The sequence below is a fragment of the Galendromus occidentalis genome, unplaced genomic scaffold (genome assembly GCF_000255335.2).
Source record: "Galendromus occidentalis unplaced genomic scaffold, Mocc_1.1 scf7180000077475, whole genome shotgun sequence".
Classification (NCBI taxonomy): Eukaryota; Metazoa; Arthropoda; class Arachnida; order Mesostigmata; family Phytoseiidae; genus Galendromus; species Galendromus occidentalis.
The window spans coordinates 313,938-457,063 of NW_003805463.1; the positions used below are offsets into that span (position 1 = coordinate 313,938).

The 143,126-nt window shown below is 52.5% G+C and overlaps 4 protein-coding genes across 5 annotated transcripts; all 4 read left to right on the forward strand.

Annotated features, from left to right (window-relative positions):
• Positions 1-8,569: 8,569 nt before the first annotated feature.
• On the forward strand, positions 8,570-59,280 carry Camta (Calmodulin-binding transcription activator). Its single transcript, XM_018640117.2, has 21 exons — positions 8,570-8,705; positions 9,297-9,406; positions 44,029-44,232; positions 49,880-50,131; positions 52,173-52,382; positions 52,929-53,747; positions 53,937-54,503; positions 54,710-55,002; positions 55,119-55,277; positions 55,566-55,762; positions 55,920-56,073; positions 56,150-56,434; positions 56,551-56,684; positions 57,307-57,432; positions 57,521-57,634; positions 57,787-57,973; positions 58,104-58,164; positions 58,251-58,441; positions 58,549-58,860; positions 58,991-59,033; positions 59,140-59,280. Exons 1-21 carry the CDS (start codon positions 8,570-8,572, stop codon positions 59,278-59,280), a joined length of 4,695 nt encoding a protein of 1,564 aa, XP_018495633.2.
• A 9,432-nt stretch (positions 59,281-68,712) lies between these two features.
• On the forward strand, positions 68,713-69,942 carry LOC100903323 (ras-like protein family member 10B). The gene is made up of 4 exons (XM_029111864.1): positions 68,713-68,727; positions 68,867-69,081; positions 69,427-69,583; positions 69,739-69,942. The coding sequence occupies exons 1-4, from the start codon at positions 68,713-68,715 to the stop codon at positions 69,940-69,942; spliced, it is 591 nt and encodes a 196-aa protein (XP_028967697.1).
• Positions 69,943-88,749: 18,807 nt separating this feature from the next.
• l(1)G0289 (plexin domain containing lethal (1) G0289) lies at positions 88,750-90,612 on the forward strand. The gene is made up of 4 exons (XM_029111862.1): positions 88,750-88,779; positions 89,352-89,757; positions 89,955-90,196; positions 90,349-90,612. Exons 1-4 carry the CDS (start codon positions 88,750-88,752, stop codon positions 90,610-90,612), a joined length of 942 nt encoding a protein of 313 aa, XP_028967695.1.
• Positions 90,613-93,296: 2,684 nt separating this feature from the next.
• On the forward strand, positions 93,297-94,909 carry LOC100904140 (eukaryotic translation initiation factor 4E). Of its 2 annotated transcripts, none has more exons than XM_003744790.1 (4): positions 93,297-93,552; positions 93,700-93,779; positions 94,029-94,199; positions 94,289-94,909. In XM_003744790.1, the coding sequence occupies exons 1-4, from the start codon at positions 93,378-93,380 to the stop codon at positions 94,607-94,609; spliced, it is 747 nt and encodes a 248-aa protein (XP_003744838.1). In that variant the 5' UTR covers positions 93,297-93,377; the 3' UTR covers positions 94,610-94,909. The 2 variants fall into 2 exon arrangements, with proteins under 2 accessions (XP_003744838.1, XP_003744839.1); XM_003744791.1 differs by having other exon boundaries at positions 93,334-93,459.
• Positions 94,910-143,126: the final 48,217 nt, after the last annotated feature.

Genomic DNA, 143,126 nt, shown 5'->3' on the forward strand with positions numbered 1-143,126 from the left:
CATGGGACGGAATTTCCCCGAAGATGCGTCCTCATAACGGCAGTGGGGGCAGTGACGGATCGCGACGGGATCTTCCGACAATATTACAGTCTCGCTGATGTAGTATTAGCTGATCGGTTGCGAGCGCGTATTTTTTCATGAACGTATCCATCATCTGGAACGAAGGTTCCGAACCAAGGAACGAATTAGGCATGCAGTGAGAGGGGAAGTTCGCCTCGCGAGATCCACCATTGGAGGGATGTGCTGTCCTTGATGCTCCAGTTCGCACGATTTGGATAGACGTTAAATTGCTCGAGATCCGAGGGCCGTTCTTTTCCACGCATAGAGAAACGAGCGCTGTCACCGATTCCGCGTGCGCATATCGGCGGAGCGGATTATGGCAACTGGCCCTGAGAACGCTCGATCCGTCGACCCCACTCTCCCCTCCGCGCTCCCCTCCGCGCTCTCTCGAACCAGCCTATTCATGAGCGTGAATTGTATACAACAGTCGTGATTCTTGACATATTCGAAATCCTCCCGTCTCCTTCTGAGTAATCCATTCGAAGACGTCACAGATAGGTCACGCCTAGGACGGGTCGCGGCCATACGCAATGATCAATGTCAGAGGGGATTCTGTGGAAAGCATCAATGACACCAGGGAAAGCGCTCGTGTCTATGCTCAATTGGCTGTTCTGCCCTGCGGGGATCACGTTGGCGGCCATTTCTGCTCTAGAGCCATTCCTGTTCGGGGGCATTGTCAGAGAGGAGATCGTTGCGATTGCCGGCAGCTGAAATCATCCTGGAATTTCTATAGAGCGCCATCTTTGTTTGCATGCGACATTGACCTCGACTTTTTATAGCTTCCGAGACAAAGAGAAGCTTGTATCGAATAGAGGAGCCATCTGTTTCGAGTTCTGCAACCCGAGCCGGTGACCCCGACTCGTTCCGGAGACGCTGCGCTTGTACTTTCGTCGTTTCTTTGTTTGTATATATGCAATGTGATCCAATAAGCAATGTGTACGCACCCTCGGACGGGCGCTGAACAAGGACGTCGAGTGAGCACAATTGGCAACAGAGCGAGTTACCACTCGAGTCTGGCCTGATGTGGGGCTCGGGGCCCGCCGGCCGTCCGTCGAGGAACATGTGTATGGTACGTCAGCTTGACGCTCGTCCCAGATATTGTCTATGTTTCAGTCGACCCGAACGTTGTAGAGTCATCTCACTCGATCCTGAAGGCCGAGAAGAGTCCTTCATTGTTGGCGAAGAGGCCTCCGAAGTCTCCGCGATGTTAGTCTACCCTGTCCGTCATTTATTTAGCATGCATATGAGCTTCGCAGCGAATTCGGTATTAATATGCGGGGTGCATTATAGACTGCGGGGCCTGCTCAGCTGCGCGGTCTTCGCTCGTCCGCCTGCCAGTGTGTGCTCGCTCGCTCCGTCCCTCCCCGGGTACGGCTTTGGCCAGGGCTCGGCAGGCCCCAGGACGGTCGTAACTGGCGTTGTACTGAAGCAGAGAGCAGCTTGTGGCTTCGACCGGGAAACTCACTGAGTATCCGGCTCGTACGTATGGTTTCGGAATTCCCAGGTACATAAATACAGAGGAGGACGAAGTCAGCGCCGATTCTATCAGTGGGTGCGGTAGTTCCTTCATGGCGCTGTCTGTGGAGTTCTCCATCTGCAACGTATTTTTCCGCGAAAACATTTCGCAAAACCTAAACCGAATCGGATCGCTCTCCCTGACGATGGAGATCACATTGGATGACACGATTCGCATACGCGAATGCGCAGCCGATCGTTGGAACCCGCGGAATAAGCGGAATTCCCCAATCACCTGTATCGATGCAAAATCGGTAACACACGCCGTTGGATATCTTGACGAGGCCAATTCAATCTCTGAAAGTTATGCCGGATCGAGTTTATCGTCCCCATAACATTATCCGCAAGCAATCGAATCTTCGCGGATTTCTCTCGCGCAGTGCGTGATTGGTGAGCCTACGGGAGGTGCAATCCCGCTCTCTTCATTGTCCGTAGGCTCGCTCATTGGTCGACGGACCGACCCATGTCCGGGAGGAGAGGAAGGGGCGCAATCTCTAGCAACACGTGGTGACAATATTACGTGACTTGGGTTTTATATCGGTGGTGCAGCGATCCAGAGGTGCCTTTTTCCACGAAGCGGGTGAACGCGTTGAGATCCTAAAAGCGAACGAGCCGTTTTAGAGTTGCGATGAGCTCCCTCGCTAGGCGAGGAAACTTTTGGAAAATACGCGGCCGCGTCAAAGATAACCGGTGTATTCCGGTCGATGGTTCGCGTGTCCCTCCGAGGCTGCGAAAAATGCGGCCGGGTTTTGTGCATGCCTAATTTGCATGCCTGTCTCGATCCGTGAACTCATGCTCGGACCCCTTTCCTCAGAGCATTGCGATGTTTCGACAGAAGCGACAATGCGCAGCAACTCCTCCTCGAGTCGTCAAATGGCTTCACGCGGATCACTTTACAAGTTGCGGACGTGAGTCTTCGGCATTCTTGTCATTCGCTCGGGTCGCTAAGCGATGCCGTGTGTACCATCAGTGACGTACCGACACAGTAGCGGAGGCAGAGATCGCGTAAGGTGAACACAAGTGCGTAGCTAATGAGAGGCTCCATTATCCCCCGATTCATTCGCGGAGTTTGGTACGAATACCGCGGTGTAGGTTGTAGTAGTAGTAGTAGCGGGCGCTATGTCTAGCGGGTTCAGCATAAGCGAAGTGCCCGAGAGGCGAATGTCTGAGGACGATCTCCTCAAAACGTGAAGCCCGCGGGGAAAATCGCGGGGAAAAAAATTGTCGTAGTCGCTAAATCCCAATATATACGAGGAGGAAATATGGCGAGCTTACGAACAAGGGAGATCTGGCAAAGACAACACAGATGACAAATTCCTCCCACCAATGTCCACAGAGGGTCGAATGTTTTTCCAGACCGAGTCGGCTGGCATCATGCGAGACTCGAACTCTCAGTAACAGATCTACTGCCGCCGCCGCTCCTCGTGAAACGAAGGGGATCAGATCGTTCGGAGGACGGCGGCCTTGATAGCCTCCAAACTACCACTCCAGCGAAAGAGGCAAGAGTGAACGAGCAGGGAAAAAGGAGCCAATTGGCTTCTTGCACGGTCTAGCGAACAATCCTCTTCGAAGGAGATGACTTGGCATGCGCTTGGAGCGCCCACGGCGGCGGCGCGGCGGCGGTCGGAGCCGTGTTTCCCGTGGGGCTGCGTCAATCCATTTACGATCGACCAGAGAGAACGTCAATCTGAGCGCTTCCGAAAATACAACTGTCCATTGTTGATAGTGATGTGGTCATCTTCTCCGTCGTTGTTGATGTTTCTGTCTGTTCGAGTAGCGGTCAAAGAGTGTCACGAATCGCGAGAAACAATAAGGTCCCGGGAAGCCTCCCGCAGCCGCAGCCTCCTCGCTCTGCGAGAAGCGTCCTGCTCCGGCTGCAAGCTAGACGGCACAAACGCACTTATGCTCAGAGAAGCGTATCTTCGGTCTCGCCATCTCTCGGTTTTGCTTTCTATTTCCCCGGGTCGATCCCACTCGTTTCGCCCCAGCGCCGCACAAACCGGATCTTTGCTTAGGCGGAGAGGAGCCGGGCCGGTCGCTGGCGAGATGACAAGCGGAGAGACGTCTTCCTCATTGCATTCCGTCTTACTCGACCTTTGCTCCCTCCGTGCGTCGACCGAGGAGGTCGCAAGCGGGAGGGCGAGCGAACGAACCAGTATTTTCCGTCAGTGGGACAAGGGTTTTTGCTACTTTCGGGAAATAGTCGCATTGTCCCCTATGGGGCTCATGTCGAAGTCTGAGCGTCCGAGCCACGGCTTTCCCTTTTTTCCTCTATTGGCCTCTGTAAGTCCTTCTGATCACCTCTTTCTCCGCCAAGTGTTCGAAAGTCTCGTTGCAAGCGGCCGTCGTCGTTTTCGAGCCCCGTCGTTCACTCGTTGGCTCGATGTCTTCCTCAACGGGTCTGCTCGTGAGCTGCTTCCCTCGTCTGCCCACGATAGCATTCGAATGTTCGACCCATATGCGATCCCAGCTTGATCTTCTCTCATTAAAAATGGAGGATATTCCCAATGTATATGTATAGGTGCTTATAATTAGCCTCCGAGCAACGTGCGACGTACGTGAACTAAGGACGAGTGCCGAACGATACAAGTGTCGTAGGAATCTTTTCGGCGTCTACTCGCGACTCGAGATTCAACCCGCGCTTGAGGCAACTCATCTGACCTACTCATCGGTGGGTTTACTCTTAGTGAGTGGAAGTTTCCAAGTTCTGCAATGAGGCACAACGGAAGGGAGAAAGAACTTGGAGGAAAAATATTTTCGAGCTTTCTCCTCATCGCCCATCGCACCCAGGCTCACCTCCACGAACAAGATTCAAAGCGTGGACACGATTGGGAAGCATTTGGGATAGGAGAAGGCGCCTCATATGATCTGGGGAAGAATTCGACACGATACTTCTGAGGTTGCGGTGTGGAGCCGGCTCTGAATCACTACCACCGCGCAGTTTCCCTACAAGTTGCATTCGATGATTATCTCGGCTACCGTAGTGGTTGGCGTGGGTAGACGGTAACCGTCGACGACTCTACCCACCCGAAATCCTGCTGGTCGGAAGCTCCGACAGCAGCTTCACCTCTCTGGACTGAATGGCGGCGTATGATTTCTATTCCTGCCAGAAGTGACTTGTTGGCTGACTCAGATTCCTCCCCAGAGGTTTCCCTCGTCAGACGGGAAGCCGGAATCGTGAACATATTAGCGGAGGTGTGGAGAATGTCGATCGACTGGAGGAACGACTCTAACTGCCCTCGAGGGTTTCGATGTTTTTCTTTCTTCATTTCATTCCGCCTCTAATCGACTACGAAACTGCGGTGTCAGAGCTCTAACAGGCCTCGAGCACCCCATACAATTTTTGCCGCTGCGGCCGGTGCGGCGCTCGTTGAACTTTGAAGGAGTCACATGTTGTCGGAGACACTCCGCCGTTAGTCGGACAGCGTCAACTCCAGTCGCCCTGAGCAAACAATGTGAACAAGGCGCAATTCTGTCCCCCGCGCTACTTCATTCCCTGCTTTCTCAAGCTTGGAGACTTTGGCTCTCATCGGAGCATCGACGCTACTGCGGCCATGGCACTCGTGCGTGTCGATCAAGGTGCTCGAGGGAATGTTCGAACTTTTGAGACGGAGGCGAGCCTCGCTTCAAAAATCGGATGACTATCGCGACGATCACGGCGGAAATGATCAAGGAACCGCTGCTGTAGCTGATGAAGTCAGCGATGAGCACGGACTGACAACGGGAGACAGTGCGTTCCGTGGAGGGAAGTCATGCGAACAAACTGGATGGAACGCTCAACATCAATCCGTTCATCAGGCTTCGCTCGTTCACTTCAATTTGTCATCACGGGGCGCTCGCTTCCTCCAACTCTTGGCTGGCGGCGCGCTCGTTCGGAGCAAACCCCGACGGACGGACGGGCGGACGGCCATGAAAACGCCGTTGCTACGAAGTCTCGGGCGGACGGGCGTGCCGGTGCTCGAGAGAGACTCTGAGAAAAAAAAAGAGAGATCCATGCGCAAATGAACCCGCTGGAGTCAAATACCTACCAACCCTCTAGGTCTCCCCGCCGTTGCGATCCGCTCAGATTTTTCCTGCTGTACCGCATCGCGGGAGTTCGCTCCTTCCATAGATTCCGGAGCCGGAGGCTCCGTATCTGGGAGTCCTTGCTTCGACCAGAGTTTCGATGCAAATGGACACTGTCAGGCCGTTGGCGACTGACGGATGATGTGGGAATCCGGTCTGGGAATCTGGGAATCTTCGCCGTTCGGGGTACATATGTACGGTATGTGTGTTGCTCGGGCAAGTATGCATGGATGTTCATACTCTCGGGCGGCTGACGACCAATCACGCGTGCGCGGCATCCGTGATGGTGACGGATGGATGACGTCAGTCGACGCGCATTCTCGGTAGCGCATGCCGACGATTCGATAGCTCGCACCCCGTTGTTTATTCTCATTCCCTCCGTGTCTCTTCCGAGCTCCGTTCCGGAGGTCCTCCCCACTTTGTTGTGGACCGAGGAGGCGTCTTGTTCTCGAGTCCAAGAGTGACTTCTCCGAACCCTGGTCTGAGCGACCCGCTTGTCGTCGATTGAGAAAGCGATCGTACGAGCTCACTGATATATACAGCCTCTGAATCGTTCAGCCTAAGCTGATTATTCGGAGCTCAAAACCAAGATCCTTCATGCTGTCCCCCGCACGAAATAATCATGACTTCGTTCTGTTTCTCGTTATTTTTACGTGCAGCAGCCATGACTCTTCCGGGGAAGGCGAGCGAATCAGCGGTACCGAGACAAGCAAGCATCATCTCAGATTAGAAAAACTTGGTTTTCGGTACGTCTTCTCCAATTACGAGTACGTCTGTTGTTCGGTAAGAGTGCGGTGTCTCCTTTCTTGTTTCCTCCTCTCACAAATTGATCACTAAATCGTCCAGCTGTTGTTGGGATAGGCTGGGCCCTTGCGGCAGCGGCTAAACAAGGTTCCAATGTCCGAGTGAGTATCCTGACGGAAGCGCAGTGGCTCTCCTGTAGGCCCGACACAATCGCTCGGATATACCGCGGGAAAATCCCTAATCACTCGAATTCGAGGTACGTGCCCGTAATCTCGGGGCATGCTGCGTACACCAGCCGTGGTGCAACCGATGGCCTAGTAGACAGTCGTGCGGTGTGCCGCTCGCGACAGGGATTCCTGAGAGCACGGCGTTGTGAAGCCATAAAGACCATGCAGAAGCCATCACGGAATCGGGAGGGTCGCAAACGAGCCGATGGTCTCCCCGCGTCCCGATTGTGTTTCGGGACGCTCCGAGCCCCGGTGCAAGCCACGAGTCCTACCCGACGTCGCTCGTTGTCTCTTCGTGTGCTGTTGCCAAACAAATTTAATGTGCGTCTGATAATAATTAAGGCGATCTAGGTCACACAACGTTTTCGCGATTAGTGGCGAGAGAGATTATGAACGAAGTCACCGCTGGAGGTTAAGCCCTAAGATCCCAATTCGATTCCCACGTGTCGCTCGGATGGTCAAGGGCTCGTTAGAGGAGCTACTCCTCCTCGTTCCCGACAACCTTGAGCTTCGTTGTCGACTTGAAGGCGGTGGCGGCGGCTGCTTTCGCTGCAGTTGGTCGTGCTGCTGCTGTAGTCGATGTAGGAGCGCCGCGCCGCCGCCGCCGCCGTCTTTCCTGTGGGCTCGTGTGTGTCCTTTGAGAGAAGAATAGTTTTGTTTAGAAGCATCGCGCTGAAACGGCCGAGCAGTAGCGAGCTTCCCTTCTTGAGATAGGCCTCACCCTGGCTCCACTATCTCGCCACACCAGCCTCTATTACAGGTTCCGGTCCCCGAGCAGTAAATTTAGAGCAATTGTACCGGTTCCACAGGGTGCCGAGTCGGCTGTGATCGTATCTGAAATGAAGGAGCAAGAAAAGTTCATTAGGAGAAGCCGTCTTCCGGCAACACAGAACACATTTTTTTTATATATCGTGCAAGCTTGACTGAGTCTGCTCTGGGGTCTGAACGCCTCAGTAGGACGGCTCACGATCGGCCCGAGGAAAGAATCAGATTGCTCCTAGGAACAACAGACTGCCCTGCGTGCCATGAGTATTTAAGACAGTCTGCCTTTCGGAGCCCGGTGAAGTTCTAGATGATTCACTCGTGTACCAACGCTCGACATTTGAGCTTGGTGGAAAAATTCTGGAATGTGGATGTTTGCGGAAGAGCGATGAGATTCCATCCAGGGAGCACTCGAACAGCGGCGTTGGATCCACTGACCCAGGGAGAGAAAAAAAACAGGAGCCGTGTGGTCGTTGTAAGGGCAGTTGAACACAAAATTTGAGCTAGACACGCTGCGAGAGCGTTCTCAGAGGCACGTTCCGGCACGTGCACGTCGCGCAACAATTAGAACGAGGAACGTGCAGACAAAACGTAAGAGTATGAGCTCTTGGTGCTACCGTTACTGCTACTGCAGCCGCCGTCGCCGCAACTTTTGCTTACGTTGATGTTGCTCTCACAACCGCTCGCTGCTAGATCACCCACGAAACTCGGTCATACATACATACATACATATATAAATTCATAAGATGAGATCTCGACACGCATCCTACATTAAATAATATCAGGGGATGATTACCAAAAAATCAGAGTCGTCAGATATGTTGCCAGCCTGATATTAGCGCACGCGAGGGATGGGCTACGTGAGCCCGACCCTCAGATTAAACGAAATTCGGGGAAGACGTTCGTGGGTGTGAGGATCGGCTCGACCCACCTACGCTGGTCACACGCCGCCGCGGCCGTCGTCGTCGTGATGAGGATGACACGCTCATTATGACAGTCCATGCATTTATGCATAGGGGATAATTTGCGGTTGGGCACTCGGACCCGTGAATGACTACAGACACCATGCAAGCACTTCCCGGACGGCCTGTGCAAGCGCTGCGGGACCCGGAAGGCATTGATCAACCCACCGATATTCCTTATTATGATTACGGCTCCGGACCGCATTGAAGAAAGCTCGCCTGACCAGTCGGACGATGCCTGATGGGATCGAAGAGAGCTGGTTCGTGCCTTCGGAGTCGTCCGAAGGTACGAGAAAGTCGCATCTGAGCGCCAAATCCTCGGTTCAGGTCAATCAGGCGGTCGACGACATGAAGGGTGGATGGGAGTTTGGTTAGGCTTCGGAAAAGCATCTCTCCGCCAACGAGGTATTTATCCGGGAAATGCGATACGGACAGAACAACTGACACGTTAGTTTGCCAAGAACCAGTGCCAGTATTTTGAGATTCTTGTTCAGAGGTCGTGACCTCTGCTGCTGCCGTACTCAACGACGTGCAATCGTCGTTCGGGTCCGTCTCGACTAGATGGGCGGTTCCGGGAGCGTCTTGGGCACAAATGGGGGTACACTGATTCTCTGCCAGAGAATTTAACGGACTTCTCAGCTTGTCAGAGCGAGGACTTTCGTGGAATAATAGATTTCACTTCGAGGTAGTGAAATACCTCGATTGCGGATTCGTGCGAGCGACGAGCTCTCCGAGAGACTACCATGAATATCTCGGCTCACGTTAGTGGGTCCTTGAACATTTGCGTGCGAGTGCCGGTCGGAGACGACGACACCATGGAAATATTGGACTCCATTGGGGCATTGCTAGGGAACAGGGAGGAAAAATCCAGTTTCCAGTCGCTCGTCATCTTGAGCCTCCCCGGCACGATGCGAGGCGCGCATCGCGCAGTCTATTCAAGAAGAATGATATTTTTTTTCAGAACTCGAAGAACCGACAGCGACTTGCGTCCCTGTGCTCCCGGAGAGTCTGGAGACCATCACGAAGGCCGAGAGCCTTCCCAGTCAGAGGCATCGCTGGAACACGAATGAGGTGAGTTCGTATTTCAGCTGAGGCCACACAAATCGACGACATCATTACGTGGTATGACTTCATCTCGTTGAGTGTCTCGATTACCGCCGTCATTGGTGACAGCCATCCTCAGAAGGAAGCTGGTGTAACTCCCTCTGTGATGTTTTCCATGTCGCGGTCAGTCTCCTTGTTCCCGCTGAGCCCGAGGTTCGCGCCGTGCGGCTCAAGGCATCCGATCGTTGTCCCGAGGATGATGTTCCTCTGTTCGACGGACTGCGAGCGATGTATTTGGTGATGACGTTCGATGATGCTTTAAGTATATGGTCTGGTTGGATTCGAGAAAAATGATCTATCCATCGGCATCTGGGATGATTCGAGCTCGTTACATATCGCAGTATAATCATAGCGAACGAACGAACGAACGAGCGCGCGACCAGACCACTCGCACCGGTTCCACTGCTGAACTGGTCGGATCGTTGGCTCCTAGGCCGGCCCGTCGGCCGGCCGGCTGGTTGAGCTGCCATTAATACTTCATAATAGGGCGTTCCCGATCTCGTTCCGTGATGCCCTTGTCTAGCTGTGCCCTAATGCCGACTCAGCTTTTGGCGCTCCGACTCGCTCGACCGGTTACGCGTAGCCTTTGACAATACAACGCTCCATACAAAGTGAAAACAAAGAGCCACTCTTTCTTTCCACGCTGAGCCACCGACATGCCGGACGTCGACGGATCCCGCCATTTGCCTTTCTGGAAGGTATTGTACGCGCACTGATATTCCCGTGTGTGCGTGCCAGTCTACATCAATGAATCGTCGAATTCTCGCTCGCCGCGCCGTCTGCTTACCGGGCCACTCGCCGCTCGGTGAGAGCGAGACAGGGCATGGCGACCTACGTAGATACTATGTTCGTCGGCAATGAGATCCTTCAGCCCGTCCTTCTGTCGGGAGGGCTCAAAGGTCGCGGATTGAAGCCGTCTCACTCAGTGATTCGCTGGTCATACAATTGTAGACTTGTAGCTGTCACCGGTGATTTATTTGAGGACCATTTAGAGCGCGCTGTTTCTATCCGGCTCCCATCGTTTTTTTCCCTCGGTCCGTCGCGCTTCGCTGCGTTGTCTCGGGGACGGCTCATGTGAGCCCGGAACGCGGCTGAACGTAGGTACCGTCAAGCCGCTCCCAGTGCTCCCGCTAAATGGACAGTGATATTAATCTCCTCGGACTCGAAAGTCCCGAGTGACAACAAGCCTCTCCTCGACGACGCAATGGAGCTCGCGACGCCGACCCACCTCCGCCCGCCCTGGAGATGGCACGGCGCAGAGTTCTAGCTCCGATTTCGCTCGCTCACGGATTCTATTTTCAGTCAGTCAGTCAGCAAGCCAGCCAGCCAGTAGAAGGTACTCAGGAAGCAAAGCTGCTGAACGATCGACTTGACTCGCATGCCAATCGATCTGTTTGAACTCAGCAAACAGAATGCCTTGTACGACCTCGCTGAAATCTCGCTTCGAACTCAATTATTCGGAGCGACTCAAAAGTTTCAGGAGACGTTCCTCTCACACATGGGCCGGACTATGGGAAGCTCTGATTTCCCATTGGAAAACCGGATAGGGGAGTTGTGAATGAAGCGAGGCGCCAAGGATTGGTGGCAGAAAAGGAAAACGACGAGCGGGGTGATCCCTTCTATGAGCTGGGAACTGATCCCAACGGGAGCTACTCGCGTCTAAAATAAGGTGGAGGGACATCATTACCGTCGACATTTGACAGCGGCCAAGTCCCAAAAGTCCCCACGTTGCACGCATGTCGACGAGAAGGCTGATCCCCGGTGCGGACGGCAACCAAGGCCGATCTTCCGGAGGAGCTTACAACACTCGCTGACTGAGCGCAGAATACACGTGTGAAGTGAAGCGAATGGGATCCCCAAAGCGAAAGTTTTATCACTTTAATTAGATAGTTCCGAGAGAGACAGAGCAGAAATGGCATAAGAACAATCGGTAGGGTCGGTCCCGTTCTCCATCTCGACTTCGTTAGCCCTTGTCCCCCTCCTGTGGGTCCCTTTCCCGTGGGGGTCTTCATTTGCTTCGGCACGACGAGCAAGCCTGGGACGGGAGCAGGAGAGGCAGTCCGAGCTCCCGGTTCGAATGTTCGGTCAATCGAAAAACTTCCCGGTCAATTATGATCGGGCACGTAACCGGTAGCGTTTAGCTGTTGATTCAGCCTGACGCCAAATTCCCATTCTCGGGGCAATCCCCGTACGACTGCCCCTAAGTCTACGACTGCCCCCCCCCGAAAGCCTATCAGGACCCTGAATAGAAACTTTCGACACGAATCCCTTCCGTGAATTTCGGTTGCATCATTCGCTCGTCCTTGATGGGGAATCTATGGAATTCGCGATCGCGATCATCAGGGAGGAGATTGCGAACGGTCGAGCGGTAACGAGGGTTCCATCCTACTCTAGAGCTCGGAAGCTATCCAGTGCCACCTCTACACTATCTGTATGAGACATCAAGCTCAGATGATTCCCGAGCGTATGCAATCGAAGCTTGACGGCTGGAGCATCAGAACAGCGATAACAAAAACAGCTCGAGATGGGCGGCATTCCGACTGTCGTTTCGCATCGAGCGCTCGCGCTCTCTCTCCACCGATCGATGCGATCGCAGACTCGGGCTGAGGCTTGGATCAAGGAATAAGAGTTTTTCCTGTATCGATGCGACCGCTCTGCTCGTCCCATCGCAAGTGGTCGTCATGTGGTCAGCGTGTCGACGTCGCCGTCTGCTGATCCGCTCGCCAATTAATTCTTCCGCTCGCCTGTTCATTCAGGCTGAATGTCGGTCTAATCCGGGCCGGCTTGAAACTTCCAATCTAGACACGTACCTGCGTAATCAAGCGAGAGGCGGGAGTAGTGGTCGCGAATTCCTTACGAGGAGGCCGCTAGCAGGGGAAGAGGGTAAAGAAAAAGCGATGGCATGAATATAAAGGCGAACAGGTCGAAGAAGACCCGAGTACAAGAAGCCGTGTGGAGTGGGCGAAGGTCAGAATGAGAATAATCGCGCTGAGGAGATCGTTTGAAGAGAGTCGGGGTAAACCACGCGAACGTTCCGGGATCTATTCAAGTCTGAATGAAAGCTCCCGATGGCTTCCGGTTGCGCGTATGCAGGCGTTGAGTGGAACGATGCGCCGGAGAAGCCGTTTGAGCCCTCGGAATGCTTCGCCGAGGCACAAATAGCGTCCAGCTAGGCCCCGAACAGGAACATGATTGAACGCTCTTACGAACAGACCGATAGTAGCAGCTCGAACGACATCGTCGAAACAACACTGTCGCACTCAGACACTCAGGCGCAATCGATAATGGACGACCTGCAGCCAAGCGACCAAGTCGACTTTCTGGAGAAATATCGGCCGAGGGAGCTGAATCTCTTACGAGCCTGCAGGCGTCGGATATCGGCCTGATGAAATTCTCTGCGCGATATTCTCAACGAGAATGTGCCGACTGCCTTTCTGGAAGGAGATTGGGGCCGCGAACGCATTGTGTGTCGATGCGCGAACCGACGTTGCTGGCGCTGATTCAATTCTGAATTTAATGGAGGTGCACGATGTGCTTATGGAACGGTCTCGAGATGCGAACTGCTCGCTTTGTTGTTTCCGATGAGGTTCGGATCGGGCACGCACGTTCGGAAATTGAAAACGTCAGGGACTGCGAGCAGGTGGCCGAGTGATGGCCCAGGCACGGACAAAACGCATCGATAAATTTTCGTCCTGCGTTGCCCCTCGCCTAGCTCGATGTTCCTTGTTTTTTATTTCTCTCGGCGACCTCCGCGACCACTTCCCTTCTATTTCCAACGTAACAGCCCGAGCCTCCGAACGGTCGTCTGGCCAGAGAGCCGCAGCCTGATACGAGTCAAGGATTAGGACTGTCGTCGTCACCGTCATCGCCACCGTCCTACTTGGGATTCGGGAGCCAGCACATTTTTCGCCCAGTTAACTTCGCCATTGGCTTTCTCTAGTCCGCGAGGCTCTTCCTTTCTTCGTATGTCGCCGCCTCTCGTCTCGGTTGCTTCGCCGCTATTGATTCCCGTATGATTTCCCGTCTATCGCGCGTCGGGAAACGGAACATTCCTTTTCAAGCATCCGAAGGCGAGCTTGTCCGTTGCGGGCAGGAATATTCACAGACTATAGGATCAGATCTCCGAGATCGATGAAAGTATCCGACACAGCGACGGCGCAAGAGCTCACAACAATATGGACTCTGGATCAATAAAAACTTCATAAGGGACGAGAGATGACCTGAGAGATTTCACCTCTAGCGGAGTCGAATCAGATCGAAGTTCCCGATCGTCTTCCCGATCCAAAGACGGCAGAGCTTCAGCTCCTTGGGCATCTGGAGGCAGGGCTCGACGCTGGAGACCGCGCTCCTTTGTTCATCTCCCGAAGGAGAGGATCGTTCGGTGAGGCTTCTCGTCCGGGAGTGCAAGCCGCCAATCAATGATCTCTGCCCTAATGGAGAAGCCGTTGTCGATTCCCGGTGTTACTGTGCTGACGGCGCGAGGCTCGACTTGAGGATTTCGTCCATTTGGGTCTTCCGCTCTGCGAACGATCCGCATGTCCGACTCTCAATACGGATTGTTATCGGAACGTGGAATCGCGGAATATGGAAGCAATTCAACCCCATGCCACTGTGACTGTCCTCTGATATCCCCCTGCAGCAGCCTCTGAATGCCTCTCCTTGTGCAGTCTCCGATTCCTCACAGAGGACAGCACCACCAGGGTCTCGAGCCCTCGGCCTCTGGTCGGGAGCAACCTCGGAGGAGGTGCGACAAGGTCGGACAGGTCACCTGAGCCGACCAGTGAGCTCTCCATTCAGCGTCCTCCGAAGAGATTTTCCCGGGATTTTTTCATTTCGCGGATCTGGCTGCAGCCCCCTCTCCTGCATTCCGACTCTGGCCGCGAAGATCCTCAGTCGCTCGCCCCACACTGGCCACGCACAATGGTCAGGGAGTAACGGCGGGGGGGTCGGGTCGTCGACCGGCCGCTCACACCGCCTGCTTCAAGACAATCACCGGAAACAATTAGGCGAGCTCGGATCATCCGGCTCAACGGGTTCATCCTCCACACCATGAATCTCTAAGCAGGTAGTAGGTGGGCTTACCTGTCCTGTCAGTCTTCGACTCTCGTGAACTTTCTTTATTAAGGGAGGAGATTGCGACGCGCCCGAAGACATCCCTACCCATCTCTCGAAACCGCGGAGAGGAAAACCTGGAGATCTCGACCGGGCATGGCTTTTCGCAAGTATACTGACTTCTTATTTTATACGGCTCTATCTCCCTCGTCCCTTGAAGAAGATCCTCATGGCGACTTTCCTTACTCGAAGAGAGACAGAAAATAATTATCCTGCGGAGGGAAATCATGCTTGTCCAGATTCAGTTGGGTCCTCGTCTTCTCCTCTGAACAATCGACCGACAGCTGGGTTCTCCGAGATGTCTTGGACGTTCGGTTGAGCTCATAGATCCTCGCGACATTTTCCCTCTACTCGATTCGGGAGCGAGTAGGAAAAATAATTGGATTCTGATCTCATTCTCTGTAGCCTCCCGTAATTCGATTCAAGTGGCTCATCGAGCACGTGCAGGCCGAGTCTGCGGACATAGGTCCGATCGAGTCGATAATTCCTTTTGTAATCGAGGAGAATACCGTCAACGAGGAGACGTTGCGCGGTTTCCGGGTTCGGAAACAAATCAGACCTTTCGCGCACCGGGGGACTTTCCCAGATTGAATATCGCCTTTCCGAACCAGCTGTTGCAAAGCCTCGAAACGGCGTGGCTGCGATTGACTACACAACTACCTTCGATCTCTTCTAATATTCTGGAATGGCTTCCCCGATGAGAATGGCAAGCAAAGAAGAGCCTCGCCGGCCATTGTCGGCACTTCCGCAATTTTTTTTCCGCGCATTCTTCCTGCGACGTCGGATCAAGCACCTTCCGTAGCATGCTCCGAGCGCAGGGTTCAACCGAAACTCCGCACTGGCAATTTTCGCGGAATTTTCCGACAGGATTCCTAGTCGCGAGCGGAACGAGTTCACTGTCTGCTGGACTGGAGACTGCAGCTCTGACAAAGAGTTCCGGAGATGTATGCTCAGTCGGAACGAGACTCCGAGGCGACCGGTTGCCCCCTCGGGAAGCTGAGTTTCCGCGCCAGCCGAGCTGGGAGCTCAAACTGAGATTCCTCTGGATATCGACGTCGCTTCATGACCTGAGGAGACCTGTCTGTGTACGCCAAGAGATAGCGCGAGTCCTTCCCGTATCTCCATTTCTCGATCTCCATGGATCGATATTCCTCTATCCCGTCGAGCGAGTCTCGTTCGGCTGAGTGCGAGGATCGATGCGTTTGAGGGCATGAAGTTTTCCAGGAAACAGAGAAGATCGGATCGAGACCCCGACTCCGTGCTCTCGGATCATAATCTCAAGATGGGAGGGATTTCTTGACGGAGCCCTTCCTTCGGAACATTCAGAATTTCCATATCTTAATTGGAGCCCTGGCCCGAAAGCACCATGCAAAACCAGCAAGAAGCCATGACCCAGAGCAACCAATAGCTGACTCGGGCCTCGAAACAGGGCCTATGGGATGACCTCAGATCGAAAAGTGAATGCTTTGATGGCATCTCGTCCTTTTGTGGAATATTCCCGATGTCTGACAGTCGCTAGTCTGACCAGTCACATGGCGGGAACTGGCCCCGCGACTGCGCCGAACTGTAAATGAATGTGTCGCCATCGGCGTGGTTCATCCATTTGTAGCTCTGAAATTATCGGACGGCAGAACAAGATTAATTGAAGCTATTTTTATCGTTCGTTTCCTTCTCTTGCTCCTCTAACAGCGAGCGAGGACGGGAACGCGCAGAATTTTTTGTGTTGTGATTTAATCACCGGATCCCATGTGCCAGCTAAGCGAGCCAGCCTCACAAAGCGTTGAAACTCCGAGGAAAATTACCTCTATGGTCGACAATATACGACACGGAGCGGCTTACCGTCGACCCTGCTCCCCGCGGCTTTCGAATATCACCTCGAACTTGTTCGTCCAACGACTGAAACGCGGCGGAACTTGAGTAGAAAAGCTCTCGGGAGAATATCAATTCTCGGTATCCTTCGATCATGATCAACTCGAATTGCGGGCTGCCGATACGATGTCGCTCCATGTGTGGAGCGTCCTGCCCCACTCCGTATGGTTCGTCCGAACTCTGCACGGAAACACGAATCACTTTCTGCCGCGTGCGGGGCTCACTATGGTGACGTACGTACGAGCCCTGGGCAGACGGGGGCAGCAAGTGAATGGACTCGCCCCGTTCCGATCCGAGCTCAAGAGTGAACGGTTCCCAGGAAGTCCATACTAGAACGCGTCGTCGAGGATCGGAAGCTCCTGTTGCGCAGCGGCCCTCTACAAGTTTCTTGATTGAGCTTGCACAAGCTGCTCCGGCACAGACCAAGCAAATAGGAACCCGATGAGCATTCGCCACGCAGACGAAGTACATGGCAATGATTCGGAAAACTTTGCGAGATCTCGAACTTTCAAAACAACGGAACTTTTAAAATAGAAATTCCGTCGGGGGATCGCGTTGATGCAAGCGAGCATGGTGGGCGGATGCATCACGGCTTTTTTCTCCGCTCGTTTTCCCTTTCGCCCTCTGACCCGGCACCACCTAGCGGCTGCACACAGACGGGTCGGATCGAGGCCGAGAGGATTCCGCAAAAAACATTTAGCTCTTCACGATTCGTAAGAGCCGGCTCGCAAACGCTCCAATGCGTGACAGTCTTGGACGGCAGCCAGCGTCTGCAAGAGTTTCTCCGAGAGGACGAAGAAGCAAAAGACAGATTTTGTCGAGTTTTTCTTCCCCTCTTTGGAATCGCTTTAGTCATTTAGATGATCTGCCGGATCGAGGGTCCGGCCAAAAAAGAAGCGGTGGTGGCAACGGCGGCAGCACGAAAGTGGCCTGCGAGTGAGACAAGAATGCCGCTCGCCCTTCTCTATTTGATTTGATTAATTCCTCCGACCGAAAGCCTGGGGACGAAGGAATCCACTACCAGCAAGAGTAGAACCCTTCATCTGTTCCAACTTCCGCCTCGATAACGAGAACCCTTAAGCGACGGACCACCGTGGAGCTAATAACAACGGCACATAGAATCAGCGGCCGAACTTGATCTAGACAATCTGCCCGACACAGGAACTTTTTCTCTTAGTTCTGCTCCGTATCGCCCATGTCGACTCCGAGGTTCGCAATAGGAGTCGCAGGGCCACCGGGACGCGCTCACCTGGAAAAATCGTCCCCCTTTCCGGTCGAGTAGCAGGAACGGAGTGGGAGAGCAGGTCAAGTTCGCTTCTCGAGGTATTAGAATATTTTTCCCCAAGTCAGTATCTCGGCGCCTAGTAGGGAGCGAGCCGGAAGGATTCTTTTCAGCCGTTTCCTCGCTGCTGATTTAAGCTGAGCGTCCTGGAGTGCCCGCGAGCGTCACCGATCATCGGGGAGAAGGTCTCGGTTTTCGGACCTTCGCTCCCGCTATTCCGCCGTCTCTAGTCAGTGAACCAGTGGGTCAGACAGACGCGCGCTCGGTGAGCTGTGCGTGTGGTGTCCAATCGACCGGGGTCTCGTATCCACTCGTTCAGAGCTCTGGCCATTCGCTTGATCTCGCCCCGTATCTGATCTTCGGTATTCTTTCTTCTGATACTCCCTGCTGGACATCATGGAAATCGGGGGGAGAAGGCACTCACTGAAATAAATATTCAGTCGTTCTCCGGTTGGATGTTCCGCTTCAGGCCGATCGTCAGTGATGTCATGACTACAATCAGGAACAGCAGAGCGCGGGAGACATCGCGAGCGAAGGATTCCGATGGATCGGTTGTCTCTCGCATCTTTCGCGTAGACTCGCGCTAGAGATTCTTTTGGAAATGGATAACTGAATCATCTTCGTGTCGTCTTTGAGAGGTCAGAGGATGGCGGAGACCGAGTGCGTTCTGCAACATCCCCCGACGCTCGTGAAAATCTCGGTAGTCCAGAGGAGCGAGAGATGGAGAGAGACGACGAGCTGGGGGTGGTCGGGAGGCAAGGATTTACAATCGCACATCAGCGTGGTAACAAACGGACCGGCGGCCCGAACACACATCTGATGTTTGCTCGAGAAGCAAGATGAACAATAAAGCAGGTTGAGAGGAACCGTCACGCGCGCAGATGCAGGCGAAGGAGGACTCTGTATCCCGAAGTGGCTGATATTGTCTCCTGGAACAGAAGGGGACATCACGACGAAGACGCCGTCGACGACGACGACGAGAGAGGCTGCTGGTCCTACTACCCCGAGCGTAACCATCGCCGCCGCCGCCGCCGCCGACACAGGGACTCTCGCAAAGGCGAGTTTGCCTAAGCGAGTCTCATCGGGTCTCTGCTCCCTGTTGTCTTGTATATTAAGAAGGAGAGGAGCCTGCGAAGCCACCGGCAATAAATGATGCCAATACCTAGGGCTTCCTCAAGAGGTCGCCGCATACGTGATATACTGGCGGAGGTGATGGAGCCTACCGGAGGTGATGGAACGTGGGGGCCATTCTCGGTTTTCGTAGGTGTGTAGCGATAGTTCGGGCTCCAATAAATGAAAATCCTCAAGTCACAGATCAGTCGACCGAGGGACATCTCCGGCTCTCGGTCTCTCCCAATCGATCTCGATCCCTCGTTCTCGATTGTAGCGGAATGCTCCGACTCCGAAGACTGGCGCCTGAGATGAAATTTTCGAAATCCTCGTTGTATGCGAGTGATCGAATCTTTCGATCTATTCCAACTATCTAGCAGACTGTCACATCTGCCCCTGACGCTTAGGTCTCGCTGCCCATGGTCGACTCGCTGTCGCGTAATGGAATGCACATCGAGACCGAGAAGCGCCGGCTATCTCGACGGGGGATTGTTGTTGTGATCTGTCCGTGATGTGAAGAAAAGGGCCGGAAGGGTGGCGAGAGCTCCGGGCCAAGATATGATTGTGGCTAGTCGTCCAGCCCTCACTGGTTTGACCTCGACAGCTCACCGACGGACGGACGGACCCATCGCCAAGGGGCTGTATGTGCTTGTTCAGGCTTGGCCACAAGCTTGATTATCCCGCGTCCGTTTTTCTCTTCTTCTAGTAGTTCCCCTTGTGGATAGCCTCAGCGTGTCCGCGGCTGCCGCAACCGACGTCGTTTGGATGCAGGCAGCTGTTGCGTCAACGTCAAAGATCCTTGGGAGGAGGAGGAGGAAAGATGGCTGCTGCGGTGGGAGCGGTGCACCATGTGCGCCAAACTGCTACTACTTCAACGAGCGACCTAGACCTCTCATTTCCTCACCGACTGAGCCACTTAGGGGCGCACTTCAAGCTCTGACCTTGACGACCGCCGAAACTTCTGGGTAGGGTCGAATTAACATGAATTAGCCGGATCGTTCTCGCCTAACTCATCTGGCGATACTTCGCCGAAATTTCGTCTCAAGATATCCGTCACCGATTTTCTTTACGCTTCCGCGCTCTCCCTTGCTCGAGTTTGAGCTCCGGTCTTTCGTCAGTATCGAATGATAATTGTCAGAATTAGGGCAGAGGACGAACAGCGTCAAATAGACATGCGGACGACGTTTCCCGCTCGGATATCCATTACCCTTGCCAAGCACTCAGACGAGAGAGAAAGGAGCCCGCAGCTCACCCGCATTCTCTCGCGCTCCATACGGTGGAGTGGCTCGCTGTGAGAAGTGGTAGCGCGAGGATTTCGTAAGAGCAAAACGCAGGAACGTTTCATTTCTTTTCGCTTCTGGAAATGCAAGTTTGCTGATTACGAACATCATTGGTAAGCGAACCTCTGTCGGAGTTCTCGACCGTCTCGTCCGGAAGAGAATCTAGGCGGTCGGATTCTTGTTATACGATCACTTTGGCTCCAAGATCTTCCCGAGGAACACACGAGAAGAATCCGAGGGCATATCTACCTGAGCAGCGAGTATTGTCGTTCCTCCGAAAGCTTATTTTGGCTCTGAAAACAAGAAGTTGGAACAAGAAGATGGAGTGTCGGATTTCGCCCGGCGTGCCTAAGTGTTCGACGGGCGGTGGAACCGGTGCGGCGGGATTGTGATATTACAAAACTTTCAGAGAAATCGAAGCGATAGCGCTCGCAATGCTCCGTCGAGGAGATTCAAAAGACGGGAGCAGAACACATCAGTTCCGCCCGGACGATAGTTCGTCGTCCTCTCTAATCGACGACCGGGCCCCGTGTTCCGACTATGCGCAGGTTTAGGTCAGTTTTCTTCCCGCTAAATCGCTGCTGCGATCCAAAGACCGCGAGGCGCGAGGAACTTTCGGAATTCTCTGGGATATGCTATACTTCCTATGTGACAGGAACGGCGACGGAAAGAAACAGCTCCGTGCGATTCCCGGACTCCAGCGCAATAGAGATTCAGGGACCGGGGACAATCCCTGAGAGTAATGTCAAAGTACCAAACTTCGAATTTAACGGTAGCTCCGGATTTTTCTCCCGAGTTTCTGCTACAGCGGAATTCGGTCCCCGGCAATAAAAACGCTCACTGGAGCGTTGCCGTTGACATTTCCGATCTCTGTGAACTGCTCCCCAGAGTCATCGAGATATGGAAGCCTTCGTGAAGCTTCCCCTCAGCAGTCGTTCCATTCGGTAACTTCTTGGGAAGCTCCTCCGAGAATTTCTTCCTGCTTTCCGAAGGACTCCGTCGGAGTTTCCTTCGGAGGCTCCTTTGGAGACTGCTTCGGAAAACTCGTTCGAAAAACTTCTTCGAGTCCGCAAACGAGACCCGGGTTCAGCCACGGATTCGCAGCATGCCGCAGGTACGCACGCCTACCCAGACGCAAACAAGACTCGAATACGCTCGAATCCTCGTCGTACGATCAAAGCAAAGACATGCAAATTCCTCGTGGCCTTTCGCAGGACTCTTATTGCATACGTTTTTGTTCCTGATTAATTTTTTACCCGACAGAACACGGATCGAGTTCTCGGGAAAGTACTCTCTCCCGCCTCCCTCTGAAAATCACTTTCAGCTCGTTCGTTTTCCGTGAGCCTGATGAGTCTCCGAGTTCAGCGGGCGATGCCGCATAATACTTACATCGCTCCGACTGCCTCCCGGAGGATGAGCGACTGAGAACGCAAGGCGATCAGAGTCGCCCCGATCCGACTTAATGTATGCTGTCTCGGACGTCCCGTCTCCCGACGTGTTGTTATCTATCTGCTGCAGCTGAGTTGTCATTGTCGACGTCATTCGGAGGATCTTCCAGCCGGAGATTAGTCAGACTGGCAGCTGCGAACGCTGTTCACGATAAAGACAAGTCTGATGGGTGGCGAGAGACCGCCCGCCCGCCCGTCCGTCCGCTCATCTGACCGTCGGAGATGATTGCTCTGCGATTAGTTGTGTGTTAAGAAGTTTCAGCCGCCAACTCGGTCGAACACCCGGCACTCCAGCTGCGTACGAGCAATCGTTTCGTGGACGTCGGACTCCGGGCGAGGATAGTGACGGCGAGCTTGTACATACCTACGCACTCGAACAAAGGCACCGTAAAGGATGCCCAGATCTGAGCGCGTGACCACCGCAAGCCATGCGCGAGCGACAAGAAGCTTCTTGCAGCCGTCGTCATTAGGTATGTCGTGGTGGATTAAAGATTTCCACGATGCTTTTCGATGGATGGCGGCCGTGTGATCGATCAACGCGAAAAATATTGCACGCGCGTCAACGTCGCTCGCAAGCGGAAGCATCACCGAATTGCGCGCATAGTCAGCAGTACCCGACGAAAAGAACTCGATGCATTGCTGGGGCTCGCTCGCGAAGAAGAGATCGAGGGGAACACGAGGGCGAGCCCCGCCAGTGGAGCTCAAAGTGCGACACAAAACTTTCCTCGTTTGAATATGCAGTCCACGACCTACCGCCGAATACTTTTTCGTTCCTCTCTCGACAGTGCTATCTCGCTCGCTTTCTTGCCCTCGCCTACGACAGCAGCCCGCGGGCGAAGAGAGCGCGATGCACAGTTTATCTCAAATTCAGGTCTGAGCTGAGCTCGAAGTTCGTTTCTTGGGGGCTCGCGCTCGCGGCAAATCATTGTGATCGATTCGATAGTGGGGATCTCGTCAGCATAAAATCTGACGGGCTCCTAAACGCGTTCGAAAATAGGTAGACGAATTCATTCGATGGTCCACGAACGATCTGGACAGAGAATCCTTTTCGGTCCTCGGCTCATTGACTCGCATGCGAGGGCGAGCCATTGGTGGTCGACTCCAGTCGACCTATATCAGGATCTCGGAAGGAGCTGTACGGTGATGCTTGTTTGAATAAGATCTTCGAAAATCTGGAGAATCACCGAGCGATGCCCTTTCAATGGGCTCGGCTTCTTCACTTTCCGCTCGTTATAGAGCGGAAATCGAAGATGGAGCGCACTGGAAACTTTGACGCTACGGAGCCTTCGATCGTCTGCCAGCAGACTCTCCGTGCACGACAACAAGCGGAATGGAGCTCCGGCTCGAGAATCCTTACCGTCATCACGCAAATAGGATCGGATATTCCACCCTGAGGCAGGGGAAAATCTCGGGGAGATGTCCAAGGACTCCGAGCAGACATTTCGAGAATCCAGGTAGACTTATTGTAACATCCGATTGAACTCAAGGCGAGCGAAGTAACTGCATCGAAGTGCTCGAGGATCATTCGCAAGCTGGATCAATCAGCTCGTCATTCACTTTGATAGGATGCCCGGTTGACTGATTGAATGGATCGGTTTTATTCACCAAGTCACGTCTGCGTCGTATTATGATGATTGTTCGACGGACCGATTGAGTCATCATTTGTCAGGGCACTCCCCCGGTCGTCCTTGGAACACAGAGAAACAGATGATGCACTCTGCTCGTGAACGGCTGTGTGCACCGAGTCCACCTTGATTATTATCGTTCTGGACCCTCGGTTTCAATGAGGCGATGTGTTCGAATCGTCTCTTCCGAATAGATCTCATCCGCCGACGTCGGATACAGGAAAGCAGGAGCACCATTCCAGCAGGATGGCTCCAGAACGCCCTCTTCGGGTTAGTTCTTGGGAAAATATGAAGCGTGCTGACGAATCAAAGGATGCACTGGGACAAGATTAAGGCGTTAATTAAATCGCAACTCGACGACGCTTCAAGGAGCCACTTTTCGTCGCGTATCTCGGCGCACTCACCATCGCTCGTTGGAGATTTACCTAATCCCGAAAAGTCGATTAAGCATTGCGCGCTTGCCTCACGGCCAAGCATCCGCCGTGACGGTGGAAGCCCTTCCATCTCTTCGAAGCTTCGGGCTCCTGGCGCCTTTGTCGTCCATTCAATACAGCTGTTGATCCTCGTCTCTCTCTTTTCGGAATCGAAACCGGCGGCAGACGCTCAGCTGGGGGCCGCCGAGCACCGTGAATGAACGGGCTGCCTGTAGGTGGTACCGCCAGACTGCATTCTGATGCGCAAAGGTGTCGTCGGGGAGTAGGGGACGGTCGGGCGTCCGGAAAATTATCTCCCCTTGGAATCTAGTTGTCATTGCGCTGCGATTCGGTGAGACGGATTTGTCCGCCGCGGTATGTGGCATGTGTGCGCGAGGGATATCGTCGAATCCATGACAGGGTAAGTCCGAAGCGCGTTACGAATCGACTCGTTCATCAGCCTGTCTGATAAGTCGCGATCGGCTGTCATCAAATAAATCGGACTTGTTGTCGACTGTCGTCGCTCATAGTCGACCGGAAGGATTCCGATCACGGCTCGGAGCTGCTACCGCGTGAAGAATTCGAGCTAGATATGACATCGAGCCTCGCTCGAAAAAAGAAAACGAGTTGGGCTGCCGACATGGGTTTATTCTTCGTCGTCGAAGTCGACATCATAGCGAGTTCGTCGTCGCCTTTCGCCGTCTTCGTTTTTACGTCTGTGTTATCCTCATGTGCAACGTCCGTTGAAAGAAGAAAACACGCAAGACGTTCGGTTTCGGCGGCTCCTGCGTCCGGAACGACAGGGGCAGTTCGGGCGGGAGCGTTCTCTTGCCTTTGATATCTCCGCTTCAATCTGCCTTCTCAGGAGACGCGATGTACATACATACATATAAAGACGCTCATACGACGAGGAGCTCCGACGTGGCAGCAACTCTCTCTCCGTTCTCCATGTCGTTTCCGGGAGCTTCCTCAAGTCGTCCGCTACTCCCAGTGTACGTCGAGAGCGCTGACGGCAGCAGCGGCTGTGGCGGTTTTTAAGTCGAGCCCACAACTCCTCCTCTCCATAGCCGTTCGTTAGCTCAGCCAGTATTGGATCTACATACCGAATGAAAGCGAACGGATCCGTAGCGTTATCATTTCCTTTCTCCGTATCTTCTCCGTTCAAATCGAATAGAATATGTATGGGAGGGATATTCGGCGAATCGTTATCGAGCTCTTCGTGTTTGCGCTCTTGGCTCGGTCGTCGGGTTTCTCGTTGAACGAGTGCAGTTGGCGAGCTAAGACGTATCGATTTCGACATTGTTTCACTTATGTCTCAGGTTTTTCTGACTGCTTTCCAACATCGGCTGAGTGATCATATTTCTCCCGATGCTTCCGAGTCTATGACGAGTCTTCAGCCAGCAGTTTCCATACGCGAGACCCCACAAGGGTAGATTCCGAGAGCTTCGTCGGGACTGAATCAGGAAAGCTAATGAGAGGGGCAAAAATACGGCTGTCACGATGTCTACGCAGCGAGTCAGCCGATCGTCTGCATTGACAAGACCACCGATCGATGGTCCGTCCTGCCGTCCGCCCGTCCGCATGACTGACTGACTGACCAGTGGATGACACGTCAGGGGAGTGGCGGCCGCCCAGCATCCGAGCCCGAGAGCGAATGAGCCTCCGTGGGAGGCTCTGAAGCGAGGTCTTAATGCATCGCAAAAGGCATCGTTTCATTTGTCTCAGTGGGTTCGCACCATCTGTGCTCCTCTTGGCAGCCAACACCGCCTCGACGACTTCCCTCTCGTAGTTTTCTTTGTTCGTGCTGCGATCTCGTTGAATCCATTTCGCTCCTCGTCTCTCTTCCTCCCATCCGCCTCGAAATCGCTCCATTTGATGAGAGCTATTGGCTGCCAACTCCACGTCGACCGGTTGTCCTAGGCTCCGTTCCTCCTGAGCCCCAGCTCTGAGTTATTGCCCCGTGCGACGCCTTCGGTCTCAGTCGTGATCGGTTCCTCACATTTTTGCCGTCTCCGCCGTCTTTTCCCCTTCTCTCCGAGGCCCAGTTTTCCTGTCGCGGCTGCTTAAATGAGACTCTTTCTATCAGAAATTTTTCTTCATCATCCCCGTCGGACAGCTCGGCCTTCAGGAAACTCCGACTCTCCCCCTGCAGGGAGCTCGGGATCAGCGTTTCCATTGACCCAGTGCAGAACTTCAGCCTCGCTTGATCTGACCGTTCTTTTGAGCTCTCCAGCGTTCGCTGCCGAGTGAGAGGGGCGCGGATCTCGGGAGGGGGAGAGAAGAAGATCGATTCGTGTGTCTCAGTTATTCCCTTGGCCTTTTCTCGAACTTCGCGTGAACTCCCAAATCCTCCGACCACGAGGTTCTCGTCCCTCTCAAGGATCGTTCGCGGAATTGTCCCATCCTCCACACCTCCAATAGCTAAGTGCTTGAAATCATGCAGCCTTTTCCTATCTTCGGAACGCTCTTCCCCACACCCGTATAGAACCTAATACAGACTAGAGAGAGCTCCCAGTTCTCTGTTTCGTTCCTCGTCGTTCCTCGCTGACTTCCCAACGAAGCTTATTGGACCATGCAATCGCCGTATTTCATCGATGTGCTGACTTTCCCCATAGAATAGCCCAGGATCGGTCAGTGGCGGCGCCAGCGGGAAGCTTTGTAAGCTATAGCTTCCCAAGCCTCTGAAGTCGGGAAGCTTAGCTTCCTAAAAATTTTCCGATCATATGTTCCATCGGTTTCGGAGCATTCAGACTGCTGCTGTCGATCATGCTGGGTTGAATTTCTCGAGGTCACTAGAAAGACTTGATCGCGCACATGCGCTTGGACGCACTACACGCACGCAACTTCAAAACGGGGGTTTCCTCTTTCATGATTGGTGATACCCCAGCTGATACCCGTCTTAGCCCCCCCCCTGCGTACGCCCCTGTATATAATATACAAAGATATGTATCATTGTATGCATCTATGCAACACTAATACTCGCCTTATAGAGTAAATCTTTGTGTCTCCGAGCGCGCTGACTTCCTTGTTGGGGGAAGCTGTATCCAAGAAAAATTCATGCTTCCCAAAAAAAAATGGCTGGCGCCGCCACTGGGATCGGTGGATATGAGGAGGGGATCTCCTCTCTGCGTGAAGTTTGTGGGTAACAGAGAAGATCCCTTGTACACCCGCAAAACTATAGAGCAAATCTTTCCCTGGATTTCTCGCTTCCTCGAATTCTATGATAGCCTCCTTCATATTCCCGAAGGTCACACTCGTTTTCATTCGCTAAGTCTCGAATTCTCCAGAAAGCAGCGCTTCTCACTCATCTCGAAATACTTGACAGAGTCGGCATGGCACCACCACCGGCTCGTTAATTCACATTTTAAAGCTAATTCGCGTCAGCAAGGGACAAGTGCATAGAGATTTGTCTTCATTTGTTTCACCGGACGTCTCTCCCTGGGAGAGAAGTCGTAACGCGCTCCGCAAGTTATTCCCTCTCGTTATCCTGAGGCAACGCGCGTCTGTACTCACAAAGGCCGTTGCGACCGAGGGACGAATGTAAATGAAGACATATCTGTTTCTGCAGCGACAGGTCGGCGGATCTCTGCTGCTCAATCAATTCTGCGCTCCTTCCGAATTCACCTTACGACATCGACACATCGGACGGGATACCGGAGCTTCCCGACCCTGACTCGTTCCGTGAACCCATTCGTTTCGCGCGCCGTGCCTCCGGGCTCCATTCCGTCAGCTGAGGGAAGTCACACATCAAAACGCCAAAGTCTCAAAGCTTACACGGGATTCCGTTTCTCTGGAAACTCGAGCAATGCAATGGGGCTTGATGATTGGGCTGCAGCTTGGAGAAACGTTGTACCATTCGGGACACGTTTCCTGCATTTCCATCAGAGTTTTCCTTATCTCCGATCGCGACTCATGCCGGGGTCGCGGCGCTGCAGCTGTAATAATTGGACTGGAAGCGAGCCTCGCTACCAGCCTGCGCATCGGCCGACCGGCCAACAAGCGAGCGAACAAACGCGGAAAGTTACCGTCCGGGCTGCCGTCAGGGGAGCACGTTGAAGCTTCGACATTTTTCCGATGATTCTCGGATTTCCCCGAATAGCTACAGAGATTATCGATGAATGTCTCGGACCTATCACCGTCACAGGAGCTCGGCTGGCTGGCTGGCTGGCTGCCTTCCTGCCGGGCTCTTCCAGCCGTTAAACGCAAACGACCGAGTCTTCGGGCGCTATCTTCATGCAACAGAGAACTCGAACGTGCAAAAAATCTCAGACGAAACTCCTACAAGACCGGGGATTGTGATCGGTTCCAATGTGGATACCGAGCCCTCAACCCGACGGCGTTGAACTAGCGTTATCTGCGACACAATGTTTTGCGTCCATCTTGTTAGAATGGGTATGGAAACCTCCTGATCCTACGGCAGAGCTCCGTTCGGACGAGCGTCGCTCGCCGATAGAGGCGGATGTCAAAAAGCTTGACAACACGAGGGAAATCACCACGAACTTTGTTCGAATCCTCAAAATTACTCGCTCGCCGCAATCGACGACGAGAGTGCTCGGATGGAGGAACGAGGATTAGTGAACTAGGGCTCCATCCTCCGCTCATGAAGAATGAGGCTCGCTCGCGGGATGCTCCGAGCTTCCAAATCTCGCAGAGCCTATGTAGATTGCCAAGGACGGGCTTCGAATTCCGCGAAAGTTCGGAGTGGAAGTTTAAGGGTTTTGAATCCGTTATATCCTCAGCCGTCATCGTCGTCGTCTCCGCCCGTCCGTCCGCCTCGAGACCCGACATCGTTTCTGAAGTATAGACCGAGAAAAGTGGAGTTTTGAGTTTGCTCGCCCGAGGCAAGGGTTTGCACTCTGTCTGTCGTCTAGCTCTTGGGCTGGCTCTCAATTATCGTCTCGGAAACGCTTGGAATTGACAGTCATGACCTGACCTCACCCGTCTCATCTCCGAGGGACGGATGGCACTCTAGGCGGATAGTTACGCCATGTGTTATTTCTTCTCTCTCTATCTGTCTCACTTTTCCGTTCCCGCTCCTCTCGCAAGCTCCGAAGGCGACGACAGCAACGATGATGATGACGGCGACGCGTCGTCGATGCCGCCGGCACCGGCTACGGCGAGTCTGGAAAAAGCAAGCAAGCAACAGGCCTGGTATCAGAACATGGCGGACGAGAGCAAGCTGGGAGATGCATTTTTTCCTTGCCGTTTTTCCAACGGATTCGGCCCCTGGAGACGAACGTACAGCTGGTCGGCCCTCCGACTACCCTCGGAGTGAGACCATTTGCTCCAGTATGCGACAAAACTCTCGTTCACGTACAAGCGTGCCGGAAAAGGAAATACATACGTAGTTGGTCATCAATGGATGCTGGAATAGACGCTGCCAACAATTCTCTCCTCGTGCATTATGTTGGAATGGCTGTGAAGGAATACGGGTCGCCCCCCTTCGCACGCCTTCACAAAGCCCATGATCGAAGGCGCAGAGAAGCCCGGAGTTGGGAATTCGAGGGAGCGTGTCTGCTATGCCGGATCCTTCGTTCGACTTGGAATTGTGCGTCGGATTCCGTTCCCGGCGTTTTCCCTCACGTCGAGCCGCCCTCCCCCAAACTTTTGCCCTCGTTTTGATCGATGGCTTCATTACAGCGGCGGACGGCTAGCGTCAACAGCGCTCGAGGAGATAGATGTTGTGCCTGCTCTGCAGTCTCCGAATCAAGAACAGCTCGACGAACTTGAGTCGAACGAGTCTCCCGAGGGGTGCTGAGCGAGTGAGTGTTGGCGTGAGTGGGCCTGCCCGCCTGCCTGCCAACTAACCGACCGACCGCCAGCCAGCCAACAAGCCTAGCAACTGAGCAAGCGACCGATCGACCGTTTCTTCGTCCAAGCAACGCCGAGCGAGCTGGTGGACGAGCGGTGAGCGAGAGTCCGAATTCAATCTGGATCTATCCCCTTCGGAGAGCCGCGACTCGGACTCGCCTTCTCATGGGCGTAAACCAAAACCTTCTTCGCTCTATAGCCTGCTTGCCACTATTGCCTGTTTGCTCGCTGCTCGGGTCGCCTAGTGTTCGCACGGCTCCACGTAGAAGAGGACATTCTTTACAAAAAACATTGCAATAGCCCTTCAGGCTGGCTAGGGAACTGCCTCCTGCAAATGGCTGTGCCGCCCTTACTCGATGTATTGTTCTGTTGGACATTGTGTCACCCTTGCCGAAGGCGAGCCCGGCCTGCTTTCCACTCGAACCGGCCGCGCACCCGAACATTCCATCCGATGGCAAAGGCCGCGGAAAGGTTGCTGCAACGTCCGGAATTCACGCCCGCGATCGTCCTCTTCGGCTACACAAGGACTCCAGGGCGGACAGCGGTTCCGGATGAAGAACGTCCGTCGCTCGTCGAGAATTTTCGTCCATGCAGAAAACGAAGCTCGCTTCCGTGCGTGGCGAGGCCGAAGTTACCGTCTGGAGGCGGACTCGCCGTCGGGGCCGCTCCTCAATCAATGCTTTCCTCTTCGGTTCAAACCCCGGTCGCCGACGAGGTTACGATTCCGACGGGGAAGCCCACGCGTCGATAATTAGAAAGGCTTGAGCGTGCAGAGAATTATGGAACGACTCACTGACTGACTGAATGAGTGTCGGTCGAGAGCTCTCACCGGATCGGAGCGGAACGGAGTGCTTCACAAAGTCGTTGGTCGGTGATTACTCCGCACTTCCGTCGACTGCGAAGGCAACCGACGACGTGGTTCTCGCCGGCGGCAGCTCCTTTTCCTTCTTCGGCGTCCTCTCTTTCGATTAACCTGATCCCATGTGCGTGTGCCAATGTCTGCCGTGCGGAGGGTCTGTGTGTGTTGGGCCAGTGCTCGTGTGCGTGTTGCACTCGGTGATTACTCTCCGACCCGATCACTTCTGTTACGGCAGGAAATAGTCTCGAATAAGCCGGAAATTCAATCATTCATTGATCTTATCTGGATGCCCCCGGAACGGAGGAGCGGAGAAAAACCCCGACCGAACGATGACCATGGGGGAGAATGTTAGCGAAAACGGCAAAGAACGGCCGAGGGGAAGACAGCGGCAGATAATGAGCAGCCGTCGTTGCTGTGAGCGACCGAGGTTGCGGAGCTATTCCACGATAATCGTCGTCGCCGCTGAAAAGAAACAATGTTGTCGCGACGCCTGAAGGCCATTCCAGAACGGTACTTTGAGACGCCGCGCTGACTCGGGAGCGTTCCCACATAATGAGCAGCAGCCCGACAGAGGACGATGAATCGGCAGCAGCAACTCGGGACTTGCTGTTTCTTCAAGGAATCGTCGTACGCGGCTACCGCTGCCCTCATCGATCGCTACATGGGATGACCCACCGGGATGTCCGAGACTGGCAAACAGAACGTAAAATCGAGCGGGAGAATATTTCGCTCCAGGGAATGAGAAGGTCAGATCGCTTGGATTTTTCCCATCGATGACCGAGTAGAGCTCCCGCACAGAAACCCTCGCGAAATCTCGCAATCGGTCGGTGGATCACTCGCTCAACCTGCGAGGCGCTCTCTCATCCATTCATTCATTCATACGTTCATTCGGTCATGCTAATCTGTGCAGTGAGTTCCGGACGAAGAATGAGGATGAGTGCTTGAATACCGCGGTACAAAGGCCGGCCGCTCGCTCGCCATTCATCTGCAACGATGGAAAAACAATGGTCGAACAATGAGTCATAAAAGACGACGAGAGAGCACAATATCTGTGTAGGGAATTCCGTACCGGTATTCCGGGTACGCATTATTATTACCTATATGTATATATGAATATGCGATTTCTTGTGCAAGGAGCGCGTGTTCCCGATCGAAGCCTCACCTGGACCAACAGCTCCTACCGAACGCCCTCCGCTCGTTAAACCGGGGACGCCGAACATGCGTTGCTCATATTCCCAGCCGTCGGTGTTTTCTCCGTGCCGAACGTGACAATCTCGTTCCGCTGAAAATCGCTCGATCCAATGTTGAGCCTTAGAGGCGAGATGATGATGATTTCGGCGAAGCCGGCCGCGTCCGGAGCTGATGATGGCATCGAGCGCCGTCGATAGAGTGTATATTAAAGAGGTAAGGGAAGCGCGCAAGTGTAACAGACGCAAGCTTTCTACGTTGGCAACACCTGCAGTCTCGTTCGTACGAGCCTGCAACACCATCAGCTGTAAGTCAATATAGCGGGGCAGCTTTATTGTTCTCTTTATTGGAAAGATTGCCTCGTAAAAGGCAACATTATAAGACGCATTAAAAAACTACCTCCGGCCCAACCCGACCGATCAGCCGGCTGGTCCGCTCGGATCACTCGGTCGCTTGCTCGCCTGGCTGGCTCGACGACTGGCGGGCGGCGGGTGAATCCGTTACGGCTACAAAGAACAAATACATCCCCCTGTGTGGGCGCGTTGGCCGCCGCCGAAGGGACGAGTGGCCTCAGCCGTTACGATTGTATCAGAGAGAGGTCGCTGCCCCGTCTGCAGCTACTCCGCATTGCCCCCGCATCTGGATGTCGTGTCGACGGCGACGGAAAACGCCCTAAACAAGACGCTTTCTGAAATCATCCGGATATCCTTGGCGAGCTCGATTTTTCCTCCCCTGATCGAGCTCTCAGCAGGCAAAACGGAAGGGGACGGGGGGGGGGGCACAACGAAGTACACTGGGGGCCAGCCTTCGATCCATCTCCCTCTCTCACGAAATACCCTCGTTTTGAAGGCATACCCTCTGGTGCGTCGCATGGCGAGCCGGTCGTAGTCGAAGCTAGGTCAAGCGGAGTGCACATGACGGAGCGTCGCATAGAAAGACGAGCGGAATGGCAGACTCACTTGACGAAGACAAATCAACAGGGTCCTTATTCGTGGGTCGGGCCCAACACGTTGTGCCGGGAGTCATAAATCTGGCGGTGACGCATTGCGCTCTAATAGGATCACCCGGGACGAGCGGGACATGCACGTCGCGGTTGTGTCTCCATGTCACGCGCAGGTATCGTTGACCGGGCTGTATTGCGTACGCTATTTGTGATCTGCGATCGGATCCGCTACTGTGTGCATCCGAGAGCCTCGGAGTCTGATATTATGAGTGAGAAGCGGGGAGAGGGGCGGGCGGAGGGAATTCCCCTTCGGGGAAAGCCCAGCTGGAGGACTCGACCGATCCCCAACCTTCACCACCGCCATCGCGACAAGCAAATGGAGTTTTGAAGCATTCGGAATGGAACCCTGAAGACCAGTAGCGAAGGCTGGAGCGGCGGCGGCGGCAACAACGACGGCACATCGAATGAATGGATATCTTGCCACTCTACATCGTGGCTGCCGGCTCCGCCGACAAAGTCGAGCGGCGACAGACCCATTGCCCTCTGCTTGTTCGCGGCCGATCTTTTGAGACGTGGGTGCCGAAGAAAAGGAGAACAGAAAAAGCTCCAGTGGAAGCTTTCTTTGATTTCCTGCCCGGTCGAGTTAAGTTTGCCAGCGAGCGGAAAAGGACGCGGGGGACTCGAGTGGGGGGACTGTTGGCGGGGGAGGGGAACGGGGGAGGGGAACGGGCAAGGAGAACAGGCACGCATGCAGACGAGTAGCGCTTGTCATGAGTGAAGCAGCAGCAGCGGTTGAAAACGTTCAAAGCAGGAAGACGGCAACGACGTCGACAGACTGGGAGACCAGACGACGCAGCGGCAGCTCTTTTTACAGAGACAACGATATAGAGAGATGGAGAGCGACACAAAGAGAGAAACGACGATGGCAACGGCAGAAGCGTGCTCTCTGGAGCCCAGCCAAGCTTTTGTTTAGTTGGGGGGAACGTTGGCAAGCCGCGGGAAAAAATGGCAAGGAAATAGAAGAAAGATTCTTTTGGTCGTTCGTAATTTGAAGAAGATGAGCGAAATGATTCACAACAGACACGCTCGTTCTTCCCTCGTCGTCTGCCCGCCCGTCCGTCCGCCCGCTTTCACAAAAAGACAAAGTCTCCCCCTACGTCATCTGGAGACTCCCTGCGTGACATCACCGGGAAAGGCACAAACTTAGAACGGGACCGGAGGAGTTATGAAAACGTTGTTGGAAGAAGACCACGGGAAAGGGGGAACAAATTAAATCAGGTCAAATATATTTCCATTCTCCGTCAGGTTCCTTATGCGGGGGATCCGAGGGAATGTCAGGACCCTGAACCTCGGAAGTCTAGAGCGTGTAGGCAAGCCACGGATCTTTGCTCCGGCAGTAGAATCGTACGAGAAGCCTCCCAGGTTCCCGTCGGGGGGGCGATACGGGATCGTAGGTCCGTCGCGCTCAATTGGAGCTGTCAGTTCCAGATAGCTTTTTCGATGGTCGAATCGCGATCAGTTGTGAGAGCCTAATCGTGGCGGCTCTGGCGGAAAAGTTCGAGTGCGAATCATTCAACATGAACTGAAAGATACTTTTGTCATATTTTTTGATCAGAGGAGAGATGAAGCATTTTCGAGATTCCTTCGAACGCCGCGGAACGTTCGGCTTGTCCTACCATGTTCCTCCCTGACTCGGATTCCGATTCAAGAAATATGTCGTGTGCTTATTCATGAATTCATGAGTTCTCGACGGAGCCGAAGCAGTCCCCCGGCTCCGAGGGCAAGGACTCCTCTCCTTTAATGAAGTCGACTTCATCTGCGACTGCATGTCTTCGGGCCGTGCAGCATACCTCCAAGTCTATTCATTGGGTCGAGTCGGGAGGAAAGAGATCGATTCACCGTAAGTACGACGCGCCTTGAATATTGATCGAGCGCCTGCGTCGCCATTCCCTGCCTCTGCAGCTAATCACGTGCCAATAATCCCACCGCGCAGGTATTGGAAAAGGAAGGAATGACGTAAAAGACCGCGTTTCTGTGGCACGCCACGCTCACGCCGATCGTCTCTGGGCCTGTCGAGATATGAGGGTACGTCGAATCGCAAATACCCTCGTCGGTATATATTCTTGAGACGTCCCGCGAAGATTCGGAATTCATGCTCGGCCCATCGGAAAGCCCCGTCGTCGTCAGAATCGTGAATCACAAGAGGGATTTCGGCGTCCGCTTGGTCGCTAGGCGAGGGAATTTCCTCCACACGCAGAAAAGCGGCTGGCCGACTGGGTACAGCGGAACGATAGGTAGCCGCCGGGTCGGCCAGACAGGAGGCAAGCAGTCGTCGGCAGAGAGGAAAGGCAAGCGAGGCGACGAGATAACAAGCGAGGAGGGAGACGTGCAGGTGCCGATATTGCTTAGGAGCCTTGAGTCTTGGGGCCTCGAGAGACGGGAAGCCTGTTGTCCGTTTGTTTGTTTATGCTCAACATACATACAAGCGTTTTTCGAGCTAGACTATATTCGGAGGGAACTAAAAACGATGCTGAATGTGTTCGTTCTCTCCTCGGATCCCGACGTCGCGCTGTAAATATTGTCGCTATCATAGCGTGTACCGATATGCCACCTCCGTCGTCTTCGATGCTGCAGTTGTCGGTATCGCGTCGTTCGATGCTGTCGACGATGTCGTTGTTTATGTTCTCCGAATGTGGAGGTGATGGAGACTTTCACTTCGTCACCGGAGAAAGCATGTCAGGAGATCCGTTGAGATCCGTCAAGCAGAGTGAGGTCGCTGGGGAATAGTTTGCGAATTCAGACGAAGTCAAGCGGACTTTGCTCTCTCTCTCTCTCTGATCCCTATTCCAGACTGATTCGCGAAGCTCTACAGGGCTGGTCTCGTTGTTTTTTAGTGGGGAGCTCTTCGCGCGCCGGACTCCTGCAAAGTTGAAGACGCGGGATTCAACGCATTCCGGGCGTCAGGTCAAGCTTCAGTTGATCTGACGGACATATACCTACTGTGGAATAAAACACTTGTTCGGGGTAGCTCAGACTGCCATAATATTGTCACCCGGTCTGCAATATCCGAAGGAGGATCGCTCGTTCGGTATGTTTGCCAGTCCGCCGGCCTCTTGCGTCTCTTGCGAACTAATGACCGACCGAAGGAGCGGACCAACCAAAGCGTGGATTTTTGGGAGGAGCAGTTTTTGCCCGCGTGATGCTCTCGAACAGCCTCTCGCGTCTTTGATGCTCTTTCCTTTGTTCTTCCCTAACGATCCCCTCACTGGACACCTGGCTGCATCACTCATTCCAAGAGAAGGAACTATCACACAAGACCAGAGGGAAAAACCGACGTCGAGCGATTCGACGGCAGGCAGACATCGTTCCGCGGTCGTTGTGTCGCGCATTTTTCGAACAGACCACTTACGAGGCTCGTTGTACGCGCCTGGATGGCATGGACTCTTCTGAAGTCGGCTAGTCTGCTGCAGGAATAATGTTCATAAGAATTATTCAACTAGAACGGAAGTATATTTCCATAAATCAAAGCATGGCGGAAGGGGGACGTGCGACTTTTAGGCCCATCTCCCAGCGCGATACCAACCACCACGACCGCAAGGAGGATCTCCGTCGACCGAAGATGACAGAAGCTGAACTTCCAACAGACGAACGGAAGCGACAAAGCTCCGAAGATCCCGTCGTTTTTCCAAAGTTGGAAAAAGCGATGAGAAGGCTTGTGAGCGACGGAGGGAGGGAATCGGCCGCAGAGGAGGAAGATGCCGCAAGAAGAATCGGTGCCGTTTTCGATGTTTCAGCTTGATTTTCGATGCAGAACCGAGGCCTTCTCGGGCTATTCCTCTTCCGTGCTCCCCTCGGTTTTCGATTCATTATCACACAGAGCTGATCCCAAGGTCGTTCTTGTTCTTTCGATCTCGTGTCCGTCAGTGGTATTTCTGTTGCTATTGTTGCTGCTTCTGGCGTCAGCGCTGCAGTTGTCGCGTCGCCGCCGTTGTTCCGCCTCCGAGGCCTACTATCTCAAGCGGAAGTCGCGAAGCATGACGGCGGGAGCTGAACGGAAATGGAGTACAGCGTCGTCGTGTCAAGTTTAAATAGTCTGCCATTGGGGCGTAAGCAAGCCACCGAATGGCTTTCCTAAGGAACGAATGAGGCGGCGGAAGCTCCGTCGTTCTGAATCATGACGTGACGCCAGACGACTGGAAAGTCGAGCGGGCTTCGGCGCGGCTTCGGCGTACGGCAACGACATCTCGAAGCGGCGTCGATAGTCGTCCGGAGAGTCTTCCCTGAAGCCATTTATGCCGAACTCGACTCTGGGAGTTCCTTCTCGATGTTTTCCTCGGGACCGCCGTTATATAGTACATACGAAGCGGAGGCCCTCACTTACTGAGCTGCCTGACTTCCCTCGCTTACCTGCGTTCTCCTGCCGATCGACAAATCAGCAAGTCACTCATTGAAGGGTCGCAGCACAGTTCGTTGGGGGTCGATTTACATAAAATTCGAGTTTGGAGAAATTGGACACGAACACCCGAAGATGGGCTTAAGGAAGATCTTCGCTCGGAGTCGGTCGCCTTTCCGAGTATGAGTTAGCGATTTTTCCCCCGGTCTACTTGCTTGCTTATTCGCTCACACTCTTCTCGCCCTATCGGCGGATGGCAGCTCATCAATCCCAGAATAGGAACGGAACCGAGTCGGAAGTTTCGATCAAGAGTTCCGAGCTATCATCATCCAAGTGTTTCCGGAGACGAGAGAGTTCCTTTGTTCAATGGAGCTCGCTCTCGCTCTTTTCTCAGACTCTGCCCGAGAAATCCTACCGGTGGGAAGAAGGTGCGCTCAGTAGCAGCTCATTACAAGGAACCTCGGAGAGTGGTGACAGCGCACGGAGAAGACACCATCCCGAGCAGTCCGTGACATTGGAGACTCTGGTCGAAGAATCGAAGCGCGGGTCCACCTTGGCCGATCGTTGAGCATCAGGGAGTTCCTGTGTGCTACCGTCAGAGGCAAAATACGTGTCCCTTAGGTCAATGTGTACAATTCTCGAGGCTGTTTCCACACGACGTTCTGTAAGTGCGCGAATCGTATCTTCACCGATAATGCTCGCGATTCACGCGGCGGTGATCGCACAGAACAGAGGAAAACCTATCTGTGGGATGCGATGACGTGATATGCTGATTGTTGATGAAGTGTCACGGGGAGGGTGGCATGGGGAGAGCATGAAGGGGAGAGCATGAAGGGGAGAGCATGAAGGGGAGGGCATGACGAGAGTAATAAGGGCGATACGGTCTCTTAGTCGGATCAAGTTCAAGATCAACTCGTTGGAAGCCTTCCACGAGATTCAAGGAGATCTCGGGGCGAGAACGCGGCCGCCCGAGTAAAGGCGTGTGCGCGCGCTTTCATATCCAGCGCAATTTACGTACCGTATGAATAAAGAGCGTCTGTAGACAACGCTTTTGAAAGGCCGCTCAGAATTAACGATGCGAGCCTCGACGACAAACTAAGCCTTTCGGACTGCCATTATCCTTATCTAGACCGAAATGTTTCGTGTTCATAGCATGCTTGTTGTTGCGTTGGTGGTGTTGTTGGTGGGAGTAGTCGTAGCTGTTGGCTGCTTTTGCGGTGTTGGCCGGCGACGTAGCCGGGGCGTTGGCGATAGCATCGAGTTTGTTGATTATTAGCGAGATTGTTCATTTTTCGAGGTACCGGGAAAACGCGCCTCGATGCCCCGACCGTTGCCTGTCACAATACAGGCGACTGCCATCGAGTAGAACTGATCCATATCCGTGGAAATCCGATAATTCGGCGCTCGAAGGAAAATCGGGCCAGATCTCATCTCCGCGAAAATTCTCGCGGGGAAGGGAGTATCATATTAGTGCCGCGGAAATGAGACCGGAATATGGTGCAAGATATTGGAATCTGAAGGTCGAGCGAGATATGCGACAATGCCGAGTCAGGCAGCCGGAGGACAGTTCCACAAACGTCGAAATACGAAACGTCGATTACGGGCAGAAGAGAATCCCAACTCGCAGAATGGCCCAGAGAGGCATGTCGATCACGGATCCGACGCGAGAGGGGTCTTTTCTTTGCCGGCTCTATCTGTCGATAGGATTATCGCCCAGATAGGAACGAGGTGGTGCTGGAGCCGCGATGTCCGCTCCTATTTGCTCCTTCGTTCTCCTGATAAGCGTTTCTTCTCGGTCGTCCATTCTTCCTCGTCGTTCCTCTCCTCCGAAAATTGCCCGTCCCACCCGCGAGCAGAGCCGCTCCGGTCTTCTCGCTTGCCATAAACCTCTAACGAGTAAGCGTGATAAGATTCTTCAACGTTTGCCAAGTATTATCACCTCTACTCCCTGTCCGAGTACTTGAGGGATGTCGGAGCTGCTATCATCTTGAGTTCGGTGACTGGAATCATTCGGGTGCTCGCAGATCTTGTCTTCCCAGTCGGATGGAGATGCCTCAATTTCATCCATGGATTTCCCCGCAATCCGCAAGCTCGGCGCGTGAGGCCGGTGATATTTTTCGGTAATGTTGCGATTAGTGATCGACGGAAAGACAGATCGAGACCTGAACGAGAGCCTGACCTCGGGCGAAAAAAATCATCCATAAAAAGCTCGATATCCTACGGAGCCTTGGGAGCCCTTCGTTTATTTCTGCGTCTCGGCGAGGATCGTCGCAATGCCTCCCCTCCGTGCCATGTCGATGGACTGACCGAGTCGGGAATCTTTTCGCATCGAGCTGTCACCTCATTCGTGCATTCAGACGACGCGTCACCTGTCCGCGTTCCTCTCTCACTCCGACATTTCACAAACAATCTGGAACTGCCCGCCTCAAGGAATAGGTTGCCGAGCCCGCGGTCCCCCTCCTCGATCCGAGCTCCGGCTGTCATCCCAGAACACCAAAACCCTGTCTCTAGGCTGGGATCATATGCCAGTCATTATTCATGAATGACGGAGCTCATATCCAAATGATCGATGTAAGCTCGGAATTGTTTCAAGTCAACCGCAGTCGAAATTCCGCGCCGACGCTGAACACTCGTGTCGGCCGCGGGAAAACGCTGCGAGCTCGTACGTGCCACGTCGAGAAACGCCGAAACTCCACCACAAAGGAACAGAGTTTATGCAAATGGCAAATCATCACTCATAGCCATATACAGAAGAGGACGTGGGCTTCCCCAAGCTTCTCGCTGAAAGTCCCACCGCGTCGTTCCGACGGTTGCCCCACATGCATGCCGAGCATCAGGCCAGGGTGCGTCTTTAGTTTTTTTACGACGAACTTGATGAAAAACTCTGCCTTCACTTCGTTGAACATTTCGTACCTCTGAGCTCACGGCACGTCTGCCACGGTCGGCATGGAGAAACCCTGTCAACGGTCGTCATCGCCAGCGGAGACCGTAGGAGGAGATGCGAAAAGCCGAGATCGGTGCAGAAGGAATGGCCGATAGTGAATTGTGCAGGAGGAAGAGAGGTGTCGCTTGCATAGACGGAAACGAAACCCCCTGGTGAGCACCGGTAGCCTTTGGAACTCCGGGCGACAATCTGGAATGAAGTAAATCGATATTTGCCGCCCAGATATGCGGATCTTTGCGGATAGCTCCCGACCCAGACTCTGTCTTCGAGGGAGTGGAGGCGCAAGTCTTCGAGGCTTCGCCAAAGCAGATCCCGGCGTGCGCATGGATGAACATATATACGTGGCGCCGAATACGGGAAAGGTCGCTACATGCGGATACGAGACGGGTTTTCCGTTTTCCACTTCCACGAAAAATCCAAGCAGCGCGGGGATGACCACGCAAGGAGTGTTTCTGAGTGAGCCGACGAGCTTTCTCTCGATCAGTGAAAATGGCATCTCATCTCGTCTTCAGGATGGTTCCGCATCGGAAATTCGGCTCTTCGCGAGGGATCAGTGTGATTGGCTCTTGGATTCTGGAAAGCTCAGCAGTTCGCAGAAAGATCCGAGCGAGCGATTTGCATAGCGCGAAGACTGTACTTTGAAGAGCGCAAGAACGAGTTCTGCGTTTCCTCGCAGAGAGATTGTGCACACGGATCACGAATCGTTCAGGCAAGGTCTACCAGCATCGTGAGCGTCGGAGTTGGCCGGAGAGGCGACTGCGGAGGAAACTCGTTTTACCTCGAAGGAACGAAGTCGTTCTTGCGAGATTTCAGTCCACGGCTACCGAAGTAGGTCGGCTCATAGTTGGCGAGCGCTGCGAATGCGGAATCAGGGAGGGAGCCGTGAACTCATTTCTCGCGAACTGCGAATAGGTCGCATTCAAGGCTCAATGACGGAAAACACGCAATTCAGTCTATCCAAGCCCAAATCCACGCGACCCAGGAACCAAAAAGCCCTCTGGCAACAGCGGCCACGAGAAGATTGTCGACGCGGGACTCCAATCATTAACGAAAGGTGTTCACGCATTCTTCGGGAGCAGTGGTAATTACGAGCTCGAGAGAGGAACGGCTTTCAAAACTAACTCATTAATATCATCTCCGACGGTCTCGTCTCGACCCGCTCCGCTCAACATCCAGGTACTCCCATAGAGAGAGGAACAACAGCAGCAGCAGCAGACTCCCGCAAGCGGGGCAGGGAGCGTTGTGCGAAAGAGTTCTGCCTGTATGGGTGAACGCGACGATGAACAGATTCCTGATCGAATTCAGACTCCGTGATGAGCTCCCTGGACCAAGCGATGGATTCGTTCAGGCGGGGCTATTCAGCGATGGGCATTCGAACGATTATCTCGAACAGCACCCCATTCGCCGCTCTGAAATGCGCGTAACGGCTCGAAAAACGCTCGGGAGACGTCACTTCGATGCCCAAGATGGCGCGAATGGTGATGCCACTTCCGGAAACAAATAAAAATCTTCGGTGCTGCCGTATTCCCCTACGCAAAACGGCATCCCGCGCTGCGCGCCATGCCCTACATACAAAACTATCGTGGAAATGCCTCTGTCGATGTTCATACGATGTCCCGATGCTCGGCATTTTCGACGGGTTTCTACTCTTCTCCTCCGAGGACTCGAACACTTGTTTTTGGAGTTCGCAGCCCGCGAGAATAAATCGAACATCCGCTCCTAATTCGCCTGTTCGCTGAGACGAGCATGAGACAGCGCCTCCAGCAAATAGACAGCCTCTCCGATACGAACTCCGTGCTAAGCAGTTCTCGCGGTTTTTCCCGCGCCGTTTGTCGCTCTCTTCGGCGAGAATTTATTGACAGTTGCTTCTATCAGACTGCTTCTCAGAGACGAGAGCACCAGATTAATCGATTGAGCGGAGAATATCATCGGCCCTCACATGCATCCGTACAGCGCATACACACGGCTAGTGGATCGAGGTCTGGGTCTCCTACTAGCGTTCCTCTAGTCCCGCCGGTTCCATACCCTCGATCGCGAAGGACATTCCCCAGGAAAGTTCTGACCTTGTTCTTCCGGCACCCCGAATTCAGCTTGATTTATGCGTCGATTCCCACGCGAACGACATCATGCAGGGTGGCAGTCAAGCGTCACGGGTTAGCCCGAAAGAGCTTCTTCTGTCGTTTCTGTTGAGGGTGCCCTGAATCGCTCCCGCAGTCCAAGCTGACTCAATCGGGCGAGCGATCTCCGCTCCTCGCTGATTCTGCTCCGTTGGTCGGTGGTTCAGCGCACAAGTTTCGCGGGGGTTCCAATGGCGAAACGACTCAACTGTAAATACCAGAGAACAACGGGAAGAGACGTATTTGTTTCTCTCTCGCTGTCTTCCTCGGTCTCTCTCAGCAAAGCATCATCTCGGTGCGTCCGGTTGCGTCGAGTCGACTTCCGGTCAGATGCCCAGGATCTCGAGGGCCAGTTCCGCAGTATCTGCACTCATTCCCGGACTTATCTCGGGTGCGCGTCTCTCTAGATCCGCGGAAAGCCGAGGTCTCGGTGCGCTTTACGGGCCTTCCTTCCAATTCCAGCGGAAAGCTACCTCAGGGGGGGCAACGAGCTCAAGAAGCGAGTATTGTCACTGCGATACGGGAAGCGGGAGCAAAGAGCGGCGTCCCACTCGAGGTTTGCGCTCACGGCTCGCAGGCAAGTGATGGCAATGAGACCGAGGAACAGAGAAGAAATAAATCTGCGGATCACAAAACTCCTCCGGAGAGCTCTCGCGACCCTTTTCCGCAGCATAAAAAAGTTCCCTTACGCACAGAGCGGGAAGACTTCGCTCCACTCCGGAGCATCGCCGACGCGAGAGGGACATTTTCGGAAGATGGCGAAAGACTTCGGTTTCCCCCGGCCCAAGCCGAGTTACGGAGACTCGAACCCCGTGCGAAACGTTTCATTGACGATGAAATGAAAATAAACTATACGTCAGGTGGCGTAGCTGTTTCCGCAGCTGTCCAAGGTGTTAGCTCCGCATGAGCCGCTCACCAGCTGGCAAGCGAGTCGTTGTCATGCTGTCATGGTGCTCGACGACGACGACATCCATCGCAGTGCTCGTCGACGGCTTCAAGCCCGGCTTGATTCTAGCAAAACAACCGCGGGGCATCCTTACCGCTCTCATTCAATTAGGCATCGAAAACACCAACCCGGCCTCCGAGATCTTGCTGGTCGCCTTGAATCGCATTCCGAAATTACAGTCAAAACACGAGCTCTCGCTGCGGATGTGCGCCTCGTAAGACGAATTTGAGAAGCTCGTACCCTACTCAGCGAAATTAAACCTACTAATGGTATTTCCAACAAGACGAATAGAACGAATGTCCGACATTACCGCTCTTGGAATAGGCGGTTCCCTCGTGAGTCGCTCCCGCGAAGTTGGCTCCGAATATTCCGAGACGGGGAGCCCCACGGGGAGATTTCGAGCACAGATGTCGTATGCGAAATTCCACCGATCCAGGCGGCAATCGGATACTGTGTCGCGCTAATTCCACCTCGAAAAATGCTCAATTCTTCGGAACAGCTGATCTGGTACGTTCGGACGTCTCAGCGCACTTCGGCTCGTCTCCCAAGCGTTATACGTACGTACACCAATAACTGGTACTAGCACATCTGCTGGGAATAGAATCGTCCGAAATGAAGATTCAATGAGACTCCCTGCGAAGAGCACTCGATCTTCCATCCAGCTTGTCGTCATGCCGCCGCTTAATCGAGTGACTGCTCTTGATTAATGATCATCGCCCAGGGCCCGGAGACTTATAGAAGACAAGACGGACGAGGGACGGTTTTCATGATTTTTTCTGCCGCCTTTGTTGTTCGCACGGACTTTCTGTAGAGTCGAGACCAGCGCGGAAGAGGCAGAAGCCTTCCGGGGACGTGCGAGGCGCTCGCGGAATCCTTGGCCAACCTTCCCGGTGAATCGATGCAGCTGTCGGCGACCGGCTTGGTGACCTCGGGAATCCCAGAGTCTCTCAGCGCTGTCTACGTGTGAAATGAGCTTGCTTTCAATATGTCATGATAATATCTAGCTATGTTCCCGGAACACGATCGAGCGGAAGTTTAGCTGTAGTTCATCGTTGATGGTCTGCCGGAATCGAATTGACAATAATATTCCCTCTGTCGACGTGTACGATATGTTCTCGATATCTCAGAACAAATGGACAGTTTCCCGTCGAGGGAGGAGCGTCAATTTCGGGCTATGCGGGCATGTATCCGCCGAGTGAGTCGAAGTGGCAACGGTAGTCTAATGGGTTATGTTGTTCCGACTTTTCAGGAGATCGCATCGATCCTCATCAGCTTCGAAAAGCACGAAACATGGCTAACGAAAGAAGTTCAAATTCGACCTCACAGCGGCTCGATGCTCCTCTACAGCCGAAAGCGCGTCCGGTATCGAAGAGATGGCTACTGCTGGAAGAAGCGGAAGGACGGGAAGACGACGCGCGAAGATCACATGAAGCTGAAGGTCCAAGGAACGGAGGTTGGTCTCACATTCCTCCTATTCAGGGTTAGATATCGCTAGTTTCTCAAGATTCGCCGTGATCGCGCCGGCGTATCATCCTACTCCGCTATCGAAAGTATTAGGCAATCGAACCGCCAGACGCGGTCGCCCCCGGCTCGGAGCCGAGGATATTTCGAGATTCTGTTCAAGTTTCTATCGGATGTTCGCGGTGGTGCAAAGTAGGAAAGCGACTCGAGATCGGATGGAGAGTGCTCTGGTGGGGATGAAAAACGAAGCAGCCTCGAAGAGTGATCTAATCCTTTTTAAAATGCAATATCGTCCGCTTCTGTGAAGAGCTAAGCTGAGACGGCGGCAGCAGCAGCAGCAGCTACAGCCGACTTGCTGGTTCGTTGGACGGCCGATTGGCTTGCTGTGCAAGTGAGTGAACGAACGAGCGAGCGGGCGAGCCGCTGCGAGGGTGTTTCGGTTTTTCTTCCCTTCCGAATAGTCTCTTCCGGCGGCTTCCCAATCTTTTGTGGCTCTCGCTCCTCCTCATTCCTTTATCTCGCCCCCTGCAAGCGCCGCCGCCGCCGCCACCATCGCCTCCACCATCGGCGCCGGAACTCTCTCGGAAAGGGAGCGAAACTCCCTCCTCATTCCTGACACATATACTCGCAGACACGTACGCGCGTCCGTACATACGTACGCACGCACGCACTCCCGCGAAATGTTTCCGCTTCCATCTTGAATTTGGACCGCGCGGCCTGTTGAGTTCGTTCTCGGTTTTGCTGTCAAGTGTCGGAGAGTCGTTCCGACCTTCCCCGAGGTCATACGAGTCGTGACGATCGGAGAGCATCTGATTTGATTTTTATCTCAACGACGACGACTGAGAGGGTCGGAGCTCTCGTTCGGGTCGGGCTCTGTGTGCAGCGACCGTACGCCAGGTCTATTCAGAACGTGAGCGATTCGAAGCGCCGCGTCAAGTTTAATATATTCGCGCTTTTTCCTCGGCCGAGGAGGATTTCCTTGGGCGTGAGATCGCGTGTGTTTCCGTTCCCGCCACGGTTGTTCGCGTTTGTTCCGCCGCTGGGAGGGCATTTGTTTATTCCTGTGTCGGTTCGTCTGTTGCTGTCAGCCAACAGCCCCCCTCTCGCCGCCGCTTACGCCGCGCGGCTGCCTGTTGGCTGTGTGTAGTCTTTCTAATTTGCGCCAGGCTTATTACTTCATTCACTGACTGCCCGACACTCGCGGCTCTGGTTGGCTCACCACGTCTGCTCGCTAGGTCGGCGGATAACTTTGCCGCGCGGAAAACTGTCAGGGTGGGTGGCGGTCGGTCGGTTGCCGGCGGTCGCCTAGGGAAGCAGGAGGCTCCGTTGTTCTTTGCCGCGTTGCTATGTGCTCCATTTGTCTATTAAATTATGAAACAAGCTGAACCAACAGCTGGCAACGGGAAAAGCTTTGGCGGACATCAACAGCAGCGGCGCCGACTATATGCAGCCGACTAGCCCTCAAGAGCATAACTTGTCGTTCCCTCAGCATGTTGAGTCTTTCACGCTGTTTCCCTCAGTCGCAGGACCGAGCGCATGCCGTGAGAACATTTCAGAGTAATTTGCCTTTTCATCTGCAGTATCGCTCCTGCGCACAAAGAATAATAGGGTCGAGACCCGGATACCGTCATTCCGGCCGGATTCCACGGTGTTTTCCGCCTCGTGCGGAAAGTGGATACGCCGCCCGGCGTCCGTGCTTTGTTTGTGAATTTTAAGCGAGCCATCCGACGAATCGCCCCGGATTCGCGCAAGGATAACAAAGCGTGACGATAAAAGTTTCTGTTTAGGCTCGGCGGTACGCTACTCTGATCCGATTCGAAGATAGCGATGACCAGGAGGAGGATGAGTAAGCCAAACAGCGAAGAATTCGTCGAGCGGGCGAGAGAGTGTCAATAGGAATAACGAGCGAGCGAGAGAGGAATAACAGTGAGCACGGAGGCACTCGTCGATCGCGCAGATTCGGATGCTCGTGGAACGGAGTGAAGATTTCCAAGTCATTCGGTTTGATTATCTCCGCCGTCCGTATCTCGGTCTGTCGGTCCCGTGATTTGCACGTTTTTTTTGGGGGGGGGGGGAGAGGGGGAACAGTCGTCGACGACGCTGCTGTCGCTGATGACGTGCTTCAAGTTGCTTCTTGTTCGCCGTGTGAACGGGGAACTAATTTACTCGCCGCTGTCCTTTGCCCACTCTTTGAACAAATAAACGAAGGGAGGAGCGAGCCAATCCCGAACGAATCGATGGCCAAGGGAGAGTCCCGCGTTTTTCTCAAGCGAACATCACACAGAATGGTCTGCGCTCTAACCCTTCGACTCGGCCCGCGGCGGTGGTGACGTCGCAGCGATGATGACGATTGAAGGACGGCGTGGCGGGTGCACGGGACAAGAGAGAGGATCGACGAGGAAGAGAGCGCTGAGGGAATGACTAAGCCAGGCGCAGAGTGAGGAAGAACAACGCGACTCCGGGTTGCCTCCAGTAAATACGCTGAGCGGAGATTACCGTGGGTACAAATGTGAGAATGGTTCCCGGCGGTTGTAGAACGACATCGTTCTTGCCCATCCCGATTTTCGTCGCCTCGTTTTCTCGCTCTTCCGTCCGTCTATCGTCCCTTCGCCGATAACTCGGACAATCTGTGTTATCACTGAAACGGATCAGCATCCGAGTCGGCTTCCGGACTTACGAGCTGGCTGGCTGGCCGGCGTGTTCTTCGAGCCAAGCGCTCGCCCGCTTGCTGGCTGACTGCACATAACGATTCACTCGTTCGTACTGATGCCAGTCCTCGTCGGAGCACTGGTTGCTGCCTTGTGCGCAAAGTTTGCATGAGTCGAGATCGATATGTCGGCGGCTGTACGGGACTCGGAGGGAAGACGCGATCGACCCTGCGCGGCTCGAACGGAACGCGGTACAGTTTTCGATTTTCGGGGTCTGCCTTTCAGGAGCGAGAGAGGATTCATTCACGCGTTTCAACCACAAAGCCGCGACTTAGCGAGCTCGCTTCAGTCTTCGCGAGCCTGCTAAGCCTCCTAACCAATCGTTCCTCGAGAAGAGGCTCTGCTCGAGAGAGCACGGAACGTCTGAAGATTGTCCCGATTCCGATTTCCAAGTACAACGGAGAGCCAGCTATGTTCAAACAGGTCGGGGAATTTCCTCGGCGATTCCAGAGCGGCGCTTTCGCCGGTCTCTGGTTCCTGAGCTCTGCTCGTCCCCACAGCCTCGGCTGCGGACGGATCACTAGCGGATGCAGGCCCACGCAGCGGAAGACAAACGTAGCGGGAAAGTTCTGACGATCCGCACACAGATCCGCGGAGTCGCCGGGCTCCCCAGCTTGTTCCCCGTGGTTACGTAAAAGTGTTTGTTTTACCTCACCGCCATATGGAGCCTCGTAATATGATTACCGAGCCACTCCATTCAGGAAGTTCATGCTCGCGCCCCTCGTGCGACTCAGTCGGGGGCTGATCGCATGCGGGAATAAATACAGAGCAAAAACCACGGAGACAGTTGTTGTAGAACGGATGCAGAACGGACATGGAAAGGCAACAGAAGTACGGATCGGATCAGAAGAAACCATCGGGGGGAAGGCAGAACGAGTGATGAAACACTTCTTCGCGTCCGCTTCGACGGAAACGGCGACGACTTAGTCTCAGTGTGAATTGTGCCAACGCTAAACGAATTTCTCGTGAAATGCGTGGCTGAGCTCGCATCTTCTAGAGAGGATTCGGTGAGAATCGGATCGCGATTCCGGTCGGAGTTTTCAATAGTTGTCCAGCGGGCCTCAACCAATCGAGTCCCCGTGGTATTTATTCCCTGCATGGAATACCTACGCCAGTTCCTCTTCCATCGAACGCTACATACTAGAAACCCGAGGCCTGATCTCCCTCAAAATCGCTGCACTTTCCGTGGATAGTTTTCTTTCTTTTCCGGTTTTCTCATGGAAGATTCCGCCGCCGAGATAAGGAGAGGAGCGTTCTGATCTCTGGAAGGCTCCGGACTTGTGACGTTTCCGCTCGCGGTCGGAGTTCCTCGGCCGGAGTCGTAAACACAGAGAGCTTCGAACAAGAGCTTCGAAACGTTATCGATTTAAGCGCGATGATCACCTTGAAGGTCATTCCGAGAGATCCATGAACCAGTGAGCATCTCCTTGGAGCGGCAGGGCAACGTCTACGCGAGCACATTGACTAAAATTAGGTTCATGATTTCATCGTCTGCCCGCGGGATCGATGAGGCGCGATGAGGGAGGGGGGTCGAGTAAATGGGGAATCTCCGCTCCTTCCTCACATTCTCTCTGACCGAGGCGACCGATGAACGGACCGACCGTCTTACTGACGGGCCAACCACCCGCTCTGCCATCCCTCGATTGCATTCGTCTGCGCTCATAAGGTGAAGCAGTCGGCGCAGACCAAGTCGCGCCGCCCCTGTGAGAATGTTTCCTTCTCTCAGAAGATGAACAAACTTCAACTTGGGGTAGAGTCCTTGCCCTTGCCCATCCGTCGTCTCGCTCGATATTACCAGCGTCGGCGGTCGTCGTGGTGGCGGGGCGGCGCCGGCAGAAGCAGCAGCAGCGGCCATAGTGTGGGCGAGTTTCTCTCAAATAGCCAGCCATCTTCTGCTGTTGTCTGAAAGAAGAAAAAGTTCTTATCGACAGTGTCAATCGAGTCTCCTGAGGACACTTTATATTGGAGACGAACAATAAAAAGAATGAGCTGGGCTTCTGAAAATTCCAGCTGCCCGTCTGTGCTGCATCGAACCTCCTTCTCGAGGATCGGAAGTTGCAGTCGGAGGAAAGCTCTGGTGAGGGACGACAGACGCATCCCGAATGTCTCCTGTTCGGCGTTCGATCTCGCCATATCCCGTGATTCTGACTCCGCGAGCATCGTGGGGACAAAAACATCGATGGTTATTCCTTGGAGTGTCCGAGGGCGGACATATGAAGGCCTCCACCATCAGAGGAGCTCCTTCCGATCTCTTCCAATCGGACTCCTCGTCTAAGAGGGGAGATGGGTTAGCTTTGCCTTCGTTCTAGTCAAATCCTCGAGGATCACTCACTCAGTTGATGAACGCAGAAGCAAAGCTCTTTTCTCGGTCGATGGACGGCTGGAGAGAGCGCTTCCCCAATTCGTCTTTTATTCCTTTTCAATCCCATCTCCGGAGGATTCCTTTTCCTAATTCTCTCTTGGTGGGTCGCTTAGTCAGTAAGTCAGTCGTTCGACCGCTCGAGCCGTCGGCCGGCCAGCGAGTCGGTCAGTCTAGTACACGGCGACTGGCTGAAGCTGCTTGTTCCCTCGCGGGAGCAAGTCGCGCGGAAAATTGGGCGGCCAGTGGGCTGCCGTCGATCTAAGAGATCGACAGTAAAATAGAGGATTTGATATCCCCCACGAATAAGGCACAGCTGATGAGCGGAGAACACCTGACGAAAACTAGATTTCAATCAACACTGGAACTCATTGTCGGGACCGAGATCGACGACAGCCGTCCGTTCGTTCGTCCGTCCGCTCGACCGACCGATCATCCGAATTCCCAAAGCCTGATGGCAGAGCTCGACAGGAGAACAATCCTGCTCCGATCTCCACCTCCCATGGAGGAGGAGCGAGATGATCAGGCATTGAGGTCTGCTGGTGTTAAAATCCTATTGTTTCGAATTCCAGTGTATCTACGGATGTTATGTGCATTCGGCCATTCTTCCCACTTTCCACCGGCGCTGCTACTGGCTCCTCCAGAACCCGGATATCGTTCTGGTTCACTATCTGAACGTCCCGTTCTCCGACGACAGCAAAATGCTGACTGCCCCGACCCTGTCGTGCTGCGCCGACGCAAAAGAATGGACGAAGGAGGAACTTATGGCACAGCTGAAGCCAATGTGTAAGTACGCAGATATCGATCATGAAGACATTCGTTCGGTAATTCTTGCTTGCGGAGGACTGAATCACGGCTCGATTAATCGTATTCCCCGCTGAGCTTCTCAGAAAGGGCTTCGGAAATTTCTGTACAAACTCACACGAGTTGGTCACGATTCGTGGAGGAGTTCTCGGATGATTTCGTTTTTTCTTCATGGGACATTGAAGGATTTTCAGCTTCTGGACCGGGAAGGGATCTCCGACCGGGAAGAGTCCGACCAAGCCTCCCTTTTTAATGAAGTGTTCTCCTCCACTATTCCCGAGCGGAGATCCCTTGCATGCACACCCTCGGGGTAGTAAAGCTCATTTTATGACTTGCCACACCGCCGTTGAGAAATCGGATTTGCACCATGATCCCGACAGGCCAGATCGCTCGGCGCTAGAGTGGATTGTTTCGTCGCTATCCATGAGTTCTGCCCACTCAGAATCAGAACGCTGCTGGTCGAGAACCACGAACACTCCTCTATCCGTCAAGGGCTCTTCCCTCGATGTGTTTTCTCAGTGGCGCTCGCCCGCCAGTCGGCCAGCAGTGTCAACGTTCAGCAGTTAGTCTGACCAACAGAGCGTGCAGCTGGTGGGAGATTATGTATGTGCTCGAGTCATAAAACGGAACTCTTGTGCCTCTGGAGGGCAGGCAGCGAGCGAGGATGAACGAACGCACCAATTAAGTTGGACATGTACCCCGTTCGGCTTTATGAGCGAGCTGTTTACTCGGAGTACTCTTGCGGCGGCGGGCTTATAATACGAGAACGACGTCGACGAAAACTCCGAGCGGAATCCAAACCGCTACACGAGACAACCCTCCGACTCCTTGAGAATCAAATGCGGGAAACGTTCGTCTCGACATACTCCATCCAGAGCGATCAGGAGGGATGAAGATCGAGGAACCGATAACGGACAGGCGACGAGCAAAGACATTAAAGCCGCAACGGGGTGGTGAGCTGAGCCCCAACGTTCTTCAGGCTCGTCATGATCCTTTCCGGTGGGGACTCACGTCCCAGATGAGATTATTTTCCGATTGGACGTCGGACTAGTCTCCCAGCCACCCGTCCCGCCAGCAATTTTATAGATTGCTTGAACCCGAAACCACCACAGGACTCCGGGCCGGGCAGCGAGGATCTTTTCGTATCGGACAGCTGTCGTGATTTTCCAGACCCACCGCAGAGCTCTGTTCGCATCGTATAATATGCTCGCATCGTTTGTTTCCGACGCAGCCCCTTCGACTCATTTGCCACGAAGCGCCCCCCGTCAGTATCGACGTTTACTCAAACGATGCCACCGATTTACGTCAGCGCATTGATCGAGCGATGGTCCGAATCCTGAAATCCATCCTGCGACATTCTTTCCCGTTCGATGGCGAGTTCGCGGGGTCGGACGTCCGAGAGAACCCGCCGAATAATGTCGCGATCCGTCATCCCTCCGCATAGGGAGATACGGAGCGAAATCCCACAGAGAAAATCCATACGCAATCGGAAAGGGAGGGAAGAGACCTCATTCATCATAATATGATGCCTCACTCTTTGGGGAGAAAAAAAACAAATGTGTCTTCTCTCTCGGGCGCTTGTTTTATATGTTCGAGCTTCGGTGGGAATCGGGCTCCCTCGCCGAAATTGGGCCTCCGGTCATTCCCGATTCGAAATACGATGGCCCGCCGTCCATGATGACAGCGTAGGCAGAACCTCGGTCGAAACCTCGTCGCGTCCCGTATAGCTCGAGCTTTTCAATTTGTGCGGCAGCCAATAAATCTGGCCAGCCGTGCTCCAACGACGATTTAGATAAATTAAGCGAGCGGAACGACCTTGCCGTCGGGCATAAAAAATATTATTGCCAACCCATGAGTCTTCCGAATCATTGACAGCGAGCCGAGATCAATCAGCGGACGTTATACATTACAGTTTACCTCGAAGAAGATGAAGTCGAAAATGGGCTGAAAATTGCACATCAGGACGCCAAGTCGAAGTCCGACGACCTGAAAAGCGATTATAAAAATCTGAAAGAGCTGCGAGATGCGAAGAGCGGTAAATTTTTCAAAGACCCACGCGAGGTGAAAAAAGTCACCTCCTTGAATACTGTCGAGTCCATCGTTTGTCAACTGCTGGAAAAACAAAAGGAGAAGGTCAGCTCCCCGGACAAGGGTCCCGACTGCCCCTGCGACTCCACAACAAAACCATCCACGCCAAAATCGAATATCACCAGTCATCAGCCGAGCATTGTTTCTGTGCACACGCCACGCAGCGAAGCATCGATCCTACAGGTAAGGCGTGACATCGATCATCTTGCGGAAGTCCCGACAGAACCATCCTCAAAATAATCTGATGGCCGTTTCCGAACTGATTGCTGCTCTAGATCTCCCCCCTCCTTTCCTCAGCAAAATGTATCCCGGGGCCTCGGCACTCGTGACTTGACGCCTCCGGCTCCGAGAGGCACTGAGGCTATCTTGTCGGAATGGAGAAAACATTTTTTTCAAACCGCGGCTGGATACGAATTCCCACTGAATTTGTTTCACGATTTTCCACTATTCCGACCCCTATTCGAATCCCCTCGTGTTGCTATACAACCTATTAAACCTTTTGCCGCGAGTAGCGGATACGAGTAGCGATCATTTTCCACACGATTTTGTATCGATACCGCTGAAAACCCGAGATTCGACCAAAATGGACTTGATGCCGCTCCGAGTCAGAGTCGTCGATCAGGTCTCCGATTTCTCCCCGCTCCGGAGATTGAGGAAAAAATAATTAAGATGCCCATGATTTAATTTGTGCCCCAACTTTCATAATGGCCTCAAACTCGATGCTTCCAGATAACGACCCAGACAACCCCGATGAGTCCGGGGAGTACTCAGTCCATCACCGTCGTGAACGCCTCTAATGCATTCTCGCAGCAGAGTATCACAGCAAAGAAGATCGCGACGGGTCATCCGGTGCACCGCATCATATCCCCAAAAAATTTGACCTCGTCGACTATTGTCTCCGCCCTCCCAGCGAATCCAGTGACGTCATCGACCGCAGTAAAAACCGACAATAGGCTGATGAGCGGGCCGACCGTGAGCAATACGACATCTAACACGACGACCTCCATCGTTCCGTCTCAAATACCGATCGTTTCCTCGGCCCCGACGATGCCGACACCTCCGAGACCGGCCAGCGTTCTTCTGGCTCCGTGCAGACCTCTGAACGGCGATACGAGTCGACCGAGCTTCATTTTGAACCTTTCGCAACTCCGGGGTGGTGGGGGCCTATTGATCCTGAACGGGCCTGCGAACGCTTCGAATGGCCTCGCGGGCGCCTCGGTCACTCCTTTAACACTTGTCTGTGGGACGAACGGCCCCAGTCCAACGTCTACGGTCCCCACGCCTGCCACATCGGCTCCCATCGCTATGACAGAAGGAACTCTGACACGCGTCGCAGTTCAATCAAGTGCCAATGGACAAACGATTTCGATTCCGAGCCCCCCGGCCTATCCGGTCAGCGGGATCTCACCGGTGGGAACCAGTACCGCTCCGGTGCCTGCCGGACCCATTCAACGCGTCCCCGAATCGACTGTCCCGTGTTCCGTGTCATCTTCTGTACCTGATTATTTTGCCATCTCGCCAAGGCTCATTCAAGTCAAGAGCGAAAACGTAAGCGACATATTTCTCCTTGAAAAATATTTCCTCTTATATCCTGATCCCATTCGTCTGGAATCCTCGGTCGAATTATGGGGTCTGACCTCTGCATGTCGCAATGAAACAGAAATCCATGTCCCTTGTCGGGATCGCCATCTAATTACTCGCTGTCTGCTCGATTCTATTTCACTGCCTCGATTTCAGCCGATACATGTGAAGGCCGAGACCCCCGACTCGGCGTCACCCGTCGTCGAGGCCAAGCCCAGCCCTCCGGATGAGGATATGCACATGGATGACCTTCTGCCGATGTGTGAGACGAATCGTTCAAACAGTCCCCCATTCCCAAATCTCACGCCCACATCGCTCCAGCTGCCAACAGGTCCGTTGGATATCAGCGACATCTTCAACACCCAAGTACAAAACGGCGATTTCTGCGGTCCCAAGGATGACTTCATGACGGATTTCGGTGGCCCATCCGTTTCGTCCTCAGACAATACGCACACTATGCTGAAGACGGACTTGAAAACCGAGCCGCTCGATTTCGCGGATGTGCCCACCACTAGTTTGGCACAAGACCTCTCGCACAGCTCCGCGCACATGGCTGGGTCAATCGGCGATGGGACTGTTAGCGATTTCAACACCATGGATTTCATCGAGCACAACATCGGCGGGAGCGAAGAAGATGGATTCAACATCGAGACCTTCGACATGCTCGGGAGCGTGGCTACGTGGGAGGATCTTAACGACATCAATGCTCTCACGACCTCGCAGGTAGAATTCGGGTCTCCGCGGTCCGGATCAAGATGAGGCAGCTATTTCGGTTTCTCCGCTCTCAGCCTCGATGATTTTATTTGAAATTGGACTCCCGAGAGAGGATTATCTCAGATATATATGTAAATACATGTAAATGAAGAATTATCTCAAATTATTTGAGATGTCTCTTGTCGAGAGGAGCCCAACGCATTCGGTCGTTCCAGATTCCACCCCCTGCACTACCCTCGTCGAAACAGCAAAACTCTATGTCAGCTGGCAGCTCGCCTCTATCATCCGATACGTCGGCTTCGTTGATGATGCCGCCACCTCTGGCTTTACCTCCTCCGGCTTCCGACCTCTTAACGACGATGAATTGTGATTCGATACACAGAACATCACCGACCGACTTCAGTGCTAAGATGTTGTGCATCAAGATTGTGGATTATTCTCCCGACTGGGCCTACACTCCTGGTGGTGTCAAAGTTCTCATTGCCGGTGACTGGACGCAATCGGTCAGGTGAGATGAAAGGCGGGAACCGAATCGACCTCGCCTCGCCTTCGAGGTGGGCTGAGCTCCGACGAAGGATGAAGTCATAACATCGTTGGTAACTGAATTTCGCTCGCCAGCAGCAGTCACTTCTCAATCCTTTTCGACGGCATGAGCGTTCCGACCACTTTGGTGCAGAACGGACTCCTCTGCTGCTGCTGCCCGTCGCACGAGCCTGGATTGGTATCACTCCAGGTCGCAGTCGACGGATTTGTGATCTCCGACACCGTTAAATTCGAGTACCGGTGAGTCATGTTTGGCATTGATTCATCCATCCACCCCAAAAAATGATTCCGTCGGATCTTCAGAGTCGTCGAGCCTTCTCCCGGTGGATAGAAGCGGACCAGATGTTTCTAGAACTTTGTTCGCCAAAGATCGCCGAGAGAACATCAAGAAATAATTATATGGAAAAAGGCGTAAACATATACAGCGTACACAGGGGACTCTCTGATCACATCCCAAGGCCCCCTTACGCTCAGGTATCGGGGCTCTTTTCCTGAATCATTCCCATTGAACGTTCTGCGATTTTCCAGAGCTGGGGAAAGAGCTGCGAATCGTGCAAGCGCCCCTACGGATAGTGTGGAATCCAACGATGTCAAGAAAACAAGAAGTTGTTTCGACGTTGAGGAATCCGCTTTGAAATACTCACTCATGGAGAGACTTGAATCCATCGAAGCGAGACTCGCGATATCTACCGAATGCGAAAGTCCGCGGAGCCTTCTCGCCAAAGGTAAATCCTGAGCCTTCGATATCTTCGCCATTCGGCACGAAATCTCAAACCGGAGCTTCACCCCGCAAATACGCCGCATCAGGAGCCCACGACTCAACTTGATCGTGATGGCGACATTCCCAACGCTGAATTAATTCTGTTTTTGCAAAACTCGCAGCTCTCGCGGCGGGATCGTGGAATTTCGAACAGCGGATGGTTTCCGTGTGCTCAGGCTTGATGGTGTCACCGAGCCCCCCAACAGCCGCAGCAGCGCCGGTGAAAGTCACTGACTCGGAACAAATGTCTCTCTTGCACCTGTCGGCAGCCCTCGGGTAGGAGACTGATCCGTTTGGATTCGTCCGCGATTGGGGGAAAGCGATGAAAATTAAATCGAGTCACTTGCTCCAGGTACACAAAACTGATCTCGGTTCTATTGCGATGGCGCGAAGAGAATCCGTCGCCCCTAATTGAAAGCGAAGTGGACGCATTGAATCGAGATTTCTATGAGAATACGCCTCTGCACTGGGCTTGCGCTAAGGGACACAGAAAATCCATTCAACAATTGCTTTCATGGAACCCTGCTGCGGCCAAAGTTTTCAACTTGGAAGGAGACAGGCCTGGGGATTGCGCTCGAAACCACGAGAGCCAAGGCACTTCGAAGCAGTCCGTACAGATCTTCGATTCGAAGTCGAGGTGAGGCAACGACGGAAGTCAAATCCAGAGCGAAAGTTCGAAATTATTATCGGAGAGAGTCTGCGTTGGGCTTCCCACTAAGCTAGAAATTTCCTCAGCATTGTTAACTTCGGAAGACGTGCCGCGAAACGTCCATCCGCGACACCGCTGCGAGCTCTCCTGAGTCTTTCGCTGAAATCACCTGGCGACCATGGATTGTGCGAAGCGGACAAGAACGCTCCGGGAAGTGACTCCAACGGCGATGTCGTCGGTAAGCGGGATAGAGACTCTCTAAAGGTCTTTGACTCAGTCCGAGAGTGTTGCAATGGTCGCCGACAAAATCACTTCTCGTTCCTGGAGGAGCCTGGAATTGAGAATGATTTTCCAATTCCCTCGGGTTGATCCCCCAGCATGCCCCTATCCTGTCGGGATATCGCGGGCGTTTTGACTTCCCGAATGCTTATCATATTTTCATTTTCAAGTTCATTCCCATTTTCCTTTTTCTTTAGTTTCGCTGTTTGTTTTCTGCACCCATTGATTGACGTGGGACCGAGCTCAGAATCCCACGAGCTTCGTCGCAGCACTGGCTTGAAACGAGGGAAGAACGGCTTCTCTGATCGGGTGGTACCTTACCGACCTCAAACCTTGAGGTAAGGCACTTTTATCAGAGAAGTCGTTGCCGGAAAATCACAGCAAACGCTGCTCTCACTCAAAAGGTAATCGTCGGGCGCACTCCTCCCCATCCTGTCTTGAAAGTGTCGCTCCAGGAATCTTTGCGTTTATCTCTCGCCCGTTCCGCTATGGAGGTGTGCCTGTCCGGTCCAATCGTCGGAGAAAATTGGAATCCGCCAAGCCTAGAAGCAAATGATCAGCATGAAATATCGCTCTTGCAGATTCATCATCGAAGAGTCCAATCGTAGACGTGGTGAGCATTTCGGAAGACGAAGAGGTTGACGATACGGCTGCTGTTAGTCCGATCGGACCCACTTCATCCAACCGTGAACTGCTTGACGTCAAAGGTTCGATCAGATATCGCTCTGTACTAGCTTTCTGGAATTAGGGGGTGGCGAGTGGCAAACATTCGGCCTAATCCTATGATTACCGCAGGTCTGAGCTCAAAACAACAACGCGTCTTCAACATATGCCTTTATGCAGATGAAGAAGAGAGAATTTTGAATTTGGCCCAGCAAATTATAGCTGCTCTTCCCGAGCGCATCAAAAGTGAGCGAGCAGCATTCGTAGAGAGAGAAATTGTGCGGATTATGAGATGAATTGCTCGAATGAGTTAGACGTGCTGCCCGATGGGAGCGATGCGAGCCGTCTGCTAACCATCATCATTTCATAATACATATTCGCATAACTCTCTGAAGCAGGTCACGTCCAGGATTACGAAGATGAAGATCAGAGGACGTGTTGCAATTCTCCCATTCGACTAGATTCCCCCATTGATCCCAGAGAGGAAGAGCTCCTCGTCGAGGAGTTCGAGGCGTCGTTGGAAGAATCGACGTCTAGTCTTTTCTCGGACAACTTGCAGTTCGACTTGACCGAACAAAATTACCGGTGAGCAGCTTCTACCTTCCGGTCAGCCATTCCTAAGAAAAGCGATTCCCACATTTGGGCATTATTCACGCATGTATAAAATCAAGATTCTGACTGACGATCCTGATCTACGATGCGACGTTCTCGGCAGACTCACCGATGATGACCCCACCACCTCATTACCTTCGTCGTCGACTTGCCCTCGGTCACCGGTGAGCACAACCTTTCTTGATGCTGGATTCACAAGGCAGACTTGAAAATCGGCGTCTCATTGACCCCCCCCCCAAATCGGTTGCAGGCGTCCGACGAAATAGTGGAGCACGATTTCTCGAAGTTGAACCTATCCGATGCTGAGCAACGGGAGTTGTATGAAGCCGCGATAACAATCCAGAAGGCATTCCGATCTTACAAAGATCGGAAAATATCCGAGCACCAAGAAGCGGATCACAAAGAACGCGAAGCGGCCGTCCTCATCCAGAACTATTATAGGTCAGCGTCGTCACCATTCGTGATGCAGCAAAGATCTTTCATTTACTTTTCCCCCAAGAAGCTCGTTATCGAGTCACCACAAATTATCCAGAGCTACTTCTCCACAGACGCTACAAGCAATACTTGTACCACAAGAGCAAGAGCAGCGCCGGATATTTCGATGTCCCTTTCTCTCCGGACTCGGGATTTCCCGACGCGGAAACGAGCAAGCGCTTGAAAATCGACACGAAAGAAACATCGCTGAGCTCTACAGTTGAGCATGACCTCGACCGAATTTTCGGCAGCTCAGCGTCAACGAGTTCGAATATCCAAGAGACTCCGAGCACTTCGGGAGTGAAGAAACAACCTCCGACTCAGAAGAAGGAGACCCAGGCAGCCAAAAAAATACGCGAATTCCTCAGAAAGAAGTCCCAGAACGGGTGAGCCTCGGTCTGAATGCCATTTCGTCGATGATCCCCATTTCAAGTCAGTGTATACCAACCCGCCTCAGTCAGAAAAGCGGTTCACAGCCGCTAAATCGGCTCTCAACAAACGCCATTCACTTCGCAGGATGGCTACGCGGAGTTCGTGGAACCATAAACCCGGGAAAGAGGTAAGCGGGTTCGCTGGATTTTTCCACATGGAAGACGGAATGCTCTTTATTTCGGGACCGGGTTTCGATATTCAAGACATGACTAAAGCTTTATTTTCTTCGACAGGAACGGGCTACGTCAGCCGCTCCGAAACGTCAAGAGCGAAGTACGCCAATGGCTGGTGCCAGCCGGACACATATGAAAGTTTACGGTGGTCTTCGAAGCTCGAAGTCTCAGAAAGGATCTCGACGCTCTGGCGCAATCTGATGTCCCGGCTCCTGAGTCGGCGTGAAACCTGATAATTTTCTCAACCCCTAGCAATCCACGTTGTTTTTGTCTAGCAAATCATATCGTAAATTGGAAGCAAGCAAGCGAGCTCAATCGGGCTTGCCTCTTAGTCCGCTACCTGAATCTGAGGGCTCAAGGTCGTTGCGCTACCCTCGGCCCTCACCCTCTGAACCGGAACGAAGGATCGTCTCTCAAAACGTCCGACGGAGCTGACGCAACGTCGGCGATTCCTCATAGCCTCGAAACACGATTGGAAGATGTGCTCTAATCCGTATGCCTTAGCCAAGTCAGAGGGCTATGATGAGGTTGATGATCAGCGGCGCCAAGACATCGACGTCCTGCCGGTCGAGTGTGAAGCATCAATCTGATATCACCCGAATCACCTACATACCATTAATTCACTCTGCGTATAGCAGTGATTATCGCTACTTCCAAGCAGAGTACCCAAGATATCTTTTGGAGATTTCCAGCCAAGACAATCGATACATTGATTATTGAGAAAATTGCTTATGTTGTTGATGGCATTGTACCTTTCGATGCGCATTATATCGATCTGCTTCTGTGCCTGTTAAGAAACCAAGTGCTGGTACTGTTCATCGACTTAGAAGGGTCACTCGACGGAGCACGCTCGGTGCACTTGTAGTGATCAGGACGCCTTGAGCTCTGGTTCTATCGGATCGAGCTCGTTCCGGAGTCCATCGCCCGCATGGAAATGGTGTGGACGGGCGGCGTCGACTCGAATCATAGGGTATTCAGCATCTTTGAATCTCAGCTTCGTTGTACCTCTCCTAGAAATATTTAGACAGGAATAGGTCGAATACGGTATTCAAATTCCTTGCTCCCAAGTCAACGTGACGGAAACCTCCCTGAACTTTCGGACGCCTGAGGTACAAAACAACGCATGTAGGGCTCGAGCTTGGCAGAAAATCCCCATTTGGCAGTCCGTGAAAGATCCGCGTTCGTGTCGCGACTCGGTCGTGAGATCTCATCATGGTCGTCTTCTCTACGCCGATAGGGAATGAAGCGATAATTTCCGTGATGGAATGTTAGTGGGTATCGCTCCGAGAGAGATCCGCTCGTCAGGACGAGGATATCCGTCTCAGCCGGCTCGAGTTAGGCTGTCACCCATTCAGGAGAAGAGGAGACTCGATCGAGTTTGAAGTCCTGAATCGGAATATCCATCCGATCACGAACTATCGAAATTTGATGAGACGGCCTAGAACATGGCACTCCTTGAATATTTCCCAAGCAACCTAGACTAGAATAGAGACGCATCAGTCGAATACCATGGTACAACAAATCATTCTCTCTGTGAATATACATCAGTAAACTTGGATGATCAGAGAACGAATAATATTACAAGAGTAATAATAATCGACCTGAAGCCTCGTGTGACTACGAGAATAATTTTTGCAGAGTTGGTCTGAGTTGCTGTGTACTTTTGTTGAGCATACAAGTATTTTGAACGCCTTCCCATCCCCGAAACTCTATTGTCGACCCTTGATTCTCGCGTCACGGCGGTCTGGAAGCGCTCACTCCTGTTGCTGAGGAATCCTCCTGTGGAGAAGCAGCACCTTCTCACCAAATGTCATTAAACAGAGACGGAGGAAGAGGGGTAGATTCCCGTCGGTATTCTCGAAACTTTTTCGAAACCTCAGTTTGATTGGTCTGACCGAATTCGACCCGGTAATCGGTTGTAGACACGTTTCGTGACGAGGGAGGAACTATTGTTGCAGCCGTCGTCGTTGTTGTTGTTGAAATGTTTCGGCGTATGTCGGAGCGGAAGGTTTAATTAGCATTGAATGTATAAGCGTATTTAGAGCGAAAAACAAGATCAACAACATTCGATCCACATGTTTGGAGAGCCAATGTCGCGCGCACAAGGTCTCCGCCGTGGCAACCTGATGATAATAAGTCGTAAACTCGATTACTCGTTTAATTCAGACTGTCTATCTATTGATCAAGTCATTAGTCTATACATTATATTTCCGATCACCTTTCAACTCTGTACCCACAGATCTGCAATGAGATCTAATGAGACTATTTAAGGGATAGTTATCGATTCAAGAGATAATCTATAGTCACGACGTCATCGATGAGGCATCGAAATTAGATGGAGGAGATGAGGCGAGGAAGAAATGAGAGAGAAAAAGCAATCCCGAGTCGTAGTCGAACGCAAAGGAGAATGAATCCTATTCGGCGAATTCAGCATGTCGTATGATATCACTCTGATACGCCGGGCCATACGAGCCGATCCCAATGGTCGGTAGCCCTCGAGATCGGTCCCTAATCGTCTCACGCGAGGCAAACGCGACCGCGGTTCGGACCTGATCATACGGCTTATGTTAAATCTATCAAGCCATCGGATGATGTCCGAATTGTTCGTCGAGAGCGTGGAAGCGGGTACGGCATCGAGATTCCGGAGTCATAGAACTTCCAACAAGCAGACGCAAAGATCCCTGTCGTGCCAAATCCCAATCAGAACGTGACCTGAAGTCGAGGCAGAAATTGATTCCGTTCGAAAGTGTACAATTATTCCTGGCTGAACGAAAGTTCGGCCATTCGCCTGGCGACCCTTATTGAGCTGTGACGGCTGATCGAGTCCAATCGGTGATGGATGGTCGGGGAAACTCTAAGAGAACTGGCGGCTGACATCCACTACGTTTACAAGATTCTATCCTCTACTGCGATACATGTTGAAGCCTCCGAGTTCTCCCGTCCCGTTCTCGGGCCTGTTCCCGATGACGCGGGGATCATGCGGACGCCATAGGGTATAAGAAGCGTGGCTATTTCAACTCGCGATTCCGGGACCGATGCCCCAGAGCTGGGCTTCTATGCCGAATGACATCAATCATCAGGGCCTATCTCTCTTATGCACGCCGCATCGGTCCCCGAATCCCGAAATCGATGTTTTAGGTGTGTGAGAAAGGAAAAAAAATGAAAAAATCGTTCAAACCAGTTTCTCAAAGAAGGAAACGACCCATAGTTTTGAGAAGGTCCAACACCTTTGCGTCGTTTTGAGAACTGTCACTGTGTAGACAATGTAATGTGTTTCTCGGTCGCTACCGGTGTCGTCACTGCAGTTTCATATTGCCTTCACTCAGCGTAAGTTCACTGCTCTGCAAAACAATCATGTTTCTCGGTGAGAGGGAATCGTTTCTTGGAGGCTCTGCTAGCAAGTTCTTCTTTGTGTCTGCTCCAACTCGGCGCCGTACCTCTGAAGCACCTCGTCAAAGCCTGCGGAGTGCAGGTGTCGCTCTCGCAGGTCCCGTGTTTCACCAAGAGTTTGAGAAGTCTTTTGTGTGCCACCGACATCGAGAGCTATACTGCCAAAGGGTTTGCCCGTGATATCCTTTTTCGCAATCGAGCTACGACATGACCCTCCATAAACTATCGGGGATGTGCTGGTCTCGAAGCGTTGTGTGCACTGATCAGCCGGAAAGATTGACCTTTGCGCGACGAAATTGATTTTGCAGACTTCGATTTGGTATATTATTATCCGAGAAGAGCTAAGGTTCGGATGAGCATCGACTCTCTACTAGGAGCGTAACTATGATCGACACCATTCCTCCGTCTTAACATTCTGATGTAGGCCACCTCACACCGACTCCATTCAAGGCGAGAAGAAGGTGCTCCCGGGGACACTTGCTGGAGAACCGGGCACGTCGACCGCGGAAAATGATATTGTTCGAAGCTGGAAGATGACGTCATATAATAAAAAATTTCGAGATCTTCTCCGTTCAACTTACTCCCGTGTTTTCCGTAACTTGTCTTGTCCGTCGACTAGGACTAGGGACAGGGACAGTAAAACGCGAAGCTCACGGCAGCTCATTCCAGCAAAACTTCGGCGATGATGGATCTGACGACTACCCACAATTTCTCGCTCCATAGAGATCCGTCGAGCTCCGCTCATCAGCCTTGACCGCATTTCGTCAAAAATACTTCCAATGTAGTTCTGACTGTTGTTCTGACGATTGATCCGAGCGTTCACGAAGAGCCTGATCCATGTGCACTCCATTATGTGTACCCATATCCATTCCGATTCCATTTTGTACATAAACTCCGATTCTACTGTGTTCAATCACTCCAATGCAAATTCATTGTGGAATTGCCGAGTATGCGCGGCCGTAGCGATAGCCAATGGAGACCCCGTAGAATAGAGCGGTGGGAGTGCGACAGTATGCAGCACTAAAGGATCTCCACGACGGAAAAGAGGAATTCTGGTGATTTCTTTCCCAAATTTTCCAATGATCCTGCTGAATCAGAGGCGGTTGAACCGAATGGGATCGCGGCGGTGATAGAGAGACCTATCTCTCGGATATCAGCCTCGAAGTATTTGAGCAGAGAGAGTCAGCTTGCTGACTCGAGAACCCGAGATCGTAAAGATCTCTTCAGAGCGAAGTGGAGTCAATAACTTCCGACAACTTGATGAGCAAGGAGCGGTGGAAAGCGCCGCGAACCGTCGGTGCCGACGACTGTTGCTTCTAATCGCCCTTGATATTGCTGTTCAAGGCCACCTGTACTCCATCTACCGAGTTGCCATTGCAGTAGCCTCGCCAGCTGCCCCTCTCCCATGGTTTCCAGCGATTTTCATTCCCTCCCTTCCGAGCTAAAGAGCTGGACGACGAAGGGAAAGGTCCACGTGACCCTCAAAGGAGGAAGGGGAAGAGGGAGCGTCCGCAGGCTTTCAGTCACTGATCCGCGCTCTTACCTCAACTGTGTAGAGAGCGCAAATAGAACGATTCGTGAACGTCGCACGATTCAACAGCGGTTGCCCGCCATCGCACGACGCCGGATTCTCTGATCGCGAGCGTGACCTGCTCATTCACAGAACCCTCGAGAAATCTGTCTCTGCCTGCGTCCCATCCGTGTCCCTGCTCCGTTCCCGGAGCTCTGTCTCCCGAGCAGTCCCAGTTGAGCGCTCGAATTGATCAAACGGTGTCGTGGGGCGATTGAACGAGATTGTGTCTCGGCCGTCCGAAGTTACTCACCTCCAATTCGACCAGAGATATCGCCGCCGTCAGCAATTCCGCGCCAATAGGATTCAAGTTCATCGAGGTTCGTCGACTATTAGGATGGAATCAGAACATTAGGTGAGTTCGCCGTTCCAGCTCTCTCGGAGCGCCATCTCTGTGAGATATTCCCGATCCGACGAATCGGAAGACAGATGAGCTCAATACGATCCGGCGATGTCTTGTCCCCTGTCGATCTCCGTGGTACGCGACGAGCGTGAATCCCGTGGTCAGCTCGCGGACAATGTTGTCTTACTTGCCGATGATGATGCCTTGACCGTGGATGGTATCGAGCGCGCTTCTCACCCGGAGCTGAACGTCAATGTCTGACTGTACTGCCCGACTGCTGATAATAGTCATAAGGCCCCTCAGACCTTCTCTGAATGTTTCCGCCTTCTATGCCGAGTCGAAGCTCGTGCCTTCCTTTTCAACTTCCCGACAGTACAAATCTTCCATGAGGAATCATGTGAAAGGGTCCTCGCTGGTTCTCCCGCCTTGTCGACCGCTTCATGAGCGCGGGACACGAGGTGGGGGAGTTTCGAGAAACAAGTCGATGCCGAAGCAGACACTGAGCGAAAATACACCCCCGGACAGTCCATATGGGCCGGGGTAGGTAACCGGAGGCGCGAAAGATAGATCTCCGGGCGAGCATAAAGAACAGAAAGAGCCGAAAGGATCAGTAAGTGCGGCTCCGAAGCGCGCATGAGATGAGGACCCGTACTGCTCGCATCTCCCAAAAATGGGGCTCATCGGTAAGCCCGACGGGATGGTGAACGACATGTGAGTGAGTTTCCTCTGAGCCTCGGTTCATTGTGGAATTAGCGCGCGAAGTTCCTCGACAAATATGCTGCTTCTTGTCCTGCCTAGAGCTTCTCTTCTGGTCTCCGGCGCGTGTGATTCTTATCCTGTTGTCGATCACCATTTGTATGCCACTTCCTCGGTCTGACATGTCCTCTGATAGGGATCCGCAGTGGAAAACTCCTGGAATTTCGGGTCAGCAATGCCTTTGGATACCTCGCGAGCGCTAGATCAAGTACCGACCTCCATTTTCGATCAGCTGTGCCGTTAAGCGAGGACTCACACCGGCGGCGGCAGAGGGGTCGAGGCCGAGATGTGGATGTCGCTAGCGGAGAGTTTTCCAGCTCGACGAAATCATGGGGCACTCGCACCAGTGGCTCAAGGCACCGGTCCGCGTCCGCGCAAATTCTTCCTCGACGGGAAAGGTCTTAACACGTGTGAGCTTGGACCCGCCGCGCTCCGAGTAATCGACGCGAGCGTCCCGGTGACGGTGGATTGAGCGAGAGTTTTAGTGGTAGATAATGGTAAGTGAATTACCCCGAGGGCGGAAGTTGAACTGTTGCGTGCCGCAAGGTTCGTCATTTCCTCCCCGTCTCCGATTGGACGTCGGTGTCGACCCATCTGCTACTCAGTCGAAGGGCGGGCGGGCGACCGACCGACCGACAGTCTGAATGAGCTTCTTGTTCCTCGTTCCGACTCGGGATCAGACCGTGGTCCGTTTCCGTCTTCCGGAGCCTTGAATACGGACAGACAGGATTACACAGGCTTGATGAAAGCCTAAGGCGTCGGCGAACCTCCCTATTCAACTCCACCTTCGACTACCTCGTCATACGACGGAACAGACTCGATTGAGTACTCGCTGCGTAAGCACGCAAATTGTCGTATCGGTTCCGAGCGTGACTGCGTCTCCTCTGCTGACGATGACACTTCCCCCCTCCCTTCCCGACCGATAAGCACCGTGTCACTACAAGTAGACGATATGCTATCACGCCTACGCTCCGGCGGAACAAAGAAATCCTCTGTGATGCTTATTTTGCTCGGTTTGTTCCCCTAAGATATTAGGTGGCATCGAGATGCCAATAAGCGGGCACTGCCCGTTTTCACAGCTGGATAGCGCAATATGATCCATGGCTGGCTCTGCTTCGTTTTGAGAGATCCACATAGAAGACATCAGCCGTATGAAACGCGCTGCAGTCCACACCGACCTCAAGCAAACCACTCGATCACAGACACGCTTCCTCAACGACGGCACATGAAAAAAATCCCTCGTATACTACCTGCCTATGAGCAGGAATAATTTCTCGAGAGGATCTGCCCTAGGAGGGGTCCCAGACTCGAGCGCTGGAAAATCGCCCCCAGTGTGGCTCATCAAACGGTCATTTTCCTCGGACTGTATGCCTTCGGTGCAAAGCTCCCGTTCTACGTGGTGATACCATCGCTCGAGTTTTGACGGACTCCGTAGCAGAGTTCCACTCGAGTCTGGAGGACCGACCAGTTCCCGGAAGAATCCTTGTCACGGCACTCGGACCCAATGACGGAACGTTGTCGATGATGAAGGCAGCGGACTCGTCGAGAGCATATTGAGCCGATGTCGTCGACGACATCGTCTTCGGTCGGAAAGTTTTGTCTCTCCATTCCAGTCTTGCTTTTCTTGCTCCGCTTCAACGACTGCGGGATCGTACGCGGAACTGCGGCCAACACTGAGAAGAAACAAAGACACGAAACTTTTGAGAGTTCCAGCCCTGCCGTTCGGGATCAGGAATCAGGAACCCCCACCCGAGTTGGAATCTCCATCGAATAGGAGGGAGCGAATGGGGAGAAACTCCAAGCATATGGAAGCTTTCCCGCCGGCACGGAATTCGCGTCTAGAGCTCGTGAGCGCACCGATAAGATTAGCGAGTCCTCGGCAAGGAATAATTCCTCGAGGGTCAACCCAGGGTGGTTGAATCACGTCACCTCTCAGACCGTCAGGGAATCTGGTCCTGCAGTTCAGGTGTATTTCGAGCGCCCGGTGGACCGACTGGATTTCCGCCTGGTCTCAGAGGGACTGAATTTTCTCGTTGTTCTTCTCCAGCTGTATACCTTGCGTCTGCATAAAACCTGGATCCGTGATGGCGATTGGGAGAATCGTTGGACCGCGGCGACCACGGAGCGGGTTTACCTGGCGGCCGGTCATAAGTCTCAGGGAACGAAGCTTTGTATGTAGCGAGCCCTCGACTTGGGCAATTACTCTACAGAACGGAAGGACGCGGTCATAGTCAAGGATTTTCTGAACCGCCGACTCGATGATGTCACCTCAATCCCTTGAAGCGAAGCAAGCGGATTTCGATTCACCCTTCTCCCTCGTCAAAGTCTTTCCTTCATGGTCATCCGCATATCGCATCGTTCTTCGAGAGTGTCCCCTACGATTAGGCTGAGCATCATGCCGAAATCGGGGAACTGTCGGTTATTCCATCAAGCTATTCAGCGCCGTCACGGACCTCGCAGATTGTTGCGTAGATAGGGTATATTGCTCCGGATCCTTCAGAGCGGCTGCGTTTGCGGGATAAAACTCATGTGACGAAAGCAATAGAGGCGATTGGGAATGTTGCTCTTGATTCTCATCGACGAGCGACATCGACAAGGTTGGCAGCAGAGGATCGCTCACTAGTCGTTGCGGTGTACCGGCCGGATCGCTCGGAAACAATGTCAGCAGGGCTTCGGCACTCGTCTCGATATGCAGTCCGCGCTCTTTGGCCTTGTAAAGACGACCGACGCGACGATGGCCGTGGCCTCGCTTAGCAATCAATCGAGCCAATTACGGTAATCACTGCAAAGCCGGGAGCGGGAGCAGCGGCCGCGCTAGCCAACGCCTGTACGCGCGGGCGCGGTGAATACAAGGGAGTGAACAAACATACATACAATATACAATTCAGTGGAATATTCAGGATGAGTTCGGAGGCCCGCTCGATCGCCCAACGCACCTCCTCCTCCAAAGTCTAGGGCTCCCGGCTAGAGCAAATTCGACAGTGAAATCTATTGGAGCCGCTCGAGACTTGCTGGCGGGTGTCAGCGCAGTAAATAGACTTCGAAGAGTATTAGGAAAGCAATGACGAGAGGCTTCTCCCTTCGATGGAAGCGAGTCTGAAGCTCCGACGGGAAGCTTTTGTCTCTGAGGTCGGAGACGGAACGATCGCTCGACCGATCCGTCGACACGGAACGGGAGTTTTCCAGGAAGTTGCTCAACTCCAATGGAGTGTTTTTCGAGAAGATATGCGAATGCCGCCGTCGGTGGAAGAGAAATGAGATTTTCAGGAGAAGGTCTAGGCGAATGTGAGAGGGCGACGGACGCAGAGAATAGTATCGCCTCCGCTGCGAAAAGTTGCGAGGGAGTCCGTGGGTGGATGAAGGGTCGACATTCTCCAGGCTGACATTCAACTCGCCCGTGTTGTCTCGTGTTATATTCACCTTTCGAATTCCAGATTGACCTTCCCGCCGTTGAGTGTTGATGATGCTCGGAGTGAGGACCGCCTCTGAGGGAAGCGTTGACGACGGTTAACAAACTCCGGGAAGAAGGCGAGACCGCTCTAGGAGATCCGGAGCAAAAACTGCACTCATGAGCATGAGTATCATCAAGGTGCGTCCAGGATAGTTCATGCTGCGAGTTTTTCCCCAGCCTTCCCCCAGCCGGTGGCTGAATGAGACGAAAGTGCCGCCAGACAGCTAAGTGATAGGTCTATTCATCATCTGGGAGTGATCTTACTTTTTCCCCGCAGGTTGTGGTGCTCGGCGCACCTGGAGTGGGCAAGACTTCGATCGTCCAACAATTCGTTTGGAATGAATTCAGTGATGTTCATCGACCAACGACGGAGAAACATTCCTATTTGGCTTCGGTTCTATACAACGAAAAACTGTATGCTCTACAAATTACCGATCTGCCCGTCATCCCCTATTTCCCTGCAGACTCGCTCTTTGAATGGGCTGACTACCGGTAAGTGGATACAAGCGCGGAGCATCCGAAATGTGATGATGGTCCCCACTTCTCCGTGGAATCCTGCGGGCTGCAGCGTTCTACCACATGGAACATGAAATTTCGGAAACGCCTCGGACTAGTTCTAAGCCTCGCTGATCGAGTTCATGAACTCGAACAACACCTCATGAGGCCAGGGACAGCAACCGCTGAAAGAGAATATTTCTTGTATTCGGCGAACGCGTCGATGAATCGCCTGCGCGAGCTGCTTCTCCTGGATTCGCTCGCGTATTATGCTAGCACTCAGAGTACACTAGCCAAGGAAATGGCATGCGCTTCCCGCTTCAAATCTGTTGCTCCTTGCAGGTATTATGGTCTCCGGAGCGCAACAGCATACATTCTCGTGTTTGATGTGAATCTGCCGGAGACATTCCAGTATGTCAAAAACATGCGAGAGCAAATTTTGCAGAGTCGAGCGAAAGAAGTGCCAATTCTCGTTGTGGGAAACAAGCACGATCTAGGTGTGTATGACACAAGTTCTTCGGTCTTGGCATCGACCGACTGAATTTCTTTCAGCGCCCATATTGAATGTTTCGAATTGTCGTCCTCGAAGTCCCTTGTTCGTCCCTGTTGTGTATGGTGAACTTTCTTCCTAACGACTGTTCCCATCCCTTAGAGCCCCGAGAGCACCGTGAGGTTGCCGGATTGGTGAAGAAACACTGGCGCTGTGGATACGTGGAATGTTCGGCGAAATACAATTGGCATGTTGTGTCCCTGTTCAGAGAGCTGGCCCGAACGATTGAAGGACATCGTCCGGATACTTCGGCCGGTAAGTCGAGGGACCACCACGAGCACGGGGACAAGAAATGTGCAATCTCGTGATGATCCGCGGGGCCGCCCCCAGACCGCGCGGCGGGGGTGGCCTGGACCAACATCGACGAGGAATACGGTCAACAATCGGGGCAACACGAAGTACAACAGAGACATCACAACAGAAGCAGATTCCTGCCGCCGTCGACGACGTCAACTGCCATTGCTGGGAATTTTAGCCGCAAGTGAATAGCATCCGATTGCAAATGAGATAGCCCCTCGAACCCTCAGCGTGTCCTCGAGCATTGGACGGAAATCAGGAATCTCCAGGAAACTCCCAGGTGTTCAGCTCGAACACCTCGGTTGGACGAAACATGTGGAAAATTCGCCGGAAATCACTCCCCTAATCGGGGACTTTCTTCAAAACGCGGACCCGCTCATACACCACAACACCCGCATATTTTGCCTTCTCGATACGTCAGCGATAAGGATTCGCGTTGTTCGACTCGATTCACTCGTTCGTCGAAACAATCTGCAGTCACCACCTTTCACTCACGCATACTATGAGGGCGATTTGTACAGAGAAAGAAGATCTCAACGACATCAGCCTGAAACCACTCTCCAACAACTCTCATCCTCAGCTGGAGCTTCGCTCGCAGCAGTATGATCTGCTTCTCCAAGTGCAGGGCCACGGACGCTCAACCGAAGCTGCGTCGCCGAGTTCACAGCTGCTTGCGCGCGACCGGCCGTCTCCTTCACCGCAGCTAAGCACTTGACCTGCTTTCCCTCTTTCAAGAATCGTTCTCAGCTGACCGACTCCCTGGAAGGATTACAACCAATCGAAAACGACGTTTCGCGCAAAGACTCTGAGCTGCACCGCCTACGGCTGCAGCCGATGAGCGGCCCTGTTCGCTTGGGCCGTAATTGCTCTCCGCATTCCACTGAACGTGACATTCCAGTCTTCGCTGAAACTTCCCTCAATCAATTAAACTCTGTGGACGGCTAGGATGGAGCGGTCCGCGTCGCTGCGATAGCCCATGAGCTTGCAAGTGATCCCGTGCGATTCACGATTGAGTTGCGATGTCCCCTCTGTCATTTCCTAAGCTCGGAACCCCGGCGACGATCATCGGAGTTCCGCCTCGAGCTTCGATTATGCCTAGCAGTAGTTTTGTTGAAAAACGGAGCAATCGATTAAACGAGACGATAGATCGAGAGAAGATATATACTATGTATGTAGACGGCTATGAATCGCCCGCGCGCATCTTTATGTCATGGCTACTCTTGAGTACATGCACTTTGTTACGATATGTATGAATTGTCTATCTATCTACTCATCTACTCATCGGCCACTGTTGAAGGTAGAGGTCACCGATGGACCGTTGCGGGTCAACCTACTCTGATACCTGGCAAGGTACCTGAAGAGCATTGGAGGCGTCGGAGCGAAGTGCACGGAGACGTGGGGATCGTCCGACACGGCTCAAGATACTGTTTTTCAAATGACTGTGCTTGCCGACCCTCTGAATGTCGACTGTTGTTGTAGAGAAGCACGAATCACATGAATCACTTTGTTGCGCACTCGACTGGGTCTGCAAAAGGAGTTTCATGGAATGATGCAGGGAGTACCGCTCCGGGATGACTTTCGCCTCACCAAGGAGCAGCGATTCGCGGATTAAGGAATCCCTTGGTCGGTAACCTGCGCGATCTGGCTCATCCAAAGAACAAAACTTGAATAAACACTCACGTTACCTCTCCTAGGAAAACTCGATAACGACCCCAAGAGCGAATGATCGGAATGATCATTGTGTATGGAGTGATCATTTTTACGCCAACCCAGACTTGCGTGATGGATCATTGTTACGGACCCAGGAGAAAGTCGAGAATTATATATAGGGTCGTGGCAGGAATCCGGACAAGGAGCCGAATAGGTTGGAGACACTCGACAACCGAACGGCATTTATGGACTAAAAGCACGATTAGTACCACGTGAAGAACTCCCCTCGATCCTGCCCCACGACGCGTCGGGGAAAGTTCGTGGATCGGACAATCTCCAATGACCTGAAGCGAGAGCGAAGGCCACTCATTGATACGTACGTTGTATGATGGACGAATATTGGAGGAACGGGCGGTCGCTTGAAGATTATACACTTTGACTTCGACGACTGCATTTTCGAATCTGATTCCTCAAGTCTGAGGGACGGAAACTCCTCCCGACTCAAACACGGAGCTTCTTGTCGAATTCGCCACTGTCACTAGATGATCATGCGGCTTTGACGTGATAGAGAGGAACAAGCGATGAAACAGTGCCATGGACGCTCACATCAGAAAGACGAATACCTGAACCAACGAAAAGCTGTTATCTCAATCAAGATCGTGGAACGCTCCTCACCTCTTCCCTCCGGGAGGTTCCAACAGGCTTTGGCTGCCGCCCCAGAACCTCTCCCCGTCGTGGAGATGCGAAACTGCGCCGACATGATTCCGAATTAAGATGGAAGACTCATGCAGACAATGTAAGCTATGATTTATGAGTCCGATCGAACAAATGATGTGTTAGATGAAACAAATCTTCTATGAATGTACCATACGGAGGAATATGACAGACAACGCGGAAAATTGATAGATTTTCCCAAATATGTACCTCTGGAGAGCCGCTATAGGGATGATGAGGCTATGAGATCAAGACGATATCAGGAGGACGACTCTGATTTTCCGAGCAACGATTGTTTTCGCGGGTGCGCCATCAATTTCATGAAAATATTCAACACTCGATAGGAATGAACGCGTGGGCTCCTCCTCGGGTATCCCGTCTGAGTGAGAGGTGAACGAAGATGTGAAGTGTGAGCGATTGAACACCTGTGCGAGTCGAGTCGCTGCAGCGATGAGCTCAGAAATCTGAGTACCAGTCAACGAATAAGGCGGTCGATCGAATCCTTCCCGAAATGGATGAGCGGCAATATTTTTCAAAGCTGGCATCTCTGTTCCGTATATTTAGAATCTATGCTGTTCCTAAAAGATAACGGCTGATCTCATGGGAGCCGTCTCTCCTCCATCCTCCGATCATTCGGAAATTCTGCTTGGTAGCTCGATTCGATCGTTCCTCATCGTTTTCCGAACGTTATTTGATATTTCACGCCGACGGAATGACTTGGAGCGAGACCGCGACTCGATACGTATCGCGAATTGTGGTCTCGAAGCTATGGGTGAAGCGAGACGAGTTGACATGTCCTCCATTGTAAAGCCAATTAAGTAAGGTGACAATATCAGTCTTGTCATTGTCGGGGGCTTCGCCGTGAGACGAATACTTCCGCAGACATCCAGAAATCTTGGAGCGAGGAACCGAGAGAGTGGTGCAACAGTGTTTCACAACGCACAAAACCGCTCTCGAACTTCACTGCCTGCCGGCAAGAAAGGAATTAGGAATCCGATCAAAACAACATATATTCCAATTTTGAATGCAGCCGCCCGACGCTACAACGGCATCTGTTCCATTAGAGAATTCCCGTCGAATTAGATCCACATCACTTGCTCCCTATCAACCCACCCGATCATTTTGTATACGCTGATCTCCGTCATTGGCTCTGAGTGCAACCTTCGTCCAAGAGTGTACCTCCTCCTCCTGGAACTCGAGCCCAGCTCTCGAGGAGAACTGTTCACGTCATTGTTCAGACATTATGTTAAGTGACGCTTCGGGATTCCTTCCCGCATGTCCTCCGACAACTTGTAGATGCCACACGGGCCGCAGAAGTCCCGTAATATATTGGACTTGGGTCTGTTCTTGACCTCTCTCTCAGGGCAAGGGTGCTCTGACAGCTCTTCCGTGGTATCACTTCACCAAAACTTCCGTTCTCTGTGGTTATTTCTCTTGTTCCCTCCCGCTCCATGTTCATTTCCCCCGTCCGGCTCGGTGATTCACGCACTCGAACGCCGACCGGAGAAATCGTCAGCCGTCGGGGCTTGAGAGGACCACGGTGGACGATTGATGTTATCAACTGTTTAAACTCGCCCCTCGCTTAGCCACATCCCATCCCGTGTCCGACATGAAGGTAATTAATATTGATTGTTTTATCGGAGTTTTGCGCGGATCAAGGAGAGAATGAATCGAAATCGTATGGATCGCAGAACCGAAGAACCGAAAATCGGCGGCGATTCGGGAGAATTTTCCTCATCAAGATCAGAATCCAAGAAAAACCTCCATAGGGCTCTTCGAGATATTGCAGCCATCATCATCATCATTATCATAATCTCCATCAACTCCCACATAATCGATTTTCAATGAGGATTGTCATTGTGGCGACCAAATCACCAACAATAATGAGTACGAATGATGGCGTTCCTGTTACCCACTCACGATATTATTTGAATACGATACGAATCGTATAACATAAACATAGCTATGATATACCCTTATTTGATACTGTCCTCGATGACAACATCTTACGTACGGTGGAAGTAAGGACGAAGTGTGACAATGATTGATTGGAGAATAAATCAATCACCAACTGTCAAGGTGTGAGCTCCTTCTCGTCATGTGATTTCTGTTTTCCAGCTCAAAAGGTGAGCTCCGCGGATCGTGCGAGTAATCTCATGGACATCTCGGATTCACAGGCCCTCGAAGGGTGGTTGTGTTTTTTCATTGCGTTTCCATTACTCTACTCCCCCGATTTCAGACTTTATTGGATTCATTTTAGTTTATTCATTACTACATCGGGGTCCTCGCGAACTCGCGATGGATCAGGGCTGTGCTGAGGAGCTTGGCTCTCGTGGCGAATCCCGAGCTCAGGGAGCCGCATTCTTCGTGGGATCCGAGACTGGTGAAGATCCTCGTTTGTTTCTGTCCCGGAGAGTCCCGAGCCGTAATTCACTCCTGTGCAAAATGCGAGGATAGGCTGTTCGATTTCCGGTGTGTGACTTCCATGTGAGATGTGAGCAAGTACGAACCTGTCTCCGGCGGCCATCGGCCGAATGTCTTTGCCCCTTTCTCTCCTGGTCTCCGGCCGGGCCGACGATTCGAGCATCGATCATGTTTCTAGCCGCATTCAGTACCGAAAGATTCTCACAAATATCACATATTTCAGCCATCACCGAGCATTCCTCAAAATTCATTTCATCATTCAGACAACATTTCCAAAGACAATAAGATTGAATAAACGATTTACATCATTCCGTCACAGCCGCAGACGCGGGTTGCACGTGAAACCTGCTCGGACTTTTTCTATCCATGTTTTTCTTACGTACACTTCTGTCCCGTGACTTAGCGACGAGTCGATTTCTCTCGACTGTCGTTTCGACAACGACACTAACCATCTCATTGACAGCTCAACGGAGCCACACCATGTTCCCGATTTAAGTTTTTTGCGTCCTCCTGACAGCACTTTTCCCGCTGCGATGACCCTCCCGGTGCTTGCGGAGACTACGTTCCCTACGACCGCAAGGCAACATGCGCCTCGGCTTCCCACCCGTCAGAGACCATGTACCCCATTTCTGGCTTGACAACTTATCAATCGATCAACATCGATTCTTCTAGCACGAAGGATACATCCGTTTCCTTCGCACCGGCAATTGGTAGCAGCAGTGGACGACAAGTTTTGTGAACCGACCGCACGGGTACTCAAGAGAGTCTTCATGAAGAGAGAACAATATCCAAGAATGCCAAGCCAGAGGAAGAGGCTTAAGTATGCTTCAAATGCGGGAAGAGCGATCACTTCCGAGCGAACTGTCCCCGGAAACACGCATCTTCAATGTATAGGAAGCGAATAAGTATATTGGGACGTTCGAGGACGGCCACCTGCGACACGGGTGCCGATGTAAACGCGATTTCTTCCGCATTTATCGACGTCAACGATGAAGATCTACACATTCTCATACCAAAACGGAGCCTACTCACGATCGACGCACAGAAGAAGCCTATGCAAGTCCTTGATGCTGTCGAACTAGCGCTCGATGGCGTACGAGATCCCTTCTTCATCATTGACAATCTGCCGAAAGATCTTTTCCCGGGGAACCCCTTTCTCACGAAACCATTCGCTTCCGTGAATGAAAGAGATCTCAGAGATTCTCAAGCCTCCCGGCCTACCCCCCGCCCGATTTCTTCTTGTACATAGATCAGATGGGGTACCGTGATACTGCCCCGAGCTGCGCTGAACGTGGAGGCTGGGACTGGGAAAAGATCATCTACCCTACAGGTAGACGGCACTCCCAGCTGCGCCTCAGGAACTCAAGATATCACGCCCTACAGTCTAGTTCAATCGGACAAAGAGGTTTCGTGTGAGATATTGGTGATAGATCTTGAAGATTCACCGATTCACCTCAAAAAAGGGACATCATTAGGTAATATCCATGACTCGGTCGAAATCGAAAACTCAAAGAGCAAGGAAGTAAAATCTTTCTGGAGGAAGAGTTGAGATTAGCGAAAGATGCGGTTGAAATCCCCCATTCTTGGTGAATTCGGCAGACTGTTTGGTAGACCGAACGAACTATTCCGGACGAAGCTCGCCCAACACACGATCCCGACGGGTGATACTCCACCGATAACCTTCCCAGCGAGAGGTCATCGGACAGACTTTGCTCACCGAGGGCTTGGTGGATCTCTGAAGAATCACGCAGCGAAAGCGGCAGTCGAGACACGAGCTTGGGCATGATTGGTTGCGGATATGCGTCCCAATGTGAATACAGCCGCTGCGACATCCGGCCAGTAGGCACATTCGAAACTTGTTCATCACCGAATTTCCAGTATTGCATTGGATGCGAGTTCGGTTTCGATTCTCTGCCACAGTATTCACGAACTCCCGACAACAAACGGGTGTTCGACCCCAGTGCCGCCAAGCGTTAAAAACTCGAGATATATAACATTTCCCCCGGAAACGGGAAGCGTTTCACTTAAATTATCCTTTGTTTGTTACCTCGTCCGCAGTCACCTCCGGCAGACACAACAGCTGGGCAGCACGACGAGAAGCTCTTAGATTTGAAAATTTTACAGTATACGTCCGGATATTTCCATGAGCGACCCCGGTGAGCGTCGACGATCCGGATGAGCTTCCAGCGGATTCTCGGTGAATTGTCTTCCTTCAGGAGGCACACACCGCCCACCCGGATGGGGTCGGCCGAGAGCCCTCTCATTTGATTTGCCGACTTGAGAAGGAGCATATATTCGCGAAACCACCCCACGGAGAGGTCTTTGAAATACGATCTCCTCGCAATGAAATTCTTTCGCAGTTCTTCGCCGACACTGATTTGTCGCCCGGGAGAGCGTCGACGGGTAGGTCAGCGGCAAGAGCTGGATGGTGGGGACCGCCACGGAGAAATTGAGCCGGCGTCAATGCTAGCGGCTCCTCGGACTCCGTCGGCGCGTGCGTGCGTGGTTGTAGTTTATCCATTATCCGAGATGAACTTGACGCAACCGGGATACATAGCGAGGAACCGTCGAATTGCTAAATGAGTTTGCAGAGTAGTATGTGACGTACGACTTCGAGGTGGTCTGCTGATGGGTGACAAAGTACGGTCCACAGAAGTCGATTCCGGTCATCCGGAAGGGAACCGTGAACTCCAAGCGGGCCCCGGGGAGCGGAGCCTCGATTTGTCGGGCGAATTCTCCTTGTCTCCCACGGCAGGTGACACTTCGATGCAGAATTGCCTTGCAGGCGGGAGCCTGAATTTCGTGGGCTCGGAATTGAGAGAGCCAGACATGAGGATTTTGTTCTTAGGGTAGGCTCGAAGCGATTGGGTATTTCAGAAGTATCTCCCGGGCTTACTGCTTGCAAGATATGGGTGGACGTGACAGCACGTCAGAGCCTTAAGTCAGACTTCCCAAGTTTCGTTTGTTTTGTTCCATGATCTTTCGTCGTTGTTGCTCTCCAGATCTCTCCTCGCGAAATCCTGCTCCGAATCCGATTCGGCACTTCCCATCCCTCGAAAGTGCTCCAGGTGACATGGCTATTCAAGAGGTCAACCGTACTTTGTCGATCATTACCTCTACGAAGTGGCTAAGACGATCACTGAAAGCTTGTACTGCCGTTGCGTGAAGCAGAGGAGGGGAAGTGCCCCGAGAGGATCCTTCTCGTCAGATCGCCTGAGCTCATTGCGAACTCATACGGAACTCATACGCACCCGCCGGACAACGGATAGTTTATCTGCCGACAGACCTGTGCTGAAATGAAAGACGTGGTTCTGACGCAAGAAGAGCGAGGTGTCTAAAGAATCTATTCTAAAACACTGGCCGTAGCAGTGCGGAACCTGCAAGAATCCTGCGAGGACGAAGAGTGTGTTTGAAAAGGAGTGACAGTTTGAGCACGAGAACAGAAAGCATCCCGGACGCTATCCTTTCGATGGATTCCCCTCCGCCGCCGTATCACTTTGTTGATTTGGAAGAAGGCCCCAATTTCGTACGGGCGCCGCCACCAACATATGCGGCGTCGATCGCATTCAATCCGGATATACCGGGTACTTCGGCGGCTGCTGCTCGTAGCGCCGTACCCAATATTCCCGCGGCGGCTGATGCTGCTGTTGCTGGTGATCGATCAGCTTCTTTTGGAAGCGCCGCCGCCGTTGCCGCTAATATTAGAGCGGGGATTGAGTTGCACGTGGAGGCCATTGACGATCGAGAACGGAAATTTCTCGTCCGTGGTCTTCGCCGGTGCGGGAACGCGACAGAATTCCTTCGGTACTTAGAAACGACCGATGTCTTGTTGGCGGCGAAAATGTTTCGAACGTGGATGCCCTACGTTGACAATCTCTACCAACGAGGGCCAAAAGCTGTTCGGGCCGTGATAGAGAGTAACAACAACAACAACAACAATTATAAGAAAAATCATCACAATAATATTAATCGTAGTCGTAGTGGTAGTAGTAGCGACGCTACCGTTGTCATTTTGCCGCGTTCGTCACTCAACGACGTAGTTTTCAAAGTGGGAGCGCATTCTTTGGTGACTCCTATCCACGATTTGGTTACGGAAATCATCGGGTCAAACACGTATCCCGACGTCTTCAAAACAGCTCTTCTCCACCCGGTTCACAAGTCTGGTTCACGTTCGAATGTTGCAAACTCCAGACCAATATCGCTTCTCCCAATCGCGAATAAGATAGTTGAGAGGACACTCAGTGACCAGATCATTGCCTTTGCTGAGAGAAACGACTTGTTGAGCGATAGACAGTTCGGATTCCGGAAGGCAAGAAACTGTGAACGGGCGGCGCTCTGCCTTATCGATTATGTTGTAAATTGCTTGGAGAGTAATCTCCACTGTGTCGCGATTTTCTGCGACATTAGCAAGGCGTTTGACTCCGTCTGCCATGCTCGACTACTGAGGAAACTGGACCGTCTGGGTTATAGGGGTGACGCATTGGAGCTGATCCACTCATATCTGAGAGACAGGAAACAGATATTCAAAACTGGTACTCAGACTAGCCAGCCCGGTTGCGTCCGCACAGGTGTCCCCCAGGGTAGCGTAATCGGTCCGAACTTGTTCATTCTCTACATAAATGATCTCCTTGAGGGTCTGCCTGACTGCCTGGCCCTGTCCTTTGCGGACGATACCACCCTTCTGCTGTCCGACCCAGATCCTCACCGACTCGGCTTACGAGCTTCTGCGTGTATTTCTGAGGTCAACCGATGGATGCATGTGAATGGTCTGGTATTGAATTCTGCCAAAACCAAGTTCATATCTTTCAACAGACTATCCCCAGTTTTCGACATTCGGGTCCACCATCCGTCCTGTAGCGGCAGCGCCAGCGGTTCGATGCCCTGCCTGTGTGACCTCATTGAGGGAGTGCAGCATCATAGATTCCTTGGACTTATTATTGATGCGAAGCTCAATTTCAAGCAACACATAGACAGATTGTGCGGAAACATCCGCAGGGGTCTTGCTGTCCTTGCCAGAGTACGCTCCGCCTGTCCGGTCGACTTCAAGCTTTCTCTCTACCACTCCCTTGTGGAGTCCTACATTAGATTCATGCTACCAATATACGGCGGATCCGCCAAATATCTCACAGATAAAATCCATAGATTACAGAAGAGAGGACTCAGACTAGTCGGTAACCTCGCGTCCACTACCCCGTCCGGCCCACTCTTCGAAACCTATGATGTTCTCCCGTTCCATAATCTATACGCCTTCTCCCTTCTGCTACTACTTGCCCCCTGCGCCAAAGTCCTCCCCCGACCGATCCACAATCATTCAACGCGATTCAAAGAAAACCGACTCTTGCTTACCTCAGCCTTCCGCAGGACTGTTTGCCGCAAGACCCCCAAGCCCAACTTCTGCACACTATACAATGAGCTCCCAGGCGATGTTAGAAACTACTATGACAACCTACTTGTATGCGAGCCCCACTTTGTGAAAAACCTAACGAGAACCTGTGTAAAGCAATGGAGCAAAGACCGCATTGTTAAACTGTTAAACTGAGTCCGAACTTCCCTGTATTTTTGCCCCCCGCCCCCCCCCACCCCCAAAACCCAAACTCTTCTATTTGATTCGCTTCTCCGCGCAAATTGCAACACGACCAGCAGGTCTCATGCATGCGTGACGAAACGTCTGTATTATCCTACATGCAAAATAAAGCGAATGTTTACAAAAAAAAAAACGAAGAGATCGGTGCATCCTTGCCTACGTACGAGTCCGCGAGAGCCGCTTTGTATCGCGCTCGCGCGAAGCTCGTACCGAACTTGTCGCAGACCAGAGAGGAGATAGTAATCGAGGGGGAGTACTCGAAGACAAGTCGTGGTGAATATTTTGTCCTTTCCGATGACGGGTCTGATAACAAGATCATCGGGTTCGGTACGCTGACGATGATGAGCCTCCTCTGCGAGTCGGGGACCGTGTTTATGAACGGTACCTTCAAGGTAGTCCCACAGTTGTTCCCGCCACTTTATACATTACACTGCTTCTATAAAGGGCAGATGTTCCCGCTGTTGCTTTTTCTCCTCCCCATAAATCGAAAGACGTCTACTGCAGGATGTTCCGGCTTCTCCAAGGATTATGCCGCTTCGAACGGCCTGATTTTCGCTCCGCGAACTTTCCAGCTAGACCTCGAGGTCGCAGCTCTCCGCGCCATCCAGCACGAGTTCCCGCTGTCAGGGCTAGAAGGATGCAATTTTCACTACAATCAACAAGCAATGTCTGTGGAGGAAAGTGCTAGCAGCCGGTCTCATTTCCTACTACTCCGATTCCTTGCTGAAGAGACTTTAGCCGTTAGCCATCGACGCGGATTCCCCGCCGACTGATCATCCTGCGTACGGAAGAGTAGAAAATTTTAAAGACTACTTCATCAAGACTTGGCTCGAGAATCCCGCTGTGTTTCCACGTAGCATGTGGAACCTTTCCGGGAATTTCGGCGCCCGTACGACCAATCATGTCGAAGCCTGGCATAGCGCTTTGAGTCGCACGGTTCGAAAAGACCACGTCAACATTTTCGAGCTCATCAAGTTCTTGAAGTAACAAGAAGACAAGGGGGAAGCCGACAGACTCTTGCTCCGGGCTGGGCGACCCCCATCGAAGCTGTCCGCGAAGTACAAAGTTTCGAATGATCGGTTGATCCGACTAACAAGAGAATCGGAGACGGGAGCGAAAACGCTAATCGGATACATTCACAGCGTCGGCTATAACTTAAACTACAACTGACGCGATTCCGACCTTCGAAGATGACGGTCCCCAGGTTGTGCCCATCGAGTTCGTCTGGCGGATTCCGTCGGGATATTCTGCAGAATCCAAGGGGTCCCCGCATATAAACTGGAACGAGCTAGTTTCGCTCCTAGAATATTTTACTACAGTGCTCCTCTCTGTGCTCAAGCTCTCCAGGCGGAAATCCTGGTGGCCTCGGGGTGAATTTTTCTCCCGAACTCCCGAATACAGCCATCTCCTCCTGTGTGAGGGGCGGTGATTCGGACTTCGAGTCATGGCGTATCATCACCAGAAATGTTCAACTTGATGGAGAAGCATGATTAGCATCGGTGACGACGTATACATGTGAAAATGAGTTGCCCGTCGATTTGCGTTGGAGAACCCCCGGTTCCTTGATTCGAGGCTGTGGGCAAAGTCGTTGATGGCTGTACCGCTGTACGGCAATGGGATTGAGATGGGAGGACATCGGTCAACGGTTATGGTCAATGTTTTCTTGTGATCCAGATTGTTGTTGTGTTTATCCATTGATCCAGATTCTTGTTGTGTTTATCCGATTTGACCCAGATTGTTGATGTGTTCATCCGGTATTTGTACACATAATGTCAATCAGCCTTCTGTATCAGGCGTGAAATTGGGCGGATCGTTGTTTGTCCCAGATCCCCAGGATTCTGTTCGTCCTTCTTACTTCGGTTGCATCGTTCGCCCCGTCGTGGAGCTTGAGACGCCACCGGAGTTCTTGATTCAAAGTCGGACTCTAAGATACCCGGGGTGTGTATGTGTCTCAAAAACCTCCCGCGTGAGATTTTATTCGCTTACAATCAGAGTACTTTGGAAAACCATGGGGATATTGCATTTCAGTATCTAAGGCTCTCCTCCTCTGGTGTGGAGACTCATCGGGTTTCTCGCCGGATCCCTGAACTCATGAGTGTTGTCCCGGAGCCTTTGTCTCAGCAAAACCTTATTGACCTGGAAGACGTTGCTTTCCACTTCCGGCTCGCTCAAACATTACCTCAGCCTTCTCCTGCACGGTGACACAGCGGGCTCCGTCAACCGGGAATTCGCTGTTGGAGCATCGATCCCGCGGATACTGCCGAGTAATCACGAAAGGCTTCTAAGGAACACGCCGCGCTGTCTGCTTACGAAGCCGTAAGGGAAAGCTTGCTAGCTTCTCAACCAAGGCGACTCCGTAATTTCGGTCGGTGTCAAAAGTGCCTCAAACGGAATCTGAGCCTCATGGTAGAGGATTTGGGGGAGCTTACTGGCGGAAGTGTTCTCTCCCCACCTTCCCGACCTGTCGTTTCGAGCAGGAGATGGAAAAAGGGGCTAGGAGGCGATCCTTCCTCAAATGTCATCCAGTGCTGTGGGGGTGGGGACGCGACCTTCACAACTATGACTTCTCTTGCTGGCATTTCGTCCTCGCTGCTTGGGGAACCTCAATATCGGTGCTTGTCGAAATTATGGGTAGGACGCTGCGTGAGGAAGCTTCCAAGGGGCAGCGAAGTCATCATAGGAATAAATTCTATCAGACTGGCAAGATGGAGGCTAGCCGATCAATTTCATTCAGGTCTATCATTAATCGCTATTCGTCATTATCTCACTCCGACGTTTTTGAGGATACCTCCGCTCTCATAGGAAGAACATTGGAAAATCCTTCATCATCTCCCGTGAACGTCCACCTAGCCCATGACGTCAGTTATTCAATGAATGCCTGCCGAAAGCTGGCCGCTGTCCCCCTCATCATATCCACCAAAACACACCGTCGAGCTCGGATCTGCTTCCGAACCTGCGCGATGATCGCGGGAACGCTTGCTTCCCAGCCGATTTGACGGGAGGAGGCTGCGAATGTCTTAATGATTAGTATGAATACTCTCAGAAAAGCCCGTACAGGCGTGAGATCGGACGAGGAGTTCGAAAGGAGCTGACGGTTGCCCTTCGGTTCCTTCGCGAAACAGGTTGTGTGGTGAGAGCTGTTGTCCTCCCAAAATCAATGGGGGCAAAGCGGGATTCGGCGGTGATTCCGAGTTGCGGCATTTCCGATCGGCGGTATTTTCTGGAGATGGAGTTTTCGCATCGGCCGCAAGGCGGCAAAATCTCAAAAAAGACTCCGCATACCTAACCAACTGAGGAGTGCAAAATGGAACGACAAATCACTCCGGCTCCGGAATAATTCCCGAAATGAATCACGGTGCCGCCAAGGAGTTCATGTGGCCTGGAGCTTTAACCGTCGACCGACTCCGAACCGTCACTTCACGAACGGGATAGGAAACCGCCATCCGGCTGTTGGCCTAGCAGGCTGCGTGCATGTGGGATCTAGCGTTTTGTGGTACGGACACGAACCGCTCTCTCGGGAGCAATGAGACATGAAACTGAGTTTCTACGCTCTCGCGCTTCGTACCGCAAACATTCGTACGCTTGTACGTTCCTTCCCGATGACGTCCAATTGCGCGAATGCTGATCCGTGGAAAGTGCGTACGAGGAGTTTGGGGAGTAGAACTCCACAAAAATGGAGAATCTGTCGTTTGGGGGAATGTATACAATGATGCTAATGATCTCCTTTGAAAGTTTGGCAGGAATCGTTGGGTGCAGGCTCTCGTACAGGATCCCATTCGCGAAGAATCGAACGAAACCGTCAAAATGCCTCAGACCATCCTGACTGCGGACTTCCGAGCCCGAAATGCTGAGTTCGCGGCCGGAAATATCCCAAGAGCTATCCAGCATCACGGTGTGGAATTCATTCGTGAAGACCGAGTTCACGTTGATTCCGAATACCATATGCGGAAAGTTGGAGAATATTCCATATCATTGAGTCTCGAGTACTTCGGCTGGTCGAGCCTGAGCGACTTCAAGGTTTCTTCCGACGTGATGAAGGAAGAATCCTCGTGGAAGGATGAGCGTTTCGCGCGGCAGGTGACGTAGGTCAAGACGAACGAGGACACTCGACTGTCGTTTGGTTCCCTCTTGATCTTGTCTTTGACGGTGGCGAGCAGCTTTTCGGTGTCACAGGGGAACCGGCGGAAGACCTCGAGGGCTGCGAGACGAGTCTCCAGGCTTTTCCGCAGCCATCGAAGTGACTGAGAAATCGTGACGGCGACCGCCCGATCCTGGTCGAATTTTCAGCAAAGATCATCAATCTTCAGCATCATTGTCCAAACTCTAGTCGCGGATAGTAACAGGCTCGCGGCCGAGTCCGCGAATTCGCGCAAGCCAAGCACACCTGCTCGGCATATGTGACGATTGATGCTCGTCGCCCGCACCGGCCGAACCGATCGGAATGCCGTCCTCCAGTTGCGAGAAATCGCGTGTCTGATACGCAGGCACAAAACAGTTGCAGCCTCGGAGCGGACCCACACCACACACGCGCACAGCTTCGTCCCGTCAAAGATCATCAACCCCCAAGAGCAGCAGCACCATTCACACACACCACCACCACCACAAGCCCTCGTCGTAGTCGTCGGTTTGAGTGAGTCGTGCGTTCAGTTGTGCGGTCGGTCGGTCGGTGGGTCAGACAGTCGGTCGATCTCCTACTCGGATTGCCATATAGGAAATAGTTGAGTTCTGACTACTGGTGCTGATCAGAGACGACGTACATCGTCGCAGGACTCTGACACAGATATGGCCCAGTGGAATTCGGCGAGCCGGACGGCTCACAGTACCAGTTATAAACTACTCGTGTTGCTGATACTTGTTGGCACCCTCATCAGCAGTGTCGCGGGTGGTGAAGATCTCGGTAAGTCGGTAGATCATTCTCATGTCCGAGACTAGGCAAGAATGTGCGTCAGAAGTCGAAGCCTACACTCGTTGCCGGAGGGCAGCCGACAAAAGAGCTACGCAGAACAAAAACAGTCGGAGCGACCCGGTTGGAACCCTGGACGATACAATTTCTAGAGACGGGTCCAGAAACTCCATTCTATCGAGTAGCGATTCGTTTGCCACTGGGAAAGCTTTCGGGAAGCGTCCCGACAAGCCTATCATGGGCTGTCGGTCGCAAACCGAAGAGATGAACTATTCTGGAGACACCACCACCCCCGATACGCAGAAAGTATTCACCCTGCTCGCATCAGTGGAGGGACAAGCGCCGGTTAGCACCCTTGCTAAACGCTTTCAGAACTCTTCAACCGCTCTAGAGTTCACTCTCATTGGGTTCACCGTCGTAGGAAGATCTTCAAAGGGATTCTCGTGAAACTCAGCCGGGAACATTCGTATTTGAGTTAAGCTCCGATAGGCAGTCCCATCTTGCGGGACCGGTTGTTATTTTGTGCTCCCATAAGACTTCCCGTCAACATGATTCTTCATAGAGCTACACCGTCACAATCAGTCGCCGCCAACGGGCTACTGATACGGCGCCGCCAGTATTCCTGGCTCTAAAATAATTGGATCCAATAACCAGTGTCGCGGCGGGAATCACCTCGCATTGTCCATAAATTCCCCGTCGTGCTTCGACTGGCGAGCCCTGTTCGGGGAAATATTCACACCGCTCTATTTCTTCTCCCGTATTTCTTTTGAGGGAGTTCACGGGGGTGGGGGCATTGTCTTGGAGGGTAGAGAGGGAGCTCAGATCCCAATCGTGCTCTCGTTCCCTCGTGAGCTAAAGAGGGAGTTTTCCAGAGCCTGCAAAGAGCGGAACGAGCATGATGCCGGAGTTTGATTGGTCAAGGGTTTACATTGACATTTGTCGCTGTCAAGCGTCATTTAGTTGTGCAGGATACCTGCGCTTGGCGACGAAACCTTCACTTCCGGTTCAGGTGGATAGCGCGGATTGACATTTGGCGAGCGTCGCTAAACGGAAGTTTCGGTAAGCGAGGAAAGGAGCTCCAAGATTGGCTTGCCGCGAACGATGTCAAAGCACAATCGCCCAGCTGGCTAGCTGGTTTACGCGGTTTAGTCTAGAAGGAATACGAAACTTGCTGCTTGTCGCTAGGGACTAGGCTGAGCATGAACGACTAGTACGGCTCAATTATCGCCGGATCGAGTGTCGAGCGAGACTAGACTCAATTGACCATCGGAAACGTTACGAGACGCCTCATGCATAGTTTCTCGGTCCGGTCTCTTCACCACATCTTTTTGATTCTTGCTCGCGACGACTCCGGCCGCGTCATACCCGCGGAACCCGCGCGGCTGCGAACTTTCTTGCTGACCCATATACGAGCCAGTCAGCTTGCCAGCCACCAACAAACCAGGTAGCCAAGCACCCAGACAGGAACCGTTACTTTACCTCCAATCGGTGGTTGTGACGGCGGGCGATGGCGGACAACGTTTCCACCACGGATGGATTGGTCACTGGAGAATTTGATTTGTTCGTAGGCTCACGTCTTGTTGGCCACGCATCGACAACGAGCCAGGGGAGCGAGCGCTCGTGGACACTTTGCTAGAGCGGGCGAAACAGTTCCGACATCGGTCGGACCGGGGAGGGGCAAGCCATTAAGTTAGCGGCTCCGTCGACTATCGCTCCCGGCGTTCTCAACTGCTGCTTCTTCGCAAGTTCCGCTTCTTCGTCGCCAATGCTAGATGAGCCCAATCGCGTTCTGCGACAAAATGAGCTTGTATGCAGTTCCTGTTGTGGCGTTCCGTTCCCGTCGATTGTGTCGCTGAGGGATGGGGCCGCGCGTAAACCACTGGGTCGACCCTCGCGATACATCGCCTAGAATCGAGGCGAATAATTACGCTTGTTAGTTAGTCTGTCGAACGTGCAACAACGTCGCCAGCTCGTAGAAAGAATTCAATTAGGGGAAGTATACGGAAACGAGCGCCGATCGCCGTTTATTCGTTTTCGGAGCGTTTACGTCGAAGTTACCCGAAACCGCTATTCAGGGAATTCTGATGAACATGTAACGGTGTCATTTGCGCTCGAGATGGCGGCTTCGGCGATGCAGAAAACCGCGTTCGCCACTCGTGGAGCGTGAGTGAATTCCAACGGAAAAAGATACAGATATTGTCCGTCGGCTGTTTTGGCTCAATTCCAGTAAGGTCTACCGACAGGGCCGTCGACCAACTGCGCACTTGATATTGTTCCGGTGGCAAAGTCAACCCCTCCATAGACTGTGACAATCGACGCATTGTTCATATACCGAATCGACGTCGCTCTCGAACAAACGGCTTAGCTCCGTGCTCACCTCGATTTCCCATCTTCGCGCGCGCTAAGGAGTCGCCTCCGGGCAAACTCCTGGCGCGAGCTCAGCGTCAGGTATTCCGTTCGCTTCGGAATGGGATATTCCGGCCATCGTCTCACGTGTGACCATTCGATCATCAAAACGTCATTTAAGAGAATTCATAGCCGAGCGTCTCGGCATATCCAAGTAATGGGAATAATGCGGCCGATGGCTAAGTGTTTGATGTCGGGCATTGTTTTCGGAAGGTATCGAGCCGGTCCTCCGACGAAGCGGCCGATAAATAAGGCTCTGTGAATGGTGACACTTTTCCGGTCGAAAAAATAACTCGTGATAATGATCGTTCCTTCTCCGTCTTCTTCAAGCGTTCCCGCGACACTCTGCGACGGTAGATCGTCGCAGCTGCCCTGTGACATGTATCGCGTAGCTGCCCTGTGACATGTTCCCCGGACAAACGCTTGGAAAAAGCTCTCTCCCATGAATATTAGACATTGTTCGTGATTCTCTTCGGAGGAAGCCTCAATCAGTTGATATCTGAACAGAACTTTCTCTTCTCCAGGAAACGGGAAGACTCCGATGAAAACGGAAGTGAAGAAGAAACCCGTGGTCACCGAAGAAAAAAAAGTTTCTTCGCCGAAATCTAGTCTCTCGTCGAAGGATCCGATCGGCGCAGCCGATGTGCCATTGAACAGTAATCCCAAAGCAGAAGCTGCCCCTCCGTCGAGCGCGTCGCCTCCCGCAAGTGCTGCTCCCAAGACGGATGATCCTACACCGCTCGAGTACACGACGCCCGCCGTTGGTGCCGCGAAACAAACTGAAGCTCCGCATGAAGACGCGGGACGCAAAGACGAGAAGCCAGTGCCAGCTCTCACGAGAAGCCCGTTCAGTACAGATGAGGTTCGTTCCGGATCGGATACACGTCCCTTTGACTCGGGAAATCAAATTCATTGACAACGTCATTCCTCATTAGGGGGTGCAAGCAGTCAATGTAAACAACTGTTCTCTCACGCTAGGTCACCTTGCCCCCGGACAACCGGCCAATCAAAGAGGGTTTTACGGAGCAGACAGATGAGACCCATGATTACTACAATTCGAGCATCATCGTCGACGAACAGCAGGCTGAAGCCATGTGGATTGAGCTGGATAACTTGAATGAAACCGTCACCCATGAAATGCTCAGCGAAAGCTACCGTCGGGCAGCGGTGAGTCGAATCCATTCGTTTCTCCGCATCGCGTTCACTGGAAAGTAGTGGTCCCCGCTTTTCCGTGGCCCGCCCATCCACCAACTCAGCCGGAAGCGCGACTGTTCAGCAGCGCCCTCGGGAGCCCTTCTAGATCCATCTACATATGGAACCCTAGGGATTGATTTCATTAAATCGAGAGCGTTCGGAACCCCACCAAGTGCCGCCGGTTCAGCGTAGAGCCTGGCATCGGGCTAGGCGGCGACGACATCGAAGAATTATTGCTCGGGGAGGTTTCCGCTGCTCGTCGTATCTTTGCCGAATATGACCTCAATCATTTCGCTCCTCAAGCTCTGACAGTCACATCGTCTCGCATTTGCGAGCTCGGGTTCGCTTGTGAGCCCATGAATAGAAACGTTGCGCTGGCCGAAACCGTCAGAGAAGTTTTTTTTCTAGAAAACCGCTCTTGTGTAAAACTATTCATCTCGTTCGGATACTGACGGACTGCGTTCGCTCGTCCACTTGCAACAGCTATTTCTGGAATTATTGCCCCAGACCTCGACAATGTTTGAGCCTGATCTATTCTATTGCAGACCGTGAACCTCACATTCGACTTTCCCTTCTACGGACATCCGATCAACAACGTGACGATCGCCACCGGAGGCTTCCTGTATGTGGGCTACAAGCTACACATGTGGCTTGCGGCGACCCAGTACATAGCTCCTCTGATGGCTAATTTCAAGGCGTCGGTAAACTCCTCCGAGTCTTCCCTGAAGTATTACGATAACGGAACGGTGTTTGTTGTCGAATGGCGTAACGTCCAACTCGAAGACTACAGAGAGGCGGGCAATTTCACTTTCCAAACCATCCTCCACAAAAACGGAGATATCGTCTTCGTCTACAAGAGCATCCCCATTCCGATTTCGAATATCACCGAGAAGAACCATCCAGTGAAGATTGGAATATCGGATGCCTACCTCTTCCAGCGCGTCATATATCGTGAGTAGTACGGCTTGCGTCCTCATTTGACGCTGAAGACGTAGACATCTGACGTTCTACACGTCAATATTCCGGGATATCATCCCGGGAAGCCGATCTCCCATCCCGGGATGCGGGGTCGAACGACGAAAGAGCATCTGTTCCTTCTATCTGATAAGCTGAAAAGGTCTGACTAAGCTGTTTCACGTTGATTCTAGTTCTGAAACGCAAAACCATCTACGAGTACCACTCGATCAACAAGAAGACGGACCAGGTCCGCTCGAACTCCGCCATTGTGATTCGAGCGTTGCCCACATGTGTTTCGCTGAAAAGCTGCGAAGAATGCACCACAGCTCAGATAAACTTCAACTGCACGTGGTGTGAGTCCGTTCAGCGATGCTCTTCCGGGGTCGATCGCCACCGCCAGACTTGGATCAGTAACAAGTGCGAGGAGAACGTGGTAAGTGCACGACTGGACGTATTCCGTTTCGAGGCTGTCAGGTCTATATTTCCCTGAAAGTTACGCGTCTTCCATACGTTACGCGTCATACTTCGACCGATCGGAGTCTTCCGAGCTACATGTACTGACCGTTCCCTCCCGTCACCTTGCAGACGCCGAAGGGCCACTGTCCCGCCACGGATGGCCATAACGCATTGGCCAGCGCCGATAACGCTACGAGGGGATCGGGCGGTAGCGCCGGCCTCCAAGCCCTGTTCGTCATAATCGCTTTGGTTTTGGGAGTTTCCCTCTGGGTGTTTTACGCGTACCGGAACCCTAGGTCACCCAGTGGTCAATTCCTAATCAAGTACCGCCCTTCGCAATGGAAACGTCACGGGGAAGCCAGATACATTGCAGCAGGCTCCCTACACATGTAGACTGTTGAACCCTAGCTTCTTGTCCAGTCTTCCTAGTAGAGAGACATCATGATCATCGACACAAAGGTACACAACCGGAAGCAGACCTGCTGCATCTCGGTCTGCTTGCTCTCGAGTCCGAGTCCATCGCGAATGAGTGGTTTTCCATCGTTCAATCGGAACCTCTCACTTTTCATTCAAACAATCGCTGTAAACAGTCGGAGATTCAGTCGAACAGATATCGCTGGAACTTCGCATCCGCTTCCGGGATGATTAGCGTAGAATATTTGTAATGGATAGAATCTTCCGACGAGCCTCGCAATTGAACTCTCGCGGGAAGCTACGCTGCGACTGTCGATTCCCGAATAGCGCTCAGAAACTGCAGATTATGAGACGGGCAGACAAGCAAACATAGGGACGGACTGGTAGCTAGACAAGCTAGGCGAGCGAAGAGATAGACCCAGACGGACGTACAAGGTGAAGATGTAGACATTGATCATTCGCACAAACGACTACTTGTAACGGGGTCTCTCGATTCGAAAGATGACAACCATTGGAGAACAACACACTGAACTTAAAGAGATGACATCATGATGACTTTCAAGAAAACTAGTGGCGACCTATTGGGCTCGGCTGGGCGACACCGACGGACGGCGCCATATGGTCTGCGCGGACCCGCGTCAAGAGAAAGAGGCATACGAGACTGTCCCGACGGTGCTCCCGAGAATTCTTAGCCATCCTAGGGTAATTTGCGCGAATACCAATATTTACGCGTTCCAACGAGAATGCCGAGATAGCTTCATGCTGCCCCGATCCTTATCTAACCTGTGCCCGCCTGGTTGGCGTGATTAAGCCGATTCGTTGTATCGGTATCCTAACCTATCGATCGCGGGCGAGCAGGGGGCTACTCTCAGTGCTCGTATGGTACTCTCTGTGCACGGTGTTCGACTCCTTTGAGTACGTGCATCGGGCTCGTACTCGCTACCATTCATCGAGGACTGCGTATCATCGTGGCTACCTACTCGGACGAAATTATTCCACGAGTTCGATTCGGAGGACCTCGTGGAAAAACCGAGGGGTAACATTACATGCTAATGTAGTGCTCGGTTTTCAAAGCTTTCTTAAACTCAAGCCGATGCTCAATTATCGAGAGATCCCAAGAGCCGGGATCATGATTTCGACCATGGGAAAGTCCGACCGCTAACATGAGCATTGGGAATCGTGCAATAGGTCTAGCTTCCGGCAAAAAATTCAGTAATAATCATCATCGTCCTCTGAGGTGTTCGCCTATAAAAATAATTCAAGCCGTGGTCCCGGAGCACTTTCCCCTGCGGATTCTCTTTTTTTGAAGATTCGACGGTCCGTCTCCATCATCGGTGATGGACAGATAGGTCTACTTACTTAGTTTCCGCTTTCGTCCGCAACTTTCACCCACTGACAAATTTCATGATATAAGCCACTCTGACGACTACACCTGTTCCAATTCTTCTTTACTTTGACCGATTGACTCATTGGGAGAATATTCCGCGGATGATTGTTGAGCTGGAATATTCCGATTAGCTTGACGGACCATTAGTTCGAAAGCACTACTCATTGTGCGATAAAGGCACTCTGTAGGATCAGGTTCCGAGGCTCGAATTCGACCCGACTACAGTCTGGATCGATGATAATTGTACCCCAAGCCCTAGACCGAATCCAAAGCTTCTCTTCCCGAAATTCCGTAGCCTTGGACGTCGCGTTCAGCGCGCGCCAGGGACTGCTCCGCTACTGCGGGCGAGAGCAGGATATCATGGTCTGGTATATACATACATATAACGACCGAGCATCTCTCCGGAGGGTCATGTGTCACATCGGTCGCCTTCTTCGACGGAACGTGGTCGCGAGTTCGTCGTATAATTGGATTCATCCCTTGCCTTGTGCCTTCTCCAAAGCTCTTCACTTAGGAAAACTTGAATCTTGTCTCTGTTCCGAGTCGCGGGGATAGAGAACGAGCGAAAGGCGGATCGAGCGGAGTTTTATACGCTGACGCATCGTCGAAATACGCCGTCGAGAAAATATCGCAACATCGAACGATATGATTTTTTTCCAATGCATCTACCGTTCCTTCTAATCGATCCGGAGAGTACTTTCGAACCTCTTCTATAGCCTCATACATTCTCTTCAATCGGCTGCACCGTTTTACGTTTAACATGTACTTAGCTCGAAATTCACCCGGAAGGAAGTCGGGGAAGGCTTCTCCCCCTTTTGAAGAAACACATTTAGTTCAATCCATTCAAACTCAATGTTGATGGAAATTATTCATTGCATCTTCAACACCTGCAGAGTCGAGCAGATGCAATATTGTGTAGATAATGGGAAGGAACAATACAAGCCGTATCGTCGTCGTCGTAACCGTCGGAACAATGGAAACTTGTTGACCGTATTGTAACTACTTCAAATCGAAAGAGTTTAGATCGATATCTTTATCAAATCTATCTTGTGATAATCCAGCGCCGAAGCCATCGGAGGAAATAAACTATCATTCAACGATTACCGATCTGTCATTCGTTCTCCCCTTCACGGTGCAGTCGCCGTGAAGCGTCAGATTTCAGGGAGGCGGTGGGTCGGTCGATCGGTCTCGGCGGCGGTGTTGTCGCCTCGACCTCATCGGTCGACCATTCCGGCTCCGCTTGCGCTTGAACATACACGTGCCGTCGTAGGTCGACGTGCAGCTCAACATTCGAGACTGCCGCCCAGTGGATCGCGGCACGCCGGTCGTCGCACATGTTCTTAGGCCCAGTTTTTGGATGAACCAGGATTTCGACAACGAATCAGACGCGATGAGTCGCCGTGGTTGCCGAGAGCGCCGACGCATGAAGGAGAAAAGAGGTAACGATCTATCCCGGGTCGACCCAAGTGGCGCCGACCGCCCGGACAGCGGAATCGGATCCGGCAAAGGCTCTCCTGAAAAGCACGACGACGGTGAGTTTGACGCGTTCTCTGCGAGATGCCTCCCGGTAACATCGATCTGAAGCGGTCGCTGCGGACGGGCGGCGGTGCAATGCTTGTGGGACACCCGTTGCGAGAGGTTGAATGTCACCTTAATGAAGTCATTCCAACCTACCACAGATCTGATTCTCGATGGTGCATCTGAAAGCGACCTGTTCTCACATCCCCTCGAGTACGCCTGGAGCTTCTGGGTGAATGATGTGAGTTCTCCTCGACTCGGACTCCTTCGCTCGATCCAGCTGGGGGCCCTGACTGACGGTTCGGTCGCCGCCCCGCTCGGGGTCGGATCGAAATAGCTGACGCTTCGGGAATCCAATATTCTGTTTAGCCATTTGTCCTCGAGGACTCTCGCGCAGAAAGCGTGACCCCAGGATCGGCGTTCGATCCGACTCCGACCGTCAGCCAGCAGAAAAACTTGCTACTAAAGTCTTGCTCCTTCTCTTTCATAGTCCACTAAAGACTGGAAGAAGGCGTTGAGTCACGTTTGCGATTTTTCCACCATAGAAGAATTCTGGGCTTTGTTCTTCAATCTGTGTGGACCCTCCGATAGTCGAAGACTAAATTTCAACGTTTTTAAAAAAGGCGTGCGGCCGGAATGGGAAGATGAAGCCAATGGAAAAGTGAGATTCGGGCTCTCTCCTACGAATCATCTCAGAATCGACTCCATCCCGAAACGAAGCGTCCGCTAATCAGATGGGCTCTTTTCCAGGCTGGAAGATGGAATATCACTACCCTGCTACCAGAGGGCGAGCTTTGTGACCTCGTCTGGGAAGAACTGTGTCTATTGCTGATCGGAGGGAAAACGCTGGGAAGCTTGACGGCTAACGTGAACGGCGTTTATCTCTCGCGCAAATCCAGTTGCATCCGAGCCTCCGTGTGGATGAACACGAAGAACAAACGCGAAGTGTTGGCGATAGGCCGAAAAATTCAAGAGACTCTCCTCGATCACGTAGGGCAACACTTCCAACTCGAATTCGTCCTGCACAAAGCTCAGAAAAACACGCGGAAAATCCTATTTAGGATCGAATAACATTCTGACATGCGGACCCTGGTTCCAAGGGGTGGCGTACTTGGTTATTATACAAGATTGGGATAAATCCGATCGGGACCCGAATCCACAGAGCGATCCGTCGCCCTCAGAACTGTAACTTCCAAGAAAAATGGAAAGCAATCCTATGCCCGAGAGAGCTCCGGGAGATTCTTGGTCCTTTGTCACCCGGCCAGTGCCTCCCGGACTCGCATGGAACGCATGGGATTGTTTACTTCAGAGCCTTGTCGAGAATTCTGATGTGAAACCATGAGGTCAAATGAATACATTTTTGCCGTCGAATTTCGTCTCTTGAAAACCTCGTCCACTCCGATCGTTCACTTCATATCGTCGGACATCGACACATACATGTCGAATAAATAGTAGCCAAAATTGATTGCGAATCCTCAGCTCGCGGGATCACCTCAGAATTAGTGGAGAACCTGTCAGAGAGTCTGCTTTCGTCCGGAAGAACAAGTCAGCGTCATATATCAGAGGCTCAGTGGGAAAGGAGGGTGCCGAAGGAGTCCATCGAGCTAATGAATGGAACGAACTGTTTCGCTTTGCTGTCTCCTCGAGCGAAAATCGTCTTCGATTCGCGCCATATTAATGTCATAGTTGGTAACCATTTTTCATCCTCGTCCCGCCGTGTCGGAGCAAATGGGTAGCATTGTGTTATTGACAGTTGCAGCGGCGATCAGGCGGCAACCTTGCTGTGTGCTCCGAATGTTTTAATGGAAGGATGGGAGACTTTTCCCCCACGTGTGATTCCGATCTCCATGCAACCGAAAGCTCTTCCCTGATTCTGGTCGCCGAAGATTTCGGACAGCTCTGGGTGGATTCAGGACCACGTCGCGGCAAGGAGGTGAAGAATCGTCCTAAAGACTTCTTCGAGGGCGAGAATTCAATTCCGAGTGCATGAGAGATCTCGGTAGGCGCGCGGACAACTCCCGACTTGTCGTTCACCTGTGGGCTCGCATTCGCATAGGAACTCTGAGCATCAAATATCAACCGTCAATTTTCAGATGCTCCTCCCCATATCGTATACATTCACGCATTCGTTATTGAAGTTCAGATGAATACCGTACACACGCTCGAGTTTCTGAAACCTCTGCGGACACAGGGAACGAGCCCGGTCCTTTGTGCCCATGCTCCAAAGCGGCGATGGAAGAGGTAGGATGGAAACCCCATCTTCTCGATCAAGGCACGCGCATCTTCGCGGAATTCCGCTGTGAGATCAATCTGTTCGAGGGCGTGAAAAGAGGTAATGCCATCTCTGGGTCAAGCGTTTTCGATACAGCTTATTTGCTGCGGCAACGGCCCAAACCTAGCGGAGGAAGCTCTCTTCGACTGTTGCCACCGTCGTCCGTGAAGATCGATCAGAAGTTCACGAGAGAATATCTCCGCTAATGGCGCGAAAAAGGTCAAAAGTGGCAGGGTTGTAAATCAATTACAAATCATCCCATGTGTCGGAATCAGACCACAAACGTATTTTCTCTTCTTTTTCCGCGATATACATGCTTTCGGAATATTAATGAAGCCAAGTACGAAATGAAGAAAACCGTACCGCCGCGCCGACTCTCGATGCTGCCACAACACCGAAAAACATGGGTGAACTGCAGAATTTCCAATTCGAGTGTTCTCCGCTCCGCGTTCAAGCTGAAGTTACTCCTGTGAACCCCACGGATCACTCTCGGGCTTGCAGTCCGAATCAGCTACATGTCTATGAAGGAAAAATGTTCCGCTCCTTTGGACGCGGCCCAAATGTGCGGCGCCGAGGGAAAACATTTAGTTGTTGTTGTTGTCGCCGCTGCTGCTGTCAAACTGGAGGGTAGCTACACTTACTCGGGAACAATACATTCGTGGAAGAAAACCTAGTGGGCTCCTCCCGGCTAGCGTGTTCCCGCTCTTTTTGTGTCTCTTATCAGAGGTCAGCAGTCGGTCGTAACTCGGTTGACACCTCCGGGGGAGATGACAAGTCACCTACGCCTCTCTGAGCGAACAGTCGATCGCTGCACCAATGCAACCCCGGAGCGTTGGGAACTGTTTCGGCTGGATGACATGAGCGAACGACGAGTCCTCTACCATTGAACACTCGGTAGAAGCCTGAAAATTTTCTCCGTACGAAGTGTCCTCCGGGAAAACGGGAACATTCGGGAGGAAAACAAGCCTCACGTATGGCTTCCGAAGATCGCAGGATTCCTCGCGAAGCGATCAGCATGATGGAATGATAATGGACCCCGAGATGGATGACGACCGGTCGGTGTTTCGAAACTCCTTGCGCTTCGGATTCGGTTTCGGAACACCTCGACACGTCTTGGACTCGAAGAACGAGCGTGCGAATCACAATCAGTCGTTGCCAAGCTTGGGGCGAGAGTTCCTAATGTGCTCCGTAAGCGAATGCGTTTAGGGTTTCGCGCCCGCCGTGTATTCTACTGAGCTTTTTGAATTACTTAGCTACCTTCTTACGTTCCCGCTGCCTGCCTAGTTCTCACCGAATCGTGATAATCGTTTTCCTCGATAGTTTCTCCTTCAATTCCTCCTCCGCTCATGAGCGATCCACCGAGCTTGCGCTTCTCAGAGGAAAAATATATTCTGTTTTCTTACGTCCTTCCAAAAAATATCACGCGTCACTTCGACGATTTAACGACGAATTGCGCGGAGTCGGTTGCAGGAAAAACCTCGTAATCCATGCAGGAGGCGACGCATCTTTAATTCCTTGTGTCTTCCCTGCAAGAATTGACAGGAGACAACCTTGTGTTTTAATTATTGCAGTCGAAGGCCAGACGTCATCGGTTTTCTCTCTCGGTTATTGAATAAAGTCACAAATTTAGCTTCGTGTACATCTATACTCCCCTGCTTCAGAGCCATTTTCGACGTTCAGCCGATTCAGATTCGCCGTCTTGTCATAGATAGTCGGCGCCGCGGCATAGTTGTTTGGGTTGTGGGCCCGGATGGCATTTTTCTTCCTTAGATTGACCTCACACGATGAAATTAATAGGACTTGTCAGCGGAGACAGAGTTTGCGTGAGTAGGGACTTTCAGAAAATGCGCTCTGCCGCCGAGAGCGAGTAACGAATTTGTTCTGTGCGGGGACCTGTCGAATTCCGCCGACCGACAATCCCATGCCGAAGACACTCCGGGGGGATTAACGGATTTCTGTCAGGCGGAGTATTCGCGAGCGAGCTGACGATTCCGAGGAGATTTTTCATCAGGGTGGGCGATTAATACAACATCCGCCATTCGAGCTCTCATGTCTAGCGTGACATTATTCTGATTCGCTACGAGCCCCTTCGGCGTCGCGTTCAATGAATCAGTGACGGCACTGAACCGCCGCTCGTTGGTCGCTGTCAATGGATTCCAGTCATCGAGAGACTTGACACCTCGTTGACGCTGGTCAACTCTGTTATAAATTTCCCCCGGCAAATTGGTTCTGGATGTCGGATCGAGACAAATGGTTCTGCTTGTCCCTGTCTGCGTCGTCTGCGCTTTCGGTGTCGTTGGAACGCTGCTCAAAAAACCATTTCTGCCACCTGTACGTTAGTGTTCCGTGGCTGCGATAGTTCCTCTGTCCACCACAGGCGCTGCCGCCGCGCCTACCCGCGGAGCCGATGACACCGTAGATTTGTGTGTCTCAGCAGCAACGAGTCCAGCAGAGATATCTGATTTCGCGGTGACGTGCCCAGGACGTGCACGGCAGGGCTCGAGGATCATGATACCAGGGCTGGTACCTTCACAACGTGTCTTCGGGCTTAATAATCTGAAGACGCTCGCCTCCTGTCACCGAGCGGCCACAGAGAGATTCTGCAAACAGCCACAGCAGCAACATCATCGAGCCGGCTCTTTGGGTAAATCGGACGAAGTGATACGATGCCGTCGTCGACGACGACCGCGAGGGCTACGATGAGGGAATCGATAGTGGCCGTGCATCCATTCATATCGAGGAGCTCTCGACACGATTTAAAATCTCCCTCTTCTTCTTCGCTCCGTTGTTTATCCGATTCCGCGATCAGTCCGGCCGCGCGCCCTCGAGACCGTCGCGCTCTGCAGGCGGCTCTACGCACCGCGGTCGTGCGCTTCGTATTCCACAATGGTCGTACCCATTCGACTCGCCCGCTCTGCCTCCCTGTCGATCGATTCCGCGCAGCTCGTGCTACGCACTGGAAATCCCGTGAATCGTTCGATCTTTGCGGACGGGGATTGTCACCTCCGATATTCGGCTCGATCCGTTGTTTCTTTTCCTCTCCATTCTCCCGATTTTTCACCGAACCGACGCGACGGCTCCCTGGAGGACGACGTGTGGAACAAAAGGAATAATGTCACCGGAGGAACAGTACCTTCGACGACGGAGTGAAGTTTCCGTGGTAGTTGCGATGGGTACCCGCCGTGATGAAGAAGCCACTTCATCACGACGTGCTGCCCTCCGACCCCTGGACAAGACTTCAGCCTTGATTATCAACAACTAAACACGTTCCATTCTAGCTTTCCTCGTTCACCCGGTCGGTCAGTCGGTCCGGCCATCGCGTTGGTCGACCGAGCGGCCGATCGGATAGCGAGCCGGCCAGCCACCCGCTCGGATGGACGGTCGGTCGGTCGCTCGTCTGGCTGATTGTGCCGCAGCAGCCACAACGATCAATATGTCGGCGCAGGCGAATTAATTCTGCGGTGTCATCCTTGGCCGCAGTAAGGCGTCACGGCCGGTACGGCAGCTTCGCTGATCAGCGGCAGTGAATCGGCAGTGACGGAGTTTTTCGCTCGATTGTTTGATGGGCCACACGTTTCGTTCGGGGAAAGTCCCGATAATATGTGGTAGTTTCCTTCCTCGATTTTCACTTACGGAACATGTCAAGCCGAGAAACTTCTGGTTCGGTCAGCGTCGACGATACTTTTCGATCCTCCGACAGAAGTGAATAATTTGCAGTTTTTCGAGGAACCGACGCGATCCATCCCGTTCGCGATGAATGCTCCGTGAACAAGACCTCTCTCAGATTGACAATGCGTGGACATCTCGACTGCACACTTTAAGTCCGATCTTGAAAATTTTCGCTCGAACGTTGCGCTGAGAGGAACTTGATGAGGAAAACAATGGGTCGCGGCTCCATGAGCGCATGATATGTACAACGACAACCGCAAGAGGAGAGATTTGCAGGGAAGGAACGCATTCAATTTCCGCCCATCGTTCCTCACCGGGCTCGGACACGAGAACGAACAATGGCCCGAAAGACTCCCCGAGGAAATGTACGGCAGAAGGAGACAGCTCGGCAGCGAATGGATGGACAGAAATCAGTCGCTCGCTCGCTCACTCCGCATCATAGAGCTTCGATTACGATCGCTGCCCAGCCTACCACTCAGTTCGCCGAAGGCTGTACGAACGTTTAATAAAACCCTGCTCGGACGACGACGACAGCGTCACGCCGCGGCACTCATCATCCCTCAGCCGTCGTCACTTATACAGTGAAGATCACCTGCTGTACAGCACATCGATCCTCATTCCATCTTGCATACCCGTCATCTATCCATTCGTCCGTGCGTACGCCGGTCTGCCGAGTCGCCCAGCCAGTCATTCAGAAAGGCACGCTCATTCGCTCGCTCATCGTATAATGGACCACGGACTTTCAATCATCGGAGCTCTATTATCGAATAGAAGAGAGCGACGATGTCGTCTATCTTGGAGCGACAGTGACACCGGTGTGCTTTACGTGTCCAAATATTTTCGTTGCAAACAGTTTCGCCGATCGGAGCGTTCGTGGGGAGCACCGCTTGCGAGTCAGCGAAGAAGACCGATGCGATTCAGCGGTGAACATCGAGAAAATGCATACATATTTCTCCGCTGAACTGATAGCCCCAGGCACTGCCGAAAATCATAGGAGAAATACGTCAAATTGTCTCTGGCTGGTTAGTTGACGGCTCTGCGCGAAGTCGAACACACAATTCTGCATTCTGGAAGGATCGATAGGGTTCGTTCCCCGGTTCGATATGGATCAGCAACGCAGGGTCCTTCGATACGTTTCGGGAGTAGTTCACCGCGCGTACTGGCGGGTCACACCGGAAGGTCTCACAAGTGTTTTTATCAGACTTCTTGTTGGATTTTCGAATGATCTTCGGACGACCGAGAAACGAGCCGAACCGGTGGCGATCTTGCCCAGCGAAAATTTGCTTGTTGGATAGATTTCCGAGTGAAGAAAATCTTGTTCAACTTGGTACAGAAAATGATAAGCGGCGTGCATCGCTATCAACTTATGCCCAAAGGAGACGAGGAAAACGCGCACTAATGACTCGAGCAATTGGATGAGGAAACAAAAACTACGTCACTCCGTCGGTATCTGCTTCCAACACGACGAAAAACCTTCAAATGGAAGATATGCCTCGAGATGACGCTTCGAGCTTGCCAGCCGAAGTTCCTGACGGACTCCTGTCCGATTCGCGTGGAAAGCAGTCAGGGTTCTCATCCGTAATCCGAGGAACCTGTTCATGGATTTCGCTAGGCTCGAGAGTAACGAAGGGATCTCTTGCAAGGAACAGAGATTCTGATAGACCGAATTTCCGGAGATCACCGGTTCATGCCAATTGTAAAAAACTGATCGTTGGCAAATAGACAGCGAGTGCGGGAGTTTTTTGGCCGTACACCATGCAACGACGGAGCCGCAGCGGAACGATCGAGATTCTCGTGCTACGACACGAAAGCTACATTAATAAGGATAACAAGTCACCAGGGAACTTCCCGGAAAACTATCTGTAGTACTTGGTGTTTCACGGTCTCATTCAGACCAATGAGATTCCCATCGCGTTCTGTGGGATCCACTTTTCCTCTCATAGAGTCTGATACAGCATGGAATACTCTTTTCGTCTATTCGCAGACGCAGCTCCGGCTATTGGATTACTCGACGTTCCGAGCTCTATTCGGCCAGGAGTTTCAGGAACTGCATTCATCCTCGTGAATCAGGAAAAGCTCATTCACTTCCGAATTTTGTTTTATTATCAGAACACCTGGTGGGCAGGCCTATTCTTTCATGAAGATCCATTTAATTTTTTTTTTCGGCACGTTGATGGCTGCAGGATCTGGGAAGAAAAGCGTACCGGGAACGAATCTGATGATGTTGAAGCAACTCTCCGTCAGAAAACTCTTGAAGAACTCGTGGTTTTGGCCGATGACTTTGTTCAGGCGGAAAAAACCTTCATACTTCTCCGGTCCCTGCCATGACCACAGTCGGTTCAGGGCTTTCTTCTCGGTGATCTTCGAGATGATGAACCAGTCGACAGATACGTCGTCAACGATGTGGTCTCTGAGCTTCCTGGCAAAGTCTTCAATGCTTCTCTCATTGGTCGCTTTCGGTATCATGTACCATGTGAGCATGTTCTGCGTCCAGGCCATGGTATGATACGCCATGATTCAGTGAAAATTTTCCCCGCGGAGAACCTGAGCGAATTCTAATTTGATGCTTTCGTTGTTTTCACTCCTTGATGGATAACACCCCTCTGGCTTGCGGGACTTCAACCCATGTTCGAGTTCCTTGCCGTAGGGGAATTATGCTCACGGGCTGGATTCGTAGCACGGAGTTTGAGCAGAAGGAGCTCATTCCCGAGGCACGAGGGCCGATAAGGACGAGCATTTCCTTCAGACTGACTCGGCCGGAAAATCTGATTCGGATTGTTCGATGTCCGCATTGCGCATTTTAGCAAGATTCGTGCACTTTCGGTAGGCGACGGATGCCCGAGAAGTCACAAGGATTCCATATCGACCTCGAACTTCAGAAAGAGCTCCATCCGCGGAGAGATCTGAGGAAATTCCTCAGAGCTCGCTACCGTATGGTGTCGAAATGATGATTAGCTAGGTGACATCATTTCCGCTCGCCTCGTGTTCTCTCCGCAGAAACGATCCTGATCCTTGGGCTCAAATCCAACATGATCGTCGCGGTGGAGCACCCTGTGGAGAGGTTTTCGCGAGATTTCGGTGACCTTGAGAGTGGAATATGGCGCTCCGGACATAAAAAGATAGCCTCGGCGGACGTAATTCGGAGCATAAAGCTTGAGCAAAAGGTGGAACTACCCAATTGAGGAGCTCTCAATGAGTGTTTATTCCCCATAGAGGACAAATCAGTTATATAGTCCTTTAGGGCTCCCGAATAATATTGATCGACTTTGTGAACCTTCCCCATCGCGTTTAGTCAGGCGCCGAGGGGATATTTTTGCGTTTTCGCATCGATGCTCGAATCCGTGATCTCGAACACGGGCTTAATTACGCATTACGCAGCCGCCGAACGCATCACCGACTTCGTTCTCGCGGTGAACTTCAACCGCGCTGAGTGTCCGTAGAACGAAGGAAGCGGGAAGTCCCTCGCTGTCATTAATAACTCGCCGTGAAGATTTCAATCAGTGTCTAAAAACACAAGACGACAAATATTATTCTTCGGTCAGCGATCGTCGAATAATAATTTCTCCCAAGAGCGAGCGACATTCACGCAATCGATACTGCAATAGAAATCATTCCACCATCTCTACCGTTTGATCGATGTGGCCATCATTCGCTCGTATTACAGGAACACTCTGTAATTCCGCTATCAACGACTCGATGATGATGAAGAAGATCAGCAGGGGAACGATCGCGTGCACCCAATAACAATATCGCGATATCGACAGAGTGGCATTGCTCTGTGAGACAGAAGACCCGTCGGTGACCGAATCCATTGACTCGCACCAAGAGCAACGGGGTCCTCCCAATCATCGTAAGAGAGAAGCACGCGACAGGTAGGTGTATCGAATATTTGCCACTGAATCGCGCGAAATGTCGGGTCGGGAACCCCGCCGATTCGCTAGTAATCCCTCCTTGGCTGCGTTCATGACAAGAGAATGCGAAAATTTTCGAGATGGAATTCTCCGATTTTCGCGGTTCCTGAGGGCGGGCGTTCGAGGCAGTTTTGGCCAAACTTCGACTCTTTCGTTCTTAAATCCCCCTCGGTCTCCCACTCCACGCATGTAAGAGCTTTTCTGTCGCTGCCGCCGCCGTCATCACTGCCGGCGCCGGCCGGCGTCGTCAGCGTCGTGGTCATCGTCGTCACGGACGACAACGTGTTCGCACTCAACATCAGAAGCGTCATCCCAATTTCTAGATGAAATCCCCGCCCGCGACGCAATCTTCTGGACAACTGAAACGTCGGACGAGCGGCGGAGTGGTCGTCTTCCCGAACGCCGCCCGCCGCCTGTCTACTTGGCGGTTCGTCGTTTGTTGTTTCGAGTCGTCGTTCGAGCAAGCCGTGCCGCTATGAAGCCGAAAGATATTAATGACAACAAATACGTAATCGCAACCATTTATATCGGCGTCGTGGAACGGATGACTCGCTGAATGTTGTTGTACGAAGTTGGTTGAATGGCTGCTCTCGGACGATGTATCTGTCCATCGGTCCCTTCATCGTGGTCGTCGTCGTCGTCGTTGGTTCGGCATCATAGTTGAGCGTCCTTTCTACTGCCTATCTATCGGCTCTCACTGGGTGCGGTACTGACCCGATGGCAGCGGCGGCAGGCGCGTTGTCGTCGACGACGACGACCACGTCGAATAAGGAGCCCGTGTGACCACCCATTCCGCACTCTGTTTTGCTTTCTATTCTTTCTTCTTCGACACGTTCTCCCCACTTTTTTCTGATTCGCCGCCAGATTGACTCGCTCGCTTAAACAACGCCATGAAAATAAAAAAGCATACCCCGACCGAATACGAGTATTGTCTTTTTACCTCGCTCGCACGTTCCCTCCCTCACAAACTCACCCAGACACGCCACGTCGTCGAGTCACCTCATATGTTTCACGATTTTGACTTCATGAAGCGAAAAGAAGATCTTTTCTTGCGGTGCGATGGTGATTCGACTGCTTCTGACCGTCCGGGCTGTTATTGTTCCGTGGGAATGACTTGACTGTAGGAGAGAAACAGCGAAAAAAAAATCAATTAGGTCTGAACAGGGCGTGTATTGCTGGAATCTTCATTCGGAAAACCACGAGGACCACATACGAGAGGAACTCGCGCTTATCCTTCGGTCCTGTCGAAGGACAGGTTCTCTAACAGGGGAAATAGAGCCGATGGATCCGAACTCACGGCGACGACCATTATTAAATGCGATTCGATGGAACGAGCTGAAGGAGCTCCAGCACAGACCATCAGCTATTGTTTACTTTTGTTGTTCCGAGCGTAGGTATTTCAGCTTCCCGCTTTCGCCATATTTGCCGAACGCGATGGGAGGAAGATTATTGAATCAGGAGGCGGCTGAGCTCGGTTATCTGGTGACATAGATCACATCGAAGAAAAGTGGTTAATGATTCGCATTAAAAAAATATATTCCTCGCGTACGGAACCGGGAGCAGAGCGTGAATCTGGAAGCTCCATCGGTTCTAGCATGATTAATGTTAAAATCGTCAGGCGATCATTTGACTACAAATATGTCCGCTTACCTTTCGCGTCGCGTTTCGTCCCCATGTGGGGTCTGCCGATGATCTTGTTGCCGTTCTCCATTCAGGGCCGTTTCGAATTGCCCCGACTGCCCGGCCCTGGCGAATGCGATGTAGGAAAGAAGAGAGAACAAATGCAAAAGGAAGAAAACACAGAAGTCGAAGCGCCTCTCTATGTGTATCATCATCAGAAGCGGTACTACAATAATCATCATCTGTTGAATATGGCACAGTAGTTGAGCAGCGCACAAGGCCGCTCCTGTCGCCGACAAAGCGAGGCGCATCGCCGGAGTAGAAACGGCAGCTGATGAATCAATCATTCGTCGCGTCAAAATTTTGTCTGCCGCCGGCCTGAAGGTGTCTTGCAAAATGTTAATCGACTCGCCGCGTCTTCTTCTACCACTGCACGAGCTTTAATTATATATGTACACAGGAGCACCGCTGGCTTTCTCTCAATGACCCACCGCTGATCGGTGACAGCTTCGAGCGAAAAATGGTTGTTTGAATCTTCCCTCGAGGTAAGAAAAATGATTGCTCTCGTTGAATGTACTCGCGCGGCGTTTCGGTTGCGATAATCGCGATCATGAATTAAGACCTGAATTCTCCCTAAGTACCGGGGCGTGCCACGGTTGAAGCAAAAATCCTACATGAAACCTACCAGGTTGCTTTCCCGAACCGGTCGCTCCTCGGGTCCAACGTCTCATTCGTCGGTTCTTTTTGAAGCATGATTTCCAACCACGAACATGTTGCAATATATTGTTCCTGCAACGAAACGTCAAAGACTGACCGGGGGAGTGTTCTCTTGCGATTCCGTTGAAGAAGGCTGTCGGAATCGGTTGCCTCGTTTTTGGTGATCTCTGATGGAGACGGAGTCGGGCTCGTCGGGACACCAGACGCCGCGGTTCTCTAGAGGTGACTCCAACTGCAATCGTCCGCATAGAGAACACGCGAGCCCAACCCCGATTCCCGAATCTAGGTCTGAGTTGAGGGGGTTCATCCGGTCGAAATACACATACATACCTTCTGCGCTCGCTTTCGGGGACCTCGGCATATCCGTGCAGAGTCGAACTACATTAGCTCTGGTTGGCGTCGTTAATGAACGGCGGAGGGATGATGGTAAGACGGTGGTAAGTCCATTCGTTCATGCTACGAGCCACTCAGACGCGCTTTGCTTCTGTGGCCGCGTCGCCGGCTGGGGAGACATCCGCTCAATCCATGGATCTAATGGATTCGGCAGCACAAATTATGTTCCTGCTCATGTTGTCAAAATAACGGCTTCTACAACAAGGGGAGAAACGGCGTTGACGGCGACAGCGGTGGCGGCGAGGACAAGAGCGGTGTTGACGTGAACGCCAAAGATTCGGCCTGTTTCCCAGGAAAATCTAGTTGAACGTGTAGCACCGTATTCAAATTTACGGCGGGGCCCGTCGAACCTTAGAGACAGCGAGCAGCCAATTCTCGAGAGCCAATGTCATTTTTATGCTATTCTGACTGTTCGTGAAAAGTGGCGCCGAGACGTCTGCCCAGAGATTTACGATGGGACAGCGAGCACAGTGGTCCCTGACTGGGACAGGGTCTCTTTTCGCGAACTAGAACTTCTCCGGAACGACAGACAACTCCAACATAATAACAACAACAACAACAACAACAAGAGAACGACCGTCGATGGAGTCGGCCCCGACGACGATCCCATCGGCACCGCTCGGCTCCCAAAACGGCTGTTCCTCCGAATTTTGAGGCGGCATTAAGACGAGACCGGATCTGGCTGCTTCTGTCCTTCGCTCGGTCCCCAGCGGCTACCGCTCAGCGCCGAGGATCAGTCCTTTCGGTCTCCCACTCGTACGTTTTCCGACGATTCATGCGACCGTACGCTCCACAGGGGCATAAAGCGTTCTGAGCACCCGAGGTACGAACGACACGGTATCGATAATGTCAATCCGCTGCTGTCACCATCTCCCTCGGGAACTCAGAAGGTTCGTGGACAGCATCAGGTCAAACTCTCGAGAAATAATGTTTTTACGCTTAACGTGAAAATGGGGGTTTATCTGACTGTTTTATGTCTCGCACGCTCCTCGAAGATATCGGCCCCATCACAATCAGGAGGGATGAATGGAGCAATGGGTCAGAAATTCGCTTCGATCCAATCAAATACGCGGGCTTCGGATCCAAGAGAAAATTTTCCCTCAATTCGACTTGCTCGCCGAATCGTTGGAGCAGGAATTCGGAAAGTCAATATCACTTGTTTCACTAGATCTGATGGATCTGCAAGCGAGCATGTGGTCGGGGTGCAGGTGGCGATTGGCAGTCGACTCACGACCCATCTTTGTCTCCGCAGACTCAGGCCCACATCACCCGAGGGTAAAACGCTGCTGACTTGTCGGGACGCACTCCAGCAGCTGTTATTGTGTTTCCACACATGAATGACAATGAGACGGGACACATGCTGTTACTTTCTGTGGGAAGATGATGATGATAAATAGTCGACTCGAGGGGGGCGGGGGCAAGGCATTTTCCACCCTGGAGTTCATGAGTGTCGATGCTCCCTCCCTCGGTGAAATCGTTGTCGTTCCAGAGACGCAAGTGCACCCTCGTCCGAGTACAGAGAAACGACATTTCCCCAAACAGACACCACCGCGAGTAGCGCCGCAGCGTCGTCTGTTTTTTAAGGGCTCGTGAGCTGCTAGGTGATCGTCTGCGATTCTTCGGGTATGTTGGACACCGTCGAGTGTCGGCTGGGGGGTTTTGTCAGGGTAAGTGTACCTGGCGCGCTGTATCTTCTGTTTCCTTCTCCTGAGAACGCCAATTATCGAATTAGGTCTCTCTGCCACCCCCCGCTACACAGGAGTCTGTTCTTTGTCGGCTCAGGTGACACCCACACCCGCCGACCGTCTGTTCGTCCATCCGCGGCTCACTTGCCAGGCTGGCTGCGTGCCCGTCCGCCCGCAATGTAAGCACTCATTCACCCGCTTTGTGGAGTAGCGGAATGATGCTTCCCACAGAGTTTCGAATGACTTTGCAGAGTAGGCAGTTTCGTCTCGTCTCCGCTACAGGAGTGAGCCGAATGTTGCGTAATTCACAACTCCTTCTTTGTCTACATCATACGATCGAATAATTTGCCCTTCCCGAAAAGCATGCATCACGGTTCAGCAATTTTCGACCTGCTCGAGATCAAAAACGCTGCGTCCTCTTCCTCGAGTCCTGGTACACCGCACAGGAGGACATCAAGCGGCTAAAGACGAGTGGAGGAACGTGGATCCCGAGCCACATAGTTTCTCGCGTCGCCTCGACTCAAGTGCTCTATCGAGTGGACATTCTCAAGGAAATCAGCTCGCTTTGGCGTCCAGCTCATCCGGGAAATGGGTTGTCAAGTGTATTCGGAAACAACAGAGACCACAGTTTGTACATGTTTAAGTTCTAATTCTTCATCGGATTTTTGAAACGGTGTGCCACGGCACTCGTCATCGCTATGGATGGTCAAATCTCGCCCGCGTCGTGGCCCGAGAGCTGTATCTGTGTGATCCAACGCTCGGCCGGCGTTCAGCAAAGGGGCAGGGGGAGAAGAGCGGAAATTGATGGAGTTTCTTCTCAGAGCCGCGACTCCTCGAGCCAGCTGATCGAGAGGTAGGAATCTGCCTCAACTCATCAGAGAAGGAACTCGCTCCGGAAAACTGAAGTCCTGGAGCTCAATCTTATCCCAGTCACGAAAGGCGCAGTACTTAATTTCTCCGATGTTTTAATCTCCATTTCAGTGCACTGGAGACCGGATATTTGTCGTTTGTTCTTGGTAAGAAACTTGTATTTAGGCTGGCCTGCCGAGTTGCTCGTTGTGAGTGGGAGACTGAGCAGTTCCCAAATCGATTCTTCTCGCTTTCCTCGCTCCGTCCTCTCTCCCGCCGTTCCTTCGGCTCGCTAGCTGACGAAATTTTCAACACCACCGAGAGCGGTTGTTCTCGACTGCACGAACGAGTCGTTGTGGCAGCAGCAAAGAGAAGTAATTTTGTATCAAATTAGGTCCCGCTCGTGACGAAACCAGGCTCACCATGTCATAGCCACCGATAATTTCATCTAATGCACAAAAAGCAGCGATCGCGCGCGAGGAGTAGCTGTGCTGCTGATTTCCCTTCGAACCTTTATTTTAGTATCATTATTGTGAATTTCCTCTCCCTTCCTCTCGAAGGCAGATTCGGACTCGCGGCCTTTGAAACCTGAAACCATTCCGTTGTCGCTCGTCTTTCCAGCTGAGCCCAAGGCGAGAGCGTCACGGTCGTCGCCGACATCGACGGAGTGAGAAATAGAGGGAGGAGAAGAGAGAGACTGCGAAACCCTCCATCAGTCTGTACCGGAGGTTCATACAGTGACCACCCTCCGCTGCAAATTGAGCAACATCATAGCTCACCCCACATCCATCGGCGACCGAAAGGAACAAGTCAAGGGGTGGTTTAATGTCTGTGTTTTGTCGAACACCTCGGCTGATATCTTCGTTGCCGCAGGATACTCTCACAGCACTGGGTGGGTCGAGTCAGCTGATCAGAATTCGGAAACACGGATCGATTCTGGGAAGATTGTCGGGATTCCGGGCGATAAGAAGTTGGACTCGCACGATTCCCGTTTTGACTCAGCGTTCTCCGGTGGAAGACTTGAGCAGAATCGCAGACTGATAGGAGCGCTCAAACGGGCTGTCTCCTCGATGAGCTCCTCACGAACTTCGAGCTCGCGAACTCGTCACTAAGGACTCCACGGTCGGTGATGGTGGAGAGTCCCGGAAATATATGATCGCGCAAGGCACAAATTGTCGATCGATGCTATCCTGGCCTGCACTCTTTGAGCCCAGAGACCTTCGGTCGTCCGGGGGCCATTGAATTCACCTGGTGCTCATCAGATGGATCACCTCAATGTGTTCGCAATATTAATGTCCGGACGTAGGAGCTGTCGACGACGACTGAGGACTTGCAAAGTCATCAGCGGCAGCAGCAGCAGCAAAAAGATCAAGGGGTTCAACTGCAGCGGGAGCAGCAGCAGCAGCAAGTGGAGTAGGGTCGAAGGAAGAAGTGGCTCCGGACCGGGGGACACGATCCCAGCTGGTTCGCTCGTTTTCAATGTCGGCCGACTGGATGTCATTTGTGTCCGTCGGAGTCCTATGTGCGACTCTCCCGAGACAGAACACTCGTTCTCGCTGCCTCTCGCAGATTTTTCCTCGCTCCTTGCGAACCGCGCTCCAACTCGGCGTCCAGACAGCATTCAGGAGTAGAAGGAATGGGGATCGGTTGTGCATTTAGAGGCTTTCGATTCTTCAACGACTCGAATGCTAAGCCCGGTAATTTCATGGAATCACCAGTGCTCCGGGTAATTTTGAGGAATTGCGCCCCGTATTTCCCGATGCCTGAATGAGCGGTAGTGTGCAGGGGCGAGGAGGGTCCTCGATTGGGGAGAAGATTCAACTATCTTGATTTTATTCCGCCGAAAAAGTGGGGTGAAAGTGTTTTCTTGATTGTTGTCGCTGGCGGAGCGAGAGTCGCTTTTTGACGAGGCACTTCTCTCGCTTATTAGGAGACATCAAGAAGCGGCTGTCAGATCGTTGTCGTACCCACAGGGACGCGGCAAATGGCTTTAGGAGTGGAAACGACGCCTTGCAAGGACCCTGTATGCTAATCAGGAAGACGGACACCCTTGAGTGAAGCCCGTTTCGGGTAGGAATAGTTGGCGTGAAAAATGCTGGGAAGCCCATCGAGAACAAATTACATTCTTCTCGGCTATTCAGCTTGCGAAGTTGATTCATTTGGATTTTCCCGGTCGGTTCATACGCTCTCAGACCAGCGAGTCGAGAGAGTATCTTTCCTCACCTGATGTCGGGCGTCCTGCTTGCCGTAGGTAAACATTTCATGAGCTCAATGCACAGCCTCCCACAGATATAAGAGGGTCGCACGCTTCAGAGGGCTTTCCGCAGCCTGTGAAAAAGTCCTTCTCGAGAGAATGACGCCAGAAGGAAGTATTTCAAAGTGGCCCGCTCTAGCCGCATCTCTAGCCTCGTATTTATCGGAGTCGCCTTGAGCGCTGTCATCCAAAGTTTGTAGATGGCGTCTGTGGCCTAGGCCGCCTATCGAACGCCTGGTTGGCCGGTCGTTCGGTTGCTCGGTTGTGTCACAACAACAGACTTCTGAGTTATGCGTCTGCGGAGACGTCTGCCGACTCTTATTTTTGTCGACCACGTCGTCGCCACGCTCGACAGAATTTCGGAAACAAGAAAGCCTTGTTCTCGGAGTAGACAACTACCACGATATCCGCCGCCGGCGCGATAGCCGTTTCAGTTGTAGACAGGCCGCGACCCCTACCGATAAACGATGAAGTTTGAAGATGCCGCCCCCAACGATATGGTCAGCTCGTATGGGCGATCGTTGCTTCGATTTCAATCGTGCGAGAATTGATGCATGAGGATCGGGGCCCGAACGGAATCGATGTCGCTCGCTGTTCGACAAGATAATCATTCGGTGATATCGAACTCAAATCATTTAGCTTCGAGCATCGCCGGCGCCGTCGTATCACACGGCTAGACGATTTTACTTTCCGGGAGCCCAGGAAGAGCCATGAGATACGGATGAGGAAGTCAAAAAAGTTTTCGCGAGGGCAAACGAGTTTAGTATCACGCTTTGGCCTTGTCCGCGGTCTGGAGAGCGTTTTCCTGCTTTTTCGACCTTCTACCGTCACCAGAGCGAGTCAGTTTCCCGAAATGGGTCTGGTACCTCCCGACCGCTGCTCGGGACGCCTTATCTCATTCCGCGCGTGGTCGTATCTATGCTCGCATCGAGTTCCGGGAACAGCCCCGACAGTCTACTGTTGCTGTCCTCGTCTTGCCAACTGGGTCGACCTGGCGTTCGAGGGTGAGGAAGCGCCCCAAAAACTCGCACACACTAGCCCGGCGGGGCTTGAGACTTTCTCACACGCAAACATTCATTTGCTGTCCGTTTGTCGGACCCGAGCCCCTTGGTCGAGCACGTATCTAGGTACATCCTCTCGAGTATTTCACAGAGGCAAGCTTCCGTGACATGTCGACATGGTATTTTCCCCACCCTTGACCAAACTTAGATGCGGTGGGTCGGACGATAGGAAAAGGGTGTTGGTGGCCGGACCTGGCCGCTCAGCCTTCAGAAAGGAAGATTTGCTTGCTTGCTCGCTCACTCAGTCAGGGGCTCAGGGTATTGAAAGGGGGAACCCAGTGGGCAGGGGGAGTCTAAATCTGCCAAAGCCGATGCGCCTCCTCCCTCGTGCGTGTGTCGCCTCATTAAAGGCCGCCATTGCTGACACCCCTGTTGCCGGCAAGCGAGCAAGCAAGCAAGCAGGCAACCTCGTGCCGTAGTTGTTGTCGCTAGTGATGGCAGCGCGGCGTTATCATCGAAAGCCTTTAGGCCCTCGACGAGAAAGCAGCCTGTCGAACGACCGAGAATCGTTCTGCCGGCGAGGGCGATACTGCTTGCGGCAATCACGGCGGTCCTGGTGGTGTTTATGAGGATGATCACGCAGCAAGGAACAAACAGCCGATCGAATAGGACCCGACGAGAAGCACGGAGACCAGATTCAAAAGGATAATTCGTTTTGTTTGCTCAGAGCCAGCACCGAGGTCTGATATCGAGTGCTGGTTGATAATTCAGAATATATATCCGGGTGTTGTTGGTGCTCTCATTGATAACATCGTCGCCATCATTAAGCTCCGGCCGAGGGGAGGAATTATTATCGAAGTGTAATGATAGCTCTGGTTCCGACTGTGGAGAGTTTCGTCGGATGTGCGCGAGTGGCGAGAGTCTTGCAGCGCTGGAGGTCCGATCTCTTTGCGTTGAGGCCAAGCTGCAGAGGGAAGTGAGACTAAGTTCGGGATGAGACTAAGTCTCACAGTTCTTTATTGAGAATCCACAGATGCAAGTTATGGAATGCTGGAAACTGCATTTTTCATTTGCATCCTATCAGAACCCGAGGACATTTAAGGAGTGGGTCTGGAGGGATCGATTAGACTACGGAACTCAAGAATGCCGCGAATTTTTAAGTGTCAGAGTCGGTCGATGACCATTTATTATTTTCGTCTCTATTAACTCCGTCGTTGAAAAACATTAAATACAGCCGACGATCGAGGTGACGGGGACACGCCGGGGCTCCGCACGGGCAGAGTCAGTATTCGAATTCGAGGCATAGGCCATTCGAGCTCGGAAGGTCACATGAGTTGCAGCAGCTTCTCATGATTTATTTTCTCGCCGGCTCTGCATGAATGGGTTCCTAAAATGTCGTGATAAGAATTTGGTCTGCGGAGTTTCAGAATTCTCCGGCGGCGTCGCAATACTAAGACTGAATATTACTCGTCGGTACAGCTCCAGAGAGTTCCCTAAGGAGACACAAAAGAGATGCATATAATTTTTTTTCTCGATTTTTACAGTAGTTGCACATGAGTGGGTCTCTTCCGAAGCCCCGAGATATCCCAGCCCGGAGCGAGACTTTTCGGGATAGACTCGCTCACCAAGGTCGGAGGACGAGGAATACGAAGATTCAGAACCCATCAGTGAGAAGAATCTGTCTGGATTGTCTCGCCGGGCCGTGATTCCTCGTATTTCCACAGTTTTCACCCCCATGGAAACCGAACTTCTCAAGAATTTTCCGTGAGAGATTCAGAACGGTTCGTGAGCTTACAAACAAATGTTGAATAAAATCGAGGAATGGGGGTGTACACATGAATATGATGTTTCTTAGAGAGTCATCGCTATCACTTCCGGGTAGGCGAACTGATGCAACAGATCCTTGCCAGTCCCGCTGAATACTTGATTTTCCCTTCTTTGACGTGCCGCGCTTCCTTCGTCGATGCCTCACTCTTCTTCGATCTTCAAGCGTTTCTCGGCACTCAGGTCGTCTGGAGTAATGCTCTCGTTCGAGTCATCGTCACTATCAACGAGACGGTTTTCGTCTTTCGAAGGTTCCGTCGCGCATCTGGTTGGGTTTAGAGATTTACGCTTCCGAGTCTTCGGCGCGGGCGTTGAGTTCTGTTCGTTCTTCTCCGACATGGCTTTCATCGACATGTTCACACCCTCCTCCGATGAGCTGTCCTCATGACACAAGGATGCCTCCGAGTCTGGACTCGAGGCTCGAGTCGATATCGGTGGAGCTTCACAAGACGGCAGCTCACCGGTTTCTGGCATCTGCCGACCGTCGGCAAGCACCAGGGCGGGTGATGGGTTTGCGCCGAGAATAGCCAATTGGTTGCCGCCGAGCGCGTGCTGCGACAACAAACTCTGCGAGTACTGAGTTGCGAGTGCGGCCAAGTGAGATTCCAGCAGACCGCCGTGAAGCGCCGACTTCAGAGCGGCGGGCGGCACCTCGGCGGCGGCCAGGAGCGCCGCCGCTGGAAGAACGGGGAAAGGATTCGCCGTGCGGCCGTCGTGGGGACTGATTTTCCGCCGAAGGTTCGGTGTATGCAGTTTGGCGTTCGGATTCGAGCTGTGTCGGTTACGGGAACGCCTTGAACTGAACACCATGGAGCAGCCTTCGACCGTGCAGCGATGCATTTCCCGGAGATGAACGGCGCTGTAGTGTATTTTCAGAGCTCCCTTGTCGCAGAAGGTTTTGAAACAGACGTCGCATTGCACTCTTCGTTTCCCGGTCGTGGGATTCGTGATAAGGTTACTCAAGATGTTCGTCGGGCTGTGGCGCTGCTTCCCATGGGCTCGGGCCTGCGTAGATCGCGAACGGCTACGATCGAGAGGCGACGACGCATTCGCCTCCTCATCCAGGTCGTCCCCCCCTGAAGGTCCGCCGTGCGATGTGGGACTGGGTGGGGCCGGCACGGGAATTTCCCATCCCAGTGCTTGAGAGATCGCCTGCATGGCGGGCGGGAGCGTGGGAGTTGAACTGGGAGTGGTGGAGGCGCGCCCCTGAACGGGGACTGAGCTCTCTCTTCGGTTGTGCGTACTGAAGTCCTGCGGTACCATGCTCTGAAGTTTGTCCAGAGGACTCTGCGAAGGCTGTTGGGGTGGGGTCGGCACTTGGCTCGATGAGCTGGGCGAATTGTAACCCGATGATGTTCCCCCGTCTCTTGGGGAGGAGTCCCCTGGAAGGCCCGGGAGGCTTAGATCGAAAGCTGCTGGCGAATTATTCCCCGCAGTTCGAGACTTTCGTTTCGACGGTTTCTTTGGCTTCGGTACGCTGGTGGAGGCAGCGGCCGCCGCGTTGGCAGTCAATTGCCGCATGAGATCAGCCGCTGGGTGGAAAACTTGAGCGCTCAATGCGCCCAGTTGGCTCCCGGGTGTGATCTGCGCCTGGGACGCCGAGGTTCCTTGCGTTGCTCTCTGAGAGCTCCGAGACAAAAGCATCGCCATCGTTTGGTCCATAACGCTCTTCGCATCGGGCTCTTGCGAGGCTCGCCGCAGAGCCTCGAGGGTTCCATGGTCGAGTGGCCCTGCGGATCGCAGGAGAAGGTCCTGAAAACGAGAGGAGAGTGTTCAGCGAGCGTTTACCGAAATCTAACACTATAACCACGGGCAATCGTGCTGAACCCGGATAATTAGAGTTCTTAGTTAGTCGTCGGAGAGAAGATTCCTAGCGTTCCCTCTAGGACACCCGAAATCAAAGACAGCGGTTCCGGAGCGGTTGAATAAATTTTAATGACCGACATGGCGCTCGAAGGAGACGAGATCGTATTTCGCGTTGCCTGAGCGGCTCTCGCGTCGAGTTTTCAAGCTCGAGCTCGCGTCGGAGAGGCAGACTGATTTACCTCGGGGGGCGGATGATTTCGGGCAGTTTGGACGGTTTCCAGGGGGACCCTGTCCACGAAATCTTGACTTTGGGATGGGGAGCCGCCCGCCATCGCTATGAGTCGAGTCAATACTTCGACTGGGGTCTGCGCGGCGACCTTGGCGACCGCCTCGGCCTCGTCGCCGAAATTGTTGAGCTCATTCCCGTTCAGCTTCGAGACTTGTGCTGCTCGGCGTTGCATCGAGGGAGGCAGTTGTCCTAACATTGCCAAAGTCTTGAGCACTTCCTGAGACATTTCAATCGACTGGGCGTCGGATGTTCTCGGGACGGTCTCATCGAGTACGCAAGCGGCATCCCTGGCGCTCGTCCCCATGAGCAAAGGTGAATACGCAGTTAGCGCAGATTTGCTCTTCGGAACTCGCGACAAAGCGCTTCCAGCAGAGACATTCATCCGCGTGGCGTCCGATGCGGCTCGAGCCGCCGAGCTTCTACGCTGGCGCGCTTTTTTGTCGGGGACATTTTTTTGTGGGAGGCCACCGGGCTCTGACTTTGAATTAGAGACATCATGGCTAATCGACTTCTCATTTCGGGAGTTGTGCATGAGGATAACTTGCTGCGCTAAGGCGCGAGTCTCACGAAAGCGGAGAAACTGCTGCAAGATGGATTTTTCTTCTTGCTTGCTTACGACGGCCAACTTGTCAAAACTATTCTTTTCAATCCCCTGGAATCAGTAAGGAAGCGAACTTAGAAGCGAAAACTCATTTGCTCCCTTCTCCGAGGATGAAGCTCGGTGATCGGTTGCGCTCGCGATCGACGCGAGCGAGCGGGATCGACAATCCCTTCGCCCAGGGAAAGTCTGCAATTCCGGGCCCTGGCAGAACGGGCATATCACTCAGTCGGGGACGCGAAGTCAATGCGTGCTCGTGAGCTTTGATTCATCATTGATGAATTGTCTCACAAATCCAGCCACCCACTCCGACGAGACAGACACTCAAACGTACGACGAGACAGACACTAAAACGCTCGACGAGGAGACCGTTCCAACATTCTCTCACTCAGCGTTCGTATCCGAGGAAAGACGGGGAAATAATGGCAGACAGAGGATCAACGGGACCAAGACTGCCGTTTCGCATGGCCTGTTTGGCTTTTCCAGATTCTGATGCTGCATCTTGTAGCAGGTGGGGTCTGACCCAGGTAAAAGTTATTCATTGGAGAACCAACGAGTCCGAGACAATGGACTATGACCCAGTCATGCAGCAGTAAAACAAGCATTGAACGATGCGGAGATGGGAGCTGGGAAAAATTCGGATGGGAACTCACCGGCTCCATGTATCCCATCTTGTACTCCTTGGGGGTCCAGGCGACATTTTTGAGGATATCGGCGGCATTGTCCTGAGGAATGGCTGCGAGCAGCCGGTCAAGAAGCATCTTGAGTCTGGGGGGGATAGCCGAAGTATTCTCGAGTATCCTAGAGGCGAGCTCGCCCACGTTAGCTGCTGAGGGAGTATCGAATGATACCTCTCCGGGTGCGGACTCAGCTGTGACACCTGGAATAAAGGGAAAATTTGGTGAGACATCGAAGCACGTCTTCTGTTGCGAGACGGCGCTGGCCTCATCAGGTCTTCAGCCCAAATCAGGACCGCTCCGAGGTGTACCTCTGGAGTGTCCTTCCGATAGGCAAAGTTTTCTCGTCATTCCGGCAGAGAAAGAACATCAATGGCTAACGTGACTTGCGGGGTGATTTACTAGCCGCGATGGATTGCGCGGCGTGGCATCGGTTGTCTTGTCGCGCCGACGAAGGTCAGCGGGCCGTAATTTCGCTTAGGGTCGCTATTGGGTCGACTCTGTCGTATCTCACCAACACCCGTCGCACGGGACGAATCGACAAAAGCGACCGGTCGATCACCGTGACGGACCCATCCACCGGGAAGCAGCCTTGGCCTGAGTTTCGAGAACCGCACGGGAAGCGTCACCGATCAGACAAAACCACAAGCAGAATGACCCGTCGACCCATTAATTGGGAAAGTCGTAAGTCATTCGGTGTAGTCGTCTTCAGGTGCGTCTTCCGTCTATGAGTTCCAGACACCTCAATATGGGGCCATTCACGAACGTCATCACCCGGAGGAAGGAAAACTCGCATTCGGGATCGGGTTCGAGAGATTCTTCGTATACACCGCGAGAGCGGAGTCCAACGCCATGTGTGCCGCGCAAATGCTTCTCCATTTCAATGATAACGCAGAGAATTAGACGGCCCCCGACTCGATGGAATCGTTCCAGCAGGCGCATGAAATTTTGATTGAACGTAAATGCAACCGCGAATAACTCGGAACTTCTGGTTGTGAGCCACGCCGGAGCTCGCAGACAAAAAGACAATTCTTCCGAGGCGCCGTTGTTCCGATCGCCGACACACGATCTGTTTCCGACGAAAATCGGCGAGCACGTTGACGCCGCTCCTCCGACACTCCTACAACTTCAAGGGCATCTACAGGAAAAAGTCTGTTGCCACCACGCGCCATGAAGCCGACAATGTCAATGATCACTTGAGGAAATACGACATTCTCTTGGATCGTTCTCATCGAGCAGCCACAGAACTCTCCTTTTGCGGTCTCAGAGCTCACGGTAATTTTTCACAGGATTTCTACCGATTTGCTGACTCATTGTCAGCTGCCGATGACTTCCTCTGTGAACTTGTTCACCAGGATTGCGAGCAGAAAATGAACGCATCCTCCCTTCGCTGACGACGCAGAGTAAAACCAACCCGGAGCAGCGGCCGCGGCAATGAAAGAGGGTCCATATTGATAAGACATAACCTTCATCGGACGGCGCTTTTTCGCGCCCGGCTGTCGATATGCCTGTCCGTCCGTCCGGCGAGCCACTCTCCGAGGGACCAGTTAGTCCTCGGTCCGACTTCCCTCAATGATTAGTGCGTCCCTTTCCAGAGCCCGCCTCCGGGTCAACCACCGTGCGTCGTCGTCGCCTCTTTCCACCTCTCGGAGGCCCGGCGGATTCTCCAGCGGACTCTTGTCAAGGAGTGTCCTCCATGATTACTGTGGAGAGTCTGTGCCTAAACGCTGATGAATACTGAGTTCTGATATTGAGAGCTTGACCGCCCTCATTCGCTCGCGATGGGTCGTCCATTATTTCCACATCGGAATTCGGAATCTTCGTCTGTGCAACCTCCCTCCGAGCATCGCTCATGGACCTGCTGTGATGAATCAATAGACCAAGCTCCCGATGAAATGTTATCGAACAAATTGAGCTCTGATTCTCGGTAGAGAGCCGAGAGATCAGACGGTTGATGACACCCCGAGGCTTCGGTCCCGCGAGGGAGTCGGAGACATCATGTTTTCAAAATGATTCTCATTCCGCTTATCGAAAACACAATGCGGGGCTTGAATGAACTCGGGTTCACAATTGGAGAGATATAGAGATTAGAAGACCAAGCGCGGAGTCAGCCCTTGACTCATCGATTGAGCTTATTCGGGGACAAAGAATTCCACACCGAAGAGTTTCTAAACTCACTCTTAAGGCTTCGATGAAGATTCGGGAGATCATCTTTCTAGATGAGTCCTGTCCACGACTCATTGAACTTATTGAACTCCCGTCTGCTGATCGTCATGAGTCATGATTTCTATGCTTAGGAGAAATCGAATGGGATGAAGAATAATCACTCACCTGGCGATTGAGGTTTCACGGCTGATTGATCGTTCACACTGGCCAAGTGATCTTCCGCTGTTTTCGGTGAAGCGGCGCTTGAGGTGACTGCTAGGTCCCGCATTCTCTATTCGATCTGTCCGCTGTTTCGGAATACGGCGCGTTTTCAGGAAGTTTCTCGGTTTCCCGCTTCCGTCGGTGACGAATTTCGCAAATCGAATGCGCGATGGGTCAAGTCTTTGTTTTGGCTAAATGTGCACAATGTCATCCGTTTCTTGACGAGCGATGCCCGGACTGTCCCGGCAGTTGAGGCTGAAGTCGCGCATGTACTCACGGAAGTCTCCAAAAGCAAACACCGAGTTCAGTCTTCCCTGGAGCGAGGCGCTTCTCCGAATGACGTATTCCCTTTCACACCTCTTCCAGTATATCGATCAATCAATCGATCGATTAATCAATGCATCAGACAGGAGAGCAGGCGAATGATAGTCACGAGCGTACTCGCTGACGACAGATCCGGATTCTTATTCAGCAGCACCCAGTTCGAGAACAACGTGGAACATCAGTCGCGCACACACTTCCGACCAGAACACAAACAAACAGAAATCGAGAACCTCTCCTGAGGACGCGATAGACTCAATTGAACAACTCCGCTCGACCTGTCACTCATTTGTCAGGTAGCAGGGGTCAGGCGGGCTTTGAGAAAGGATACCGGCGAGTGTTGTGTTCGATGTCGATGGTGGTCAATCAGGTCCTTCGATGGGAGGGGGGAGCGGGGGTAAACAAGAGAGAGCACAATGTCCGTTTGTATCGCGCACGTGAAGCACTGTAAAATGCGATCACATACGACTCTGTTGTCGTGTCCCGTTCCTGTTTCGTTCTTTTGTGGATGCTTTTCCCCCAACCGCTCACAATTGGTCGTCTACGACTCTCGCTCACATCGGCCGCCGCTACCCGCGGGGCGGAGTCTCTGCACGCTCACACGGCCGCCAGATGGCACTAGAGCGGGGAATTGTCGCTTTTTCTCTACAAATTGTCGTCCGAATTTATGGCTCGGACGAAAAGCTGTCAGCCTTGTCGAATCGGGCGAGTAAGATATCCTCCCGATTAGAGGCTGGAATCGATGGGATACCTACCGACTTCGTCCGATCAGAACGTCGCCGTGGACGGTTCCTGTGCCATCAGCTGTTACCGCCGCGGCTCATCGTTCAAACGAGCAATGAATGAATCGAGAGTATCGACGAAATTTCCGCTTCCTCCTCCTGGATTCCAACCCACAATAGAGGATCTTGTTCTTGGAGCCCAGGGTGCGAGAAATGTCACGGAGGAAGAGCTTCGTCACGAAACCAAGAGAATGAATCTCGGCAGAGCACTCCGTGATTCAACCGAGTGAGTGTGAGGCTCTCTCGGAGATGTCTGACTGTGAGATGAGGAGTCATATCTGGCAGAAGCGCAAGGTGGCTACGACCAACAGGTGCATTCGGTTGCGGTTGGACGCTTGCATTCTTCCGCATGATTTCTCAGGACCAGCTTCTTCTCTCTTCCGTCAGATCGTGACCCAGACGAGTCTCTTAGCTACCCTTTCACAGCGAAGCTCTGACTGAGAGAGTAGCGTCCCGGAGCAGGACTTTCCTCGGTATGACTTTCGCTCCGACTCGGATTCGAGCAGACTCAGAAGCCTAGAACCGCAGCTTTTCAGGCGAAACTTTCCGTAATTCGTTTCATCCGGAACTGGCGCATCGAATCACAAGGGGGGCGAAGTGGAAGACCTATTCTAACATTCGAAGACCTCCTGGGTACCCAGGAACAACCACCGGAGTATCCGTGGGATCTCTCCGCGGTCCGGTGTGCAGTTCGAGAATTTTCCTTTAATTAGCCTATTAATCATCGGCTATTCGAGCTCATAATGTGATAGCAGCGTTGAATAAACAGATGGACGACGACATCAATGAGTTGAGAGCAGAGAACAGAATTACTTCAGCTTCCTCATTGTTTTGAGGCTCAGACGTGACGTTCGTGGCTCCTCGTCTCTCGTCTCCTCCAACCGGGTAGGTACGAGACAGACGGCTACCAAGCGAGAGAACTTTCGAGGGAAGAAGATGCTCAGACAGACGGTCGTCGTCGTCATCGCTCGCTGGCTCGCTTAACCAAAGTAAATTAAAAATCGAACTGCCTCTTACGCTCGCTTCTTTGTTTCGAGGTCCGCGCTCTCCTTGTGGGACCCCGTCATCGTCGATGCGAGTTTCCCCATTACCGATCATCTGAGGCCGTGATTCAGCTCGCGCTGCCTGTCCTAGAAGCTCATCCCACCCCACTGATCGTTTTAGCGTTCAATTTGAGACATTGCTCGAACAACGAATAAATAATGTGAGCCAACAGCTTACATGAAATTTTCCCGGCGAGACTCGAATCCATTGTTCCCGTTTCGAGCACTGTGAATTCGGCTGCTTGCGCTCGCCTACCTAGCGGCGCGTCAAGAATCGCTGTTGACTACTTGAACTTATTTTACGTCACCGTCATCGCTGTAACCGCCGCCGCCGCCGCAGTCGCCGTCACAGCCGCAAACAGCACCACGCCTTGATTGTAGCTGCGGTGGATTCTCTGCTGTGAGCATCATCGGCTGACGGGATAGCGGCTCAGAGAGCCGAGCCAGCGCAAGCCAGTTAGCTCTCAGTCGGCTTACTGGCGGGGCAAGAGACGTTCGTTGATTAGCAAGTCTCCCCCAGAGGGGCTCCGCTGCCCCCTTTGTCTGGTCGATTGTCGGCATGCCTCCTCGTTCAATACCAAGCGGCCGAGGTTCAACCTACGGCGACGGTGAACGAACGGTGTCGTCGTCGTCGTCAACGAATGGTCCTACCCACCCTAAGAGGGCGAGCGAGCGAGCGAGCCGCGGACAAACAGACGACAGCTCTCCGTAATGAAATTCTTCGGATAATGTAGCTGGTGCTTCTTCTCTCATTTCTCCGGCTGCTGTTGCGACGATGACGTCGGCGGCAATGTTAGGTGCTTGACGCCAAAATTAAGTGTCTGCTAATAGAAGGACCGCAGTCAGGGGACTTTTTTCGTCGGAGCGAGTGGATTCATTCGGCGGCGACAATCATTATGCCTATGACAGGGTCTTTTAGGCTCGAATGACTGTCAACGACCGCGAGGAGGACCTGGAGTCCTCGTCGGACGCGGATTCAATCGACGAGCTCCTCCTCCCGATTCGAGATCTTTCTCGCAGGTCGTCACGCGGCGTGCCGCTCTGCGCATGGCGCCGGCAACTCGCCGGCGATTGCGTTCCTACTGTGTGTCGGGCCGAGCAATCGTGAACAAGTATAGGAAGATATCGGTTGTGTCAGACATATAGCGTGGACCTGCGGTTCGCTTCAGTGGAGAACTCCGGGGGAGGAAGCAAAGCCAACAGGACGAAAACGACGACCATCAGTGGCTAGCTGGCTGGTCGGTCGGTCAGTGAAGTTGTGCTGAGCTTAGCAGCTCAGCTCTCTGTTGTTGGGATCAGTGATGCGAGAATTGACAGCGTTGCTGCTACCGTTGCCGCCGCTGGCGCCGCCGCCGCCGCCACATAGTACAACTGAGTGAGGCTACGACTCGACTAGCGGCAACGCCGAAGCGAGCAACAGGTCCTTGCTCAACCCGGTTGTCTTTTTTCCCTTCTTGCCGCTGCTTCCTTTAGCTCGTTGTTATGCTTTCTGTTCCAAAGTAACTTAGTTCGTGACCAGTCGCTCTGGTCGAAGCCTTCGATTCTCATCTTCCATCCGTCCATCCGCGAGTCCGTCCGTGTCTCCGTCACCGACTGAACCGAATGCGAGATTTGACGTCGAGAACTTCGGACAGTAGGAGCTCAAGCCGTCGGCGACTTGAAGAGCGGGCTTGAATTCCTTGCTGAGATCATTCTGCTGACAATAATCAGCACGTTCCCGCGGGTGTGATCCCGATAGGGACTCGGAGAGCTGTCTTTCAGTCTCGAGGCGACTTACTCGGGATCTCCTCGAGGCTCCAAAATCATTCGGAAGTCTAACCAAAGAGGAACCAATCTGTCGGCGGCTCAGAGAATGCCAAGCTTTGCGGCGTTATCACCTGATCTAGTCAGCGATGAGAAACTAGGTGAAGGCTCTGTCATTGGTTCACTTCAGTCACCGGACTCTGTAACGGGGCTGGTCGGTCAACCCGAATCTCGGACGACCAGGCGGGCGGGCTGGCGGGCGGGAGGGCGAACGATCGTTTTGCCGGCCTCATACTGTTGGCCGGTTGGCCGTCTCGATGCTTGCGGCTTGTTTTGCTGGCGAAGCAAGTGGCTTAGTTTCTTGCGGGTTTCCTAGATTCAGCGATGGACACACTGACGGCTAGCCGGCCAGTCGGCGGACAGACAGACAGGCAGGCAGCCAGGCCGGCCGGCTGGCTGGCCCCGAGAAGTCCGACCGATTCTTGAACTGGCTCACGCTAAGACAAAGCTTGTTTACGCCTGAGTGCGTTCACAAGAAACGGGCCCGGCAGTAGCGAGATAGTGTTCCAGATTTTTTCTAGGTAAAGAAATTAAGTCAAGACATTAACGCCCACCGACGCACAGGCAGAAGCAAATCCGACCGAGCGGTGGCAGCCGCGGCGGCGCACGGCGTCGGTGGTGATAGTGGCACAGCGGATACCCGAGAGGAATACTCACACACTCCTACACGAGGGCCAACTTGGCACTGTCCAGTCACCGCTCCACTTACTACCACCGCTGCTAAGCTCAGCTAACGATATCGGGCACGCCATCACCCCACTGAAGCTTTGGAATATCCAGCTTGACGACATCGCGTTCGGCCCGCCTGAGAAATGACATGTTGAGAACTTATTCGCAGTCTGTGGTCGTATCGTTGTGCGCTGCACCGCGTCCATCGATGGTCGGTACGTTACGATCCCAGGATCAATCCACGTAATCAATTGAAGCCTTCAGTTCGAACAGTTCGAAAAAATCACCTAATGGTTGCACATCATTAGCGATAGTCTTACCGTGTTCTTGATCGCCCACGTGAGAATCGAGTTGTAAAGCGAGAGCTTCACCAATTCAACAGCATAGCAATAGGCTTCCTGCTCCCGAATTTCCCGTCTCTGATCCGGGGTGCATGTTACCGCCCACTCCCAAATCGAAAAGACTCTCCGGCCCGACGGACGCTTCGCATTTTTGCCTCATGTAACTCTCCGCCACGTTCCACGGCGCTTGCGTATCTCGAGAGATTAGGGCTCATGCCGATACGAGAAACTGTCATCCGCTGATGATATAGGGGGGAGGGTCCTAGTTATGGAGTTTTGGGACAGAAACCTTCTGTGGGACCCGGGGTTCGGAGTCCCTACACCGATCACAGATCACGGTATCTCCAACGTGAGACGTCTACGATGAGGACCTCTCCGGAAGTTCCTCCGTCTCTAAGGAAGCAGATACTCTTCAGCAGCGAATGCGTCCTCGATGAGCTCTCGAGTCGAGGGGACTACCGAGCCCCTTACTTCAGGCACGCTTCCTACTCATTTAGGTACCAGTCGTCTTGACACGCCTAGTGTGAAACCAGAGGGAATTAGCCTGGCTAAATCAGTGACATAAATCGTTAACGAGTTGCTGCTCTTGAGACGCATGAAGCGCTTGCGTGACTCGTGCCATTAGATCGGAAGCTTCATTGGTATTTCGGCTTGCCACCGCTACTATCAACATCAAAGCAAGACTCGATCGGCTACGATCATCAGACATGACGAAAGCTCACAACAAAGAATTGCGACTATCTCAGGCTTGCTTAAGCCCGAGTTTAGAAGCTTCCGCTGCAAATTCTAGTTTCTTGAAAGTCTTGAGGTGTCCATGGATTTCTATACTGGAAGTTAGAGCTTGCATTCCGCTGGACATCAAGGGTAATTCAGTTCACCACTCACAATCAGAATCACGCCAGCTGGTATTCCAGATTGCGACTCTGGGGCGCTATGCTTTTCAGCGCTAGTGCTCACAATTTCTTCGCGTGGGAAAAAGACGTCAGGATGTCATCCGAGGAGAGCGGTATGAATAACCTATGCAAGAGCAAATAGAAAATTCGGCGGCACTAGAATATTAGGTGGTTGTTGGGACCTTCGTCCGCGTCCCGTATCTTCGTATTTCCCCTTCAGATTTTCACGGTTGCGGAGTTTTCTTCCTGGATGAAGACCGAAACTGCGGCCGCGATAAGATAGAGTCTCGAAGGAATTCAGCTGCGGGAAATCTTCCCGATTCGGTTTACTGCGATGAGTGAGGGACTCCGCCAAGTTGAAATTATAAATACAATGAAGAAATGATCTTGCGATGTTTGTGTCGTTAGCCGAGCACCGCTCCACCATCGCCGGCGAGATGGGGAAGACGGCTCGGTCAGTGAGCCAACTTATCGTTTCACAAGCCGACGACTACCGTATCAGGCGAGGCAGCCGTTCGGAACAAGTGGACGAAGTTCGTCTCAGCAGCGACCGAGGATGTGAGGGAGAAGTTACTGAACTTCTTCGTGTTGATTCCCTTCTGGCCGAGACGGACGGGAAGCGGGGGAAGATGTCGGTCGCCAGCGATGTGGCCGCTGTGGCGGCTTCTCACAGTGGACCTGGACAATTAGCGCCGCAACAAAGATTCTACGTCGGCCGCACGCCGAGCTTACCGGAAGACACGAAAACTCGACATTTCCCTGCTCGATATCCGGGTCTTGTAGCATCATGGCTTTAGTCAACCGCTCGCGACTCAGGTGGTTAGGTCTTGGCTTCCGAGGGAACGGGTGACGGGGTCGGGTTTGGAGCCGGGCGAGCGCAAGGCTCATGCATCGTACCCTGTTTCTCCGCTGCTTCCCTTTGATCCTGTGCAATTAGATGGAAAGTTTCGGAGACGATGCAAATTTTCGAAGCTCTACCCTCGACGAAATTCGACACTGGGCCTTCGCTCATCGAGCGATCCTTACGAGTACGCTAGGAACAACCTGTTATATTTACAGTTGCGGGACGAATTTATTCCCCGCTCTGTTCTCACGAGCGTCTTCCGTTCTTCTCGACAACGCCGTGGTCAAGTTTTCGGCTGACGGAAATAAACCCGGTGGGTGGAACGACTCCTGCAGAAACGGGGTTAGGGATTTTGTCTTTTTTTTCAAATAATTCTCTCCCGCTACTACCTTCAGCATCGTCGTCTCCTCCCGCGCTTCGGTAATTGCCGGCTGGTCAAAAAACTCAAGCGACCCGGGACACAAATGCTTGCAGCCAGACGGGCAGCGGGACGAGAACTTCTCGACCATGTAATCTTCACGGCTTTCCATGTCAACCTCCGCTAACTGTTAAACAGTTCCCCTTCGTTTCCCGCAGCCCTTGCCGGGTTTATTTCTGGGCTCAGGAAGAGAGGAAAAAAAACAGAGCAGGACAACCGAAGTTACGGAACTCGAGTTACAGTAAAAGCGAGGCAAGGGTTCCGACCGAGGGTCCCTGGACCCTGGAAGAATATCGTGACGGCTGTTTCGTGTGCCCTTTTATCCGACCTCATTAACCGAGTGAACGTAATCCATTTATTCAAAACTCTCTGGACCTCTAACAGCCCTTTTAACAGCAGGCGATAGATTGATAGGCTCTCGAATATATCTTGGATTCGCTATGGACGGTGTCGGGAGCATGGGGATCAGATAGCAAAGGCAATCCGAATGCGAGAAAGTCGACCTTTTCAGAAATATCGCCATCGGAGCAACAATATGACTGTCGGTCCGTCATGTCGGGTCGGTCGCGAGAACGTGTGTGGGATATCGGCTGAGCCGTTGCGAATTGATTTAAATAGCGTTTGCTGCGGCCGACGTTAATTTTTGATAAATATCCACGAAATTTATCTTATTTCCCTTATTCTGTTGCTTTCAGCTAGATTTCTCATTCTCGCCGCTTATTGAAAAAAAAAACACCGGATCGGCTCGTCCGATGCGGGAAATTTCAACAACCGCACCTTCAACAGGCAGCATGAACTCCCCCATCGTAGGCCGCAACTTCCATGTGGAAGTCTTCTGAATTTATTGCTTGATAAGCCGCTAATTTATCGGACTCATATTTTGACGAACGCGTCGGCACCAGTCACCATCGGGGTGTTTTGATTTGGCGTTCCGAAGTGATATCGTGACCCTTGCTAGGTATCACGCCGCACTGAAATGCAACACGAAACGCGTTCTGATGACCCCCGGCTGAGAAAGGTGTTTCCTCGAGAAGGAGGGAAACACAGAGCGACTCTGATTCCGGGTGACGACACCGCAATCCGAGGAACCTGCATGATTCATTGAGTGATCGTCCGTAGCGCTATGAATGATAATCAATAATCGCAAAGAATGTCTAAGAACTCAGCAGCTCAGGATCAGTGGACTCGGAAGTATCGTCAGTACCATCTTTCGCTCGTGTCAGGATGCGATTCTCACGGGACGTCGTCGAAAAAAAGAACTCCCCGATTTTTAAACGACGATAATTTCGTTCGAATTGTCTCGAAGCGAGAGGGCAGAGACTAAAACGGATAGAAGGACGCACTTAGATTCCGATCGATCTGCGTCTGTCTTCGGGGCTGTCACTTGTTCTAGCCGAAATTCAGTATTTTCGAGAACGGGTTAGTGGGCTGGACCCGCTTACAGTCTGACGGTCATCAAAAAGGGTTGGTTCTAAACACGAAATTATAGGTGTCTAGCCATCGGGGGTGGCTTGCTGTTAGCGCATGCGCTCGACTACGACGACAACGAATTCAGGACACTCAGGCCAGTGAATCCGTTCCCTGTTAAGCGGCAGCATTCGGTGAGCGAATCATTCACCGGACGCAGATATAATTACAACTTGATGCTAACCCGACTAAGTCCGCAGAACTCACTAATGATTCGCCGGGCTTGGAATCTCGAACGATAACGACGCGACGTAGACGTTCGTATGGCGGACCCTTACGGCGGTTGCGACCATCGAGCGCGACTTATTTGTTGGCGACGACACGTCGCCTTGCTGCTCGCGTAGTGCCTGTTCGCCCGCAGTCTCTCGGGGAGCTCCCCCGCAGTGCGCGTTCGGTGATCAGTCGATTCGCGAGCAGCAGTGCTGAATCGTCTCGTTCGGACTCGTTAATCGGAGCGCGCTTTGTTCCTCGACTCTACATATAGATAACCGCCGTTAAGGCTGTTCACTATGTAGGGAGCTCCTCAACGAGTTTGATTTACTCGACCGATCAAAACATGCTTCGACAGAGTCGCCAACCGCGATGATGGGGTGACGATCCGCCAGGTTCGAGCGTTGATCGTTTGCTCAGGATGCGAACGAGATTTTCTCTTCCGATATTCGATACTCTGCTTTCGGCATCGGATCCGTTCGTGTGGTCCTGGCGATGCTCTGGAATGAACGAATGAAACTCGACATGGGTGTAGCTACCGATGTTCTTCCGACAACGGTTTATGAAACAGTTCGTGGAATCGGAATCGTTGAGCTCCGCTTCTGACGACTTCTGACCCCTCGGATCTTACGAATGTCCATGCGGATGAATTCACTTGGTTGTCGTCTGATTTCTATCGGTGGAAGTGTCGCCGCTGAGACATGTCGCAGACAATTCGATTGACGAGATGTGATGCGAGCGCGAGTCCGCCTCCTTTTCTGAATCATCATCGAATCATCGGTGCTCGGCGGACTTCGACGAAGTTCGTTTAACTGGAAATGGCTCGACGGAGGACTAATTTGACCGCATGCCTCCCATACATAGTTTATAAGCGGAAAGCTTCTTTGGGCACCGCCGAGTGCCATTAGGCGAGCTTGAACTACTAAGCATTTCGGGGTTATGGCGATTTTTTCTAATTGTCCCGACCATGGTGAGGTCTTCTGGCTGCGTCTCTCAACCCGTTTTCCGTCGCTCCGTTTGTTCGTTCGTCGTTTCCGTTAATCGATGATTATGCGTGGATACCCTCAGTAGATCGAAGGATCGGGGTTCTCGGTAGACTCGGATTTCACTGCTCCTAGACGTCGAGCTAATCCAGTACCTAGTTCTGATTCGATCGTGCCTGCTTCACGGAGCAAGCTCGAGGTTTTCCTGACCAACTCCGGAATGCAGTACTTCTCGGGAAAGCCCTGCAGCGGAAGGCTCCCTTCATCGCCGGCGCCGTTAGACTTTGCGATTTTGACGGGGAAAAATCGCTTTCATTTTAATTCTGCTTCCACGTTCCCTTCTTTTTGTAGACGGCTCCGAGACACATCGGCACAACGAACAGTTTCGAGCAAGCGAGCGAAAAGTCAGCACAGGAAAGAACGCCACGAATGAAGTCAAACACTTCAGTGAATAAATGGCTCAATTTATTCTTGCTTCTTATTTTTCGTTTCCCAGCCAGCCAGTCGTTCGCGCGCACACACATACAGCAAAACTCATCAGAGTTTGTCTCGGCATTTGTCATCGAATGGCTGATGCCAAAACACAGCACCCGAGGGACCGTCCGCTCAGACTCGCGTTCCTTCATTTCCATGGGGAGCCAGGCATTGCATCGCATCGCCGACGAGCGGAAGGCTATACGCGGGCATTCCATTCCGTATATGCGAGACTTCTCTCCCCGCAACGGAATACAGTCGAGGACACATCCAGAGTGATGAACGCGTTCCCGTCGGGAAAGTAGAGGTTTCCCAAATGTCTATGCATTTTCACATGGTGGTGTCTCTTCCTCTCGCATTGTTTCGGAGTCCCGTCGGAATCAATCGAGCACACGCGGCTAGGAGCCGAAAGGAGTTCTCCCCTTCCGTAGTTTTCGGGACCGACACCACAAGTCCATCATCAGAATTATTCTCATGTAGTCTCCCAGCGGGGCAGCTCGTCGACGTCCTGCCAACCGAGCTGTTAGTTCGCCTGTTGAGATTTGGTCGAACACTCGCGCAATGGAAGTAGAGTCAGAATTCGTCGTCACTACAGCCAGAGCTACAAATGTATATATTATAAGATGATGGAACCCAGAGGAAGGTAACGATCTCACTGAAAAGGACAGGTCCCCCAGAGTTGGTTGTTTATGAGAAAGAGAGAGGAAGATCATCTCGTCGAGAAGCCGTCCCAATGAACCTTGCGGGCATCGGGCGAACACAACAGTGAAGAGCACAGCTCGCCCGCTTACATTCTCGCGACCCGAGCGCGTTGGAACGATTGTTGATACCATGGTCCGGGCATCCGACATATAGACAGTAAGACACACACATAGTCTTGCCAAGACCGAACGTCCAATCGACCAACCGACCGACCAAGCAAGCAACCCGCCATCTGGGCTTCTCAAACGAAGAGTCTCCAGACCTGCATGCCAGATTCGCTTCCTCGGTACGCACCTTTCCCTCGGAGTTGAGGCAAGCTCGGAGAGTTCTGGCACCAACTCTGCCGAAGATACAAAGGAACGAAAGCTAAATACACCAAGCAGGATTATCAACTTTCAAATCTAGGTATACCCGTGGGATCCAAGATTTCGCACCTCCATTCTGTCATGACGCTCCCAAACGTAAACACTGATGCGATCCGATGGGAGGAAGCGTATGTCTGGTTCCCGAAAATCGTTATTGGGCACACTGGGGCTCACTGGACCTCGGTATCCCTGTTCAGACTTTGTAGACTGAGAGCGTAGCCGAAGAGATATACATCTCCCGAGACGACGTTCCGTTCCGGAATGCCATACGGTTCGGGACCGCTGTCGTCCCTGTCGTCCCTGCCGCTACTTCGTGTCCTCTGACGTCCAGATGTCCAACCCGTAAGCTGGGTGAACTACTGATGACTTCAAATCGATTCCAGCCCGCATAGTGCGGCAGCAGCAGTTTCGCTCGTGTACGTGTCAGCTGAAGCTACCGAGAAAGAAGCCAGAAGAAGGGCTACGAACAAGTTACTTTGAGATCTCAACCCCGGCTCACGGACACATCCGTGACAGTCGACCACCACGCACAAACGTCAACGCTTCCGTGAAACGGGAGCCGATTCGATAGGGTAACTTGCCCGCATAGGCATTCCACCTAAGTCCCGTAGCTCCAATTTGGTGCAATCTCGTCGTACATACGCCTGCTTCGTACACGAATAAATTAGGAGCTGGAGGAAGTCATTTTGGCTAATTGTTACAAATGCTGTCGTATCGACCGGCACTCCGCTGAGAAAGCTTCGATTCTTCCCCCGAAACCGAGGGCTCTTCTGAGGCAGGCTCCATGCTATCGCCCTCACGTTTCATTGAAAAACGACGTTCCAACCGAGCGCAGATTCTAGGCACCCCAATCTCCCGCGCTGTCGCATTTCAGCGTAGGAAAACGCATTCGAGTGTCTCCCTCACCGTATGAGTTTTTCTCGGACAATCCTCGTGGACTCATCTGGAAAGATCAAAACAAATGGAAATTGGAAGACTCAGATTGGAAACGCGGTCCCCTTTTTGCCACGATTGCTTACGGCTCCGCTCGAGCGACCCGTGCTCAGAGGAAGATAAATCATTCAAGAACCAGGAGTCTCAATCAAGTAAACAAGTGTTCGACGCATGCGTCTTCGTCTCATTCCTAAACATGTACATAAAACGCATCTGAGCACAGCAGAGCCATCAAGATATGGCTGATTCGTATCGGTCGCGGAGATCGCGGTCATTGTGAACTTTTCGACGCGTACCTAAAGGGATTCGAGCCCCGCCAGGGGGCTCGGTAAGTCCTTCGGCGTGAATGATTGTGCCAGAGAGCGCCTTCACGAGTTTCCCTTACGATCGAACAATTAATCGACCAACAAACAGCAATCTCTGAATCGGAGGTTGTCGGTGCTCGTCGGACTGGAATCGTAAACAGCTTCACCTTCTGAACAGCTCAGAGCGCACACGAAGAGGTTTTTCTGATGTAAACCACAACCGGTGGTTTCGTTGCTGCTGCTGCAATGCAGAGGGTTGTCCGGATGGCAACGCGTCTTTCTGTCCTTTGCGGGTCCTTAGATCGCTCGGTGGGTTGGCTGGTTGGCTGGCTGGCCGACCGACCGAGTGCTCGGTCTGCCGTCTTGCCGACGCAGCCGCCATCGATGAGGACGCGTCGACGTTGAATCGATCGACGGATCCACCCTCTCGTCGTCGCATCTCGGTCGCATTCGTCCTCTGTCGGCTGACTGTCAAAAAGACCGAATCCATCGGTTACAAAGAGTTCCCCTCGATCGGGACACTTCTCTCGAATCACATCTGTATTTGATTTTGTATTGCCTGTGGGCTCTCAAGTCGACGGATCACAACGGATTCGTAGAAGGAGTCATCGACTTTGAGGAGGCTCGTCGTTCAGAAGCTCTTTTCGAAGCCCCGATCAAATGGAATCGTTATTGACTCACGGCACGAAACACTCAGCACCCCCGATCTCGGGATTCCTCCATTCTCATCCCGCTCTGGATTTATCTCGGAAGGGTTTTTCCGACTGGGTAACTTTTCGTTCGTCGCAGGGAATGCACGAAGTTTCCACGAGCTCTTGGCGGGTTCCATGGGTGGGAACGTGGGAAGGAGCCTAACGATTTCTCTGTCTCCGGTATCCGTGTGTTTTTCTCTGTTTGCTGTTGCTTCGTAATCGAGATTGTTCTGAAGCTTGTAAAAAACAGATCATAGGGAGGAGGATCGAATCCGATGTCTAGATTTCCACGGTGTCTTCTCAATTCGCTGAACGGAGCCAACGCGCTCCTTGTTTCCGTTGCTATTGATATTACGCCTTAAAATGTTGTAAATCAAGCGGAGCGACATTCCCCATTCTGGGTGTTCTGATAGACATCGAGTTGCTCGCGCTCCAGAGAATCAATCGGAAATTTTCTGCTCATTTGGATCTCCTCGGGTTCCCACCATTGCCGAAAGCTCGGACCAAACAAACCGCCGCCTTTGCTGAGGAATACGGTTCCGCTCTAGAGCCATTAGCAGGAAATTGAGTAATACCGTGTGTCGTTATAGCCCTTGGTCTGCGACGATTCTCTGAAACTCTCCCATATCCGAACTGTGCTCAAGCATCGATTGGTGCGTCCCGATGCGAGCGCACCTCTCCGAAGCGCTATCATCACAAGTTGCTAACCACGGATTGCTCCGGATAAACATGAACGAGAAAAGTTGTCGGAGACGACGATGACCACCTTCGCTTCGACCATTACCTCCCTCTGAGTAATAATGATCAGCGGTGGCGCGGCAACTCCACCGTTGCATCCGTCCCGGAGGGGACCCTTGTCAGTTCGTCCCTCCGTTCGAACGCTCCGAATCCGCCGCCGGTCTGAGGAGGCGGATTGCGCGGCAGCAAGCTATTGTACGGGACCATTCGCTTCCAAATTAATTAACGAGTCGTAAACGTTCACAGATTGTAAGACATCACCAACGATCCACTCGTACAAAACGCTCGCGTCTCCGAGCAGAAAGAGCTTCGCATCAATGGGGCACTCCTAGGCTCTTTCATTCAGGGGAAAACTGTCGTACTCAACTGTGAAACAGGATCATCGGATTATGGGGAAATCGACGGATTCCGTTGGTGAATGAACGCCGACGACGAGCTCGCTCGTTGCTCGTAGATGAGCTGTCACTCGGTACTTATGTTTTCGTTTTGGTCACATGGCGTTCCAAGCTGAATTTCCATCGATCAAGGGTCGCGAAGGTGGACAACGAACGAGCGGTAAACTGATGCATTAGCTCCTAATGGTTCCTTCCGCGACTTATCAGACTTCGTGTGTCCACACCCCTGGGGAGAGACGATCGAAATGGCGAGACACAGAGAAGCGGAACAGACTTATGTTCTTTCGAGGACAGTTCCCCTCGAAAATCATCCTATTATTACTATCAGTATCAGCGACATGACTCCGGTTCCCCCGGATGGAGCGCTCGGACAGCTCACGATTCATTCTTTCCCTCGCTGGGCAGGCAATCTCCCGCAGAAGAGTGGGGGGGAATGAGGCAAGGATATTCAGAGCGTTTACCTTCGAATCGATGATCGACGCCGTATCTAAATAGTCCCTGTTGACATCTATCAACACCTTCGGGGAAACGCTTCCGATGAAAAATACACGATTCCTCCGTCTGAAGAGATTCCTATTTCAGGATTCAATCTGGGTCCTGTCACCGTTGAAATTGATCATGACCGCCGCCGCGTCCCTCAGGAGCTCCGGTCCATCCATCGTCGTGGAAATCCTGGCGAGAGCTCTTTCAATGGAGACGAGCTTACGAGAATGCAGGGGAACGGGCCTTGAAGAATGAAAGACGCCCATCTTCTTGAAAACAAGACACACAGCGCTTTGGACAATAGTTCGTCCTCCTTTCAAAAAATACACCGATCAAAATAGCGACCTCGACCGCGAGTCCATCGGCGACGCGGGAGAATGTCGATCTCAATCGAGAAGTGGACAGCGGATCGGTCATTTCCGAAGCCCTCGCGGTAGCCGAGATTCCGTACAGTGGGAGCAGAGTAATAAGTTGGCGAGTCTCTTGCCCGGACTCGAGCCGCAACTCTGGTTTCCTCCTTTTTGAATTCAGAGCGGTATCGAGATTCCAGTATTTTATCTCTCATCTGAAGGGGAACTCCGACGGTGCCGCGAAACTGAAACGGACGTTCCCCGGAGCCTTCGATCGCACCGGAACGCCTAATTGCGCTGGAGAATCGGAGAAAACAAGTGTCGCGGTCGGTGAGAGCATGGGAGATGTGCCTGAAGAGCTGTCACTCAAGCGATTTCGCAGAAGAATGCCTCCGTCATACTGGGACCCGGTTTCTCGTGAATATCTCCCCTACAGTACAGGCTTCGGAATCGGATGTTACTAGAACAAAAACATCCTTCTCTCGTGGGTAGAGCTCGACCGACTGCTCTCGATCGCGGATTATCGTGCGAAGCTGTTCATGATCCCTGGCGCTCGTGGAAGTCTTTCACCACTGGAAAACAATTTCGGATGGAAAATTGAGTGGAAACCACGAAAAAATCCGTGAGGTCAGAAGCTGCTCATGACGAATATTCTCGAGGTCGCATCCGCTCCCTGCGATTTTCCACAACGGAACAATGACGACAAGGGGAATAGATCCCTCCTTACGAAAAGAGCGCGCGGAGTGATACCAAAAACACCACAAACTCCGACCGACAAATCTGAGATGCGGGTCCGACTCCCGTTGATTGTCAGCGGTCGGAACTCGCAGTGACGATTCCGGGCATGGATGCGCTCCCAAGGATCTGGATCCCAGTTCGATTCTATGTTAATTGAATCCGGTCGTTCCCGCCGCCCGACCGGTGCGCGGACCAGCTTTTCAGAGAAAGACGAATATGTTCATCGTAGGGCCTGACATTGGACTCGACCGTCACTCACACAGAACCAATAAGTCCGAGCTTGCTGAGAGTGATGATGTGAACCGCTCGAGATCGTTATCTCCGAAAGCTTCTTCAGAGGAGCCAAACAGCAAACACTGTCGAGACATTAGCCGATTGGGACGGCATCTCGGTGGCATCGAAATATTTGTGACCCGCGTCAAAGATTCGGAGAAGGGGTTTTGTTTTGGGTTTTGCAGGGAGACCTCCGGATCTCGACGGATTTGCGATTCCCCAAGCTGTCTCACTACAAACAACAAAGACATCGAGCAGGGGTTGATCGATAGAAGTGTAAGCGATCGCAGTGGGATGCTTCTCGGGAGGAAATCTGGCTGACTGATTAGGAGACAAATGATGCGCGTCCGCCGATCGCTGCTCTCGTCTGCGCGGACATCAGATCTCGTGACCTCCTTCCGAAACTCTGAAAGCGTTGCACCGTATCAAATCAAGTGTATAAGCCGTTTACTATTTGCCCCTGAGAGCACTCGACGAGAACTTCGAGAGGACAGCAAGTATTTCTTGCTGCCCTAGATCCAGATCAGACGGAGACAACGCAAAGAGCGTTTTCGATCCAATATCGGTCGCGAATACTTAGTCGTGGACGTTAGCGAGCACATGCGGCAGAAATCTACCGACTACGGCGATCCGACCAAGAAGGGAAAATAAACAGTATTCAAGAACTCACGAATTTGAGCTGTCTAATCATCAGCACCGCGGACCAGAATCATTTCGCCTAGCGACCGTCCGAACGAGCGCTCAATACTTCGAACCCAAGAAAAAAGGACGAGCGACGGACCGACCCGAGATCGCCAAGCAATGCGAACGGGCAGTGACGGTGAGCGGAAATAACGCATGAGGTTGAAACCCAGGAAATTCTGTGTTTTTTCTCAGTCCAAGGAAAACCTGCACGACATCGCCGGCGACCGACGTGCGCGAGTCGATGCCACCGCAGAGTGTTGTCTTCGGCCAAGTGTCACTTTTGTCTTGACCGCGACGACGCTAAGACCGAGGCCACGATACGGACACGAAGAACAATTGACTTTGGAAGCGAGTAAAAGACAAAGTAAAAGAAGAATCTGTCGAAGTGACTGATTGATGGGATATGACGGACAGAACGAGCGGACAAACGCCGGACGCACGGCAAACGCACAAGTGGAAAACCAGTCGAGCCGATCCTACGATGCACAGACCAGCGCTTGTGCTGCCAAGAGACAACATTGGCTCAATAGTGGAACTCCGACCAAAAGCGGGATGCGGAAAGAGCTGGGAAAAAGTCGATGGACAGTGAGAATCGAAACAAGGATCTCCAACTGGATCAACGACAAAATGCCCAAAAGTCAATGAAATGCACAAGAAACGGCGCTTCTTGAGCTCAACAAAGACACTCGTTGTGAGGTTGTGCTCCCGTTTCGTTTTCTTGAACTCTTTTCTCTTGTTCGTCTTTGTGAGCGTACTCCCTCCCCTCTAGCGGAAAGCTATCGGTACGTGGACCCGATATGACAACGACTCGCATTCCAGGAGCTACACCCACGTCTGGCCCTCTTGTGGTACGGTGAAACACGCTGAGAGCGAAGAATATTGCTCTCTTACATTTCGGAGATTCATCCACTCATCGGGGAGACGCTGGAAAGGCAAACCTTGTTGTTCGTGTGCTTTAATTTTGATACCACCGACGCGTCGAGGAGACACTTCGAAAAAACAGTCGAAATGCCTCCGAGAGGGAGACGCGGTCCAGAAATTTCCGATTTGTTCCCCTTCCATCCTGACTTTAAAATTTCCCCCAGAATCGATCCGAGCAGAATCGAAGTGTCTCTGAAGAGAGATACCCTTCTCATCGCCCCGTTCGACCGCTGCGACCAGTGCCTGATGGCAGAAATGAATGTGCATGCGTCGTCTTTGTCGAAATGCGATTTAGTTCAAGTGTGTTGGGTGAAGCTCAAAACGCTTGTTCCCTCAGTCAGCGCGAAGCGAGAGAATTCCTCAGTGTCTCTAGGAGGTCCTTAGGGCTATCGATCGCCGTGACGTAAATCTAGGCGTGGATGGATTCGAACTCTGATGTAAACTGGCCGTCGTTTTCCTAAGTAGATTGAAGAAAAAAATATCCTTAGGTTGCCGCTTCCACACGGACCTAAAAAGCAATTATTGAAGATTGTCATTGAGCGCAGGTGTGCTGCCGCTACCTGGGGCGTTCGGTGCTTGTGGTCGGGGGGACGGCGACGTCGGCGAGTGTGACACTCGGCGAAAACGAAACACGGATAATTGCCAAAGTGAATTCGCTTCAATCGTCCCAAATCTGTTGTAGAAAGTCCACTGGAGTCTTCGTCTGACTCGAGCCGTCCCCGGTCCGACTTGTTTTTTTTAAAGCATTTTCCTTGCCGAAAACTGCTGTAAATCACCTGCATGAAATCGGTACGTCCGAGTTGGAATCGCGAGTGAGCATCCGGAGGCAGGGGTGAGATCGTCGGCCGATGATCAACACCTACTGGAGAGTAGGGTGTCTGTTTTATTGACGTCTCATCTATTGATCCGTGATGATTGAGATCGCTCGCGGCGAGTGAGCCAGCTCGGTCGGGCTTCCCAGTGCGTGAGAGATGCTCTAGGCCTCATGGGTCGGGTGTGGACTGCTCGGCCTTTGTCGTCATGGTGGAGGAAGATGAGAAATATTTTCCGCCGTCAGTACATGATTTCCTCGAGAGAGCTCATTGGAAACAACGATTGCTCGAGAGCTACCTCGAGCGCCAGAGCACCGCACCGAAGTGCAGACGTGTGATTCTTCAGCAGCTGAGTGTGGCAGCGTAGAGACTGAATAGGATGTCGGAGTTGCCTCAACCCTAGGAAGAACTCGTGTTGAGAGTTGAGATGACCAGCAATCTCAATCGGAGCTCGTTTTACAAGCTTCCACTCAACTCAAGGACTCGAAACGACACTGAGTGACTTAGAGAGCTGGCTAGCTAGCTAGCTAGTTATTAGAGCTAAACGGGGGCTCCCCGGATGACAAACTCCTTTTCTCCGTTTAGGATCTCGACCGCGTACGGATGACTTTGAAGAAGTAATTTTTTTTATGAACTTCTGCTCCGGCCACTTGAGCTAGGGTTGCACCTGAGCTAGTTTCCGTAGAATGGCTCGACGAGCAGCTTGGCGGACTACGACAACAGTCGGAACGTGTTCCCCGAAGCGAATTCGAACGTCGGAGACTGCCGTACTTAGAAGGCAACACGCTGTGAGGGCGTACTAGGTGACGTTTCCTGGACCCAGTCGCGGAGCTAGACAACGTCGTCGACGATCTCAGGGCTCGTGATTTCATCAAAGCATGTGACCCGGAATCGTCCGATCGAAGGCTGTTGGAGCATGTCCCATGAAGCTGTTCAAACAGTTCGAGAGCTTCATTACCGGCACATTTTCTCTTCTGGATATTTATACAATACAACACCTGTTGCGACGATGTTGTTGTTGTTTTCCTTCTCTCCCCTCCTCTCCCATGTGCTAGACTCTTCGGCTGAGAGTAACACATCGGTCTGACAAATGTCCAGCATTTATCCCATCAGATCTATGAAATAAATTGCGCCAAAACGTCATGAGCAAGCCAATGAAGCTCAGCCGGTACGCTCATCCGGTTCGATGGCTTGACCCCGCATTGATTTGTCGTGAACATGGCACGCAACATAATTGTGGCGGACGCTCGTGTCGACCCAACAACACGATAACGCCGGCCGTCTCTGCCAATTCGTTTGTGCCGTATCAGCACTGTCCGTCGGTGTATCTAGTTGGTCGACTGGTCGGTCGTTCGTTGCTCGGGTGCTCGCTCGGCTCGTCGTTCACCAACCGTTCACCTATCTTTCGCCCCATCTTTCGATCCATTCAGTCAATCATACGTTGTATGCTTTTTTTTCCGATGTTCGATCCGAGAGGCAGAAGATCGCCGCGAAGGAAACGTCGATACCTCGCAATGTTGAGACGGACGCTACCGTTTAAATCGTGGCTTCGATACGACGCGTTTTCAGTATGAGAATTACACTAATTGACGACAACCGAATACGAAATGAGACGGTGACCGCAAGATCTGCAGCACGAACGTCTCCGGTGCAACTCGGTACGCCCGCCGACATTAGGAGCCTGGAACGGCAAGCTGCCGGCCATGAGCCCTTCGGCGCCCTGTTTGAGGCGACCCGCTAACGTCATTTTCGCAGTGACCGTCTGGATTCATTGACGCTCATCCGTGAGCTCACCGTGAGCGTATGCAGTGATCGGACGGAGCTGCGGACACGGAGCGCAGCGATTGCATGTTTTGGAGATAAATTGAAACATTCGCGGGCTCTCAAAATTAACACTTCGGGTGGAATCGATGCTCTCCATCTCAAGAAATTTCCCTGAGCGCGTTTCCAGTCGCTCAGCTCGCTACTTCGGCTATCGGCTTTTCGAAGACACCTCTGCCCGCCTCTCAGAATGCTTCGAGCTCAGAATCTATCGATCGGTCGCGATTCTAATCCGAAGATTCAGCGGCGAATGAGTTGGAATCTGCTCGGCTCCTTTTCACGTGGACAGGAAAATCACCCTGTATTGTAGCAATCATCTCCTCTCGCGCCGTTGGGAAGACGACAGAAACTACCGGATAGATTTCGTGTCACTGGCGCCAGCAGCCGGCGTCAGAAGCGAATCCTCCCTCCTTCGGGCAACGGCAGTCGTGATGTCGTTGTCACGACAGACATTTGGGGTTTGACAAACTTCTGCGCAACTGTCTGCTGGACGATGAAAGGAATGAGATACAGAAGGAGGTCTCCGAGGATGGTGGTAACATTATATACCGGGCTCCTCTTGATTGCCGCATTCCGCCAGACTCGGTATTCATCGGCGATCAGCGACTAATTCAGGCAGACGAATCATTGCAACTCCGCGCAGGGTGGGTCGACTGTCCCCCTAATAGTTTTCTCCGACAACGACTTCAATTTCCCGAGAGGACTGAATGTTCATCCATATTGTTTATTATTTCAGATCGTGCCCGCGCTACCGAACCGGCAACGACTCGCAAAAGTCAAACGGTGTTGGAGGACAGTCTCGTTGACACTCGGAATATTCTGATGAGTTCGCGGGCACGATTGTCGCGCTCTTGACAGAAAAAAATGTGTATCGGGGAATCCTTGAAATGTCCATCTTCCTTGGCGATTTGATTTCCTTCACGACGTCGACAACAAAACCGACAGCGGAGACGGTCATGACCAAGACGTCCCCTGGCACGACTTCGCCGTCGTCGAAGTCCAGCGGTACGACGACATACAGGATCGCCGCGGCTGCTGTTTCCGAACGCGGCGGGCCCCAGAAGCAAGTTACTGGATCGTCTGTGTTGTCACTTGTCAAAGATAATGTCGACAACGCGTTCGAACTTTGTCAGTCGCCGTCCCATTATGTGGATGTCAACGGCGCGGCGGCGACTGCTCGCCTCGTTTCTCGAATCTCTCGAGCGGCTCGTCTCCCGCCATCGTGTAACGAGATGACATCATGTCTCATGCACAAATAGTCGGGCAAGAGTTTTTCCCCGATCTCGTCCGTGGTAGGAGTCTCAAAATCAGATGAGACCGATCCCATTGGCTCGTCCCATTAGGCGTCAGTGGTGGCGTTTAGAATGTCATTGAGTTGGCTTGTTTTAAACAAAGGCTGCTCGGGAACGAACGAGCACCCAAAGCGTGTTCCACCTGCGATTCGCCAAACACACAACGGTCGAGAGCCGTAGAGATCACGTAGTTCGACTGCCCGTTGTCCGTGCGTGTGCCCGTTCAATGGCTCGTCCGACGGTCCGTTCGGCCAGTCTGACGATAGACAAACGTCGAGCCCGTCGCATCGCCTGAGCTGGCTGGAATTCGTTCGTGGTCGTTGTCCGAATGACCACTTACCAGCGAATAGCAGAAATTCGATCTTCCACCGCAGACACCCGTCAACTTTAGAGGCGTTATATCCTCCGTAACTGTAAAGCTAGAACAACCTGAATAGTTTCTGGCAGCAGACACTGTCTCTGCGCAGAAAGCGTTGCCAAGGCTCGCGAGTGAACAGTCTACCGGACAGTGAGACGGCCGGCGAACGGACAGGCATCGCATTGCGGGGCGTGTTTTCGCCGCGGAATACAATTGAGGAAGAATCACTCTGAGCTAGGAAGAAACCCGGCTTTCGATCAAGATTTGCGGGCAGGAATTGCGCGCGAAGTCAGCCTTCATAGGCGGTACTCGTCGGCGCTGAGAGATACTGTCCTCCATCCCCCCTCTCTAAAATGGAATCGGAAGGCAAAGATTCACCTATACAGAAAGACCATGCAAAACATACAGACAGGGCCTCGATAATTTTCTTCCCGTTCTCCCCTCTTAAGCATCAAACACATCCTCTGTCCTGGGCAATCAATCATTTCAGCATGGCGAGTCTTCATCGAAAACGTCGATCGATCAAGCCTCGTTAGGGAACCGTAAGAATTCTCCAGACGACTGGTGGTGGTTAACGGATTTCCACCTTCTAATGAGAGTTTTCGTCGTAAAATGGAATTTCGGCAATAGAAATACCGGGGAAATAATTACTACGGACAACTGCCGGTATATGCATGAACAGCTCAACTTGTCCGAACAAACGGGGGCACGCGGATCCTCAATTTCGGTGCTCTCTGGCGGTTCAGATCGGCTTCGAATCATCTGCGATATCATCTAGTGAGTAATACAGCTCAGAAGCATCATTCGTGTCGATTGAAGGGAGCTCATAATCTAGCGTAGGATCATGGGATCGTTTTGAAAACTTTGTAACGGAAAGGTTCGTAATTATATGCGTCGAGGAGATTCTCAGCTTGGTAATAGACGAGGACCTATTTTTCTAACTCCGAATGCGGCTCTCGGAGGGGGAGGGGGGGAGGGGTGAGAAATGTCACTCGTCGATGTCTGCGGAGCCATTTGCCTCGGGAAAATGAGGTTTCCAGCATCGGGAGCACGCGCGCTCCGCGGACGAATTCAAAGGAAATCTGAATCCCGATCCCCACGAGGGAGAATTGTAGCGCAACGGTTAGCTGCGCTCACCACCTTAGACGTTTAAGTCATCGACAACCACCATCACACTCGAGTGATGAATATCGGCGCAATTTGTTGGTACTTGCCTTAGGAGAGCCATAGGACATCGAAGGCGAAACGCCGGTCGCCGATTTCTTCCAAATAATGAAATGAAAGTACATCCCCCATCAAGGACGAGCCCGTGAACGAAGCCGCCGAGGGAATCAACTTGGAGGAGACGCTTAATTCGCAGTTCGCCGACATCAATACGACAACGAATACCGGGTAATGTTGAAAAGATGGACGAGTTCCCCCTGCAGATTGCGACTCGGTGGATTGATTGAAAGCAGCGAGCCAGCTCGTCTATGCAGAATAATCGAAGTCATTCGGTGGAATTCCGATTTTCTCCAGTTCTCATTTGAGTTATTGGCTTCGGAAT

What these genes read in the sequence shown, in the direction of transcription:
- LOC100903323 (XM_029111864.1), top strand. An exon ending in TTTGAATGGGCTGACTACCG is followed by an intron (nt 69,082 to 69,426) that starts GTAAGTGGATAC and finishes TGCTCCTTGCAG; the next exon opens with GTATTATGGTCTCCGGAGCG. An exon ending in GAAACAAGCACGATCTAGGT is followed by an intron (nt 69,584 to 69,738) that starts GTGTATGACACA and finishes CATCCCTTAGAG; the next exon opens with CCCCGAGAGCACCGTGAGGT.
- LOC100904140 (XM_003744790.1), top strand. Translation starts at nt 93,378, where the DNA reads ATGAACCAGGATTTCGACAACGAATCAGACGCGATGAGTCGCCGTGGT. An exon ending in TCCTGAAAAGCACGACGACG is followed by an intron (nt 93,553 to 93,699) that starts GTGAGTTTGACG and finishes AACCTACCACAG; the next exon opens with ATCTGATTCTCGATGGTGCA. An exon ending in GGAGCTTCTGGGTGAATGAT is followed by an intron (nt 93,780 to 94,028) that starts GTGAGTTCTCCT and finishes TCTCTTTCATAG; the next exon opens with TCCACTAAAGACTGGAAGAA.
- Camta (XM_018640117.2), top strand. Translation starts at nt 8,570, where the DNA reads ATGCCTGATGGGATCGAAGAGAGCTGGTTCGTGCCTTCGGAGTCGTCC. An exon ending in GCGGAGCCTTCTCGCCAAAG is followed by an intron (nt 55,763 to 55,919) that starts GTAAATCCTGAG and finishes CAAAACTCGCAG; the next exon opens with CTCTCGCGGCGGGATCGTGG. An exon ending in ACCATAAACCCGGGAAAGAG is followed by an intron (nt 59,034 to 59,139) that starts GTAAGCGGGTTC and finishes TTTCTTCGACAG; the next exon opens with GAACGGGCTACGTCAGCCGC.